At 28.4% G+C, this 143162-nt stretch overlaps 12 protein-coding genes and 1 long non-coding RNA gene across 33 annotated transcripts; 7 read left to right on the top strand and 6 right to left on the bottom strand.

The window, feature by feature from the left end:
• The first annotated feature begins 3423 nt into the window (after positions 1–3423).
• On the top strand, positions 3424–6089 carry LOC123272012 (heat shock protein 75 kDa, mitochondrial). Its single transcript, XM_044738607.1, has 7 exons — positions 3424–3562; positions 3656–3754; positions 3817–3899; positions 3978–4205; positions 4281–4456; positions 4538–5828; positions 5890–6089. Exons 1-7 carry the CDS (start codon positions 3457–3459, stop codon positions 5989–5991), a joined length of 2085 nt encoding a protein of 694 aa, XP_044594542.1. The 5' UTR covers positions 3424–3456; the 3' UTR covers positions 5992–6089.
• Positions 6090–24124: 18035 nt separating this feature from the next.
• Positions 24125–105162, top strand: LOC123272006 (fat-like cadherin-related tumor suppressor homolog). 6 transcript variants are annotated; one of them, XM_044738580.1, is made up of 19 exons: positions 24127–24425; positions 49550–50651; positions 50816–53658; positions 87523–87834; positions 88024–88085; positions 91217–91372; positions 91818–91934; positions 92851–93003; positions 93167–95509; positions 95607–95778; positions 95859–96083; positions 96328–96351; positions 96910–97146; positions 97237–101037; positions 101068–103283; positions 103361–103691; positions 103976–104116; positions 104321–104467; positions 104529–105162. In XM_044738580.1, exons 2-19 carry the CDS (start codon positions 49696–49698, stop codon positions 105074–105076), a joined length of 14784 nt encoding a protein of 4927 aa, XP_044594515.1. In that variant the 5' UTR covers positions 24127–24425; positions 49550–49695; the 3' UTR covers positions 105077–105162. The 6 variants fall into 6 exon arrangements, with proteins under 6 accessions (XP_044594517.1, XP_044594515.1, XP_044594513.1 ...); XM_044738578.1 differs by having other exon boundaries at positions 97237–103283; XM_044738582.1 differs by lacking the exon at positions 103976–104116 and having other exon boundaries at positions 24125–24425; positions 97237–103283.
• On the bottom strand, positions 38289–49995 carry LOC123272034. Its single transcript, XR_006511006.1, has 3 exons — positions 49983–49995; positions 44520–44522; positions 38289–38421 (listed from the first exon to the last, which is right to left on the bottom strand). It is a non-coding gene; the product is annotated as an uncharacterized LOC123272034 (long non-coding RNA).
• Positions 105163–107160: 1998 nt separating the features above from the next.
• LOC123272030 (mediator of RNA polymerase II transcription subunit 31) lies at positions 107161–108237 on the bottom strand. Its single transcript, XM_044738635.1, has 3 exons — positions 107987–108237; positions 107819–107908; positions 107161–107527 (listed from the first exon to the last, which is right to left on the bottom strand). The coding sequence occupies exons 1-3, from the start codon at positions 108051–108053 to the stop codon at positions 107214–107216; spliced, it is 471 nt and encodes a 156-aa protein (XP_044594570.1). The 5' UTR covers positions 108054–108237; the 3' UTR covers positions 107161–107213.
• Positions 108238–110728: 2491 nt separating this feature from the next.
• Positions 110729–113382, top strand: LOC123272014 (organic cation transporter protein-like). 2 transcript variants are annotated; one of them, XM_044738611.1, is made up of 8 exons: positions 110729–110853; positions 111037–111342; positions 111417–111664; positions 111743–112020; positions 112102–112387; positions 112454–112695; positions 112787–112962; positions 113028–113382. In XM_044738611.1, the coding sequence occupies exons 1-8, from the start codon at positions 110833–110835 to the stop codon at positions 113289–113291; spliced, it is 1821 nt and encodes a 606-aa protein (XP_044594546.1). In that variant the 5' UTR covers positions 110729–110832; the 3' UTR covers positions 113292–113382. The 2 variants fall into 2 exon arrangements, with proteins under 2 accessions (XP_044594546.1, XP_044594545.1); XM_044738610.1 differs by having other exon boundaries at positions 110729–110967; positions 113028–113381.
• A 664-nt stretch (positions 113383–114046) lies between these two features.
• LOC123272016 lies at positions 114047–116262 on the top strand. The gene is made up of 3 exons (XM_044738613.1): positions 114047–114422; positions 114690–116013; positions 116086–116262. Exons 1-3 carry the CDS (start codon positions 114219–114221, stop codon positions 116166–116168), a joined length of 1611 nt encoding a protein of 536 aa, XP_044594548.1. The 5' UTR covers positions 114047–114218; the 3' UTR covers positions 116169–116262.
• Positions 116263–116510: 248 nt separating this feature from the next.
• On the bottom strand, positions 116511–125248 carry LOC123272009 (oxysterol-binding protein-related protein 8). 11 transcript variants are annotated; one of them, XM_044738595.1, is made up of 20 exons: positions 124929–125247; positions 124664–124870; positions 124404–124542; positions 123181–123306; positions 122509–122561; positions 122192–122416; positions 121968–122112; positions 121673–121894; positions 121019–121228; positions 120636–120787; positions 120347–120525; positions 120104–120281; positions 119739–120032; positions 119553–119678; positions 119240–119488; positions 118465–118632; positions 118176–118199; positions 117933–118093; positions 117615–117851; positions 116511–117503 (listed from the first exon to the last, which is right to left on the bottom strand). In XM_044738595.1, coding segments are annotated over exons 3-20 (2880 nt in total). In that variant the 5' UTR covers positions 124534–124542; positions 124664–124870; positions 124929–125247; the 3' UTR covers positions 116511–117502. The 11 variants fall into 11 exon arrangements, 10 of the variants coding, with proteins under 10 accessions (XP_044594530.1, XP_044594533.1, XP_044594531.1 ...); XM_044738598.1 differs by having other exon boundaries at positions 121118–121228; XM_044738596.1 differs by lacking the exon at positions 118176–118199.
• Positions 125249–125282: 34 nt separating this feature from the next.
• Positions 125283–127092, top strand: LOC123272025 (nucleoporin Nup37). 2 transcript variants are annotated; one of them, XM_044738628.1, is made up of 6 exons: positions 125283–125426; positions 125585–125741; positions 125816–126010; positions 126198–126565; positions 126628–126836; positions 127002–127092. In XM_044738628.1, exons 2-6 carry the CDS (start codon positions 125592–125594, stop codon positions 127055–127057), a joined length of 978 nt encoding a protein of 325 aa, XP_044594563.1. In that variant the 5' UTR covers positions 125283–125426; positions 125585–125591; the 3' UTR covers positions 127058–127092. The 2 variants fall into 2 exon arrangements, with proteins under 2 accessions (XP_044594563.1, XP_044594564.1); XM_044738629.1 differs by lacking the exon at positions 127002–127092 and having other exon boundaries at positions 126628–126930.
• On the top strand, positions 127048–128570 carry LOC123272028 (ER membrane protein complex subunit 3). Its single transcript, XM_044738632.1, has 3 exons — positions 127048–127271; positions 127539–127795; positions 127927–128570. Exons 1-3 carry the CDS (start codon positions 127123–127125, stop codon positions 128298–128300), a joined length of 780 nt encoding a protein of 259 aa, XP_044594567.1. The 5' UTR covers positions 127048–127122; the 3' UTR covers positions 128301–128570.
• Positions 128292–129900, bottom strand: LOC123272027 (deaminated glutathione amidase). 2 transcript variants are annotated; one of them, XM_044738630.1, is made up of 5 exons: positions 129760–129900; positions 129555–129696; positions 129121–129483; positions 128841–129053; positions 128292–128521 (listed from the first exon to the last, which is right to left on the bottom strand). In XM_044738630.1, exons 1-5 carry the CDS (start codon positions 129804–129806, stop codon positions 128363–128365), a joined length of 924 nt encoding a protein of 307 aa, XP_044594565.1. In that variant the 5' UTR covers positions 129807–129900; the 3' UTR covers positions 128292–128362. The 2 variants fall into 2 exon arrangements, with proteins under 2 accessions (XP_044594565.1, XP_044594566.1); XM_044738631.1 differs by having other exon boundaries at positions 129555–129687; positions 129760–129854.
• Positions 129901–130424: 524 nt separating this feature from the next.
• LOC123272013 lies at positions 130425–132925 on the bottom strand. Its single transcript, XM_044738609.1, has 3 exons — positions 132649–132925; positions 132324–132519; positions 130425–132228 (listed from the first exon to the last, which is right to left on the bottom strand). Exons 1-3 carry the CDS (start codon positions 132703–132705, stop codon positions 130445–130447), a joined length of 2037 nt encoding a protein of 678 aa, XP_044594544.1. The 5' UTR covers positions 132706–132925; the 3' UTR covers positions 130425–130444.
• A 684-nt stretch (positions 132926–133609) lies between these two features.
• LOC123272018 (probable cytochrome P450 301a1, mitochondrial) lies at positions 133610–136562 on the top strand. 3 transcript variants are annotated; one of them, XM_044738616.1, is made up of 10 exons: positions 133610–133699; positions 134087–134526; positions 134590–134706; positions 134771–134847; positions 134902–135103; positions 135175–135337; positions 135402–135571; positions 136043–136121; positions 136185–136388; positions 136451–136562. In XM_044738616.1, exons 2-10 carry the CDS (start codon positions 134090–134092, stop codon positions 136556–136558), a joined length of 1557 nt encoding a protein of 518 aa, XP_044594551.1. In that variant the 5' UTR covers positions 133610–133699; positions 134087–134089; the 3' UTR covers positions 136559–136562. The 3 variants fall into 3 exon arrangements, with proteins under 3 accessions (XP_044594551.1, XP_044594550.1, XP_044594552.1); XM_044738615.1 differs by lacking the exon at positions 133610–133699 and adding an exon at positions 133783–134007; XM_044738617.1 differs by lacking the exon at positions 133610–133699 and adding an exon at positions 133784–133961.
• A 29-nt stretch (positions 136563–136591) lies between these two features.
• LOC123272017 (probable cytochrome P450 49a1) lies at positions 136592–140705 on the bottom strand. The gene is made up of 10 exons (XM_044738614.1): positions 140205–140705; positions 139836–140082; positions 139634–139750; positions 139474–139550; positions 139217–139412; positions 137941–138103; positions 137679–137848; positions 137540–137618; positions 137266–137478; positions 136592–136726 (listed from the first exon to the last, which is right to left on the bottom strand). Exons 1-10 carry the CDS (start codon positions 140404–140406, stop codon positions 136619–136621), a joined length of 1572 nt encoding a protein of 523 aa, XP_044594549.1. The 5' UTR covers positions 140407–140705; the 3' UTR covers positions 136592–136618.
• Between the last annotated feature and the right edge of the window lie 2457 nt (positions 140706–143162).

Below are 143162 nucleotides of genomic sequence, written 5' to 3'. Positions count from 1 at the left end.
CTGACTGCCTGCCTGCCTGCCTATCCTATTCTATCATTCTATCATTCTCTACAGCACCCACTACTCTCGATTCAGCCTCTATCTCTATCACTACCTCTGCCATTCCAACTCGACATTCTCGATTCACGTTTCACGTTTCTCTTTTCTCGTTCTTTCTCACGCCCTCTAAATCCCGTCGAATGTCGAATCTCTTCAACCGGTAGCCAGTGTTGATGCGTTAGTGCGTGACGGCTCGCGTCACTAGTTTTTTTTATATATATATATATATATATATATATATATATATATATATATTTTTTTTTGCCTTTGAATGATATAATGTTTTTATCCTCATCCAGATTTATTTTTCACTTATTAATGAATTTATATACTTTAATGACCTGAGTATCTAAAATAATAAGCTTAATAAAATAATGATGGACTTATTTGTATCAGAGCAGTTGTTTTTTATTTTTATTTTATTAATTAATCCATGATTGAAAACAATTGTTAAACTGAGAAAGGTCGTACCAGAAAATTAAAATGAGGATAATAATAAAAAGTGAGTAGAAGTGAGCAGAAGCGTCGAGTTATGTATCTCGAAGAGATGATACATCTCACGATAGAGAAGAATGTTTTCTTCTTTTATTTTCTCGACACACAGGACACAATCCGTACAGTTTTATACGGTAGACATATATATATATATATATAGACGGTCGTGGCGGGTTGGTCTGCTTCGATGGATTTTAAAAGATCCCGAGTAGAGCAAAGCAGAACAGAGTAGAGAGATTATTACTTTTTTTTTCATCAACATTTTTTCCCACTATCTTTATACACAAGTTATTTTTTTTTCTCTCGTTGCGTTGCTATTATATTTTTTTACATTCACTTTTACTCCTCACTCCTCATATTTTTAGTTATTATTATTATTATTATTATTATTAGTACTTTAAATTATTGTTAATATTTAATTTAATTAATAAGACATTTATTGGAATAATTGTGTACATGTATTTTGTAATTCTAGAATTTTATATTGGGAAACGACAACGACCAGCAATCCAGCGGCATGTGCTTGGGAATCCATCAAAAATACTTATAATGTCAGCTGATTGTTTATTTATTAGTGACTTTCGAGCAATTGTATGATCGCTCACATAATTATCTGTAAAAATAAATTATTTACCAATAATTAGAAAAAATCACTTAATTTAAATAACAAACGGATAAACATAATTGAAAAGATCAAGCTCTAATTGTAGATTATAATTATAATAATCAAACAAAAATAAAAGTTTTATTTACCAGTTATTTTGGCTGCAACAGTTAAAAATAGTAAGACCATGGTTAGCAAAAAAACAAGTGATTTTGTTATATTCATTGTACAATTTTTATTCAATAAATAATTTTTTTGGTCAATAATCTTAAAATATAAATAAACGATGTATGCGTATACGACGGTAGAAATGACACTGGTTGACCACTCAACTTGTAGGTGAATTTATCTACGCAACTCATAAAAAGTAGTAATTATAAGATAATTACAACGATTATCACCAGATTATTTTTATCTATTCGAATGATTCATTCATTAGAAAGTTTTTCTTAATGTAAAAGTTATTTAAAAATTATCATTAATACATTTGGTAAGTTAAAGTAAGTTAATATTTAAAATTTAATAATAACTATCATAAACATGTTCTGCAGAACAATATGGTGGTTGAAAAGTTACAAACAACCAAACGATAACCTGTTTTTAATTTCTTCGTTATATTTAAATAAATTAATAAACTTTGCTCCTGGATTGGTGGTAGCTATAAAATTATCATTTAAAATAAATTATATATTTATAATTGGGCATAGGGTCAGTGTGTCCTAGTTGCTCTTATTTATTCTGTGTATACACATATATATCGTAATATATTGCAGCAAACGATAGATCATTTTCGGGTGGGATGATCTTACGGTAGATTTACCATTTGTGGAGTTTATGACCGCTGGTCTAGGTCATAAACTTGGTTGGCAATGACGGGACTCACCGATCCTCGATCCTCAATTCTCAATCCTGGATCCTGGAGTTTGTCGGTTTTGTCAAGTTTTAGTATGGTCAGGATAACAACCCAGACGCTCTGCTAAATATAAAGGTCGAATCTGTTGTACGTACACCGAATCACCGAAATAGAACAAGGGACAGTATATATATATATATATATAAGTATCCAAGGATTCTCAATCTTACAAGACTATAAAGGGGATGATATAAATAGGAACAAGAGAACAAGAGAACAAGAAAACAAGAAAACAAGGGGCCATATTTGGGATTAGGGCTGTATCATTTAGTATTGTCTTAATTACTTACTGACAATAAACCAGACAAATATAATGTATTTTATTTTATAGAAAAATATTTAAAAATATGTGTCAGGTTAATTCAGATGAAGGATTATATTATATTTAATTAAGTAAGCTGAGCGAGCGTTAATGCCGATTGGGGATTTACCAGTTTACCACAGCACAATAATGGGACTGATAGTGTTCGATATACATATATAGTCTATATAGTGATGTATTGTTGATTGTAGGCGGGAGGAAAATGGAAATTAAATGGCCGATCAACCGTAACCTCTTCATTGATTTGTATTCACGGTATTCACGATATTCACGGATTCAACCAACATCACGAGCATCAACAGCAAGTGTACCAGTACTGAACCAGGGGATTTATGTCATCCCTTAATTGCTTCTCTCTACACTATACATATATATATATATATATAACACATTACACACTCTAAGCTTTCTATATTAGTCAGACTTTTACCCATAATTTGTTTAACATTATTAATAATCTATAAGATTATCAATAATTTATTTTATCATATCTTTAATTTGTATTAATGTATAATTATACGACTTGATATTACTTTAGGCATCTTTTACATATTATTATATTCTTTTAATATTCGACAGTGAGCGTGAGAGTTTTAAAATCAGGGAGCTTAAGACATCTAATGATTGACCCAATAGATACAATAAATAAAATTTTACTACAGATAGAATAGGAAATACTTATTTTTTGTTCTACAAAAGAAACTCAGGATATCTAGAGTTCCAGCTACAGAACGAATAGGAGATTATGCATATAAGCGCGCTGTTTCTTCTTAACCAACAGTTGATCATTGAATTAAAATATTAAAATTTATATATTATTGTTTCTCTTGTTTTAACAACTGAAGATCATCAATTGGTTTGCATTGCGGGTTCTCCACGTGCTTTGATTGGTGTAATGGTAATAAAATATTTTCCAACCCCGAAATAGACCGTTCTGCTTACAGTAAACACCAGTAAACACAGTCGGTAGTCTGGCGCTCCGTTTGATTGAACGGAACTTGGCGCCAGATTCTACCGAATCTGTGGATAATATATTTATATGGTATATTTGGTATAAGTATATAGAAGCATTACTATAAAAACATGGCGGTATTCAATCGACTTAGACACGCTGCTCAATTTACAAGAATATTACAAAACTACCAAAGTTTTAAGTACATTAAGCCACAATTATACTTTAACGTCCAAGGTTTGTATTTTAAAAATTATAAATTTTAAATATTTATTAAGTTTTTAAAATAAATAATTTATTAAAACTATAAACTGAGGTTATGTGTTTTAGCTCCCAGTTGTAATGTGCGATTGTTGTCATCGCAAACGGCTGAAAATCCAGCTCAAGAAAATTATCATAATATCGTACAAGACATTGAAAAATCTACAGGTTAATATATATTTTTTAAATAAAATATTTTTATTTTTATTTAACTAATTGTCGTTTTTTAGGTGATGGAGCAAAACACGAATTTCAATCTGAAACTCGTATGCTGCTTGAAATCGTTGCTAAATCTCTATACTCCGATAAAGAAGTAAGCTACTTTTTTTTTTATAAATTATAAATTTGTTTTATTTTATATAAAGATCTAAATTTATTTAAATAATTAAAGGTTTTCATACGCGAATTGATATCAAATGCCAGTGATGCTTTAGAAAAGCTGCGCTATTTAAGATTGAGTAAAAATTTATCTACTGAAGAAGGTGGAGATCGTGAATTAGAAATTCACATTGCAACAAATAAGCAAAATCGTACCCTGATAATTCAAGACACTGGTATTGGAATGACTAAAGAAGAATTAATTTCCAATTTAGGTACAATTGCGCGTTCGGGTTCAAAGGTAAATTATTTTTTTTTCATTTTTTTTTTTTCATTTTTGAATTTATTTATTCGACGAATAATTTATTATTTTTAGGCATTTCTCAGTGAATTAAAAGATAAACAATCTAATGAGCAGTCTAATGATTCTGCTAAAATAATTGGCCAGTTTGGTGTAGGATTTTACAGTGCATTTATGGTTGCTGATAAAGTTGAAGTATTTACAAAATCCTACAATAAAGATGCTGAAGGACTTTATTGGTCATCCGATGGGTAAATAATTAGTAATTACTATTGTTATTATTATAAATTATAATTAAAACTATTAATTTGTTTTTTTTCTTTTTACTTTAGAACGGGAACTTATGAAATCTCTGGAGCGGAAGGTGTCCAACCGGGAACAAAAATCATAATTCACTTGAAATCAGATTGTCGTGAATTTAGTGATGAGTCGAGTTTAAATACAATTATCAAAAAATACAGTAATTTTGTGGGTAGTCCAATTTTTGTAAATGGAAAACGAATAAATGTTATTGAACCACTTTGGATGATGGATCCAAAACAAGTAACTGCTCAGCAGCATAGTGATTTTTATCGATTTATATCAAATTCGTTTGACGCTCCGCGATTTATTCTTCACTATACTACAGATGTCCCTCTGAGTATTCGTGCGCTATTATATTTTCCTGATGATAAGCCCGGACTTTTTGAAATGAGCCGTGATACTTCAGTTGGTGTGGCTCTTTATAGCCGAAAAGTACTTATTAAGAGTAAAGCAGACAATTTATTGCCGAAATGGTTGAGATTTATTAAAGGAGTTGTCGATTCTGAAGATATTCCACTTAATTTAAGTCGTGAGTTATTACAAAACAGTGCACTGATAACCAAATTACGCAATGTCTTGACAAGCAAGGTTCTTAAATTTCTTTATGATAAAGCAAAAAAAGATCCCAAAGAGTACAACGAATTTTACAATGATTACGGGTTGTTTTTAAAAGAGGGAATTGTTTCTTCGAATCAACAGTCAGAGAAGGAATCTATTGCTAAACTTTTGCGATTTGAAAGTTCATCAAAACCTCCAGGCGAGGTTATCAGTTTGCCAGAATATTGTCAAGATTTAAAGGAAAATCAAAAGGACATATACTATCTTGCAGCGCCTAATCGCGAATTGGCTCAACAGTCACCTTACTATGAATCCTTTAAGAAACGTGACTTACAAGTTTTGTTTTGCTATGAGCCTTACGATGAATTAGTTTTGATGCAATTGGGTCAGTATAATATGAAATTTTTAACTTCAGTGGAAAAAGATATGCACCAGGACACTGAGACGGAAAAAACTCAAAGCGAAAGTATTAACAAAGAGGAGATTGACAAGCTACTTGGTTACATTAAAAGTGTCCTTTCAAATAAAGCCTTTGAAGTTAAAACGACAACTCGTTTAGAAAATCATCCTTGCGTTGTTACCGTTCAAGATATGGCTAGTGCAAGACATTTTATTCGTACTCAAAGCCAAAAATTAAGCGAAGACATGAGATATAGTTTACTAAGACCCAGATTTGAAATAAACGTTAATCATCCTATTATTAAAAAATTAAATCATCTAAGTACCAGTGATCCAAAATTAGCCCAACTTCTTACGCAACAGGTACGCTATTATTTTTTTTTGTCTGTCGAAAAAAAACTAACGATATAATTTTTCATTTCAGCTTTTTACTGGAGCAATGGTTGGTGCTGGATTAGTTGAAGATCCAAGAATATTACTAACATCAATCAATCAACTGTTAACTTTAGCATTAGAAAAACATTAAATAATTTTATTACCGTAAACATTACTTTTAAGAGATGTAATTTAATTGTTGAGTAAATCTTTTTTTTTTTAAATAAAAAAAATTTTTTTTTTCTCAAAGTTTAATTTTTTTATTTTTTATTCTCTTACTATAATAAAACACCTGAGTCAGAAAAGATTGATTGTAATGATATTTCATAAGATGCGATGACAACTTCGGCACAAGGTAAATTAACTGTGGAATCGGCGATAAAATTACCTACGGTGAAAACACAAATATATATTATATATTTATATATAACTATCGCGTATAACACATATAATACTATTTTGCGTGTTCATACATATGATTTATAAGTTAGGTATGTTTAATTAAAATTACTCTGGCAGTAGATGTTAATTTTAATGTTTTAATAATTAATTTTTATTTGCATTGTCTATACTTGATAATTATTACCATTACTTTAATTACCAAAACACATTACCCTCTTTTTTTATTCTAAATTTAGTAAAATTTTATTTTTTCATGTTTTTTTCTTTTTTTTTGCTATTAAATATAGATCAATTTATTCACTGTGTAATTTCTCAATTTGGTCACTAATTCAATTTTTTTTTTTTTTTTTTTTTTTTTTTTTTTTTTTTTTTGACGTTCAACGTTTAAAGGATAATCTTTGGTTATCTGTGTTACAGAGTTTTTTACGAACGGGATTGAGTAACCTGCGAAATAAAACTGTAGAATATTGAGAATAGTGGATAAAAGGAAATAAAAAGAAAAAAAAAAGAAAATGGGTGTAAAATTTCGTTAATAAATCGATAGGTAGAATTTATTTCAATTTATAGACGATGCTAACACTAGTAAGGGTTCAGCTGTCTCCAATAAGGGATCACTTTACCAGCGCAAGATCAAAAAAATAACGGCTTCTCTTATATATATATATATATATATATATATATATATATATATATATATATATATATATATATATATATATATCTATATTTTCTCTAGCATACGTAATAATTTTTTTTTTTTTTTTTATCTTCGACCGACAAATCATAACTTTGATTAAAAACCAATCTGGGTAGAGAACTCGCCCAGCAAATAAACAACTTACAAATTAAATTTAAAAATAAAAAGTAATGAAAATATTTTTTTTTTTTTTTTTTTTTTTTTTTTTGTAGCCGAGATTATCAATCATCGAAAGAGTTTTAACGTTTTAATCTTACTCCATATACTTATAAAAAGCCGTAAAAAAGTTTTTAAGCAAAAGAAAATTGAATAAAAGTGTGAAATTATTTTACTACAGTTATTTTGAATATTTATTTATTTTTAAACTCGGTAACTTTCTTTTTTTTTTTTTAATTTCTTGATAAATTTATCCTCATTAACAATAACAAGTCAAAGTAAGTAAAAATATAATGATAATGAGCAGAAATGTGTATAAGCTCTGTCTCTGTAAGCAACATACTACTAACTCTACTCTAATAAGCTAATTGTAAAACTAAATAAGAGACTGAGTTTGCTTATCGAGTAACTTATACGATAGTACGATTAATCTAATGACCAAGAAATCAATTATTTTAGTTCTAACGGTACAAACAGAAAAAAAAAAAAAAAAACCTGTGTAATATAAATGAGGATCTTGTGTATATACTTGCTTTTATTTTTGTGCTCCTTTATGATGATGAAGATTGTATACTTTCAATACAAATATATCTATATAAAAGTCTTTACATATATATGTATATAAAAAATTAAATACTATAAACTATAAAATATAGTATATTGCTCTTTAATATATTTTATTTTTAATTAATAACAACATCAACTTTAAACGTAAAACTTTATGATGAGAATTTCAAAGTAATTAATGTAATTGAAATTATCAATAATTCTCGATAAATTGAAAAATAATCCAAATAATCAAAAGATTTAAAATATTCTATATACTTATTATGTTGATGTTACGTTAAATTTGTATGTTTTCAATTTTTAAGTTTTAATCGACATTTCTTGATATTATTTTAATATCTTTTAAGAAAGTAAGGCAATACTTCTAATTACCTCAGTAAATTAAGATTTTAATTAAAATTTTTTTTATTGATAATTAAAAAGTATAGATTTTGAAATATGCGTCATTTAGTAATTTACGCTGTACTTAGTTAACTGTAGAATCTCAAGATTTAAATAGTTAATAAATATAGTAAAACTTTGACGGGACAGTTGATTAAAATTTTATTGGACCGAGTAGTCGGGTGAGTAAGCTCTAATACTGTTTGTAGAGCATACATATGCATGTCCTATACTAGGTTAATTGCTCGGTAAATACAGCTTATATTATACATATATATATATACAACAATTTTGTCCACTAAGACATGCTAATTTGGTGCAAACAATTTCAAATATCAAGCATTCAAATTTATTATTTAAATAAAATACATTTTTTTTTCATTTCTTAACTAATTAAATATATACTTTAAGAAAAAGTTAATAATGATGATAATAAGTCACTTTAGAAAAGTGAAATGTTAAATAATTCAAGGAAGAAATTCGTGTTAAATTAAAAGTTAATTTTTGCTGTAATTTTTTTTTTTTTTTCTTAGAATTTAATAAAGGTTGTGAAAGAAAAAAAAAGTTTAATGGAGAGTAATAAAGTTTTAAACTAATTATTAAATAAAATAAACTTTTATGTAAGAAAAAAAAAGCAATATTAGTTTTTGTTCTAAATTGTTTAATTTAATTTAATGTAACATGAAGCCTACGAGAATTGTAATGATTGAGGTTGTTATAGCTCATCTGTCGAATTTATAATATGATGAGTTCTGGTGAGCTTTTTTATGGCTCGTAAACTAAAAAAGTAAAATGGTCTTTAAGGTGAATTGTATACTTGTGCATTCGTAGGATCAAACACACTTAAATGTTACTCAGTATACTTTTATTACTAAAACTACTTTTACAACAACATTACATATGTATCGTGAGGACTTTACTTCTTAATATATAATGTATACTTAAAATATTAAATTTTTGCTTATGAATTGATTCAATTTTTATTTACCTAAAATTAATTCTTTTTAATAATATATTATTTGAGTTGTTGGCTCAAAGGTGATAATTTATGATTGATGATGAAACTGATTTAATGATGTATAATTAAATATTATCTGTGTACGGAGTATAGAGTGAAAATAATTTCAACATTAAGTACGCGTATAGAGGATGGAAGATGAAAGATGGACCTATTTTTTAAATGAGATAAATTAACACTGAACGCAAAGAGCATAAAAGAATTTAATTAAGAATCCGTCTGTACGATTCCTTAATTTGATTACGAGTACCCAAGTCCATTTACCTTTATATCCAATATATCTATACGTACATATGTACACTTTATTTACTTTATTATCTATACATTGCTGGCCTGAATGTCACACACACACACACACACACACACACACACTGTGAATAAGTAAGCAAGTTAAAAAAAAATAAATTTTTAGTATTTTTTTTATAAAATATTTTAATTCATTTAAAAAATTTATCCACTTTGGTAATAAAAAATTCAATGTCACAGTATTGGAAAATTATTTAAATTAAATAGTTTATAAGTTATTTTTTAATTAACATCTAAAAATTGAATGCTGTTAATTACTTAAAAACAAAAATTATCAGTGTATATCAAACAACGTTGGTTGAATATATATTCAGTATAATCATTATAATTATTTTGTATAAGGTCAGTGATAATGATAAATGATAAGTTAAGTAAACTATACAAGTTAATTAATTTTAATTAACTTTGAGTAAAAAAGTAGGAACGATAAATAAAAAAGAAAAGTAAATGTAGAAAAAATAAAATCATTGATAATCAGAAATTGTTAAAGTTTTGCGTTATGGTTAAAACATACGATGAGATAGAAATCTTGTGAGTTTGAAACCCGCAGTACAACCCATGTTCCGAAGATTACTTTAGATTAAATCATTTGTTGCACGTGTTGTTGAAATGAATCTTTATTATGACAGACAAGTTTTAAAAAATTTCAATAATATATAGAGTTATTTTATAGTATTTTATTAAAATAAGTGCTACGTTTGAGAAAATTTATTTTAAAGTAAATAGAGTCGAGTAAAAGTGTTAAAGCCGTTAGAGGAATGTTTTAAGCATAAAATGGTGCCAAGAATTTTGGCATGGTTGCATGGTCGTATAATGGTATAGTACCAGCAGCGAAAGCAAAAAACCCAAAGTTCCTGGTGAATAAGGAGGGTATGCGCTATTTTTCTTTCTTACCTTTACTTACTACGTGCAACTTACAACTACTTCTGAACTTAACCGTAGACCTGCATAATCTGAGGATCGTAAAGACATTTTACGACTAAGGTACAGCTCGAAAAAAAAAAAAAAAAAATTAAAAAAACTCTAAAGTAGAACGATAATTTTCATCAGGTAAAAATAGATTTATTTATTTAAATACAAGGAGACTTTTAGTATTAGACACACGTTTTTACAGAAAGCAACAACAATCAATGGGATAATTGCTGAGAGTAGCGAAAAATAAATAGATCCTACCGAGGGATAATTACACGTATAAAGTAAAAGTTAAAAGCAAACAAGAGATTAGTATTACAGTACATACTAATTTCTTTCAGTGTAATACCTTTTAATATAGTATTTAGTATATAGTCCATAGTATAGTTAGTAGCTATAATGTATAGCAGTGAAACTGGGAAATAGTTGAGTGTGGCGTACCTACGGAAATTTCGATTTCCCTCGAGTTTCAATGGCAATTAGCACGATTGCTCCTCAGCGTATCCTCTCTACATAACATTCACTGATACTCGTTAGGATCTACTTATATATAATACATACTGATGCTGATGCTGATGATATTAACTAAATACTAATAAATACACATACTGTATCCACTAAAAATCAGTTATATTGTCAATCCAAATAACAAAAAAAAAAAAAAAAAAAAAAAAAAAAAAAAAATAATAATAAAGCTAAGAATTTTCCCAGTCAGTCATCAATTGCTTCTTAAGCAAATAATCTTTAAATTTGTGTTGTTTTAATTGCACATGATCAGTTTATGGTTTCGTAGAATATCCTTACCGTTAAGTGCACAAGTGCAGAATAACACACATGATCGTACGTGTCGATCTGGTACCCAGTTAGCAGACTTGAGACTTTCGAATTGAATTTATCAAGTCATACGTACTTTATTACTGAGATTCTTAATTAAAGCAATAAAGTCCAGTTAAAGCTCTCTCTCTCTCTCTCTCTCTCTCTCTTTTAACCTCAAACTCTTAATCAAAGTAATCTAAATTTATATACTTTTTTTTATTTCTTTATTTAACTTTTATTTAAAATAGTAATACTCTTTGAGAAAAAATTTTGAGTTTTTTTTCTCTTTATATTATACTACTACTACTACTACTAGTACTACTGTATACGACTTCAAGATATATAATCTGAATAGTTATTAAAGTTACATAGTTCAACAACACTAGTAAGGAAAATAACATATATACTTTAGTCAGGTTGTTTAACTTTTTGTTAATACAACTGAATTTGTATGTCCTATTCACAAAAGTTATTATAACTTTTTTTTTTTTTGTCATTAAATTAGACTGTAACAAAATCCTATTTAAGAAAGATTGCGGCGAGAAAGAAAATATGTTCTAGAGCTTATCCAATCTACCAAGATGATGAATAATAAAGTTAATTCAGTCCAGCAGGTGGTACACATAATAATACCAAACAAAATTAAATCAGTGAATTTAACTAAATGCTGAAAGATATAACTTTATATCCGAACTTGCTTTGGTGGAAAATTTAACATCATTATTCAGTAGCTGATGATAACTTGATACATAAAAAAAATTGTTTGTATTATATTTATAATTTATAATTTATATTGCGTGAGTATGGGCTATGGGCCGATAATTTTCTTATAAAAATCCGTCTTAACTTAAATTTTATGTGGAATGATTTAAAGTAAAACTGTTCAGCCTCGTTCATGTCATGGGGTCATTTATTAAAGTTGCAATCGCCTCGAGACTATACTGTATGCTATATACGTTATTCGGTGGTTCCTACGCCTGGTGGTGCAATAATTTTAGACCAAGTAACCTTACATATATACATATATAAAGATATATAGATGTATAGAACCGGGTAAAGCGGAACGAGCGCTAAAATCGAGTTTAAACTATGTGACCATTATCGATTTAAGTATTAGACACTTTCATGATGCTAGCATCGATAAATTACATTGATCTATACTTTAAACGACGAGGTGCAATATATAATTTTATTTTTATAATTAAATCAATAGATGAGTATAGTATTTTTAATTAATAAAAAAAAAAAAAAAAAAAAAAAAAAAACGTATATTACTGCCGGATGATTGTATTAAATTAATAAGAAAAACTAAAAGCCTCTTCTCTCGTTCTATCGTTTCGCGATACGAGATGTACAAATGATATAAAGCAATTCAATTTGTGTTTATCAGAATAGTCCCGTTGATGTATATATATATATATTGACTAGTGAATAGTGACTATAGTTTACAGTGTACCAAGAAGTAAATCGAACGACTAATGTAATGTAAGCGTTGGATGTTGGACATTCGGATGTTTGGATGTTCAATCTATATCTGATAGATAGACTTTGGACTGTTGAGTCTCTGGAGAGTCCACCAAGATAACACTGTGTATTTCTCCTACTAAACAAACGTCAAACAATCAAGTGAATTACTGATGATTTCGGTCCAGTTGACCTTTCGTCGCTTTCATTGAAAACCACCTGAGCCTTTACTTTGCTTGCGCCAGTTTGATGCTACAACGTCACTTTAACTTAATTTAAACCTATTTCATTCTATATATATATATATATATATATATATATATATATATATATAATAGCGACTTTAATTGACATTATACATGTCGACAAATCTAACTAAAATATACTTAAAAGTAAATAAGTCATTTTTAATTATTTCTAATGGAACTATTTAATATATAATTTAATTATTTAGGTTAATGGACATATCATAAATCATAAATATATCAGTATTATATGTCCATGCAGATTTGAAATTTAATATTTAAACACTGCTGCATGTGAAAATGTACGCTAAATTTACTATATACTATAGTTATTCAACAATTAAATTACAAATAGTTAATAAATTTATTGCTAAAAAATTTTGAAGTAAATTATGTCCATGTAATTAAATATTAGCGTATCTATTTGCTTATTTACATTATCATATATCGCTTTGATTATACAAATTTAAATTATTTCGATTCATTATCGGAGCGGTATATTCATTTAAACATTTGGTAATTGACTAACTTTATGTATGTAAATTTTTGATATATTTTGAATGGTTTAATTGATCGAAATGCGGTTTGTGGTATTCCAAAGAGTTTTTATTGCTCTTATCATAAATTTAAGGTAAAAAATTTTAACTAATTCGAGGCGATAGACCTTGAAAATTTGTAAAAGTTATATTTATGAGCTTAAAGAGCTAAAAACTTTATAATAGGCAATTTTTCTAGATCGAATATAAATAGAAAGTTCCAGGGATCCAGCTTTCAGGATGAATTTTGCTTTTAAGATTTTTTAATGAATTGAATTGATAATGGTGGTTGTAGGATATATGTATCAATAATATAGAAAATATAGTAGAAGTAGTGATGAGAACAGAAAAGACTATACATTAATATATACAAGTGATATCAAGGGAGTAGACTATGGGGTGTGTATTTATGTTTATATTTATGTCATGTCTAACGAAAACAATTTAATGAAAGGAATAATTTAATAAAATGATTGTGTTCTACTTTGGATAGTGAATCAACGTATCAAACGTCTAGTGGTTCTATCATTGTTACTGTTATTATATTTGCAATGAATGTTTTGGTATAACCATAGATTGGTTGTATACATATAAATATCTTTCTCTAAAGTTTCTTATCTGACCAACACGATCCTATTCAATTCTCCATTTTCAATACAATGAGTATAGTAAATAATAGATATGCACTCGTGCACGAGTCATCCAACCGTATCGTGTCATTATATTGAGACTCTCTCTTTCTCTCTGTATAGTACCGGTACGGATGGTACCTCTAACCAGTCTCGAGCATACCTACACTTATACTCTATACATTTTAAACTACTTTTATGTATACCTATATAATTCATAACTATTACCAGCGCCTCACTGTCTTTTCACCTGCCAATCTCACAATCTTACAATCAACCTTTTCATTATTATTACTATACATACATTATTTTTGTTAATTCTACTTTTGCATTTATATATCTAATATAATACATGAATTCAGTTATATAGATATTTTATTGTTTATATTTATATTGATATTGTTATCAATTTTCAAGACAATTTATATGTACGGGTAGCAGCAGGTGATTCAGCAAATACTGTATTTTTATATTTTTCTTTATCTATATAACAGCTGTAAAATAATTTTTTTCATTTATGTCGCTATAAAAACACCCATATTCTTTTTTTATCACTTGTCTATAATATAATCAATAATTTACAAATATTATATGTTATACATAATTTATTTATTTATAATTTATTTTACTGAGCGATGATATCAGATTAAATTAATACACTTGTATCTTTTAACTTTATTTGTAATCTATAAATAAGTTTATATGTTATAAATTATTGTTAATATTTATATGTAAGATAAAAGTGAAACACATGTATGTAATGTCTAACATATCCGATGTATAACCAATGACTGGTTGACAATTTAACAAATAAAAAATAAATAAAAGTTTTGAGTAAGTATCTGGTCTGGTGTCTAGAGTCTAGGTTAAGTTATTGTTTATTGTTTATTGTTTATTGTTTATTGTATTGGCGCAACTTAAAAACTGGAAACCATCAACTATTTTATTGTCAATTGATGTTGATGAGACATTATCCGGAACTGAAAAATAACATATAATAAGTATATAGATACATATGGAAAATATTATTATTATTATTATTATTATTAGGTACACTTATGACAATTTGAATATACTGGATATTATGGCTATTGAATTTATACTTATATGCAGAAAGTTGATGAACCGGATGAATCAAAGTTAAATAAATGATTAAAGTGGTAAACTCGGGTAGTTGTTATAGTTGTTATATGTTACACATATGGATGAAGCAAAACTCTTGGCAGTCTGCTAACAAAACATGTCTATTGAGCCTGCTCATGCTATACTACTTGCTGAGAAGAACCAGAGCCAAAGTTAAACCATTTCCGGTTAAATTGTGGCTTATTTAGGTTGCTTATAACGCTTAACTCGAGATAAGGGTACAGCCAACAGGTATAGATTATTTTAAGGACCCTTTAAACAGCTATTTTTTATTTTTATTTTTATTTCGTCGCTAATAAATAAAATCGTTTTATTAGTTTTATATCTATATAAATCATACATCGTACATTGTTAAGTAGTTTAACAATTAAATAAAGTAATATTATATTTTTTTTAATTAATTATTTTCGTTATCGATATTATTATACTGGTTATAGATGCCTGATATTAGATTATGGTTATGCTGTTATGTTGCTATAGCATATATGCCTGATGCCTGGCGGCTTTACACAAATTATAGAGTTAGTTAGAAAACCCCTTGCCTTGGTGGTATCTTCGGTATCTTCAGTATTAATCGCGATTCTTTATCTATACGGCGATACCGACACTCGAAAAAATATCCTATAATATAAAATTGATGACTAAAGTAAAGTTAGTTTAGTATCGAAATTCTCAATATTAATCGGAAAAATAGACCCTGATGATTCTTTATATTGAAAATTCTAAATTTCTAAAAAAATAATAAACCAATCAACTGTACTTTATGAATCTAAGTTCTGAATTAGTCGATTAATTTTCCTTTTCGAAGTATAACTTAAAAGTGATAGCTCACCCGCATGAAAAAGCTACATATCCTTCATCATATACAAAAAATTATATTTTACATATATAAAAATATATGTGATTATATAAGGACCCATATGCAAAATTTTGCCGTTTCATATACACAATAATGATATATGTAGTATTATGTATTGATGTTATACTCATAACATATATTTCAATTATATTTTCAGCTATATATGATTAAATATATCGTACATATTATAATCAACACTATATTATAAATATATAGTATAAGAACAATGTATTTTTCAGTATAATTTAAAATATACTTTAAATTATATGTTCAATATAATTTTAATAATGGCATTGGTACCAAAATTACAATAGAATGCTGAGGCCAAATAATTATCTGAAAAAAAGTTATAAAAAAAAAAGAAAATATTTCGTGATGTGTTACTAATTTACTGAAATTCAGATTTTCTTCGACCGTAAACTCGATTGATCAAGTTGCTCTTGAAACTTAAGATATACGACAAACTATTAACTTTTTTTTTTTTTTTATTAATCTTTCCGTTTTGACCTATTTCGACATATCATAAATATCTGGTATTATGTATGGTATTTTATAATAAAATAATATAATTGAAATTTTATAAATGAAAGTATACAGTAATAATCTATCTCAACATATATTTTACGAAAAATATATTTATCTATTATATAGTTTTCTATATAAGTAATTTTTATATAATAATAGTATATTTTATAACATATACTAAGTAATATACGGCACTAATATATTTGAACTTATATTGAATCAAATATATCTTGATTATATTAACAAAACATTTATTATTTCATATATATAATTTTGCCGCTGTATGTGATCACATATTCCCCATATAACTTTCCATATATGTTCAGCCATATATAGTTTTTTCATGCGGGAATGCGGTGAAAAAATCAAAATAGAATATAGAATATAATTATGTGAGGTATTTCGCCTGAAGCGTGTGTAAATGAAAACAATGGTCTTATAATATATACATATATAAATGTGAGAGAGAGTTTTATATTTTGTAAATGTATATATGAATGTTGTATCGTCATTGTACTACAATATGATGAGGAGACTTATAAATCTGAGGTGGTATATAATTCACAATGGGTATATGTATATCTTTTAAATCGCGTGAAAGCGTAAAGCATTTATTCCTGTTGTTTGCAAGCACCCGCACAAACAACATAACATACAACACACAACACTTAACTTTTTCTCAATACAACGTTTATTACTTTATATAATTCTGTACTTAAATATTTTTGGTACAAGTAAGAAGCCAAGCCCATATTCACTATAAAATTTAACTAATATATAATTTATAATTTAAAAATGAAAAATAGAGTTTAATAAAAGTATATTATCTATTATCTTGAGGTTTATTTAGAGAGCAACTAAGCAGGTGATCCATTTAATTAATTTAAATTTCATCTAAAACTTTCAAGTACAATAAATTTTTTGGTTTTTATACATATTTTTAATATTTTCATTTTCATAGACCACCACGCCCAAGTCCTAGATAATATTGTCAACTAAAGATATGGCAACTCGCCAATTTCGTGTATACGTTTGCAATATATCGAGGCGTTATCCTATTATATAATGTACTGCGTGTTCAGATGTTTAGATTTAATTTATCGAGTTTTTCGATTCATACGTACTTATATCTTTCAGTGTATCTATATACAGAAATAATATAATATCTATATACTTAATTTTTTCAATTTTATATACCGTTACTTATTTTTAATGTATAAAACTATTAGTTCTGTATATTAACATCATTAATCAAATCACATTCTATATTATAATGATAAATATATATATATATAAAATAAAAAACTTTCTCTGTCAAATATAGATAATTCATAACTACATATTTAGTATAGTAGACGTCATTTTTCAAAAATCAAAACAAATTAATAAAAAATGTTTTTATGATGATATAATTATATTTTATTTAGTTATTTGTTCGTACATTCTGAAGTTTAAAAAAAAAACGAAAAAAGTTAGTGTAACAAAATAAGTAAAAGCTTCTATTATCGGTCTCATAAAAATAATAAGTTGCCGAGAATAAAAGCCAAAAAAAAAAAAAAGAAAAGAAAAAAGAGGTGAACCAAACTGGTAGGTAATATTGGCAAAGTAATATATATTGTATGTCGAACAAAAAAGTAATTATAGTAAATGAACCTAAATTACAGGGCCATGAGCCATCAGGTGCCGCGTATTACTATATGTATACACCATTCAAAGTCCCACAATTATTATTTATAATTAATAATAGACGATTTAATTCAACTGGTAATAATAATAAATGACATTTTTCGTGCAAATATTTAATCAGTAAATATTATTGGGTATAATTATTTGATTATCTGTTTTTATATGTATATATATATATATATATATATATATAAATCTAGGTTTTAACGTTTAAATATAAATTTAAAGGATCGCAGTAATTTATTATAATTTTTAAACTATTTACGTACTTTCTTGGGAATTTAAATAAAAATATATAATACGGAGCCACTTACTCAGGAGATCCGTCGCAAATGACGATAAATTAAGCGAGCTGTAAAACTGGCTCAGCTTTCTAACCATATATCTAGTAATTAATATAAGGGGTTTACTGAGTAAACTTAACCCTAGCATGGGATTTAAACTTAAAAACTTGTGTGACGCACTACTCTTCCTCCTTCTCCTTCCTCTCTTACTTTTATCATTTTCTTAACTTATTCAAAAGCCATTAAATAATTTGAATCAAAAAATTTTTAATTTTCATTAATTATGAACAAATCATTATCGGTTAATTATCTTAGTAAGATCATATAATATATATTAAGATAATTATAACGATTCTTAATGGGTTTATAATTACATCTTAATGCAGCGACGATTAGTTGAGAGTTTAAAATATTATAATATAGTTGGTATTACATTGGCATATCCAGACTTTAAATAGTCCGTACTGAGATTAGTACATACTATATATAATACATATGTTTATGATAGAGAGAGAGAGAAACCATAATTGCATCAATAGACGACAGCAACAACAACAGCAACAATAATAACAATAATAACCACCGACTGCATGAACATCCTCATCTCACCCTCGATTTGTGCATCGGGTTACTCTATAATTATCATCTTACCGTTACCACCTGTACTCATAATTCATAATCCATACTATACATATACTATGTATATTCATACTGCTCTCAATAATTTACCTTATTTTTTTATTAATTTATATTTGAGAATCAAATTAAAAATTTAAAACAAAGCCCATAATAATAATTAAAACTTTATCCTGAGACTTGATGATGATTATTTTAAAAAATCAAGCAATTGTGTTATTAATTTTTTCCACTAATGAAATCCTACCCGAGAAAAATTCAGTGAATGAATAAATGAATGAGTAAATAAGTGAATAACAGATTGCGTAGGTTTTATTTCTATTCGTCGGAAATAAAGACAGTGTTTAAGCTATGGCACTCTGGCAATGTGCCAACTGTATACATATATATATAATACACTAGCAGCTCATTTCCCTACTTATACTTTCATTCTTTTTTATTCCACGTCATTTAATTCTTTATTATAAATTTTATTCAACGAAATTTATTTTTATTGTTTAATATATATATACATATTTATTTTTTTTCTCTTCCATTTAAAAATAAAAAATAAGAAAAAGTGATGGCAGAAACTTATTTTTATAAAAAGTGGTATGTATTTCTGATGGTCAATAAATAGAGACACATGGACATAAGTTTGGGATGTGTATCGCGATAGTAATCACACATAATGATTAACTATAATCGATTTTCATGATCTATAAATGATATCTGACGGTGTGTGTGGTTTCTGTTGGCTATTAAATTCATATCGAGGATTCGCTGTCATGGTTATTGAATAAGCTGCATTTTACAAACCAGGTCGTAAATAGCTTCTTTTTTTGACTGATGACTGTTTATATATATATATATATATATATATATATATATATATATATATATATATATATATATATATATATACTTATATTTATAGAATAAATTACAGATGGAACGTGACCTTTGTAAATATGCAGCAAATAAAAAGCTTTTAAAAATATGGAAGATATTTTCATAGAATTAATTTTACCACAATGCGTATTAAATAAATTATTTGTTGACGGAAAATCAATTATAAAAATGATATATTTTTAATAATTTTTATTTTATTTTAGGAAATAAAAAAATAAAAATTTATCAAGTATTAAGTAGAGGTTGATCGGATAAACAATTTAGTTGTGGTTTTACTACTCTCGTTGATTTAAATCCACTCTCAATCAGAATTTATACATATGTACAATGTAGTAAGAGTATATATAGAGAGGACTATGTGCATAGGACAAAATATATCTATCTGTACGCTACAGTCGATGATAGTACACTGAAATATGGATAACCACATATATGCTGTGAAAAGCTTCCATATATTTTCCAATTTTAAATATATATATATATATGTATTCTGTGGTGAATAACTGAGAGGTCTTAAAAACAAAAATTGGTAACAACTCAACTCTATCGCCATTTTATTATAAAATCATTATTATTCTGATAGTTTTCTTAAAAATAATTCTCTTTGTTCAAGAAATTTTACTTAAATCAAGTTATTTTTTTTATTTGTTTACATTGAAATTATATTTATTAAAAAATATTGTTTCCAAAGCTATCGAACCGGTTTAATATATATTACTAAATTCAAATCAAAAGTTTTTTTATTAAACCTTTTAACTCTTTTATATAAGAAAGAAAATAACATTAAGTATATAAAAAAAAAAAAAAAATCTGCTTTCAATGATAAAACTCTTTGATTTATACAAATTGTTTTTTTCCGATAAAATTTTTTATGATTACCCACAGGCAATATAATAAAAATGCAATAGTATTAAATTAATAAATAAGAGAAAAAAGTTTGCCTCACTAATAAAACTTTTGAATGAAAATTTTTATTAAATAAGATAAATATAGTCGAGAGTAAGTAAATTATTTTTATTAGATGTAAAAAAAAATTTGAAGTCCTGTACGTTGATATTATCACCATAAATTATCTTAACATATATATCAGTTGGTTTACTGTCGGATAATAACAAACATTGACGTATCAATAATAGTTAGGCTTGGACATTGAAATGACTGGTCTAAAATTGATAAGCACGATGTATTTCCGGAGAATCCGATCCATGACCGAGGAAATTTACCGTTAGACGACCTAACCCGGTATACAAGCGCAACATCATCAGAGCAAGCGAGAAGATTCAGAGAGGAGAATATATAATAGTACCATCCTATCGTCCATACACATATTTACACATTTACACATATGGATGCTGGAACAATTGTACAGGGAATAACAGTGATATGTTATATACTGAAAGAACAAACTCTTATCGTCACTTATTTGGTCACATTTAATTTAATCGATTTAACGTAGCGTTAGAAAATCTGCAGTTACAGAGCAAACTCATCATATCATCAGATATGCACGCGTTATTTTGCAACGCAGATACATAACTCGATCTCGTTCCAGAGTTTCAGCAATAACCAGCAAACACCAACTAAACTACCCTTGCATCCATCCAGACCGATATATGTTTATATATATATATCGTTTAGGTATCTGCCCCTCACCTATCCCCCGTCTAATTAGCTGTTATAGACCGCATAATTTTGCACATTCAGTTTTAGTCCCACGCAAATCTCCAAATCATCAAATATCTCAGTTGTTATATATATATATATATAACACAAATTTAATGATGCTTCTACAATACTATCAATTTAATCTCTATTCCAATTTCAATTTCAATTTCAATCTATCATATTCCTAATCATCTATACGCACTCTGTTACATTAAGCATTAAATAAATTTTTAATTATTAGTAGTTGCGTTTAGTGTTTGACAACTTAGGCAATTTTCATAAATAATAGTATTTTTTACAATGGTTGGGATCGATTGTTGATAGAATAAGCCAACTTTTCAAATGAATGAACGAATGAATGAATGAATGAATAGTCATGTAGGTGAAACAAAAATATCAGGTTTATATCAGCTACATGTATAATATCAGTATATATGTAGTCTCGAACTAGAAGATTATAATGGTTGCAAGGTTTAGTTAATGTTTGCGAGGACTATACAGGCTTTATAGAGATCTGTATTATCAGTAACAATAGTTGGGAGCTTTTAATCATCGAGACCCGATGGAACGATTATAGTCCATGAAATCAAAGTCGATCTAAATTTCTCCATTTCGATAATTATTCGTTATTATTATTATTATTATTATTATTATTATTATTATTATTATTATTATTATCATTACAAATTTGGAATATGTATATAGAGGTTATAATATATATTGAAAGCCATCTGCACCAAGAATATCATTGTCTCCCAACATCATCAGATATATGTTTTGTGTAACCTATGTGACCCAAGGTGTATAAGATATAATATACATACATAAACTCAACACCTGGTATAATCGCATTTTTGCCTTTTATTTCTTACGTCTTATTTTTATTTATCTTGATTTCTCTGATGGCCTACTTCTTCTCATAATATAATAATAATAATAATAATAATACTCAACACCGGTAAATTATGTTTTATCATTATTTAAGATAATACAACAAATGTTGCATTATTTTAAATATTTTACACCAAAGTTACAAACTCTTATTAATTATACAATTTTATTTTAATCGCTTATGTAGCGGTAAATATATATGAAAAATTCTAACACAAAAACGTTTAACTTTATTCGATAGTTTACTTTGTTTAATAAACTTGAGTATAAATTTAATAAGTTAATAAAACGTTAGTGTATAGAAGATAAACCTTACATACTATTATAACTATAACTGGACAAAGTAATCGATTTAATAAATAAACTTTAAAATTATTATACAAATATACCTCTACTTAATAATTATTAATAATAGCAATAGGGATAATGTAATAAAAAAACAACAAATGAGTACAAATGATTGAAATTTAAAAGCTTATTGTGATTGTCATGCTCTAGGAAGTCTAAAGGTCTAAGTAGAGTTTATATACTACTAGTAGTAGACTAATACATTATATCTTATACTTTGATTATTGTATTTTATCAGTGTAGTGTGTGGTTGTTTAAGTGTTTAGCTTAATAGTATGGGTACGTCGATCCTCGAAAGTTTAAAGGGAGTAGTAAAGTAGTAAAGTAAAGCGCTCAAGCATAACCGAACATTTCGACTGGAGAACTAACTCTCTTCTCTTTTCGAGTACTACTTACTATACTTTTCGATTTACTTGATCTACTTGATCTACTTGATCTACTTGATCTACTTGATCTACTTGATTTACTCAACTGATCGACAGCTTCTCTTAAAGATCTACGGAAATTTTCTGTTACCGTTAACACAAACTATGTTGCACACTAGTTTTATTTTATTTTATTAACAAGTTTACTGAAAAAAAAAAAAAAAAAAAAAAAATTATTTTTACAGCTTATAATATAGAAGAATAATATATTTGTATTAAAAAGCTGTGTAAATATAAGAAAAATTAAAGAATATAATTATTATCTATGGATTATGATAAGAGAACTGAGTATAAATAATAGTAATGAATTTGAAGAAGCAAGTTGGTCATCACGTACCGATTATTATTTTTTAACTTTTAAACTTTTTTAGTGGTTTATCATTGAATTGGCGCTAAAAGTCTTGGTGATCAGAGTCTAGAATGTAAAATGTAGAATGTAGAGTGTAGAGTAGAGGTTTTGTTCTGGAATGGTGTAACGATGGAATACATGAAAACCCAGTTGGTTTTATAGGAAGAGACGGTAGAGGTAGAGGCTGACGAGGACGAAAACAAAGACAGATAATGAAGGATAGAGAATCAAGGTTCACTTTCTTGTCCTTGTGTACCGAGCACCGAGCACCGAGCACCGAGCACCGAGCACCGAGCATCCTATCCATACCAGTACCAAGTTTAAGCGATAGAGTAATATGACCGAGTGAGTGAGATGGAATGAAAGTGATAAAGGGGGCGCAACCGTAGGCTCGGGTTTCTCACCGATTCACCGATTCACCGACTCACCGACTCACCGGCACGGCCACACGACGGCTGCTGACGACTCCAAGCTCGACGCTAGACGCTCGACGCTCGACGCTCGACACTAGACGCGCCAGTTTCGGTTTGCCGCTCACTCGCTACGGATGTCGTTTTTCCTTTTGCGTGATGATATTTTTTTTTTTTTTTTTTTTTTATTATTTATTTATTAAGTTATTTATTAATATAGATTTAGATTAGTTTAAGATATTTAGTGATTCTAAATAGTTTTTGTGCAGTGTATGTGTGTTTTTGTTTAAATATATGCATTAAAAAGTGTGTTTTGCTTTATTGGATTACTTTTAACTGGCAAGGTAATTTCCTAATAACTAATAATTTATTTTAATAATAAAATTTACTTGGTTAAATACATAATGTCAATTTATATATTTCCTTTCTAATAGGAATTAGAATTGAAGAATGTACAATATCAAGGGGGTGGTTATTTAAAATAATACATATTTAAAATCCCCTTAAAATCCGAACTTGGAAAAAAAAAAAAACAAAATAATAGAGTAGATGAAGAATAATCGATAGTTTAAATAAGTTAAAGACAACTTATATACAAATTTAAAAGTTTAAACTTTTATCGAGTTTACTAATGATACTTTTTTTTTATATTTATCTTACAAAATAGACTATAAATTAACATAAAACTTTGAATGTAAACAGTTTGAGAGCCTATAAAGTACTCTATACGTTATAAATAATATAATAAATACAAATAAAATTAATTTGGGAATTTTAAATACTACAAATTGTATTATAATGTATGGATGTATGTAATGTGCGGAAAGAGGAGAGAATAAGGGTAGCACGGGGGTGTGTTATTTGTTGGTTAGTTTATTCACGCGTGCTATTTATAAAAGACACAGGGGATGAGGGGATACCTATATCTATCTCGAATCAAACGCAAAATGGTTAGGCTCGTCAATGAGGGTATTCACATATTCAGATATTCTGATATTCAGATAGTCAGATAGTCAGATATTCAGATATTCAAGTGTGGTTTGTTCCCAATGTCCGCGTTATCAATTGCAATTCATTCGCGCGGATTACTCCGAATTACCTTTTTGGTTTTAAGTAGATAATTATATTATGTTAATTTTTATTTCATTATTAACATACGTCACCCTATTTTCATAAATTAATTATTTTTACTTTAAACGCTTCATTGTGTGAATTTTATATCAATTAACACAATGAATTTCAAAATTTACTCTTAAAAATATTGTATGATTACTAAAACAACATAGACATCTTTAATAACTATCAATAACATTAATTTGAATAAACTTTATGAAAAAATAAAATATTTCAGTTATAATAGCAGTGAGTAAATGTAATAATAATAATATTATTAATTTAATTAATGAAAATGTTAAAAAATGATAGTAGTTTAGTTAGCATATATGTATTCTGATTTTTCACTAACTAAACTATATGTATATATATATTGATAGTGTGTATGGGGGAAGGAAAAAAAGGGAGGGGGATGATAATCGTACTCTCAGCTTCAGCATATAATGACGTCGGTCGGTCTTTTGTCTGAGAACAAACCGGTTTTTAAATTTTTTTATCTTATCCAGCTCAACTCTTATGTTCTCTCATTTTATTCAGCTCGCAACTAAACACATTGCAGATACCAGATACATTATTATATATACAGAGCACCAGACTGAGCTCGTTTCTCGTTTCTCATTTCTCATTTCTCGTTCCTCGTTCCTCGTTCCTTGTTGCTAGCTGTATGTTTTTAGTCTTTTAGTCTTTTATTAGTCTTTCAGTCTTTCAGTCTTTAGTCGTTTACTCGAGAAATAAAATTAGATTGAAAGTTCAAGGCACACCACCAGATATATAATAATAATAATAATAATACGGATGAACCACGCGATATTATATTCTCTATCTGTAGCAACTAAATCACTAATATAACTCGTCATTTTATTATTTTCATTTTTTTTTCTCCAATCATCATTATTGCAACTATGCCATCTACTTTTATTTTATTACATATATTTATAGTTATAAATATACATACAATTAATAATTTCTCACGTCGATTGACTGCATGATGTACTTGGGAATAATCGCCGTGATATTTCCCTCGAGATATGTATATGGATATATATCCATGAATGTCTCTATATAGTACAGAGCGTTGAGAATAGAAGATGAAAAAAAAAAAAAAAAAAAAAAAACAAAACAGATGACCGAGGGGAATATCCATACAAATAAATATGTAAAATAAATTACTTTTGATAGCAAAAAAAAAACTTGGTAATTATTTTATGCGTAAAAATTTATTGCTGAACTGTAAAATTATTTTTTTAGTAATTTAAATATTTTATTGTCATATCATGTGGATTTACAGATCTGAACAGGTTAACAAAGCCTCGTTAATTACAATTTGTTGAATTATATTATGGCGACAGGTGTCGGCCAATGAAAAAATGCTATTTTTATCTACTATTGGTGTTAATATTTTTTTTTTTTTTTATGAATATATTAAATCCAATTTAAAAATTTTTTTTTTATCATCGAACAATTTGAGAAAAGAAATAAAAGGTTGTGGTCCCTTATTTGCGTGAGATAGTCATGTTTGAAAAATAAAATAAAAAATTAAAGTTAACATGACTCAAGAAGCCACAACATGCTTTAAACGTCTTCACACAACTAAATTATCATTTAAAATTCGCGGATGGGTATATTTAGGATTAAATGTTGAGAATGTAAGTGGTCTATAGGTCTAATAGGTCTATAAGGTCTATAAGGTCGGTAAATCTCGATAGGTGTGTTGGGTGGTAGTGTTTTCGCATTTTTGAGAGTCTGTAAAGCATATTGCAGTGTAGCAGAAACAATTTGGAGGTTCAAGTTTCGAGTGGGCTCAAGAAATTCAACACCTTGGTTTAGTTGTTTAGTTGGTAAAGAGCCGGGTGTATATAAGTATATATATGTATATGTATATAGTAGTTGGTAACAAACCCGTAGAAGCAAATATAATGTAATGGCGATACTGGTTTGCCTGAAGGAACAACGACCGGCTAAAGCTGACCAGAGCTCTGAGTGAGTGAATGTTAGTGAATGTGAGTGAATGAGTCAGTAGAAAACGACTAAATGTATATAACAAGTAAATCTAAACTAGACATTGGACGAATAGCCAGGTAGACGTTTATAAACGACCGGCACTAGCAGCAACACCGCGTACACTTAAATACTAACACACACATACATAAATTTTAGAGTAAAAGTGTTGGAATCAGCTGGAATTACCTGGAACTACCTGGAACCACTAGAGGTAGCCAAAGGGAGGAGAAAAGGTAGATGTTAAGGTACGCTCGTTCGGTTGTTAAGGTTGTTAAGGTTGTTAAGGTTGTTAAGGTTTATAATAGTAATAGGAAAAAATCTTTTACTCCAATATAATAATACAATATACTCTGCGTGAATTCATTGTTCAGGTACTACGTTAATTTTGTCTATAATATTACATACTCTGTAATATAAAATTTCTGAAGGCTGGATCAAGGTCTGATAAACCTCGATAGGGCTGTCTAGCCTTGGCATACCTGCCACAAATTTTCTTGTCCCTACTCATACTATGTAAGATAAATTTGAGAAGAAGATTCATACAAAAACTTATATTACCCAGAGCTAGAATTTAAAACGTTTAAACGCTCCGAAAATCAAACTCTTCTGTATCATATACTATATTTATTTATTAATAATATTTTTTAAATAAAATATGTATGGTGTATGCTGGATAAAAATATAATAAACGTGATAAGAAACTGACACGAATAAAAGTTAAATAAAAAAAATCAAATTAAGCTTTTAAGAGGTAATAATAAATTTGTTTATGATTATTTTTCTCTCGACTCTTGTGCAATGACAGCTTTGCGGTTCACGGATAACACGAATTTAATACCCACTTCTTTTTGCTCGAGAACTTTTTTACGACTTTGACCTCATATTAAACTTGATACGTACATGAAAAATTTTTTTAGGTGAACATCCACTGTGCTCCGAGACCGAGAATTCATTATTACTTTTTTAAGTTTTTATGTACTTAGATTTGTCTTTTACCAATTTAAAATGTCTATCTTTCAAAAATTAATAAAATAAATATAAAGGTATACATATATTAATCTATGTAGATATATGTATATATATATATATATATATATATATATATATATATATGCTATATATATATATATATATATATAGATGTAAGTTAGGGGTTTAGGGGATGTTGCTTGGATTATGGGCACAGCTGCCGCGACGTTAATAAGCTCTATAATACGGTATGTGCGGTGGCCCGTAAGTGCACATGCACACAACATACAATCTTATTTTTATATTAATTCATTTAATGTTTTGTTTCAAAAGTAAAATTTTTTGTTTTATTTATATAAGCTCTTTGTCTACTTTGTCTACTTTGTCTACTCACTATATAAACACGCGTTAGCTAATTCATTTTTTTTTTACAGTTAAACAATTATTCATTTCCACGGTTATTCAATTTATCCTCTTCATAAAACATTTATTATTATTATTATTATTATTTAAAATTTTAATTAAATTTTGTTTTATTATATGTTAAATAGTATTTAACTAAAATACTTGATTATTCATACTATAATATTGTCTAGTTTATTCTCTATTCGCTATTCTCTATTCTCTGTATGCTGTCTGAAATTGTCGAGTTACTTCATATAATATAATCAAAGTAAAGACAAAAGTAAAGAGTACGTATGATACATTTATATATATATATATATATATATGCTGATGTAAGACATGCGAGAAATGAAAGTGTACAGATAATGTAATAATGTTGAATAAACATTAATATAATTTCAACTATTATAAATAAATAAATAAATTCTATATAATTATTATTTCTGATTATTAAAAATAAAATAATGACAAAAATATTTATTATATATGGATATATGAACGTATGAATATATATAGATATGGTTCACCATAGATGGGTATGGGTTAGAATGGCTCTGGTAGAATAAACCGCAGCAATCTAGCGTCATTACTACCATTACGGAGCTCGTTAGTCTCATTTATATTCACTCTCAAAAGTTATAATGCACCAGATATAGTTATAAATATATAACAATGTGGATCTGTAATGTATGCATATATGGATACATATGTGCAAGTTCAAGTGTGCTGGAAACAACTCTTTACATTCTTTTCCGCTTAAAAGTATATTTCTCTGCTGTATAATAATAATAATAATAATAATAATAATAATAATAATAATAATAATAATAATAATAATAGTACATAAAAAAGATAAATACTAAATAATTTTCCATTGGCTTTTTATAATTCTCAATTTTTCTTATAAAATGATTATTATAAGTTTGAATCTTTAATAATTATTAATATATATTAATATATAATATATAAAAATTATAATTTTTTAAAAATAAGAATAATATAATCCTGATTTTCATTCGTTGGTGATTCTCCGATGGATAAATACCGAAGTAGAGTATACAACCGTACCCTAGTTTACTGTTTTATTCGTTTACTGATGGTATTAGTTTGCTCGTGTGCAATGAATTTACCTATATGTATATATTAAAATACTATATACATCCAGGGAAGCAAAGTCGTCTCAATCGAGAATTCAACCAAGTCAATGGCCTCATTCGTAGTAAGAGAATATCGAGCCCGTAGTTTAAACTTCAAAGGTCTCTCATTTTCTTTTCTTTTTTTTTAATTTTTTTATTCGTTATTCTCTGTCTTTTAGTCTATCTGTCTCTGTATCTCCTCTCGCCTAGAGCGTCGATCAGACAGAAGCTACATCGCTGCCAGCTATGATTTTCATTCTCATTCTTATTATTATTATTATTATTATTATTATCATTTTCCTTATTTGTATTATATTCTTTTCGTTCACCCACATCTTTATCCTTATCTTTATCTTACACTTTTTTTTTATACTTGATAACTTTCAAGCTTCATTATTTTCACAATATTTTATCCATTTCACTATCCATCAGATTTTTATCAATAATCGGTGTCAAATATATATTTTTTCACGATCATAAAATTTATTTATTAATATTTAACCATTCAAAAAGAAGAAAAAAAAATTAAACTATAATATAGTGGAGCATTCTTGTAGAGAATTTAGCTCCATTGAGAATCACCCCAGTACAATAATATAATATTACTTGCCCTTATGTCGTGTTGTACATTGTACATATAATATATATAATAGCATTGTGCTTGATTGAAGGTCGTGAGCAAGTTTTTCCTCTATCAAAAATACATATATAATATATAACATAGGATAGTGAAACTAAACAAGACCACACGGTTTCGCCCATCGAATTACACATTCTCTCCTTTACTCTGTCGATTGATCACTTCGATTTATACAAAACTCGCTATACTAGATATATACATATATATATATATATATATATAAAAACCATCAGACGTACAGTAGTGGAGCCCAGTTTATTGTTTATTTGTTATATATAAATATACATCATGTGTGTGTGTATTAGTTGTACGTAGTTCAGTTTAGTTAGATGTATATATATTCGATTCGACCAGTTGTCGCCGTATGTTGTCGAGGGTGTCGAGTTTATTGCGTGCTACTGCGATCTACCCTAGATATCGGGCTTTGGCTTTGCCTTATTATGAGGGATCAGATGCCTATTGTTGATATATATATATATATATCTACACCAATGTGTTTTGCAGACGATGATTCATCCAAAGGTACCCTCTCATCGGTAGTAAACAACATTGTACATTGAGTATACCAAAGATCGTTTTTCGTTTTCACATTTTCTTTCCTCTATTCTTAATATTCAACCCTGCTGCTACTACTGCTACTGCTGCTGCTGATATTATTATATATATCATAATACCAAGATCAATATTGCTAGATTTATGAATGGAAATTTAGCTCTCTATACTCGGAAAATCCCCCAGTCTAATCTTATTTTTAACGATGTACTTTTGCTTCTGACAGTAATGTTTTTTCTTTTTTTCTCAATATTATTTATTACACTATTATATTCTACCAGCTGTCATTAAATATAATACATCTATCTATCTGTTATTATCATTTTTTTTTAATTAATTAAATAATTTTTATAAATATTATCTAATTTTTACGTATAAATATTGAATAATAATTAAAAAGTATATTTTATTAGACTTTAAACGATCAAAGCTCTACTTTTTATGTTATTTTTTATATAAATATTATAGTATTTTAGTCGTATCGTTATAACTTGCAATGGCGTCTTGATTTTCTTTAACATTTTATCTTATCACTGAACATATTTGCTCATTTTTTTTATCTAAACTTTTTTTTCTATATATAATTATACGAAATATGTCACACATATTGCGTTAACTTTTACTGTTATTATTGACTGGATCAAGCTTAAAAATTTTTAATCGACTTTATCGATTAGATTAGAATTTGAATTAAGAATAAATATTAACTTTAATGATAGAGATCGAATGTCACATCGTTTATTTATAAGTATGATATTACAGATAAGTATGATAAATTGTATAAAATATGTATATTAATACATGAGTTTTAAGTTACTGAATATAATTGCTTTTTTATAATATATAAAAATATAAGAATAAGATAAAAAAGAATATATATTAGGTATAGAAAGTAAAAGATCAGAAAAAAAAATCAGAAAAGTTGTAAAAAAGCGCAAATAACTTATGCTACTACTAGTAGTTAAGGAACTTTAGCAAAGGTAACATATGTGTACCAGTCAATTCGGTGAATTCTAATCTTTTAGAAGTTGGCAAGTTCTTACACGATGTCGGAGTTTAAACTCAGCTCCGTATTAGGATCTTAAACTTTTATCTATAATTTTCATTACTGTAAGCTGTGAGCTTAAAGTCATCGATTTTCATAAGATAACTATTTTATTTTTAATGATAATATTATTTTAACTCGAAAAATAAAGGCAATAATAATTTATAATTATAATTGATGCAATTTTAAGTATGGTGGAAAATAATTTAAGTTATAAAATTAATAAAAACAAATTGAGCGCGTGAGCATGTGGTTCATGTGGTATGGTAGCGCGGTAGCCGTAGTGGTAGTGGTATGTAATGCATAAAAGATTCAAACGTAAAACGCGTTTACTACGCATCAGGCATACAAAATTTCTTCTTTTACTCTTTTACTCTTATCTGTGGGGGTTTTATTAAAATAACATTCTGAGAAAAGCAATATATATTTTTTTAAAAATTGAGAATTTAGAGAGTCACGTATATAATAAACTTATATGTTGTTGTTGTTGTTTTTTTTATTTATGAAAAAGTGTTTTATATTATTGGAGATGAGTTGTTTACTACGAGTATTATGTTTTTAATATTTATTTATTATTAATTAAATGAAGATTTATCAAAAATAATAAGTTTAAATATATATTAATAACTTTAAACTAAAATGGATAAAAAATATGATAAAAATATAAAAGTTTGTTGCGTTAGCGTGCAAGCGAATTTATTTGCCAAGAGATCAAACTCGATAGTTTGATTCTTTGAAGTAGAAAAGAGCATAAAGCAGACTAAGACCCTTTAAAATTTTTTTCTTCTTTCTTAAATAAATATACATATTGAAAAATTGTCACGTATATTTTATTAAATTTTTTTTATTTATTTATATTGGTAGTTATATAGCAATCGAGGGAGCAAAAGGCGAAAAGACGAAAAGGCGTTGTTCTGTTGGGTAACGCGATTTTTTTATTCTATGTTAATAAAAGCGGTGAGCTGCACTATGAGTTGCATGCAAATCAACTACCAACAGAGCTATTGAACTATGGAATAAAATATATATATAGTATTTTGCTTTCTGTTGGCAAACAATTTAACGGAATAACTATAGTTTTTTATAAATCCCTTTGACTCAATCTAATATTAGGCAAAGATCAAAAGTAACTTGTGTAAAGTTTTTAGGTGTACATTAAAAAAATCTGGAAAAGACAATATGTATACAAGTTAGATTAGACTATATAATATGGGTTTAGAGGGTTATAAAATAAACCGCAGTTAAGCATGAGGTGTTGCTCCAAATAAAATATATGTAACATGTCCAAAAATAATGTTATTATCAGGCTACTGTTGACTTTTTAAAAATTTTAAAAATTACGTGTGAGCTAAACTTACTCTTTAATTGATATACTAGACAAGGGATTCTTGGGTTATTGTAAGATTGTTGGGTTGTTGGGTAGTTCTTCTGAATCCCTGGATACCTTTTCCGCCGACGAAAACCGCATTGCGCGACTTCCGGCAGTTCTTACGCCTTGTTGCCTTGTTGCCTTGTTGCCTTGTTGCCCGCCTCGTTTCTCTTTCCGCAGTCTCTTGGTTTATTTATTTTATTCAGTTTACTCAAACTTTGATTCACCTGGTATGGTCTGAAATTTTTAAAAATCAAACCCCTGAGAAATATTACTGAAATTTATTTATAATTCTAATAATTCAATATACTAATAGGGAGTAAAGTAAGACTTATAATCTGTACTTTGTACACTTGATATATCCGATATATTTGGTGTAATGTGCGAAAGGATGCTAACCTCACCAAGTAAAATACTACACACTACATACTTCAGATGTATAGTAAAGTATAGAATGTACACAGCAGCATCGATATATAATGGCTTTTCAACTTTTACTTGTATTGAGACTAACGGTGAAGGTATATTGTATATGTTATACATATTATGGTTGCTGAAAAGACGGTATATGTAATATATAATCCACCACTTAGCCACATGAATTTTTTTTTATCTTTCTCTGTTTCTTTTGGTACCATTGGTACTCTCGGCTTTTCTGACATTCTGACATTCTGACCTTCCCCTTTGCCGGTGATCACGTGGACGGTGTACTGTCTACCTTGAAATATCCAACATCCCGCTATATGCAATACATACAACCAAAGTGTATTCATCTTGTATGTAGAGTGAGTAGAGTGCAACAGTGGTGTAACCAGCACTTTTACTCCACTTGTATACCACCAACTCTATGACTCGCACACTCCACTCGACAGTTTCAAGAATTCCACGGTAAATATACACCATCAACTAACCAACCAACCAACCAACCAACCAACCAACCAACCAACCAACCAACCAACAATAACAACAATAATACTCTTTTTACTCATAAACCGAGTGCGATACGAGCTGAGTAGAGCCGGCGTAGCGGGAGGATTTCAAAAGATAAGAATGGAATACTCAAGTTGACGCTTGACTCTACAATGCTGCACTGTTGATGTGTTAGTGAGTTATTACGAATATTTTTGTTTTATAAATACAAACAATCTCATTTGTTTATCATATTAATTTATAATTTCATTCTTAATTACTGTCATTGATTTATTTTTTTTTTTTTTTTTTTTAATAAAACTTTTCTCAAATATTTATGGAACGATTATTGTAAAGTAAAATAAAGTAACTACAAGATCAAGTTAGTATATGTCTATGTATATCAGGTAGTCTAATGAGACTTCTTGAAGGTGAATTTACCCTGAAGCTAACCATTAAACCACCAGCACATATAGTATAGAGCGTAGCATAGCATAATATAACACACAACTGTTGAAATATTAATATTAATATTAAATTGAGAAAGCGCAGAAAGCTTTACCAAAGTTTATCCGAGAATTTCTTAATGATTCATCATAATCTATTATCTGTCGATGTACTATATTAAGTATTGATGGACTAATTAATTTTGTTACTTGACTATTTAATATAGTCTGGATAGAGCCTATTATAGGGTCTAAGCTTTACGGTGATTTTGATTTTTAATTAAACTTTATTTCTCTTTCCCCCTCATTTGTATTTAACTTCACTTGTAGTATATAATATCTATATCTATATTACAAGTGTCTGTAAAGCTACGTAGAAGGTGAAAACGGTGTGATAATCGAGAGAGCTTTAATCGTCTGTCAGATCGATTTACATGAATTTTATGCTATGTACTACAAGTTTGAGTCAGGAAATTGTGACCCTAGCTTTAAGATATCAAGATACTGAGATAAGATACTAAAATTAGATTTATATATAATATCTAGTAAAATACTACATTAGTAGTGATAGTTTTACTCAAGACTCATCGTACAGTTATTATACTTGCTTCTATCTACGTCGATACTATATGCCTAAAAACTCTATCAAGAGTATATATTTAATATAAATATAAATATATAATAATGTAATATGTAAGCTGAATAAGATTGCCGTAAAGCCACTTTGACTTTGCTTATTCTTCTTGTTCTGCTTTTCCTGTACCCGCTTAGTTCTCTTTACTTATTTCTTCTTAGCAGAGTATAACTATATACAACCAATGTTGGAATAATCTTTTTTTTAAACCGTCAAACAGACGCGAGTGTAAATCCTTGAGCTCTCAGGACGCCAGAGAGTTATTTACCGAGTGGATAACCCACACCGTAAAACTGCTCCTGTCGTGAATGCTCGATGTAAGTCGAGGTAACGAGACTGCTGTATATTTGCACTGCCGGACAAGCTTGAAGAAAGCATTAAGAAAAATAAAAATTTTAAATATCTAATGAAAAGATTGCCGTATTTTATTTACACAACCCCAACCAACGACCAGTGTAATTTTATAATTATAATTAAATTTATATTTGTACAATAAATAAAATTAAAATTTTATTGATTAATTCGAATTTTTAAATTTAAATTAAACGTTACAAAAAAATTATTTATTGCTTAGAAAGTAAAATAATCGTTATTAAAAGACATTAGTGTCAGAACAATAAATTTGAATATTGATCAAAAAATAACCAAGCTGTTATTGAAAATAAAAAAAAAAAAGTAAATAAATATTTATCTAAATAAATAGAAATTAAATTAAAAGCTGTATACATCTTTTAGCGCTTTAGCTTTTTAGCTTTTTAGCTCTTCAGCTAATACTCTATAAGGTTATTTTTAAAATGAAAACTGGTATGCCGTACCAGGCAGGATGATGCTGGATGGTATTTTAGTGACAGCCTGTTGTTTGTCTGTTCGTCTACTCGAGATTTTCACTTTCGGATGGATAAACTTACGGATTATCAGCAACTGTACCGTATAAATATAAATATAAATGTATATATGTACACTAGGAAAAGAAAATTATATTGATAATATATACATATAAATTTGTTTGCTGAAGCAGACGGTGAAATGTCAGATGCATCAGCTTAACCACCACTTTAACATGTGTGTGAATACTACTTTATTATATTAACATTAATATAAATACAAAGTAAATAAATAAAAATATATACCGGGTGATATTATTTTATGATAAATTGTTATTTTTATAAAAAATATATACTCCAAATAGTCATATATATTTATATTTATTATAAATTATAATATACTTTTAATTCTTTTATATAACTGTTACGGGTGAAAGCAGTATATAGTATATATAACTATCAAGTATAAACTTTATTTATTCTCATATATATATATAGTATAAAATCCCAGAATAAATAAATGACAAAACGATACACTTGAGAGTTTTATAAATTCAACATACCATACCATACATATTTTCCTAAGATGCTTTAGAATTTTTATTTTTTCAACTTTCTGTCTTTATTTTTGTTTATCTTATTTACTTAATAAAATAATACTATTCCTTTCTTTATTAATTTTTAAATGAAAATTTAATTCATTTCAACTCTATTATTTTATTGTAAAAATATAAGTATGCTATTATTAATAATAATAATAATAATAATGGGAGTAATATTAAAAATAAATTAAAGAAAAAATATCAGGAAAGATAACGAAAAAAAAAGATATATCTATATCAAGAGTCATATGCTTCTTACAAGAGTTGGCAGTGGTGGTGGTGGTGAGAGCAGTACACCATATACCAGTCGATTCAAAACGCCCTATTGCACTTGTCGGTCTGCTTCACCAACAACCTCCACTAAAGTGGAATTCAATTCGAGCCACGTTTCCTGTCTATCCGGTTGTTGGAGCAGAAGCACCCGAAAAGACTAAAATAAAAAAAAAAAGAAAAAAAAAACAATAACTACCAGATATAATACATATATCTAATAGATAAAAGTTTCTGGCATTTAAACTTAACTGTTTTCATCTTCATCATCATTATCGTTATATTAAACATTTAATGAAAAGACTAGATTTATTTTAAAAATTGTTAGATCAAAAATAAATTATTTTATTTTTGTTATTAGGCTAATCAATTTAAAATTATTAAGTTTGATTAAATGAAAAAATAGTAATGATAGTTATAAAAATAAAAAAAATCAATATTGAACGGTAATATGCAGATTTAATATCACATAAAATAATATAAAACAAATGAAAATTGACATGCGACGTTATTTTACCCAACAATAAAATCAATTCGCAATCAATATTTTAGTTAAATTAATTAAAACACTTAAACTCGAATGGACATATTGTGACATTATCAATAAAATTTTGAAATGACAATTATTCCGTGAAAAACAAAAACACAATAAAACTGTCAATAATGAATAATAATAATAATAATAATAATTATTATTATTATTATTATTACAAGCATATTAGAATTAGAATAAGTTAATGGAATCGAATAAAACACGGATTAATTTGAAGTTTAAACTTTCACTACTCCACCTTAGATCAACTAATAATAATCTTGGTAAAATGACGTGTGTCTCATACCATACTTAATACACACCTTCACGCATTTACACCACACACTTTGGTTTATTGTTAATACTTATTAGTATTATTTTATGTAAATAAGATCAAAGTCCTCCTACGTGAAACCTTATCGCAAGATAAATCGCACCGGAAATGAATGTGTAAATATATATACTCATTGGTAACTCGATGACAAACGACAAACCACTAAATTTAAGTATTTATTATTTATTAATTGAATTAAGATTTTATCTCTTAATTAATTTTATAACAATAAAAGGATTAAATGTATGTTACTAAATGTATCGGATATAATAGAATATTAATGAGACATATATTGATCGTTGTAAACGATAACAACAATGTCACCAGTTTAGCGTCTAATGAGTGTTACGAAGCGCAAGTAGCATTAAGCCATAATGCAAAATCAAATGCCAAAACCACTACCAATATTACTACTACTACTACTAGTTGTATTCATAGGTCTTGTCACCTCCAATAGCTATATCAAATACAACCATTATCTGTATACATATATCGAGAGAGAAATTTACATGACAACAGTCAAGGCGTTTGATCCCGATATTACTTGCTTCTCGAATACCTATTTCAATGCCTATTAAACCTATTAAGTCTACTTCTCTCGGATTGATTAATTTCTCATATATAATTGCTTAATATACAAATTAATAATTAATTATATGATAATAAGTATGTTAATTAACAAATAACAAAAAAAAAGTAAATTAATTATAGTTGTAGCATTTGTCCCAAGTATTACAAATCGTTAAAGTTATTGTATGTATACAATGTATCTAGTTACTGTTTAGTTATTCAGCTCAGGCGTTGTCTTGTCGTCTCCATACTTTTTTCTCTACTCATGTATTATATCGTTTGATCGTTTGAAATTCCTATCCTATACTGATACTAGCACCAAGTACCAGACCAAAAACAATACAACATGACAATTCCCCATTTTGTAAGCCACAATCTCTGACTAACTCCGTTCTACGAATTTTTAAAAATATCACACGCAATGCAATAACTATTTACTTAAAAATTTTTAATTTATAACTTATATTATTATTAATTTTTCTACTTAATCTTTTAATAACTCGCCCTTTAATAAAATATACATCATCATTCTATTTTTTTTTTTACTGTACTGGCTCTCGTGCAAAGCCGTACACTAAAATAACTAATTAAATAATATAATTATTTTACTATTATAAACGTCAACGTGAACATGGACAGACAGAAAAAAAAAAAAAAAAAAAAATAAAATCCTAAATAAATTAAAACTCTAATGTCCTTTTTTTTTCTTGAGAGACTTTAGTATATTTTATGAAAAATTCCATTTAATTAAAAATGTTAAGAGAAATAAATGTATATATGTATGAAATTTTAACGTTATTATTATTATTTTTTCTTTCCAAGACGTAATTTTTTTTTTTTTATTTTTTCTAACTTGTCGTCATCACGTAGGTTATTGTGACTCAGAAAAACGGCTAATGAGAAAAGGTTTATATATATATATATGTATATCTAGTAGATGGTAGACGACGACTACTGGAGAAAAAGTGTTGTTAATTGGTGTCTTTGTCGTTACCGGATACCACTGACAAAGTAGTTGTGGTCTCAGGTGAGATCAAAAATAAGGGTAAAAGCTTTTCTCTAATATTTTTTATCTCTTTTAGTGGGACAATTATTTTTTATAAAAAAATTAAAAATTAAAAACAATAATTAACTTGTATTTATATTGATGCTGGCTGCTGTTTAAAAAAGTAATAGACGTATAGATACATTAAGTATAATAATGGATTTAATATCTTATATAATGCACCTACAGACAACCAGTCGATTAAATAACAATAATAAATAAAAATAGTGTAGGATTATTGAAGCAATAATTAGAATTTATTATTTTACCAACAATTTTACATGTGACATATGTATATATTTGCCCATGCATATGAGTTATATTAATTATATATATTATCTATTTTTAAGTAAACAATAAAAGTTTACAAGGACACAAAATACAAGAGAGTTTATATGTTAAATGTTAAATATATGTATAAAGCGTAGAATAGTTGAGTGTTTAGACTATTATAGACTAGGTGTGGAGTATTTATCTTGGGCGTGGTCGATTTGCCGATCTCGTTTCATGTTTATTTGACTCACAAACTCTATTCTGCAAACTGCAGACTGCAGACTGCAGTACTGTTGTACTTGAAACCATAATAAACTTTTAACTTATTTTATCAACATTTAATACGTAACGGTCTTTTACCTCTACTTGTTTATGTATTTAAACGGAATAAAATCATTATATAATTGCATGAAAGTTTAAAAAAAAATCGTGTATTATAATATCATTTTCATTATTATACATACTACATTTTATGACTTATTATTAGTTATAAAAAATATGGTGTTACGTCTACCAATATCTATATTTAATACATACCTATTTAATATATACCTCTCAGATGAATGATAATAATAATCATCTGTGTAAATGTCCAACCATGTAAGTTTAAAGTTCCATTGGGACCAGATATACGTATATAGGTGTTTATAGGTATATGTATGTACATATAATATTACAGAGTAGATACAGGACAATCGGGTTTAGACTTGGATTTGAGTTGGTTAGTTTGGTCAGGAGTTAGAAGCTGAGAATAGATATAGATGTAGATATCATCCAACCTGATGCTAACTTAACAATATATGTATTTAATTGCATCACGTGCGTTAACTTGTTGTTTAGAAATATATATTAGTCCAAGTTATTTACCCAGTTTACTTGATGAATTATAAATAGTCAAGAGAGTTTTTTATAATTGTTGAAGCAAAATAAAAGAATAAGAAAAGAATTAAATTAGTTACAAGTTAATCTGCTGGTGAGGTAGTTAGGTTTTCGAGTATCTTCGTTAGTTCCTATTAGCTTCTATTAGCTCTTAGCTCATATAGCTTCTGACTTCTAGCTGGTTACAATGAATGAGGTTGGTTGGTTACCATTAAACCCGTAAAAGACACAAAAGACGTAAAAAACGTAAAAGACGTTCAATTGGCTCCTGCTGCTACGAATTCACAAACTTTTCCGGCAATATATATAGTTTCTCGCGCTTGTTAAACAAGGACACTTTTACTCAGTAAAGACCAAGAGTTTAAAGTATATATATATATATACTTAGGAAAGATGGAGAGAATATTCTTATTACTTATTACTTATTCGTATAATCTTTCTCCTCCTATCAAGGCACTGTACTACGTGGCTTGTTAAATTTTAATCTTGTCCTTGTCTTTTAACACCAACCCATCCTGTTCTTGATCTTGTCGTTTCAGTCTTGTTTCTGACGTTCCTGTCGTTCTTGTCGTCAAAAATCCATGATAGAGTTAAGTTTCCAGGCTAATGTCTTTCCTTATTCTTATACTTGAGAAAATTGGAGCGAAACGACGATTAAATAAGTTGCTTCTTCAACGAGCAATTGTCTCTATCTTAATTTATTATAACAATACCCAGCTGCTAGCTACCAAGTAATTGTAATAATTTTCATATTTTTGTTATTCAATTATTTTTTAGGTTAGATACTAAATATCATTGTCACAGTTAGCATTATTCACTGCAAATAATAATAATAAAAAATATGTGCTGTGGTTTAATTTGAGGAAAATAGTTTTATACAATACAAAGTTATTCATGTGAAGGAAACAGAAAGCTTAAAATCCACCTCGTTTAATAATAACATACGTCATAACGCGAAAATTCTGGAAACTCGAGAAACTCGAGAAACTCGAGAAACTGATCAAGTCATCACCAGCTGTTATGTTGTTACGTTATTTCTGTTATTCTGTGTGTTATATATATATATATATCTTTCATCAATTGTATACACCGTGTCCTTGTTGTTAAATCCGTTGAATATGTATATAAAGTCTAAAAAGCAGTCCATTTGAATTTCTCACTCCATTGCCAAACAACAACAACAGCTAAGTTGTAAAACCATATGATGAAAAGTTTACAATTAAAAAATGACTAAGAATAATAATAGAGGTAATAGAACGTTTTGATAATTAATCACGGAACAGGATTACAAAATCAGGATTGTCTCGTGGTCTCTCACGATCGCTCATGTACCGAGTGAAGCGTCAAATTATCGAGCCAGTTTCCTGCAACATGTTCGTGCTGTAGCGTAATTAATTTTTCACGCATCACTGGACATTACCGATCGTGTTACTTGCTGCATACCTACTGTATGGCAATTATACTCTACGAACTACTACTACTACTATGTATATATATATATATATATATACCCTAACTTGTTATATTGGATGTACACATATATACTGATATATAGACTGCGTGAGATTATTAACCAAAACTAGTCTGGCTCAACTGCTTCCGAATTATATTTTACTACCTACAGTGCACTGTGTGTACTGCGCTATTTTCGCTCCGTTCATTGCCTCTGTTATATATTCCGTTTTTTACCATTTATATATATTTGCGGACCATGCGACAACTCAAATATTTACATACTTATACTCAGCTATTTGAATTATATTTATATTTAAATTTTTCATATTTTACTCTACGTTTAATTTAAACTTTTTGACGTCTTTTTCAAACTGTTAACGGAATTTTTTATTTATTTATTTCATGTACATATCGCACAGATTGCGTCTGGTATTGACAGAAGCTTTTACTTATTTAGTTTTGCTTACCGGTGATTTCATTTTGAAGAAAAAAAAAAAAAAAACATCTTTGCCAAACTAAGTTATACGTTAATATTATAATATACATAACATTACAATATCAGACTTTTTTTAAGGGGATTTATTCCTATTTTCTATACATTATATACTTGAAAGAAAGGGAATTATAGATAACAAAAAGATAAGCTATTACTTCTGTTATGTATTATGTTATCAAAGCTTATAAAACCGGATGGTTAAATTATTACACACTATGGAGTATCGTGTTATCAACACGATAACATACTAAAAAAAAATGTATAATTTATTATTTAAAGAAAAACAAAAAAAAAACTTGAGTCAAATTTTATTAGTAAAAAAAAATTATGTATACATATATGTGGATAAGTTAAATTTTAAACTTTTAAAAATTCAGTAATAAAATTTCCGTACACAATAACAACCGTACATAAATCAACCAATTTTATTTTTTTATTTTTCTATTGTTATTTCAATAGATTTATGGATCTAAAAACAAATATTAATAAATTAAAGCCATTAGTGTCATGACAGAACGGATATAACGATGTGATCCAGGGTGTCGATGCCATTTCCCCTTCCCCTATTGAAATAATATATTTTCTATAACTATCAAAAAATTTAGTATTGGAAATAATGGGATTTGGAATTCAGGAAACTAAGGAACAAATAATCTAAGAGAGAGAGTTGATGTCATTCTCTAATAAGACACCCTGGATGAAGCTACATTGTTCTAAATGCCACGGTCATGATTAATAGGAGAATATTATTATCATTATTATTATTATTATTATTATTATTATTATTATTATTATTATATATCTATAGATTAAATCAGATCCACTAGTCACTTGACCAAAAATGGCATGAAAATCCTAATCTATATATATACAATCGGTCATTAAAATATCTTTGCTAATTATTATATATCATTTAATAGTGAAATAAAAAACACTAATTAAAGTTTTACAATGAGAAACATTAACATTATTATGATTTATCAATATTAAATTTACTAAATTAAAAAAATTTCTAATTATAGCGAGAAAAATGGGTTTTATATAGTTATACAAACTAAGTTTAAAGTTAATTAAATATACGTTTTAATTATCGGGTTCTGTTTACATTTTATTTAATTAAACTGAACAATAGAGGGTAAAAATAACTAGCCCAATAAAATATTTATTTTTAAACATCAAGAAAAATTAAAAACCAGTTGAATTATTATTGTCTTTTTTTTTTTTTAGTTATTACTCAATTGTTGAAATTTTAAACTATTATAAAGTTTATTGTTTACTTTTTATGGTATTTCCGATGCAACAATTTAAAAAAAAAAAAAAAAAAAAAAAAAAAAACTATTGTTTTATTAAAGTTTAGTTTATTTTTAAAACTGTAGACAAGTTGATTACTCGTGGACCATCAAAATACTAACGAGCTACACGAAAAATCAATGCTCATGTGCGCATAACGTTTCTCGTAACAATAATATGGCTGCAGAGCATTTCAAAATTTTATACCTATTGAACTTGAAACGTCTACATATTAAATATTTTAACATGGATTGATAAAATTGCTTTAATATCTTAATTTAATAATAAATTATCTATTAGAGTAAGTGTACTGCATCAAATTAAATTGGACTTTGACGATATGAAATATGATGAATTATAAATATATACGGTTGATATTCAATTAGCGAAATCGATTTGATTAGTTGAATTAAATATCTATAACAATGAAATCACGATGAAAATTTATCTTCTCTTATCATTTAACTAAATTAATTATTGTCTCTATACAGTAACTTTATAGAGAATATAACTCAGTAAGAATAATAATAATAATATTAAAATAATTCATTTTTTATCGTTAAACAAAATAAGTGATGGAACAAAGTTTAAAATCTTATTATCTAGAATAACATAAAAAATGTTATGTTGTGAAAACTTGATCAGGTACCTGCTGGCTGAACTTGAGCTGGCTGTTTACCCCGACGTAGACGAAAGACAAGACCAAAAACATGAACAAGACAAGAATAAAACAAAAATAACCGAAAAAAAGGTTTAATATAAATAAAAATAAAAGTAAAACGAAAATCCGGACTCCCGTCAAACCAGTTTTATTTTATCATCATCATCATCATCATCATCAACTACTTTCTTTAAGATGAACAACACACCAACAGCAGCAGTAAGAGGGACAGGTAGGGACAGCAACTTGCCGTTAGCAACTTGCCAACTTAGAATTCACCAACCTGCCATCCTCATTCTCATATGTATTATTGTATTGAGTGTCATTTTAAATATATTTTATGTAATTGTTTATAATCTTATAAATGATTGATATAATTAATATTAAAGCAGATGTTACTGATGTTAATCAGTATGATAATGTTACTAAATTTTGTTATTTAAAGTAAATGGTATGGTTATTCTTTCCGATTTCCTTCTTTGGTATTTCACTTTTTACTTCTTTTCTCTTTTTAAACTATGTTAAACTTTTGCTTTTAATTTTACGAGTGAGATGCCTGGTACCTCCAGTTACATCTTTTTATAGTTGAACGACTGTACACACAGTACGTCGATTAACCCTATCTTACCTATATTTTGTTTTATTTTTATTTATTTATTTATTTATTTATTTATTTATTTATTCTGTTGTTCCTCCAACGATCTCAACGCTCTCAACCACTCTCAACGCTCACGACGCTCTTGACTTTACTCTTACAACTGTCTCTGTTTTACCTCTACTTGAGAATACGATACAATAAAGTACACAATACTGTTGTAATGTTAGTAATGTTGCACTGTTGTACCTAACCGGTATGGTTGGCATAGACTGTACATACTACACTTTGATTTTAATGGTGTATACTATAGCACATACTGATGAGTGTACCATCTACATTCACATTGATATCCCTAAGGCAATGCACTTGAAGAAGAGAACGTTGACCCGATACGATACCATACGATACGATATTAAACGGTTAGATATAATACCATATAATACATCCAATCCGCAGTTCTCTTTATTTTATTTCTAAGTTCTTGTTCTTGTATTTAGTTAGGACTCGTGGTGTCGTGCCTCGGCGTATACTGTCAACTGAATATAACAACCAAGGGAAATGAGCTTGATTCTGGAATTTCTTTTTCTTCAGGAGCCCATTTGTATTCGTATTCTCATATTCACACACTTTATTCCTCAACTATTTTACATTTTTTATTATAATAAAGAAAAACAATAATAATAATTTAATTAAATTTAAAAGCATATGATTAGGTTATGAAAAGTATTTATCTTATGCCAGTAGATTTAATAGTTAGTTATTATAAAAATCATAATGATATCTATATGTTATATGAAGATAAAAAGGATTAATTAGGAGTTTTCATTATAATATCACGCCTGAGAAGCATTGTTCTATGTGGTACATTAAGGCATGTGAATAAAATTAGGTCAAGTAGCGATTAACCTCGTAGAGAGAAGAGTACCAACTATATAACTGTATGTATTAGTGTAGATGGCCCCGAGTTTGCCGATCCACACAAGTGGATATGTCGAGACAGTCTCTGTCTCAGTCTCTATTCTGTATGTTCTGTATGTACTTATACATGTGTATACATACTACATACACTATATATATATACGATTATAAGGGGCAAAACCTGAATAAGAGTGAGAGTGAGAGTTAACTTAACTTGAGATGTGATATGATGACGCGACTTTAATTTTTTTTTTTTTTTTCTTTTTCCATGATATTGCTGAATAGAATAGTTGACAGTTGAGACATTATCGACAAATTTAACCTTTTCATAAATATTTTTTTCTTTTTATTATTTTAATAACTCACCCGTTGTTTAAACATAATATGATATCAAGCAAAACCATTGTTGTGTAGGCAATATTGATAATTGTAATTGATAATTAAATGTTTTCCATTTCAAAAATTAGTTTCACGTTTTCCATTACAACAATTCCAGTTGGATTAACCGTTGGATCCACTCGAGCACGCAATTTCAAATTGTAAATACATACATATTTATATGTTATTATCAATCATGCCGGGTAAATAATATTCATTTTAAATATTATTAAAAGAAAAATAAATCTTTTATTGTTAAAATTTATTACATTTAGTAGTTAACATTAGTTAACAACTATTTGAACCAACTAGTTTATAATTTTATAGACTTGATACAACGACTGATAAGTAAGCTAGACTAGATGCTTGAGATAGTTATATTTAGTTGTAGAGTTGCTGGTCAACCGTCAAACTTTGCTCTTACTAGTTAACTTGTATAGAAGCAAATTATATTTACATGCATATATATGAGAATATTTTTTTTTTCTTTTACTTTAAACTAATGAAAAATTAATGAATACGTATACCCTTATTTATCCGTAAATTAGTCTGTTAAATTAAAGCCCCTACAGTTACAACAGTTATATTTTAATTATCAGTTATTCAGTTATATACAAAAGTTAATTACTGATTGGAATAATTATTCACATTTATTATTGTTAACAATAATAACAGTGAATAAAAAAGAGTTTGAAAATAATTTAAAGTATATATTTTAAAAGTATAAAATTAGTATGAATGAATCAACAGATATATGATTGTATGTGTAGTTTAAATTGATAAAATATGTACCCCAGATGAGCAGAGGCCTTCGGGCCCTGGAGGGCAAGGTTCTTAAAAAACGTGTAGTAGGTCCTTCAATACCGAGTATTGTGTAAGTCTCGCGAGCTGGTTCTTAAATATTCAGAACACACAAAGGCAGCTGCGTCTCATCGTCTGTACATGTTATGCTGCTCATTGCGTTTAAAAAGCTGAGTTGAGTAGAAAAAGTAAAAAAATTTATACATGAATGTATCCGTAATTTATTTTTGCACGTCTCATAGCGCGAAGCACGTCAGGTTGTGCTTTATACTCGACTCGTCAAGATCAAGCAATTTTGTGATCTTTAAATGCCTCTATCACAACCATATTACTTTTTAAAATCATTTCATGTTGCTATTTTGAAAAAAAAAACGTTTTGAAAAAAATTTTACGTGGACGTCCAGATGTCACCCCATTTTGGATGTACCAACGATTACTCCCGAACAAATTGATATTTCAAAACCGGACCTTTTTTATTAGTTTAAGAATTCGATGAACTGGGTCCGTATTTCATATCAGTGGCCTAGCTTATGTATTTTTTTATTAAAATTCACGGATACAACCGTACAAAGCCAAACGAACTTTTTTTATTTGTCACGTGAAAACTTTGGCGCCACTTGATCAAGCTAGATTTTTTTAGACTGCGTGCGCATATGACAAGAAAAAAGGGCGCCGATATTTAAAAAAAAAAATAAAAAATACTCTGTAAGAAATTACTTAATTATAATTTTTTTTTTTTTTTTTTTTAATTAATTATACAATTAATTTTTTTCTTAAAAAATGATTGAGCGTTATGAGGCGTGCACTTTTGGATTTTCTAAACTTTTTTAAATGTACTTTTACTATAATTATTTTATAGGATGATAATAATAATAATATAATTTGTCATCCCTGTAAAAAAAGTTTAAATAAGGTCATTGAAAAATAGCAAATCGTTAAAATTAAACGAGTTGTATTCACGGAACACACCTATACTTGTAAATATGTATATGTATATTATAAAATAACATATGAAGAGGATAGAATCAGCAGAGAAATAAATTTGTTGACTCACCTTATATACCTTAATAAGCATATTATATCTTTTAGGGCAAGGCTTGTTCGGTTACATACTGCATGCTACATGCTACATGCTTCTGCTCCTCTTGCTATCTTATATCATAATCATATTTATAAACATATATTTCATTCTTATACTCAGCAAGTCTGTCTTCAACAGGTGTGCTTGAGTTGCGCAGTCTCAAAAAATTTAATGGTGGTTAGAGGTTCAAAAGCTACCAAGGTGATCATAATATGGCCATCACTCTGTATAATTATTTTTCCGCTCGAATATCCCGTACCGTTACACGAGTTTCAACATCCATTTTCTTTTTTTAACTTTTCCATCTTTGTGTCGCATTATAATTTTTTGTTCAAGCGTAAATTTTATTAATTGAAACAATATCATAGAATAAATGAGTGTAATTTGGAGTGTCTTTTATTAAAATGATATTAAATGTGAGTTGATTTTTTTTTTTAAACATAGTAATATAATAACAATTAGATAATGAGAGATCATTATGGTATAAAATGAAATTTATTTAAGTGAAAACGATTGAAATTGACATTCTTGTTGGACAATAGAACAAGAAAATTCATCTAACTTTTTAAAAGCTCGACAATTGAATTCAGACAAGCAATTATTTTAATAAATTTCATTTCATCGGTTGAGATCAATTCAATTCCACTTATATGATATAGTATCTAAAAGAAAAAAATGAAAATAAATAATTATTAATCAAAGAAAAGACAGTCAGTATTATTTTAATAAATCAATTATTTTTAAATCGTGCATTTGATAAATTATTTTTAGTATTGACTACCCAATATGTGTGTAATTATTTTTAACGATTACACTATAACTTGTTTTAGTTAAACGGTATATTACGTTTGAGTGTTTACCGACAACCCCCCTAACAATCTAACAAAGGAATTTGTTTGAAAGTCCTATTGAAATTCCAACTATCAAAGAGTTTCGTAAGACTAAAATGTATACTATTGGTTGATTGGTAAAAACAAAGGATTTCGAGGTGGTGAAGAGATGAGAAAGCGGCAGAGAAGCAATTTAGGATTGCAATAAAACACACAGCAATTATTCTAATACCGTCTGTAATTATCGACAGTAATAATAAACCTAAATCTAAAGTAAATTTATCGTTTAGATAAATTTCAATACCATTTACACTATAAATCTCTTCAATTCATTTGAGGTCTTATTAATTTTTACTTTAGTAAAAAAAGTAATAAAATTTATTAACAAAAATGTGTATTTTTTATGTTCCAGGTGAAACAAATAATAATAATAATAATTATTATTATTATTATTATAATCATCAGTATAACAGGAATAACAACAATAGTAACAATAGCAAAAGAATAAGTTTGATGAGGAGTGGATGTGCAGTGGGAGAGGAAGGATGAGCTAGCAACATGTGGAAGAAGCATAATCGGGGTGGCCAGTCCATCTGGTCATGGATGTGGATGTGGATGTGGTTTATAGCGGCTACCGTTGGCTCAGCATCTTCCGGTGGTCATATCAATTCGCTAGACTTAAACAGTCAAGAGGCAGAGGGAGATAACCCGATAACCAGAATAGAAACAGTTAATCATGGTTCGATATTTCACAAAAATCATAAAAATAAAAGTAATAAAAATCATCAAAATATAAATAATGAAACAAATTATTTAAAATTTAGTAAAATTCAATATAATGTAACAATACCTGAAAATTCAATTGGTAAAACATATGTTTCTTCATCAGATAATGAAAAAATGGGGATAAAATTACCTTACTCTTTGTCATCAGTATCATCGATAAAACGGCATCAGATAGATATTAAATATCGTATTGTCGGTGGCGATCGTGATAAATTATTTAAAGCTGAAGAGCTTACAGTTGGTGACTTTTGTTTTCTGTTGATAAGAACTCGTACCGGTAATGTTGTGGTATTAAATCGAGAGCGTAAAGATCGCTATGTATTACAAATTCGGGCAACTTGGACGTGGCGAAATTCACCGGGCAAAAGTAGTAGTAGTAGTATTAGTAATAACAATAACAAAACAGGAGAAGCTCTAAAAGCTTTAGGGGGTTTAAGTGGTTTAGGAATTTTAGGAGCTTCAGGAACAACAATTGTTCACCAAGAAACCGAAACAACAGTGATTGTTAGTGTATTGGACACCAATGACCTAAATCCCCTGTTTGTACCTAATGAATATATAGAGACAGTTACCGAGGATACACCGTTGCATAAAAGTATCCTAAAAGTTGTAGCTGAAGACGCTGACTTGGGTATAAATGGAGAGATATACTACAGCTTTGCTGAAGAGACTGAACAATTTGCTGTTCATCCTGTCACTGGGGTCATTACACTCACCAGGCCACTTAGGTTAGTAATATATAAAAAAAAAAAAAACAACAACACTGTTGATATTTTTATTGAATTGATAATAATTGTTATTACATGTAGTATTATAAATAAATAATTTGAACTTAACATATAGCCTCAATAGAACAAGTAATGTAAATATTTATTTTGTTTTTATTTTACAGATACGTAGAACGTGCCATTCACGATTTAGTTGTTGTTGCTAAAGATCGAGGTGCCCTGGACCGTGGGGTCGGCACGATGAGTCGGTCAAGTACTGCTAGGGTTACCATAAGGGTACAGCAAGTAAACTTGTATGCGCCAGAAATTTACGTAAATAATTTACCAGATATTGTTGAGAATTCAAATGCCGATGTTTACGCCATAATACGTGTCGTTGACCGAGATGAAGGTATACACGGTGAAATAGCCAGCTTGGATATTGTTGGCGGTGATCCAGATGGTCACTTTAGGGTGAGATCTGGCCGCAAGCCTGGTGAATATACTATTGAAATTTTACATGTTATGGATCGGGAAGGAGCAAGACAAGGTTATAATCTTTCATTAAAGGCTATTGATAAAGGTACACCACAGAGATTTAGCCATAAAATAGTACCTGTTCATTTATCTGACACTAATGACAATGCACCTGTTTTTAGTAATGAATTATATCAAGTTGATATATCTGAAATATCACCTATTAATACGCCAGTTATTAAATTAAAAGTAACAGATGCTGATGAGGGTAAAAATTCACTAGTATCATTAGAAATAGTTGGTGGTAATGAAGGTGGTGAATTTAATATAAATGGTGACACTGGTATGCTTTATACAGCAGTACCACTTGACGCTGAAAAAAAAACACTTTATACATTAACTGTTTCAGCTGTTGATCAGGGTAATACTGGTACACGTAAACAATCATCAGCTAAAGTTAAAATAAATATATTAGATGCCAATGATAATGATCCAATATTTGAAAATTCAGATATGATTATTGAAATAGATGAAAATAAACCAATTGGTAGTAATGTTATTAAATTAACAGCACGTGATAAAGATTCTGGTGAAAATGCTTATATATCATATTCAATAGATAATATTGAAAAAATACCATTTGAAATAGATCCATTTACCGGTTTAATAAAAACAAAACAGGTATTAGATTATGAAACAATGAAACGTGAATATATATTATCAGTACGTGCTAGTGATTGGGGATTACCCTATCGACGTCAAACAGAAATGCAATTACGTGTTAAACTACGTGATATAAATGACAATAGACCGCAATTTGAAAAAATAAATTGTATTGTACGTCTATCACGTTTTATACCTATTGGCTCTGAAATTTTAACAGTATCAGCTATTGACCTTGATGCTGGTAATATTATTAATTATCGTATTGAATCATCAAATCAAGAATCATGCTTTTCATTAGATTCTGTTTCTGGTGTATTGTCTTCTATTTGTGATTTTACTGAAATAATTGATAATGAAATAAATGTTAATATAACAGCTACTGATGGTACACATTTTGCTGATATAAATTTTGTACGTATACAATTAATAAATGTTAAAACAAATTATGGTTCTCAAGATAAAATAATTGACAGTGAAATAATAACAAAAACACCAACAGCAGCAACAGCAACAGCAACTAAAACAAAAGTTGGTCTCTTTAATTGTCATGATACAGGTGTTGCAAAACGGCTTACAGACGCTATTGAATTAGCTGAAAAAAATAATGAACCATTATTGAATATTAATAATGGCGATAATACTTACAGTGGTGGTGTTAATAACAACAACAACAACAATAATACACCACTTAAATCACGTCGTTATGGTGGTAATGTTCATACACCAGAATTTATTGATTTTCCAACAGAAATAAAGGTTAATGAATCTGTTAAATTGGGTACTACATTAATTCGTATTATCGCTAAAGATCGTGATCTTGATTACAATGGTAAATTAATATTCGGTATAACAAGTGGTGATCGTGATTCTGTATTTTCAATAAATCAACAAACTGGTGATTTAAATATTATTGGTTATCTCGATCGTGAAAGAGAAAATGAATATTTTCTTAATATAACTGTTTATGATTTAGGTAAACCACAAAAATCATCATCGAAAATTTTACCAATTATTATTTTAGATGTTAATGACAATCCTCCTAAATTTGAAAAACCTTTGGCAAGCTTTAAAATATCGGAAAATGCATTAAATGGAACAATTGTATTTCGTGCTAATGCAACAGATAAAGATTTAGGCGAAAATTCTAAAATAAATTATTCATTAATTACTGAAACAAATGATTTTCGTGTTGATTCAATAACTGGAGTATTGAGTGTTTATGGTAAATTAGATCGTGAAAGACAAGAAATATACGAATTAAAAATACGTGCCAGTGATAATGGTGGTGGTGGTGGTGGTGGTAATAATATAGATAATTTACAAACATCATCACTTTATTCAGATGCTCTTGTTCGTATTACAGTTGATGATATAAATGACAATCCACCTAAATTTCCATTATCAAGTTACTCTGTTAAAGTACGTGAGGATATTCCAGTGTCAACCGTTGTCGCTATTATTGAAGCAACTGATCCAGATGAAGGCCCCGGTGGTGAAATTGAATATTTATTGTCAGATACCATGGACACCAGTGAAGGTTACTTTAAAGTTGATTTACTTTCCGGTACTGTCAGAACTATTAAAAATTTAGATTTTGAACAGCGTCAAGTTCACACAATAACGATAATAGCTAAAGATCGTGGTGAGCCATCACTGTCGTCAGAAACTATGCTTATTATTGAAGTTGTTGATGTTAATGAAAATATTCATCCTCCTGTGTTTGATGATTATATTGTTTCAACTAGTGTAGCAGAAAATCAACCAATTGGTACAATAGTTACAACTGTTAGTGCTAAAGATCTCGATCCACCGGGTCAAGATTCACGAATTAGTTACAGTATTCGTGGTGGCGATGGAATTGGATATTTTACAATTGACGATCAAGGTTAGTTATCCTCTTTTTTTTTTTTTTTTTTTTTAAATAATATATTGTTTCAATTAAACGATACTCTATAATAATGGCCTTTTAGAGAGACAAAGTAAAGCAATGATAATAAATTTTGAGGCTGGATGACGCAGCTCGATATCCAGTTATCCAGTTCCACATTTTAGGCGATAAAACATAGCTTATAGAGAAAGAGTAAAAGGGGAATAAACTAAAGTGAGATGGATATACCAAGTGAATAAACTAACAAATAGGCCGAGTTAGGTAACAAGTGTATAGACATGTATAGTTTAGACCACGACTACGAATCCGTGTTGTGATTTGGTCATGTCCGTTAACTTTCCCAGGCACCAAGCTATCCAGATACTTAACCACCTCACTATTAAACTTCACAACCACTCGTTTATTACTAAATATCTACTGTATATCTTTGCAATCCACATAAGTATCTACAGATTATTATAATGTTTATTTAATCTGATATAATTTTAAATATTTATAACTAAAAAAACACTATCATTATTATTATTATTATTATTAAAATACTTTCAATTGAATTAATATACGTAATAATTTTTAGTATTCAGAAAATTTACCGGTTAAACCGGCAAGTCAACTAATTTTTAAACAGACAACTAAGTAAATATAAATATACCGTACACTGTTAAACTCACGACAATACCAAAAGACTAATACACAAGCATTAATAAACTTTATATTTGTGTAGTTAATTCTACATGTGCTCTGTACTACATATATCTATATCTATCTATAAATATAACATGACGTCATTTCCACCGCCTTTGCAACTTGAGAAATTTTTAGCCTCTTATCTTTTTAATATTCTTTTATAATATAATAATATATAAACCGGTATTCATATTATTTCACGAGATGTCGACGCTTGGGGCGCCAAGTACTAGTTATATTACCATCCATATCTATATATGTACAGAATTACACATACTACTAATAGGCACTACAAACACACTGCAAAAAGAAATATTTCGAAGGGATCTGCGTGGGTGGTAAAACAATAATTAATTCAATCAGTAGATCATCAAATTGTTTTATTTTTTTTACTATACAACAAATATTTGTTGTATATTTTCAATATAAAAATTTGTTAATTAAAATAACAATAATAGTTTTTTTTTATTGTTGTATGAAATGCGGGAAAATTGTTTTCTGTGGTGTAAAAACAGTCACGTGACATATTAATATTTTGACAGCACAAAAAGCGTTGCTGTAATATAAGGTGTATGTAGTATATAGTATGTAGAAGCTAAGACGAATAGATAAAGTTAGAAACTGGAGATAGAAGCATCCTTTATTGCTCGAGGGAGGCTCGGCGTTGTACAAGTGCCGTGAATACTGCACGAGGCTTGGAAAAGCTTCTTCCGAGACGAATGTGCTTTTACTGAGACTGCAGCACTGGCAAACTTTAAATAAAAACCTAACATGTAAATGACTACCAAATTCACATAAAAATTCTATGATAATTCATTTATAATTTAAATATTCACCGATACGACAATCGATTTATTTTTTACTAATTCACCGTTATATATGGAGGTATCCTTCCGTTATTATTAGTTGTTAGTTAAATGGAAATCTATTAATATATTGAATGATATATAAAAAAAAAAAATAGAAAAAATCAAAAGACACTAGTGTATAGTGTTTGAAAGCTGATGGATAAGAAGTTGGTTTAAAGTCCTGCGGGCACATAACGTCTACGTCTAGCTACCCGGATCCGATCCACGATCCACTATTATAAATTTATGTATATACATAATATAATATACGCGAGCAGTGACCGGATAAGTAAGAAACTCTCAGTTGATATAATATATAAGGTAGACGGACGGTGTGTATACTATAGTGGTACTTTTTACACACTCGGTTAGATAGAAAACATATACTTAACCGGTTTCAGATGCTATTTCAAGCTCATACGCACATCTTATATTATACATAGTATATATTATTATTTATTATTAACAATTGACGAAAAAAAAAAAAAAAAAAAAAAAAAAGGTGAAACTAGTTCAATATGTCTATTGCGTTATTTTTATTGAAGCTAAAATTATGAGATATTATTTATCTTTTAAACAAAAATTTTTAACTGCAGAAAATGTCAATGGTATAACTTATACCGTCTTTCTGATGTATAAACTTTTATATACGGGTGTGCACAAAATAAAAAATAAAAAGGAAACGAAAGTAAAAGAAAAAGGAAAATAAGAGAAAAAAAAGTTAGATATTCAAAAAGTCCAGGCCCATGGTGGTGGTGGTGGTGGTGGTTATATATCATCTGCAGATGATAGCATCGTATTGTGAAAAGCATTCGTTTGTATGCATTTATCATATTTCATTCATATACAATATACATATAGATAGATATGTATATTTATGTTGAAATACTTTGGCATTTTGTGTCTCTTTGACTATTGAACATATATTTTCAATTCTGCCTTTACTATATATTTTACATCTGTACCTTTCCTTTATATATCTATATTGTATATGTATCAATCAAAGTCATACATTATTTTTTTCTCTTTTTAATATCTAACTGGACATTTTAACCAATAAGAAATTGACGATCACATTTTCGATAATTTCGATACTGAGTTAATTTAACATCAAATCACGAATTTCACGAATAATAGATCAAATAAAATAAATAAAAGTAGTTGACTTTTCAATATTTATCGAACCGAAAAATTTTTATTCTATTAATCAATATAACAATTATACGATAAATGATACCCAGTATTATTACCTAATATATTATAATATATATATATATAGAGTTATTTTTCATATAACAGGAAAATTGTATACCGGAAAATTATTGAGAACTGTCGACTGACCGGATGGCTGGAAATACCGGTATACAATGATAATTGTTATTTTCCAATTAACGACGCGTTGCCGGAGGTGAATACACCTAAAATCAGCTATAGAATATAAAACACACCACGCGCGCTTGAAAACCTCCCCCTGCCCTCTCCCACACTATTCACCCTAATGCCGTTTCACTGGCCTTCCTCTACACCCGCTCCACGCTTCTCATTTTCATTCATAAAATTAATTTGTTACCATTGTAACCATTGTTACCAGTTATTATTAGCCTACTTGGTTTTTTTTTTTTTCTTTTCTATTTTTTTCTCTTTTAATGAAAACGCAACTTTTTCAGTGCATTTAATTAACACCAATCCTAAAAAATTTTTTTAATTAAATACGAAAAATTAACTATATCAAATTGTAATACTTGATATTTAAACTAAAATAAATAGCTAGTTTTAAATATTTAAATAGCTGTGGTGTATGTTTTATGGTAAAACTTGGTAAAATTAAATATAAATATTAGGTTTAGTTATCTAAAAGTATTAGAGTACACAGATATATGGAGAGAGGTAGTAACAAACTCTGTAACAACAACAGCAACAACAACAACAACAACTACAACAAGTTATATGTGAAGGAGGAAGTTTAAGAGTTGTAGAGGCGTTTTTCCTCTATACTACTATCCTGTATCTACAGATTTATACAAGTTGTACACATATCTAAGTCCCTCAAATAGAGCCCAAATAGTACCGGGTTCGAAACTAAAACTTTGAGAATAGCGAATAGAGAATAGAGAATAGAGTAAAACCTATTTTATCGTATGTATATATACTATACTAACTACACTAATACAGACAGTAGATAGAGAAGGAGTAACCACTCTATGCTTGAATCTATGGCTATTACTGTTCTCTACTCAACTCTACCGGTGATGTGGTTGAAATTTTGGCGAGTTCGACCCGAGCCACCGAAGCTATTGCACACACCACACTCTAACATTATACGGAAACATTTCGAATTATAAACAAGTAGAATAGAACCTTATATGACCACCGAGTGAACCACCGTACCACCGAATCTCCGCAATCCTTAATTTATATAGCAGTAACGCTATTTTTATAATTATAATTTAATAAAATAATAAATCTATCATTTTTCATCTAATATTCAAATAAACTTTAAATGCTAAAAGACCAAGAGAACTTGAAAATAATATAAATAATAACTTTTATTGTATGTTATGAGTAAATTATAAAGCTAAATAGTAGTTGTAGAAAAGTAAATTGAGAATTAATTTTGTGAATTCAAATGAATTTTATGACAAAATTAGGCAGTCGAGTGAAATAAAAAGAAAAAAAGAGAAAAGGCGTAGACATAAAAAAATTAAATCGAGGTGTTGAAAACATCGAGGCAGAAACATTGAGTTGAACTCTCGGCTGAAAACGCGCAGTAGTACCTGGCTCGGCGTTGCAATACCAGCCGGCAATCGCGATTTATCACTGCGAAAATACGACTAGACGTAAAACGAATTATTCCCTCGAGTTTTTCAGCTGGCAATGGAATCGTACTGAGCTTCTTTTTTTTTTTTTTTTTTTTTCAATTTTTTTTTTCTCATTTCTTTTCACAGAGACTATACTTGGAGTGGCCGCGACACCGAGCAACTTTAAAACTAGGTGACAGTCTACTTGGGATACCAATATACTGTACCAACGGTATCCGAGTAAAGAAATCTATATAGGTGAAATAATGAAAAAAAGGTCTCTGAGGCTCTAAGACACGCTAAGGCTCCTCGATAGTAGTACTACTCTCACTTTAAAAGCTACTGCTCTGGTGTATGTCATTTGGTGATAAAAAGTAAAAAATAAAAATGTTACCCTCGTACTCACCGTAGGATGTAATGTGGTGTCTTTATCAATGACGTCGATTGGAAAAAGTCGATAAAATAAATCCTGTGGTGGTAGTTTTTAAGTGTATAGAGATACGAGTAATTCGTAACACACTATATCCAATTCAATATATATAAATTTATATAAAAAAAACTATATACGTGTTTGTGTATATATGTGGATTTGCGGACTATTTAGTTGGTAGTGGTCCCACAGCCAGAGTTATGGTGCCGTAGATCAAGTCTATTCGGTCGCATTTTGAAATGTGTAATCAGCGGTTATGATTTATCACATGTTCCGATTGTTATCCTTGTATCTCGTTTACTCACTCTATAGACTGTGTTACGATTTGTTTTACCCATTTATTATTTTTTTTATTATTTATTACAATCACTTTGTTAACAATTTATTATTTTACAATAATTTTTAATTAAAAACTCCCAGTAGACGTAATAGTTGTTATACACTTGCAAATATTTTAATTAAAGATATTTATTGAAATGAATCTAGAATTGTTTTTCTACTTGAAAGTTCATAATAATAATAATAATAATAATAACAAGTGAAAAAAAAATTTATTCATTAAATAAATGTAATTTTTAAAAATTCTTTTAATTAATAGAGTTTAAGAGAAAATATTAACATACCTTGTGTATTTCGTTCTCCGGTATTATTTTGACAACCATTAATTAGAATTTTATAATATAATGCTCATATTATATACATACATAAGTATCCGTACGTACGTGATTTTTCATATTCGAGAGTAGCCAAGTAAAGTATAATAATATCGCATCGTATCGTATCGGAAGTTTTTTTTTTTTTTTATTTTTTTTTTTTTCCCAGTCAGCCAAAGCAAAAACGGTAAAATGAAAATATTTACTTTCAATAGCGAGGTGGATCGATGAATAATAATAATAGCAATAATATTTATAACTAACATATCAAAGCCACACACCGAGTAACTCACATCTATAAATATTTTTGTAATTTTTTTCCGTGTGTCATTATGTATAGTTAGTTTCAGAGCGTAAACAGGATTTTAAATAATTTTTTGACATACCGTCACACAATAAACCTTGTTGTGAATAATATATAAATAAAATAAAGTATTTTTTCTTTACTGATTGTTTTATACTATTTGTTCTTTAAAGACTATTCTATCAGATGACTAAGATGAAATATAGCAAAAGATGAGAGGTGGGACAAGCACATAAGCTTGGTAAAGCTCTCTCGGAGTTTATGTTTTTTTCATCTTTTATTCTGTTTTTCTTGAGAAACAATCACGAGATGGTGAAAAAACTTATCAACTTGTGTGAAATATGAATGAACAAAAAAATAAATTAAATAAAATCAAATGAATAATAATTAACCCGAGGGACACGACTAGAAGTGTAAAAGGCGCTATAAAAATAGTCAATCACTCTATTACTACATGTTGTGTTATCCTTAAAAAATTATTTTAAAAAATAATTTATTTTAATCATAATGGAAATTAACATTAAGATTAATAAAAAATTATTAATAATTTTTCGTGTTAGTCGGATTTATGTTGAAAAAAAAAAATAATTATGTTTGCTCTGCAATTTAACTCTATCTCGGGAGAGCACTGTTTAAATTGCTACTATGATTACAAGTGTATTTACTTTATTTCAACTTTTCGTACCGGAATATATTTTTTTCTATTTATTAATTTAAATTACGCAATAATTATTTTAAAAAAAATTTATTTAAACATTGATGATACGATAAAAAATATAAAATTTTAGACGTTTTTATATTTTCATAAATACAAAAATTAGTAAAGAATTTTTTAAATTTTAATTGAGATTTATTTAATTATCAGTAAATATTGATAAATGAATTATTGTTATTAATGATAATTAATAATAACAATAATTTAAAAATTGCAGAATATTATAACAGTTGATACGAAAAAGCTTTTATGTAAAGTAATGTGTATACTATAGTGTTGTACACTATATATTTTTATTTTTTTTTTTTTTATGTTCGTTTCAATCACAAGTGATCGAAAGCGATTCATCCTCGATTCATTGTTACAAGTTATAATATATAGATCGATGTTAAAATGCACTCACCCGACGTCGGGAAATCCGGTCTCTGCACAGAATTTTATTCTGGGGAATCCAAAAGAAAACTGTAACATGAAAAATAAAAAAAGAAAATTTACATACCCTTCTTTCTTTTTACGAATGATTTAGAGGTGAAATTATTGAAAGGAAAAATCAATGTTGAAAGGTATAGAAATATTTGGATAAAAAATATAATGGAATAAAAAAAATGTAGAATTGTTAAAGTAGTAACAATGAGTTGGCAAGCTGACGAGTTAACTATTTAGCAGAAACGGGAGTTATAAAGTGTCTGATGAATGAATCGATCAAGCATCAGCATAAAGTGCACCAGTAGTAGCAGCAGCAGCAGTAACTAAGAAGGTGGTGGTTGTATTTTTAACGAGACCAAGTAAAGGCGATATCGATCATCGGCAACGCCCCAATTACTTTGAACGTCTTTGATCTCTTCTTCCTTATGCTAGAGCTGATAAGCTGATAACATTCTACCCCACCATCAGCCAAGAAACCGTTCACTTTGCTTTTGCTATTTTTTTATTTTTATTTTTACTGTCGTTAATATTTCATCCGTTATAAATTATTAATACATATATGCTAAAATTAATAATTAATTAAATCTCTGTTGTCATTATTGTTGTTATTTTTATTATTATTGATCGGTAGAAAAGCACTTAAAACAATAGTTAGATTTTATAATTTGCCGCTAAGTGAAACAGAATGAAAGACAAAAAAAAGTCCACTTTGATATTATTATAATTAAAATTTTAACCAAAAATTGATAGGACTGAATGTTATTTAATTAAAAATATTTTAAGTAAATTTATTTAAATTACTAAATAAATAAAATAATTTAAGTACAGATCTGCTATTTATCGGATGAGAGAATAAATATTCATAAGTCAATGGATAAATTTAAAATTCTTTAACCATAGTTGACTGGTCTACTTTAGTTTCCACTATAACCATTGAACTGAGTTGAGAATTATAATTATCTGTTCAGGTGGAATAGGAAAATCTGTTTATCATAGCAGTGCAGCATTGCAGCACTGCACCAGGCGGATCTTTAAAATCCTTAAGTAACAACGAAGATTAAAATCGTAATAAAATCTTATATAATTAATTTTCTGTAGAGTATAGATAGATAAATATATTATTGTCAAAGTAAATAATTTTGAAAAGTCAAAAGGGTATAGTATATTTTGTTGGTAAATAAGTAAACTTTTAGCCATACCAGTACAAGAGTACATACTCTATGTGTAATATAATATAACCATAGAACACAAGCTTGTATGATTAAGTGATCTCAAGCAAACATTATTAATTCTGAGGTAGTTTCCTCTACCGATGGGCAACCATTACATTCTCTTATGTCAGTTTGCGTTATATACCCTATATAACGTACCAGATCCAGTATGGCTAGTGTAGGTATCCTAGGCATCACAAGTTGGCCCCTTCCTAGTCTTGTAACCAAAACAACAAATTCTACTACTAGTTTACACTATCATTTATTTAAATCAAAATTTTATCTTAATATGACTTTAATAAATTAATTTATTTATTTACTTAACTTTATATACTCTATAAAATAATATCTGGTGGCTGTTTAATTAATTATTTAACGATAAAATTATTTTACTTAATATTATATATTATATTATTATTTGTTCATTTTTTTCCCCAACGTAAATGTTGAGACAGGTAAATAAAAATGTTTGCCATTAAATATTATTCCAATATCGTAAAATAATGATAAAAAAATAAAAACGAAATTCTATACACCTCTATCGATTTCATTTTTCCTGGGATGTAAATAAAAAAAAAAACACTGTTTGATTTTCATTTTACTTGCCGTTTAAAATTTATATAGATGAAATTTTTGATCATGAGAATATTTTATAAAAAAAGTTAATGACACAATTTTCGTTAAACTGTTGGATATTATTAACAATAGTTTAAATATTGGAGAGAGTGTGGATGAGGAGGGGAAAAAACAATTAACGAGCAGGATGAGTATAAAGCATTGCTTAGCCATGTGAATAAATTTGAGCTCGGTAATGCGCGTATAAATATTGCGGAATTTTTGTCGATACTATTCTTTAAAAACATTTAAATTATTTACTCGAATATTTTAAACAATTAATCTTATGGTATAATTATCAATGATTCGAATAAATGTTACGCTATGATATAATATATATATATATATGAATATATTTATATAACTATTCTGAAACTAAATTCGAGAATATTATTTGAAATATTTTATTATTTTTTTCTTGAACTATCGCGTTCATTTGATGTATAGGTATATTTATTATATATGTGAGTAAATTTAAGTTTTATTTAATTGACTTTGATTCAGTAATAAATTATCTAATGACACCTGTCCATTGATAAACAATAAAACGCTACCCATATTAATGAGTGTGGACGGTTAATTATCATTTCCATAAAACTAATTAACATTTGATTTCTTTTTTTTTTAACTACATAGAATAATCTTTTATTTAATCTCCTTGTTAACAATTGAATTTACATTTTATTTTAAACTCATATAGCTATACTCAATTAATGCATACTCTCGGTTATTCAATCAACTTTTATTTTTTTCGATGTAGTGGATGTAGTGAATGGCAGTACTTTGCTGGAATTTAAATTGATTTTTAATTTTAAAATAATAATATATTAAAAAAATGAAAAATATGAAGAAAAAAAAAATAGATGTATTATATCGCGTATACACTTTAAAAATTCAAATTTTAATACAAATTCACGTTAATAATAAATATACTTGGACAATATTATATCATTTCTAATAATGCATAATTTAAATTGATCTATTATTTAAACTTATAATTATTATTATAAATTTTTAATTGAAAATGATCGTAAAGCCTAAATAAAATATTAACAAATTAATACTGCATCACGAGTTGAGATAATTTCTATCACCAGAGAGAACATAAAGTATAATTAAATATAGGACGTGAAAAAATAAACGCATCCAAGGACTTTAACTTTCAACTAATTGATGAAGTAAACACTAGTGTATTTTTATAATTTAAAATTGAAATAAAAATAAAAAATAGTATTCCAAGAGTACAAGCGATAGAGGGATAAATAATTTAAGATAAAATAAAAAATAAAAAAAGAAAATCAAAAAAACTTGTCAATTGAGTGGTGAACAAGTTGATTGTAGCAAAAAAAGTTAAGCGGACATCGTGTTTTGGATTTTCGGCTATTCGACTATTTGACTACTCGAATATTCGGATATGCGGTTTCCGATTTTTAGGATAGTACATTTAAACATTTTAACTGGAAGTAAATGCGTCAAATAAAGTTCTACTACATGGAATGGTCTAGTAGATGGTGAATATAGTAAATATAGTGGATATGGTGGATACTGGGATACTATGGGTATTAGAGTGATGAGTGATGAAGAGAGAAAAGAGAACTAAGCTATAGAATTAGAAGAGTACAAGAATACAAGAGTACAGATGAAATAGAAGGTAACGAAGGTAACGAAGGGATCAGCGAAGCGTGCTTCTATGGAAGCTTTTCATTTCATTTCCACGAATCACAAAGCTTTACTCAATTTGTATCGAGCAACTGACACGTACTCCTCCGGATTTCTACATACACATATACACAAGCATATAGTGTTAGCCTGAACTTTTTACCGATTGCCTTTCGTTCTTTAACCTTTTAAATAAAAAATAAAAAAATTCTAATGCATACCACCGCAATATGTGACTGCAGTGACGTTTCATTTAGTTTTTTATTGTTTCAAATTTTAACCTATAATATTAAAATAAATGATTTAATGACTAAAGTTAGTTTAGTGTCGAAATTATGGAATTTAGGGAATGCCATGATATATAATTATGTATATTATGCATAGAAATGAGTTGAGAGGAAATGTTGAGATTTTAAACGTATTAAATATAATGTTATGAGTAATGAATGTAATAAAAATAAAAAAAATAGCAAAAGTACTCGAGGTACTACTATTTGCACTTGGGAGTGAATGGATATGGTGGGTAGATAAAAATAAAAATGGAGGCTGAAAATTACATCGAGTCTAGGCTATATAAGTTAACTCGTTGAATTCATTCGCTCGCTTTTTCGCTTTTTCGCTTTTTCGCTTTTTCGCGTTTTCGCATCACGTGTCTAAGAGGAGATCGTTAACAACTGGTTTTAAGACAAGTCTTCGATAAATTTAACAGGGCAAATTCATTTGTAATCAATGTATGCGTTGATATAACAGTGTATGGCTGAGGTAACAGCATTACAGTGTTTACACTCATACCCACACATACCACTACTCAACACATACCGCTTAGCGCTCAACGCCCAACGTTAAATGTTTGCAACTAACGGCTCGTATAGGTGTATAGGTGTATACACTGACTACATATTCGTTACTAGTATACCATTAAAAGTCTGTATTTGTACTCGCTCATGTGATTTATAAGCACACGTTTACGCTTTGTGTAATTTAATTGTTCACGAGTGTACAGACGTGAATTATAAATGTTTAAGTAGCTTTAAGAAAATTATTTTTTTAAAAATATTTAACAACAAAAGGTAATTTTTAATTTTTTTGTTTGTTTATATATCTATATATCATATATATTCAAGATTTAAGAGAAGATAATATAATAACACATGGAGAATTTTAATTAAGTTAAGAGTTAAAATCCGATAATTACAATTCACTTTGAAAAGTAAAGGAGTAGCATAAAGCATAGCTGATGCAATGGGTAACGAAACGTAAACGTAGCTCACTAGCTGACTATAAGCTCAGTAAAAGCTCATGGTAGAAACTGTAAACTGAGAATACAGAGAATCTATATAGTAGGAAGATGAGTCTTTCAATATGACCGCAGGAACCGGAAATAGTGTGACATTGTCCCCTGAGGTTTCATTACATGGCTGGGTTGTCGGGACAAACAGCTAGCTAGCTAGGACCAACTACGATTTCTACCTCTACCTACATCTACCTCGGTATTACGGACGGATGGTCCCTTGCTGCCACTACCTTCACCCTTTCCATCCTCCTGATCCTACTATACTATTTCAATCCCAACTCCCAGTCACTAATACTAGTCTTTCTCGCTTTTGTGATTTTGCAGACCACTGCCTCTATATATTTATACATATGTATATACCAATATTACTAATACCTCTGATGATCTTTTATCTCATTCCCATATCACACTACACAGGAATTGCTGCATGTTGTGAAACTTAAATCCTGCAGGATTACTACAGTGTGTGTTCACCCTAAATTCCAGACTATGTGCGAGAATTAAATTTATAGACAAAATTTAATTCCAATTGTCCTTTATTTATAGATTCAAATATTTCTCACTATTTTCATTTCAAATTAAAAAATAAATAAACAAAGAGAATATCAAGAAATTTAGATATTCAGGTGAATAGAAGTACAAACAAGTTTTGGCTCCACATACGCCCACATACTTAAGAGCATCTATTCATACAGTATAATATAATATAATATATGTGAATAAGAAGCGGTTGCTCGTTGAGTAATTCCGACATTGAGTGTTCTGAGCATCTAAACCAGTAATGTAACCAGGATAAGGAAACTATCCTCCTCAAGTATAAAGAAGCTTCTTTACACTCTCAAGTACAGTATCTTTATGTATAAAATGATGATAATAATAACTCAACTATATTTTAATTAATAAAAAATTAGATGATTTATTTGTATTGTATAGTGTAGTGTAAAAAAGAATGCTTACAAGTTTTTATAATGTTACATAAAAAGGTCTTTCTTTTGTACCGTGAGAGATTTGATATACTTGTGCCAGGTTTACTGACACCCATATCAATGCAATCCATATATAAATATATAAATATATAAATATATACATATATAATAAAATGAGGATGAGAGTAAAGGACATAGAGAACGTCGAGTACGTGGAGGAAATTGAGGAGTAAAAGCTTTGAGTACACGTATTAGGTCTCAAGGAGGAAACGAGTTTAGCATTGCTGTAAACCAAGAGGAGACTATTTTTTTTTTTCTCCTTTACTCTTACAGCTTATCTATAGTATTTGGTGCTATCCTGTATAAAGCCAGAGCACCTAGTATAGAATAGTATAGAATCCTAGCTCATATCCGATGTCATAGTAGAGCTTAGCGTCTGAAACCCACTTTATATTTCGCAGCATAGATGCTGTCAGATCAAAAGCATGTGATATTGTCGGATCGATTATCGGGATTTTACTTTATATTCTTGGCTTACTGTCGCGGAAAAACAATATTTGTTTAATGTTTTACAAATGGTATTACTTTTTTTGTTTGTTTGTTCCAATAAATATAAATATTGATACCTACTAGATATAACCATATGTAAAAGATATTTAATGAGTAAATTTTATCCGATTTTTCTTTTATTTCATCAATTGATTGGAATAATTTTAGTATTCAAAAGTTATACGAAAGAATTAAATTTCAATTAAAACAATCTTATATAATATTCTGATGAAAAAAAAAAAAAAAATAATTAAAATCTCATTATAAAGTTAAATATTTGATCAAAATGAAACTATAACTGAAAGTACAACAAAAATAAATTTTTTCTTTTATTAATTAACGAAAATTTAATTACAATTTCTGGATAATACTTTATTGATGTAGTTTTGAGTTATTTATTTATTTTGCATTATCAAAAACTTAAAATAAAATGCAGACAGTGAAAAGTTTGATCGGATGGTCGAATTAAAAACCAGCTCGTCAGGAATGAATAGAAAACAAAATAAAGAGGTATGATGATAATAATAATAATAATAATAATACAGTAGTTGTAAAGTATAGAACAGTACATGCCGCAAGAAGGAGGAAAAAAACATCAGTACGAGAGAATGAGCTGGAATAAAGTTAACAGTGAAGCTAACTTGAATGAGAGAGTTTTTTTGGATTTTTTATTTAGTGAGAACAAGGATCCATTGTCGGTGCTGGTGAAGAGTTGGCTAGGCGCGAAAAACTGCCCAACACCCAACACAAACTATCCAATGCCTTTTATTTAATCTATACTTTATCTGTGTACCAGTATTATTTAATTGCATTAAAATTTATTACAATTCTTGAAAAAATATTGGAATACTCCAATTGATAGTTTTGTTTCAATTTGTTAAATATTAAAACACTAACTATATCGAATATTATAAAATAATTAGATTATTATGGTTATAGATGTATGATAGGATGGGACGGGATGATATCATCAGAGCTTTTTACAATCCTAGAGTGGTAAGTTAGTGGTTATTCCTGTACCAAAGTATCAAAGTATCAAAGTACCAAAGTACCCAAGTAGCAAAGTGGTGGTATGCAGATCTCGTGTTCACAGATGGATTTAAGTACCGCGTAATTCAGAGTAGAGCGTGGGTTTAGGTTTCCCTTGGCCTTTTAACGTGACCGTGTTCTTTCTTCCCTTTTCACCTCTTTTACCCCCTTCATTCCTCTCGCCCTTTAACCGTTTATCTTGAAGCTTTTCTTCATCATCCCTTTTTGCTTTTTTTGATTTTTTTTTTTCCATTGCCTATTCTCTTTCTCTCTTTAATTTCCTTAAAATCTTTTTTTTTTTTTTTTTCTTTCTCTTTCCCTCTCTTATTCTTTTTTTGTTTTCCCATGCCTCTATCTGATTCTCTTCTTCCTCAAACACTAAAGTCTATTCCCAACACTTGAGCACACGTGTCGCGTATAAACCGTTATGGAACGTCATTCCCAAAGAGCTTTCTAGTCACGATCACTCAGATGCTCTGAACGCGTTTAGTTCAGATCGGTGGCTCGACGAACCGGCAAATAACATTGCTTATGACATTGCTGTTCTCCATCTTCCATCTTCCATCTCTCTCGTATCTTCCGTCTTTATCATTCTTTATTTCATCTATAACATAATCTCCCGCTCTTCTACGCCTCACGTAAAGCTTTATCCACCATTATACAATAAGACAATAAGACAAATACTTTTACGCTCTCAAAGTTATATATTGTCATATATAGCGGTCATTTAAATAAATAATCTATCAAATATCGATTAAATTATAATAACTAACTCTCGGAAAATTTCTTCAATAAAATAATAATAATCTGATTGATTCCTTTGACTTATTATTAGTGATTGCTGTTGGTCTTTAGACCTAAAGGTCTAAAGCCCGGCTTAGAGCAGTCGTCTTTGATGCTGAGTATTCAATATCTTCTATCTTCCTTGAGAAATATTATCTTCAACATATATATATATATATATTTAACACTGGATAAAATATGATCGATCACTTTTCTCAACTTGAATTATTTGAAACTTTTAATTTGTTCCGTCAACCATCAATTATTATATTTTATTCTCATACTTTATTACCTCCTTTGATAAATAATTTTATTCTATAAAATATTCATAAGAATTGATTTAATAAGATTAGAAGAAAAAAAATTATTATAATTCTATTCAAAGCTCAACATATTTTTTCTATATTTTTACTGGATGCATTAAGTATTTGGTAGCATAAATTTTTTATTGAAAATATGTAGAAATGGAATTTTATGATAAATAAAATCATTACATCACTCTTCACTCCCTCACAGGGGGTTTCTTTTCAAGTAAAGTTGCTACTGCATAATTCAGCTGTACGATTGAAAATGTTAAAGTTTTATTGGGTTATCCTGGTTGTTAACAATTTGCTGGTTCACGGCTGATGCTAAAATAAAGTTGTTGTTGGGTAAAAAATTTTTTTAGATTGATCGCAAGGGTTACTTTTTTTCTTCTTTATTTTTTGAAATAAATTAAAAAAATCTCAAGACAGACATAAAAGGACAAGTGTCCTTGTACGGTAGTGCTTTCCGTCGAGGAATATTATCTTTGTAGAATATTTTCCTTGTTCCTTTGTACAATATATTTTTTTCTTTATTCTTTATCTAAAGTTTTAATACTGAGGCACAAAGAAAAAAATGACAGGAATAGTCACTGAAAGTGTATGAGCTGAATAAAATATGATTTTAGTTTTTCCAAGAGTGACTATATATTTGAGTGTAATGAAGAACAGCGTACGTCTTGGTACCAAGGTTTAATATATATATATAAAGTTAACTTTGTAAAATTATTCCACGGACTGTGACACGATGGATTAACGATCTGTTTCGTCGCAGAAGCACTGAGAATGAAATAAAAGAAAATAAAATGAAGAAAAAGAATCCAGCCTACTGACAAACTTTTAATTTATGATTTAAACTATCCACCTGTTTACCCATCTACCAGATATCGCCGAGTATTACTAAAATAGTTATCAAAAAAAAAATAATTATAATAAAACATTGTCAGTTTCGATGACAAGCTTCAGGATATAATAATTAATTATATGAATGTCGAGAAATTTTGAAGAATAAAAGAGATAATCTAATCAACCTGAAAGGTTGAGAGATTTTGAAGGTTGTATTTAAGCCATACAGTAGTATGTAGCTCTGTAGACCTTTTGTGAATCTCAAACAACCACTAATATTATTTCAGTATATTTTCCATGACAGACTAACACATAATATAACAGACGCCAACGGGCGTAATAATAACCGTACAGTCGCACAGTTCCTCAGATATTATATATTCCTATATAGGTATGTACTCCAACGCAACATTATACGTATGTATACATATATACATAGATGTAGCTAACTCACCGTCATAGTGTCATGGTAACACAACATAGTAAACGTATTTGTATGTATGTAGGTTGTACTAAAGAGTGACGTACGCATACAGTATAGTATACAAACATGTAGATATATTTATGTATACCTTGCAGTACAGTGCAACGCAGTGCAGTGCCACCGGATATAACGTTATCATTCGTGCAAGATGAACGCGCGCGTTTTGTCATCGTTGATAAAGCCTCGTCTGTCAAAATATACGAATGCATTCATATGCCGAGTAACCATAGCGAGAACCGAGTTACTGAGTTTAATATATCCCGATGCCTATACATACCCTAGACTGTATCTACACTATACAGTTTACACAGTATTATTATATCTATGTTCAACTGTGAAATCACAGTATTTTGTTACTGTTGTTGTTGTTATATAAACCAATAGTATTAGTGTTAGTCAGTATACGAATTGGAATATCAACTCTATGTCTGTCATATCACCTGTCAAATTACTTATATAACGGATACATCCGTTGTCACAAAATATATTTTATCGGATTTACTGGTCTCAAAAATATAACATTTATAACAGTAACGATGGTTTTTATTAAAGTTTTATTTATTACAGAGAAACAAATTTAAATAATAAAATTGAAAAAAAAAAAAAAAAAAAAAAGAAATATAAATATATGCTATAAAGCATCAAAGCAAAAATACATTTCTATATAGTTGAGAGTTAAACTTGATATTTGAGAAAATACAAGTAAACACAGTAAACAAGCAAACATGTCAACCGTAAATCAAATGAATACCATATATGTACACAGAAAAAAAAATGTTCTTGAATCAAGTATATAATTTTGAAAAACTTTATAGTCTTGATTTGAGTGGAAAAATTCTTGATTTAAGGAAATTTTACTTGATTCAAAAATTTTCCGTTTTAATTCAAGACAATTATCCTCTTCAAAAGTATATTCTTGGTTCAAGAATTTTTCTCTTGAATCAAGTTAATTTTTTTTTCAATGTTTACATTATATAATTTCAAGATATTAAAAAATAGTTATTAATTATCAAAAGTTGATTTAAAAACTCTAAAGTAAATCAAGGACTTGTAATAATATAATTAATTAAAAAATTCTGGTCTTGATCCAAAAAGCACCCTGTGATGTGATAAAGTGTAGTACGAGAGGTGGTTGCCAACAATATACATACAATACGTTTAATTGTATATATGTTTTTAATTCCTATACACTATTATTTATGTAGTAAGCAACTATTAATGAACACTACAGAATAAATATTATAAATAGGTGTAATTTATATAAATTCACCCCATTAACGCTTTTTCCATCCAAAATTTAAAATAATAATTTTCTTACTTTATCTTTTTCATTTAATCAATTTGAATTTAAATAAATTTACATGAACATAATACTCTATTAAAACTTGCTAACTATTTTTGTGAAATAATTAAATTCATGAATTTAAAAAAATTTATTCTGTTTATTAACTTAATTATTATTACAATTATTATATTTTTTTTTTTTTACGTAACACGTATTTGTATGAGCAACGTAAAAAATGAAATTTAACTATTTGAAAAAGAAAAAAAAAAGAATAATGAATTTTTAATATCGCCTATAAAAGGAAAATTCAAAAGTCTGTGTAATGAAAAGGTAAAATTGATCGTAAAATCAATTTCCATACTCATCACAGCAAGGAAATTGGACCATACCAATCGTCGGACAATAATTAACCATTTTGCGTGTCTATGCATATTATTCTCCCTCTGTATACATCTATAATACTATACATACTATAATAATACATACTCTTTACAGTTATATATTATATATGTACACTTATACTTTTATTAATTTAAACGATTTTGAATATCCTGATAAGTCCTACAAGTATATAAAGAGTCATTTAATCAACCAGAAAAGAATATTTTTTAGAAAAGTTTACGGTAATTATTTAAAAGGGGTTGAATTAGTTTTAAGAGCAAGAAAGTAAGGAGAAAAGAAAAACGAAAAATGAAAATAAAAAGATATCCTCGGGAAAAAAAAGTACCAACACCACTGTAGTTGTACAGGTAAGGCAAAGCAAAGCAAACCAAAGCAATATACATATATAAACTGGAATACGCTATCTAGTATATATATCTAGTATTACGATGAGCTAAAGAACCAAGCAGACGGTGCTTTTAAGTTGCCCGTAATTTTACGAATAAAGTTATACAGTTATATATTATATCTTTAGGTCGCCGCTGCAAACTTTCTTAACTTATGACCCGGACGTGCCTCTTTACTATACTTGTATACATTGTATACATATATTTTTCAATGCTATTAGTCATTAATCATAAATATATTTGAATAAATTTAATTGATCTACAAAAAAAAAGTTTAATTATATATGTGTATAAATAAATTTTGACTAACTCGTAATGCCAGTTTGGTGACGAGACTGATGAGGTTTTGGTTTTACGTTTGCATGGTAATAGTCAAAGTACCGATTGTTAAGCCGAAACGGTTGAAACTTTACTAGATTGGATTTATTGCTTGGATGAATGAATGGATGAATGGATGAATGGATGACTGGATGACTGGGGGTGTGAGCAGAGACCCCATAATTTTAAGGAAATATCAAGCCAGCATAAACCAAGAAGCAAGAACCAAGCAAGACTAGAGTTATAATATAAGGGGAGAGGATAAGAATAAAAAGTCAAGAGATTAAAGACGAGAGCCCAGAGCGTCTCTTATCACCGAATCGATCGTTCTATCTAAACTCATTGGTAATCATTCATGATGGCGAACAAGTAAACCGTTTATGTTCCAGATTTATCGTATAGTTTTATGGTAAATTGTGATTAGAGGTAATTTCCAATTTTTTTTTTTTTTTTTTTTTTTTTAAGTTCTCTATTATTATAAATTACTCCTGTAGGCCATTATAACTTAATTTTCATGTTCCTTAATATAATACCATTTTTTTTTTTTTTTAGCACTTAACAGTAATGTCTTCTATTTTTACCATTCAATTTTTTTTATTCTTAAATTTGAATTTATACAACTCATATTTACATGGAAAAAAATTTTCATTTGTGGAAGATGTACTCGAAATCAATATTTAGCATAAATAATTTTTTCATTATCGAAAATCAATGTTTTCATTTATCATAGTGAATTTGAAATAAATAAAAATAACTCGTAAGAGTAATCGATATAAAATGCCACATAAATTTCAACAACAAAAAAAAAAGAGTAAAAAGAGACATTTTATTTGAACGTGCAATATTTATATATATGTTGTCTAATTTTTTTGGTATGCTCGACTGTGAGAAGGATAGAAAATTATAGTTTTCCGGTAAATGGAGAGACTGTGGGGTAAAAAAAATCCGTGTGTGTTTTTGACGATAATGGAAGAAGTAAAAAGAAGGTAGAGAATCAGACAGAGATGAAGAGATGCAGAGAAGCGAAAATCTAATTTGAATTATTACTTGGCGCGATACGTATACGGATACCGAGTGGCTAGACTTGATTTCTACATGCATATATATATATATATATATATATATATATATATATATATATATATATATATATACGTAAAATCACATTTGGGTGTGTGAATGAGTTTAAGGGAGCAGTTAAGGAATAAGAGCAAGAAACCGATTACCATGGAGATGTGGTCGCGTGAATTATTATTTCTACCTATAAGAAAATATACGTATATCTATATATACATATTCGTAATATGAAGTATGCTCCTCTGTTATCTGCACAGTATCATTTTATAAACATATGGTATGTAAAAATAATCCAGACAGTGGTTGATCTAGAGGTTGGTAGTCATAAGAGAAAAGAAAAAATAAATACATATTTTATCATTACATTTTTGTAATATTATAAATTGTTCCGTAACATTGACGCAAAACAATAATAAAGTGATAATGTGGATACAGGGTGAGAATAGAGGAACAAATTTTCCATTAATAGTTGATGATACGATGGATTAATGATTGACGTGGCCGTAATTATAAATCAAAATTATGTACGATAGAGATTAGTAGAGGCTGTCATTGGGAATTAGATTATTCAGGTACTCTCTTGATACATCATGTTGATTTATTATTATCACCATCATCATCATCATCATCATCATCAGCAGCAGCAGCAAGAATATAACATATTGTCTACTACTAGTGTCCTAAAATAATTTTTATAGCCTTTGCTATTAATATTATTATTAATTATTAAACATCGTAAATAGGGGTGTATAAATATTTCAGTTGATATAGTTTTTAACGTAATGGACTGTTTAAAATAAGAATTAAAAGAAATAGTTGATAGTAAAAAGGGTTTTTAGTGAATAAAATAAGTAAAAAGTAAAACACGACAAGTGCATTGAGAAAACGGTCGATGATATACGATTGAATAAACTGGTCGCATTGCAAACATTCTCAACTTGTTGATCATCTAACATTCCATTCAATGAATCTTTACATAATAATAATAATAATAATATCAATATATGTATACATTACATGGTGTTTCAAATTCATCGATTTGTTTTATCTGACTCCTGCTATAACTCACTATGTACTAAAGTTAACGTTATACTGAGGACACATACAAATATATAATAATACATACATAAGATCTTATAGAGAGACTATTAAATTGTCATTGGAGAATAGGAAAGTGTAGAGAATATATATAGGTAGATGGATGGCATTAATTAATCTTGAGGTTTGTGAATAGGAAGATTACTTTACAATTAAGTTAAGTCAATAATACATGAATATACACCGTAATTACAAAGTGACCTGCACTTAATCATCAGTATACATGTATGTACCGTGTATGAATCTTTAATTTGTTACTACATATATTCATTTGCAACGGGTTTCATATTCATAATAAACTTGGTTACTTTATGAGAATTGTTTGTGTTCATTTCAGTAACTATTATAATTATAATTATAATTATATACATTCTCAATAAATATTGTTGATATTTTCTTTTTTATTATTATTTTAAATTTGTCTGCACAGTTAACAAGATTCAGTTGAATATTTTTTGAGTGTTAATCATAAAATAAATTTACTAATTATAAAATGAATACCCATGTGATATTAAATAAAATGTAATCCGTATTTATTTAAATTATTTAAATCAATAAACGATTGAATATATTTAGTAGCAAACTAAGAATTTGTATTCATACCATAAATAAAACGAGAATGGTGCAATGGAAGTAATACTTACAGAGTATACATACGTACATACATACATACATACTTTATCGTACAGGATAAATCAGACTTATACGATTTTTCGTGCAAGCTGCAACGGAATCGATTTCTCGTCTTACGGGTACTGCCCTTTCGATCCTTTTCCTTTACTCTTTCTCTGCCTATATCCATTTACTTTATTTCTTTTCACCTCTCTCTCTCTCTCTCTCTCTCTCTTTCTTTAAGCTTATATTTCTCGATATATAATATTCCAACCACGCGAATACTATTTCATACATATATAGTACTAAAGTACACGTGTAATAAGCCTCAATACAACCCAATACTAATTCGATACGAGGAACAACTATTATCGTGTAGAATATAACACATTTTCCGTTGCGATAACATTTTTCGATGGAATAAAAGTTTTTTTTTTTTTTAATAATTTTAAGTATTCCACGTTATAATAATTGATATTTGATTCTGTCCTTACAATCAGAGGAAACATTATTCCAAAAATAATAACAATAGCCAATGAATCATTTATTTTTATAAATATTTAATTAATTCGAGAATTTTATTAGTTGTTTTACAATAATACGGATAAACATTCTTCACCTTTACTTATAACAATAAAAAATAAATAATACACTCATCTATATAGTAATAAGTTCAATACAATTAAGCTCTGGACAATTGTGAAAATGTAAACTGTTGAGAAAATAAATAGTCTTTTATATTTATTTATTTCTATCTACTGTGTACAACTTGTCCTTCGATCGATCATGATAATTTTTTTATTCTTATTTACTTTCCTCTTGACAACTTCTATTCTATACTGTCCAATGTACACTCGATTACTGAGCACAAAAATCCAGCCGTTGAATTCTCAATTTAAAATTTCATTGACTAGACATTCTTTATTAACAAATACAACTCAATAAAATTGATTGAAATTTAATACTTAATTTATTGTCTGCTAAAAAAATTTAAAATATTTATCTGATGGTTTTATTAAAACATTCCGAAATATAATTTATAAATTATTCTAGCTTGATGTTGTTTCAATATATAAGTTATCTCAATTAATAAGCCAGAATCGATTGTATATGCGTATTACTTGAAAGTCACTTAAAAGTTAAGACACGTACCATTGAGTAGAGCTGTAGCGGAACCAGAGAAAATCTTATAAAGTGTACGATTAATGATGACTTGGCAGAGTTTTCTGAATAATCTAATCGATAATTTATAATAGCCTAGCTCCGATAAATTTAATAAAAATATTGTTGAGGTATACAAAGATACGAAAATGGGTTAAAGTTATTATAAAAAAGCTCTTACCCTTATAACATCATAAATTCATATTAAAATAAGAGAAGGTTACGCTGGTGAGTTACGTGCATAACGTTAAGTTAAATCGCCTGTCAATTATTAAAAAACCTCGTCAGCCGACACCTACAAAAAAATATGTATACAATTCATGTACAATTTGATAAAATGATAAAATTAGTTATAAATAGCGTAAAGCTGTCTAGTTTTTTTATTGATTGTTTAAGAATAAATGACTGATTCTTACAACATTGAAGAAAAAAAAAAATAAGCTCAAGAAAGAAAAGAGGAAAAGATAAAGAAAAATAGTAAATCCGTAAGAAAAAAATACTTGATTAGTTGATAGTTGTATATTTTTCTTTTAGAAGTAGTACCATTCCATGGTACCACAGCAAATCTAGAATCTTGACATTCACTTGCTCGACGTTAGTGTCAATCTTACGGCTAATTTATCCGACACGCGAGTTTATTCTCTAAGGAATAAAACTATAACAAGGACCCAACGTAAAAGCCTGCAGGGTACATTTATATATAGAACGTATTGCAGCAAAAGACAATAAACGACAGATCAACGATAAAGATAAAATTATTATTTCGTTTTTCAAGCTTTTATCCATTTTTCTTCAATTTAGCTTTTTCATTTAATGTCGTGTCTTTTCTTGAGTGGAAAATGGAGGCCGTTAGAGAAAAGAGAACCACGGTACGTGAGTTGTTTTTTAGTATATCACAGTGCGAAAAAGATAAATCAATATATATATATATATAAAAAGTAATGTTTATTTTACAATTTTATTAGACTTATTGTTCCTAGGGTTTAGAGTTTTAATACCACGGTCGGATAAACGGTTAGTCTGTCCTGTTTTACGGACTGTGACGCGGCAATTTAGGCATTTGACCTGTAGGTCCCCGGGGTTCAGCTATTTAACCTCAATGCAATGTCTCTCTCCGACAATGTCTGAGCAGGGCCCACAGGCAACAACAGCATATACATACATATAAATACAGTACACTTATAGAACACTTGTACTCTACTACATGCTCCAGGGCGGCTTCACTACGCCCACACGTTACTCCTTTAACATTCCTACGTCTTTTTGTAAATATACCACAATACAACGTATATTAAATTTATTTTATATATACATATACCAATATAAATACCAGGCTAGCATCCTTATATACCATGGAACCTTATAAACCATACCGGATGCTCTGTCTCCGATTTCACTTTAACAAGAGCAGCTTACATTTTCATCTTATGTTCAAGTCATCAGATATCATATATTATAAATATATTGTTAACGAATACAGATTAAATTTTCATGAATTTAATGATATATATCTAATAATAGCTATTTAAATTATAACCAATTAAATCATTACTCAGCCATTTTTTATGCGCATCACATTGAATAATGCATAGAAATCAAGACTGGTGAACCAATAATTCAGACGATATCCAAAGAAACGATCGTTTCGAAATTAAAAATTAATAATAAAAGTTGAATAAGCAATTTTAGTAAAGTATTTCTACCTCAGTCTTTCATTCGTTCACTTGCATACTTTTTTCTTATTCGCTCTTTCTACTTTCTTATCCTTCTTTCGACTTATTCCAATAGAAGCATCACTTTCTACCACATTACGTCTCTCTATCCGGGGCATACGGTCTGAGACAAATACATCATTTACAACTTTAAATCCCCATCCTATCCGGCCAATTTCAAAATCGATCGATTGATACTTGGGGAAAAAAAAACACAACTTTATTTTTTTATGAAAGTTATTTATTAAAGAAATTTTTTTTATGCAGAATAAGTTTTTAGCAATGAAAATATTAGATAATCTGTTGATAACTTATCGTTTATATAATAATTTTTTAATAAAAAATAAGAATCACAATAAAACACCGACATTTCTTGACAACTTAACAATTTAACAGGCTCTAGCAGCTACAACGACTAACCAACACACACCTTCTCACATTTCACGTTTAAACTGTTATTTGTTAATTGTGCAATATAACACTAACAGCAAAATATACAGAATAAATATGTATAGTGAATTCGTATACTATTATATAAATATATGTGTAGTACTGGTGTATTATATATACCGCATGAACAAGGATAGAATGCGGCTTTATTGTAAGCACCCAGATCATCGCGATTATCCTGTCAACCGTACAGGTTGCTGTACGATACAAATTCATTTACTTATTTATTTATATATAAATAGTTATTTCTCTGTAATACTTTTAATTTTCAGTTTACCTTTTTATTATTTATTAATCAATTTATATTATTTATTAATCGTTTATGTGAGAAAACATATATGTATATAGAAACATCGACCTAACATTATTATTATTATTTTTTACCTCCTGCATTCTCAATTACTCTCTAATTACACGTGTAAATAATAATTACAGTAAACCGACAATTGCTACTTGTGTTTAGCAAGAGTATAGATAATTGAAGATAGTATTTTAGCTTTCTCATCGTTTATCAAGCTTCTCGATGAAAAAATAAATATGTCCGAATTGGTATTCCACATCGTCCACATTTATATATAGTACCAATTATGCGGGTAGTGCAATTATTTTTCTATTACTTTGAATTATTACTCAGACATATTGACTTTAATTTTTATTTTTTGCTTGTAATAAATTTTTTAATTATGAAATATTTTATTTATTTATTTTTCGTTAAAAGTTTTTTTAAACAAAATAATTTTTTATTATTAATAAATATATTGTAGGAATTTCTTGATGTACCAAGTAAAGTAAAAGAGGATACTATTATTTTTATATAGTACCTATGAGTGTTTCTGTAAATATGAAATTCTTGACACAAAGGGTGAAAAATACTACGTACGTCATATATACAGCATAAATGGAAAATGAAACGTCGCGGATATGACAATGATAAAAACTCATGAGCCGAAAAATGAATGAAAATTTTAATTTCTACATATAAAAATAATATTTTTTTTAATCCTGAGCTGTTACTATTTATTATTATCATTATCAATATTATTGATATTAAGAATTGTATTATCGGGTGTAAATGATAAGATTTATATCTCAGTGACCAGGTGTACTTTTGAAAATAGCAATTACAAGCGTAGCTGGTGTTATGTGTCTTGAATCTTGAATTCAAGTTGGTTGGAGAATAGCAGCAACAGCAGCAGTTGAGTAGTGGTATAATATGGTATAATACGGTACGGGTCTCTTGTGATTGTACGTAGGTGTTTGTACCGGGGTTAATTACCCGCAGCGTTACTCGTTACTGTCTCGACGCAGCATGAGTAATGGATCCCGTGCGTTTCATCGTCCAACCGGAAGATCGCTTGGGACTTAAAATCCTTTTCCCAATAAACTAACGACTCATATATATATATATATACTAAAACTTTTTCATCTTTCTCTTTTTTTGTAATTTTCTATTTATTACATATATACCCCGATTCTAATTTGTATATACCTATACTTTCACAAAGTACGTCAGTAGATAACTTTAGACGATGAACCGCCGATAAGTGACGAACGTTAATCTATTAGCCCAACGGTCCAATCTATCATCTTCTGATACTTATATAACATAGATCAACACCTAAACTTTTAGCTAGTGTTATATAGACTAGTGGAAAAAATTAAGGGATAAAAAAAATACTAAAAATTTTATATGTATATAAATCTAAAGTAGTATATAAATACTAGAGAAATAAAATAGCAGAAGAAATAAGTACACTACTGTGGCACAGCATCACTGAGTGCATTGAATAGAAGATAGATGATAAAAAAGTATAAAAAAGACGCAGATTTATCCGGACTATCTCTACACTGGTCGGATGGTCCAATGAACATGACGCAATGTCCAATGTGTACGAAGCGCGTTATGAATCTCAAACCGTGTGGAAAATCGCTTGCATGCTTTTTTCTATTTTATTTTTTAACCGTGTCAAATGTAGTCACGCATTCAGTGAGTCAGAACATGTTGAGTCTGGATTTGGTATTCACCAAATAGAAAATGATGATAAAACAAAATAAAAAAAAAAAAAAAAATAAAAAAAAAAAAAAACAGCAATAGTAATTACAATTGCCGCCAGTAGCTGGATATACACATATAAACATGTGTTTATATAGCATGTATTAAAGACATGAAAAAACAAAATAAAGTACTACAGAGGTTTTAAACTACTAGACAGTGAAAATAAAAAAAATTATCAAAATCTAAATAATTAAAATTTGAAAGAGATTAAAATTCTCATAGTAATAAAACATGATAGTGTGTGTAATAAAACTTAATAAACATGTGAAAAATACTGGAAAATTATTTAGGATGTGATTCAGGAAATAATACCAATGTCATAAATATTGTGATGTGTGTATATAGATAAATGTATAGGTGTGTAAGTAGTATATAGTGTTAAAGCATAGCCATTTCTCGTTTCTCGTATGGTAAGAGTCGTAAAGCTAACGAGCAAATTCCGGGGATTACGATCTTCTCCAACGGACAATCCGGTGGATAATCTTACCTTACATACATATATACACATACACACGTCATACGATGGCATACAATAGTATGAATACTGAAATTTATTTTTTCCGTAATCTTTAAAAGTATAAACGAAATACGGATAAAATTGCACCTGGATACTGATATGCCGTTATTTTGGTTATTTTTTGTTTTTGCTTTTTACCTGCAAAAAATGCATTGGATCTTCGAATGTGAATCGCAGATTAAGTCAAGAGGCTTCTTATTCTATATACATCCACGTAGGATAGGAAGTTATACATTTACACACATACACTAGAGAATAGAGAGGAGTAGAGAAGTTACTCTTGAAGCAATAGAGCTGGGAGTGAACGAGTGTGAACGGTCGAAAATACTATTTCCATGGAAATAAGTTAAAATTCTCTCCTTGTCACCTCCATTGCCCTTATCTCTTGTCTCTTATCTCTTATATCTTATACCTGCTTATCTCTACCACCTTTTTCTGTAATTTTTTTTTTACATATAAACATTACTATTATCATGTTTATACAATGTAACAGATACAAACGAATAAATATATATTTGGATTGAACTTTAGAAACGAGTTTACAATTTGCAAAGTCAAAGTTTAAAAATTTAGGATTTAAAATTATTAAAATCAATATTATATTGATCCGATACAACAAGTAAACGTTTACAATAGATTGTGAGATTGTAATGATTTGAATACATAGTTTATACAAACTATAAAGTTTGTAAACGTCTTTACTAAATCTGTAAATGAGCAAAGTTTATCTCTCTTGCTCTAGAAATTGGGGACTCTATAGTCGAAGACACAGTAGGATAGAATTGAACGGTAGTTCCAAGGTGTATAACTTAACTTTGTAAAATAGTGTGTCTATTAGTAAACTTGCTGCGTCCCTTTTCATTTGTCGCTAAATACATCTAGCCTGGTTGGTGTTAGTACTGGTACTCCTGATACTGTTTATGTTACCCTACCGAGTACCGAAAGTACCGAGTACCGAGTACTGCATTATTTCTGTTTGTCCTAGTTTCTTAGCCAAAGATACACATTTTAAAGCAAACTTTTCTACTTTGGATCTTGTATCTTTATGTATATAAGTATATTTTCATATTTATCGTACTAAGATCATTAAAAATAATAATAAGGTAAAAAATACAAAAAATAAGATAAAGTTTATTTCTATGAAAGTTTTGGCTTTACGTCTTTCCGGGTATTCGACGAATAAGAATATTTTTGACTTAGAACTTTCATCTGAGGTTCCAAAAAATAATAATTATAATAATCCCAGTAAAATAAAAATATATACAAGTAAATTTATCTTATCAGATTTTAAATTAATTAATTAGGTGGCTTAACAGTTGTCATTGTGTTGATGAACAAATATTATATAGTTTAATTACTACTGTTGACCTGATAATTAATTACTTGAGGAAAAATTTTAATAAAAGTTCAAAAATCATAACAATTTATAATATTTTAAATTAAGTGACAATTTAATTAATACTATTATTTATAAAAGAAATTACAACTGTGTGCATTGCACTGGATGAGTTGTTTTCAATTCCGTTTATATTTGAAAAAGCACACTTTTTTGTGAGCGTAAAGGTCATTAAGCGAGCAAAGTAATTATTTTAATAATATTTTTATTCCAACAGCAATAAAACGACGGATTAAAAAAATCAACTTTGTATACATGAAGTATTAAACTTTTTATCTTTTTTTAACACTGGACTTATTTAAAACAAAAAACAGTAATCTGGTAAAGTGAATTAAATTTTTCTCAAGCACTTTTATGCTTATAGGGTATTTGAGATAATAAAAAACATTAAACACGGTACGATGTGAAAATTTAGGAAAAATTTGTGGTATGGCTGCTAACTCTATACAAAAAAAAGATAAAAATAATAATAATAATAATAACGATGATGATGATGATGATGATGATGAAAAAGAAGATGTAGAGTTAACGATAAGAGAGAAATAGCCTAAGGTTGATCGGCATTTCCCTGGTGACCACTAGAGGCACGCGGTTTGAGACCACTATTACGCACCGTCCATGTGCCATCAAAACCACCAAAGAGACCATCTAATTTTATTAAAAAGCTTTGATGCCGTTTTACCTCGAGCTTACTTGCGGTTACTTGTACTTACAGTAAACTCATGCCAAACAAATTTTATTTATTTTCTTTTGTTAGCTTTTTTTTAATCCCCTTTTTTAAAAATCACTTTTATCCTTTTTTAGGAGTGGCTTTATAGCAAACAGCTTTCATTTTTCAGCTGTATTACCTTTTCCGTTTACCGGATAAAGAAAAAAAAAACAAAAAAGTTGTTTGAAAAATAATTAATTAATTTTTTTTTTCGGAAGCAAAGGAATCTTAAAATTATTATTATTATTGTTGTTTGGAGTACATATCTAACATACAACATTTCGTTGATACATATAGTTTGACGTATCTTTGGAATGTATAGTAAATTATATACATAATAGTAAAAAAAGAAGCACTATTGAAAGATGTCCATGCAGTAAATAGTCTTGCTCTGTAAGCTATCGTTTTTGGATAAAAATTAAAAAATAATGTTATATAGATGATATATTGGAGGATATATATTCGTGCGGATAAACGGTATGGGGTAGAAGCTTAAAAATAGCGTGCAGAAAAGTAGCACGCAAACGAGACACTTACATGATATGATGTAAATGGCTATAGAGAAGTAGAGCCTTATATTTAATGAACAACAGACGTTAATTTTAGGGCTGTTGTAAGAAGAGTGTGTGTGCTGAGATTAAAACTAATTCATTCACCCAGGGTGTGGTCTTGATGTTTTTATGCGAATTCGTCACGCTACAAACTCTCCTGGCTTAGCTGTGTTTTTACTATTTTAAATTCAGCTTATAATATCCATTTACACCATCGCGATGCTCACCGTCGACTCTATTCATTTTATATATGGAAATTAATCTCACCACTAAAAAAAAAAAAAAAAAAAAAAAATAAATTAGATAGAAAAAACAAAATGAATGATGAATAACCATAGAATAAAAATTATTAAAATTTTTAAAAAAATTTTAATTTAAACCTACACCAAGAAATTAATCCCTAAAATCGTTTTCATTATTTTTAGCGATATATTTATAAAGGCTACACATAGTGAACCAGAGCAAATAACTTTTTACACTCATAAAATCTCTATCCCGATGAGCAGCCTCGGAAGTTACCCCCAAACAATTGGCTATTTCGTAAATTATTGATATGAGAACCTTTATCGGCTTTTTCAATCTTTATCTTTGTTTTATTTTCAACATTTATTTATTAACTTTCCATCAGATATAAGCAAAACCTGTGATAAAATATCTAGCGTTCGATGCATTGTGAATTAATTGATTGCCAAAAAAAATCCGGTGTAAGCGACCTGCTATCTATAATAATAATAATCATAATAATAATGTTATTTAATCTATATTATTTTCAAGCAGTAAGAGCCCAACGAGTGCCAGATGCTCCACCAACATATCGGAATAATTTGAATCGTATATAGTAAATTGATTGCTTTCCCAAAATCCCTCGATGCTAATATTTTAATATTTTTCATAGACGCTACATACGATTAATACCAAATAATGTACGGTTGATTATATTTTTTTTTTTTTTTTTATTTTCAGTTGATTAATTTCTTCACCATATTTATCGGATTTCTATTTAACAGCAAACAATAACTCATGACTATGCATTATTATTACAATAATTATAATAGACCAGGAGGCTTAATTAGAGTAGACGAGCTGAGAATAATACCCATTTTACTATAACTACCCACGCACATATGGTGACTCTCTTATTATTATTACAAGCTTATTTGCTAAAACCGCGCCCTGTGAGCCCTGTGTACTTTTAGCTCTGCATTAATGCTTTTGGCACGCTCTCTCTATATTCATCTATTCATTTATTCATCTATTCATCTACTTTTTTTATTTTCTTTCAACTAATATTTCATCTGTTTGAAATAAAACTTCATTTAGTCACGTATTGTCGATTCGTCAGTTAATCGGTTGATTTATAGCTTTTATTTCGATTGGACACTCTTATGATGAGCAACATTAGATTATTTTAATATGGGCACGTATTTTTTTTCTATTCTGTAATTTCCCATATAATATAGTACGCCAATCCAACAGTGTCCAATAATATTCACTCAACGCACAAAGAATAAACTTTATACACATAACACGTATAACAGCAGTACAGGTGACGATAGAAAATTGAACCCACAACTTATGTCTGACACCGTTTCTGACCATACCTCCAGTTAAAATGCTTCACTGAATGCCATATTAAACAAACTTTTTTATTATACAAGATATTTATTTTAACAAACAAAATAAATCATAAATGATTGTCAAACTAAATATTATTAACGTACACGTCGTTTTAATGCTATTAATCTAAATTTAACCATTATATAACTTTAAGTTTAATAATCAGATAAGAGACTATTATTAAAAAAAAAAATTAATCTTAAAATTAAAAATACAATAGAATTTTTATTTGGTGAAAAATCATTAGTGTGTTATATGTTCATTTTTTTCCACTGGTGACACTCTTTGTGTGACATTAAAACGCGGCGTGGTGTGAATGGACATCGCAGTGTATATATTCAGACATGTTAGAGAATAGTTATTCATAAAACATTTCACGTTTACTCTCGCACACGTTTGATATGTAAATATATATATATATATATATATATATATATATATATATAGTTGATGTACATGTTAGTTTATGAAAATAGCTGACAGTATATCATTACTCTAATTATTTTATGTCTTTTAGTTTTAACTTGGCTCAATATCAAATAGTATTATTAAGACTATTGTTTTTTTTTTTTTAATTAAATTTATTTATTTTTTAACAAGTAATAAAAAGAAAAAGTTAAAAAGCTTGAAAAGCCTAAAAAATCTGAAAAGCCAACTCAGGGGGCCTGATATACGAAGCCTGAGAGGCTGCACTGAGTAGCTCGATAGTTAGAGGTACTAGTCAGGGGTGGAAATCTCGTCACAGACCAGATACGAAACCAGAGAACGAGAAGACAAGAGTACACGACCAAGGCGGATCCAAAAGACCCTTATAGCATTCCCATAACTTAAAACCTTTCTCTATCATTTACCCTCTCATCTCAAACTCTCAAACTTTCAAACTCTCAAACTCCAAAATCCTCTACATATTATGTCTATTATATCTATTCTACGTACATTTATTATATTTATTTGTTTAAAATTTCTTTGATCCTCTGTAAATCTCATTTAATACTATTCGTCATTAATCATAACCACCACAACCACCCACTCATGCATACATTATTTATGAACCATTTTTAAATGATATAATAAACATAAAATAATATTAATTCGTACTGTTTGTCCATTTCTGTGCATCTCATAAAATGATCAACTATAATTAAATATTTAATTAATAAAATCTCTTTTACTGTTGCAAAAAAACATCACGTGTATGCTGGTCAAATAGTTTTGTAAATAAATTATAATTATATATAGGAAATAAAAGAGAAAGAGAGCGAGAGAGAGAGAACTTTTGACCGACCACTATTTATCTATTTATTGGGTAGTTTGATTTACTGTAAAATAATTTATTGAGTATTGGATTTAAAGTTAGTCATTATTCATTATTAATCGGGTGCGTGTCCATATACCAATAATAAATCCTGAAAATTATTATTAAAATTATATGCATTTTATTAATAGGCTAAATTATAATATTTCGAATTAATATGTAAGCTTGGTAATTACGAAATCAAATTATAAAATAAATACTTGAGTTGTTTTTAGAATTATATTCATCACAATCAATACCGATAAAGAGATAAAAAGATTTAAAAAAAAAAAGATAAAAATAAACTAGTCAGTGTCAAAGTCATGAATAATAATAAAAGTTTACTCAACCCCCCTTCCCCTTCGCCGATAACTTTTAAACTCATTTCATTCATCTTATCACTCTATTTGCGTCAAACCAGACTACTCACTCGATAGAAATTTTATGCTTTTTATGCTATAAAAAACCATGAAATTTCCTGCACAATGTTATTTATGATCCCGCAATTGTTTATTTTTTTTCTTTCCCCTTACCCTTTGCCTTCCTGTTCTTTCAATTCTTTCAAACCATCTTATACTTTATATATAGATAAATAAATATATGTTATTGATATAACTTATAACTTAAAAATAAAGGAAAATGTATTTATTTTTGTTTTTAGGAAATATACGAACCAAAGCTGTGTTGGATGTTGAATCAAAAGAAGGTTATTGGCTAACTGTGTACGCTCAGGATCATGGTGTCGTTCCATTAAGCTCACAATTGCAAATGTATGTCCAAGTTTTAGATGAAAATGACAATACACCGCTAACAGAATTTCCCGTTTATTATCCGTCCATTCCTGAAAATTCTCCAGCTGGCGTTAGTGTACTTGAAATAAAAGCATTCGATGGAGATATTTCACCTCAAGATTTTACTTTTTCAATCACTAGTGGCAATCCTGAAGGCTATTTTCTTATTAACTCTACGACAGGTATTGAATAATATATATTAAATAACATCAAATTCTCAGAGTAAATATTTTAAAATTGCAATATAGCGTGTATTATTATACATAATGCTTATATTTACTTAAAAGTCTAATGACAGTCAAAAAAAGTTGACAGAAAATCCATTTATTAATATAAATATAATTTATGTTTGTGTAAATCGCGTGTTTCAGGTCTGATTACAACCAGCAATAGAAAACTTGATCGTGAAAACCAAGTTGAGCATATTCTCGAGGTAAGTTTTAACTCTATTGATTAAAATACATACTACATACATTATTTATATACATAATATCGTATGACGTTTATTATTATTATTAACGCGTGTCACCGTAATTAATATTTAATATAAACTTACTCACCGTTAAAACTTTTTTCTAATACTAATGTAGTATTTTGATATAATTTTTAATTGAAATCATTGAGGAGATCTCATCAATATTATAGAACTTAAAATGAAAAAGAAAATCACATCACATCGTTTATATATCTAGATAAGGGCGCAGATTGAAAAGTATAATGACGATGAAATAGAAGTGAGTAGATGTTAAGAAAAAAAAATCTTGAAAGAAAAAAAGTCTGGTCGGTTGCTCTCTGTGTTTGATAATGGCGAAAGGGAGAAAGAAAGGGATAATACTCTGTAAATAGTGTGATGGAGAAAGAAGAAGATAGAAAGAAAAGAGGGAGCTAAGTCTTTTGGATGGAAAAGTGAAGAAAGAAAGAAATAAAGTAAAAAAGAAAAATGGAAAAAAAAATAATCATTTCAGAATCAAGATGGAATTCAAGCGAGACTTTAAAGATTTCCCACAAGTCGTTTTATTCGAAATTCAGCCGATTCAGCGATTCGCCATTCAAAGAATCATGTTTAACGTTAAGTTTAATTCACTTAGCGAATTAATTTGTTCAAAATGTTAGATTTTTTAAATTTCAAACATTTTTTTCTCTATATCAACCTATCACCTTTCATTGTTTATTTATTAAATATACTTTATACTCTTATACTAAATAAATTTATGGATTTTAAAATTAATTATTTTATAAAAAACTTAATGTATTTCAGTAAATATCATATTGAGAAATTTATTATCTGTGAGACAAGATTTTATCACAAAAACTTAATATATTTGATAGAATACGATCGCACAGTAACTCACTATAAATCACTATCAATCATTATAAATTACTAGATAGATATGAAAAGGAAAAAAAAGATAAATACAAGAGAAAAGGAAATGATATAAAATCGAGTAAAGTTTAGTTTTAAAGTGAAATTTGTATCAAAACGATTCTTTTTCAGTTCAGTAGATGTTATACTGTAATATGCTCACACCTAGAAATGTGACTTTGCTCATATCGGCCATAAACAGGAAACGACGCGTCTCTATTACACGGTAGTTTCAGAAAAATGCCTCGAGCTTTAGTTTTTCCTGATACTATACTGTTTTATTAAACTTTTCTACTTTGCTAAAATAAATTTTATTTATAAAATTTATGTGATCTTCACTCAAACAAAATCCTTCAATAAGAAATTTAAAATTAGTTTTCCTTATTATAAACAAACAAAATAACTAAAAATTCAAAGATGATAATAATAATAATAATAATAACAAGTTTATCATGCAATGGAAAGTGAGTAGATAATTATGTTTCTTGTTCATGCATGAACATGCCCCAGTAATGAGCATTAGATTCTTGTTTTTGTTCATAAGTATTACTGCTATACTTACAAACACAGACCACACACACACACACTGTGAACAGTGTTTAAATGATTTTAATTAAAAAAATTTTTTTCATTACAAAAAAAAACTTGACTATATTTAAATTTTGAAAGTTATTAATATATATTTATCTAAAAATAAATCGACTTGAAGCTTTAGGATTTATATTATACCTTAATAACGGTATACCAACTATAAAAGTATTATTAATCGGAGCATTTTTCACATTCTAAGTGAAGGGATCCACTGCTGCTGGGCGTTTCTCTTTGCATATTAATATTATTCCACGGTCTTACTTTTTCATATTTCGTTCTTTCTTATCAAATGGGAATCACCTTTCGAATATTTTCATATAAATTTCCCTATCAAAGTAAAGATTCTGAATAAACCAAATGAAACAATTATTTTTTTTTTTTTTTATTAAATTCAACGCCGTACTTATATACATTAGCAATCGCGTGTTGTTGAATAAAACGCGAGCCCTCTGTATCTTAGAGATCACGATCGCGTTACGCCTCTAATTTACAATCTTCTTTTTGTCTTTTTTTCCAAGGATTTTATTGTACCAAATGAGCGTCCGTATATATAAAAAACGTACATAGACATGTACATACATATGTATATGTATATGTAAAGGGTTGAGTAGTCGTCGATCGAAAGTAGTTCCTTCGTGCACGGATAACGTTTATCTGTAAGCTCTTAACTAACGTGCTTACTTCTCGTAAGCGTTTTCTGATCCCTTTTTGGCTTTCTGGTATAATAAAAAATCGAAAATAAAAAATAATGAATGAACAATCAAAATAAATATGTATATAGCTTTAAATATAATTTCGAGTATTGGTTATTGATACATGTATAAGTATATATAATATTGTAAAACTGGTATATGCTCTCAAGGTGAAGCTCTTGAAAGTGGTGTACAGGGTGTAAGCCATAATGACAGCTATACCGCAAAGTGGTTATTCTCATGGTTGGGATAGGTAAAACGGAGTTTGGTAGCCCTAATTTAGTGCAGATGTTACCGGTAGAATGTCACGTTAAAATCCGAGAAGAAGATTCAACTCCTGGGAGACATGGGATTTACGTCGCGGTCTTTACTCCTCGAGAGCCCATCAATTTATATAACACGGAAATTGCCTCTTCACCAACCAGATCGACTTTTATATTTATTGAGTTTTATTATTAAATCAATTACATCTCCCCCGATAGTTAATGATAATTGCATTGCAAAACTCATAAATTCTTTTTTTTTTTTTTTTTTTTTTCCATCATTTAATTAAATTATGATTTATATAAATTTTAATTTCATAAAATTATTTAAATTTAAAGAAAAAACACAAGAATCTTTTTTTCTTTTTTTTTTTTTTTTTTCAAGAATGACAGGAATGTAAAAGGATTAAATTTAATACTTTTAAATTGTAATTTATGTTATAATTTTATACCTAAGGTAAAAAATGTTATTCTTTACTATAAAAATTATACTTTTTAATATATGTATTCATTACTTATAATTAATTTTTTCATTCGATAATCTAAATTAAAAATGATTACCTCAGGGTTGTAACATTAGGGAGATTATTTATATGATTTTAAAGATCGAGGTTTTTTCCTGTCACGAAATGTTTAAATGTTATTGCTTTTCTAGGTCTCTGTTAGAGATAATGGTACGCCACCTTTGTCCTCAACAACTCGTGTAATCGTCCAAGTTGAGGATATCAACGATCATGGCCCGGAGTTTGAACAGAAATTTTACACTGTTCGCATTCCGGCTTCTCCAAACATCGACAAGCCACTTTTCCAGGTAAAATATTTATAACTTTTAACTGTTTTGAGTTTTATTAACTGAAATTGTTTTTATTTTGTTTTGTTTATTTTTGTTGTGATTAGTTTTTTTATTTCCTCGTAGTTTTTTTTTTCAAATACAATAGAAACAAACTTTATTCGGATAAAAACTATTTCACAGTATATATATATATATATATATTTATATATTCCTACTAATAATATATAATAATATACCGTTAATTATATCAGTAGTTATTAAAAATGCTTTTCCTTATGTAAATTATCCTTCGGTAAATTTGATAAATTAAACAAATTATTTTTATTTAAAAGTTTTAATCATTTAATTGTATAATAATCTGCTAGTAAGCATTTAATTACTGCAAAAAGGGTTTAAAGATAGAAGTAAATTTTGAAAAATTAAAAAAACAAAAAGGTTAAAAAGCCATGCTCCTTCTCGACAGAAATCGAGGAACCGCTCGCGGGTGTACGACCTTTCAAGTGATAGTGATTCACTACTTGAAAATGGAACTTGGGAGACATATACCCCCGAAAACATGTCAGGAGATGGTGTCTTCAGGGTAAGGACTTAATATTTCGGCACGTAATAAAATACAGTATATACTTGCCACGTCAATTAATAAACAAATTCATATTTAACAACATTGATAATAATAATAATAATAATAATGAAACAAAAAATATAAAATGATTAATCAAAATACTAATTTTTTTTTTTTTTTTTTTTTTTTTTATTATGGATGGTACAGATTATTAGCACAATAACTTTTTTTAGTTAGATGATTTTTTTGAGACCTGTCTATGGAATGAATATTTGTAGTATATTATGATGATATTTATTATTTATAAATGATAATATATATATATGTATATTTGGAATGATGAGAATTGCTCGTGAGATGCATTAATCATGCCCACCTTACCGTACAATGTCTTATCGTCGTAAATCGAAGATCCAGTTGACGCGACAGGCAAGTTATCCCTCCATATCCACCCACTGCTTGAATATATGCATTATACATGCATTGTATTCAAACGTCTTATATATATATATATACATAAGATATAACTAGATGTTGTTGTGTATATATGTTGATTCAGAATAATACCCTCGTTCAAAGTCTAATTGATAAGATCGAATATATGTCGCATGGCAAAATATTTAACTACATTATTTATTATATTTACCACAAAACTATACCCAATGCACCTTGACGTTGCACTACCATGTCAATACCACAGCCTGTATACATTTTTTCAAGCATGATTTTTTAGAGCAAGCATTTTTATATGTAACACAACAGAAGATTAATATATAAATGAATAAATTTAATCGTAAATATTTATTATACTAAGCACAATCATAAAACTATTGAATTTATTTATCATTCACTCATAACATCTTATAATATTTATTCGTTTTTTTTTTTTTTTTATTTTATTTTATTTTATATTTCTTTTTTTTCTATGATATAGGTACTGGCTAATGACAAAGACGTGGGAGAAAATGGAAAAATAACGTACAGTATCAAAGGCGGCCGAGGTAAAGGAAAATTTCGAATTCATCCGACCACTGGGATGGTTTATTCACAAAAAAGCTTTGAAGTTGGACAAGAATATGAAATGATGGTGGGTATATTTATTATAAATTATGAATTATACTTTATATTAATTTTCGTCTCCTAAATTTTTGATAATTAATCATAATCGCAAGTGACAGGGGAAGCTGAAATAAAAAAAAAAAAAAAAAAAAAAAAAAAAAAAAAAAAGTACATATGTTTATTATTTTTAGATTCGCGCCGCGGATAACGGCGATCCGCAACGTAGTCATCAAACACGTGTATCAGTTCAAGTTGTTGAATTACCAAAAGAATCAAAATATCCTCCAATATTTAAAAGTATTAATCAAATAGCAACAGTAACTGAAAGTGATCAAGTAGGTTTTCTTGTTGCTTTAGTACAAGCAACTGATCAAGACGGTGATACACTTTGGTATGACATTATTGATGGTGATGAACGCGATGAATTTTTTATTGGGCGTGATAATGGAAATGTATTATTGGGAAGAAAACTTGATTGGGAAACAAAAAATAATTATAATATAACAATAAGCGCGACTGACGGTATATTTACAGCGACAACTCAATTAGTTATAAATGTAATAGATATAAATGATCACCGTCCAGAATTTTCTGAAGCTATTTACCGTGTTGACATATCTGAAAATGTTGATAAGGGAGAAAAAATTTTACAGCTTTACGCAACAGACAAAGATGAAGATAAAAAAGTTTTCTATAGCTTACATGCTGCACAAAATCAAAAATCACTTGAAATATTTCACGTTGATTCAATAACTGGAACTATTATTCTTAATGATTATTTGGATCGTGAAACTATTGAGGAGCATATTTTAACAGTTATGGTTCGCGATCAGGGTACTCCTGCTAAACGTAATTATGCTCGTGTTATTGTAACAGTTCATGATCATAATGATCATATACCAGAATTTACAAATGAAATAATAAATGGTAAAATTTATGAAACCTCACCAATTGGAGCTAAAGTTGTACAAGTAAATGCAATAGATCGTGATCGTGGTGATAATGGGCGTATTGGTTATTCAATAACATCTGGTAATGTTGGAAATGTATTTACAATAGATCAAAATTTGGGAATAATAAATACCGCACGTGAATTAGATATGAATGTTATATCTGAATATATTTTATTAGTAAAAGCGCAAGATTATGGTTCTCCATCATTAACAAATACTGTACCAGTAGATGTTATTGTAACAATGGCTGATAATGCACCCCCAAGATTTTTAAATGGTGAATTAGCTGCTGAAATTTATGAAAATCAACCAACTGGAAGTTATGTTAAACATGTTGAAGCAAGAAGTACATCATCATTACAATTTGAAATATTGCAGGGTAATAAAGGTGATATGTTTTTTATAAATCCAAGTACTGGTGTTATAACAACTAAAAATCGTCTTGATTATGAAAAAATGAAATTCTACAATTTAACAATATCAGCAACAAATATGGCCAGTGCAACAGCATACTGCAATGTTATTGTTCACGTTTTAGATCGTAATGATAATCCACCTAAATTTTTGCAGGCTATTTATAAAGGTAAAATAAGTGAAGGAGCTAGTATTGGATCACTTGTTTTAACAAATTCAAGTACACCACTAGTTATTAAAGCTGAAGATCCTGATTCTGAATTAAATGCACTTTTAAGTTATGATATTGTACAAGATTTACCCCGAAAATATTTTCACATTGACTCAAGTACCGGGGCTATTAGAACAGTTATGATTTTAGATCATGAAACAATTAATTATTTTGAATTTAACGTAAAAGTATCTGATTTAGGTAAACCAAAATTATCATCCGAAACAACTGCTAAAGTAATGATAACTGTCACCGATGTCAATGATTGTGAACCTAAATTTATAAATAATTATTACAATGCTACTTTATTATTACCAACTTATAAAAATGTTGCTATTGTACGAGTTGAAGCAATAGATCCAGACAGTAAAATTATACCACTTAGATATGATATTATTGATGGAAATAAAGATAATAAATTTGAAATAGATTCACAAACTGGAATAATAACTGTTAAAAATACAGAATTAATTAAAAAAGTTTATTTACTGCATGTACGTGTTTCTGATGGTAAATATTCAACAGTAACTCAAGTAAATATTAATGTTGAAGAATCTGAAAATTCAGGATTGGTATTTCAAAAAAGCATTTACGAAGGCACAATTGTCGAAAATTCAACTAAAATAATGACTGTTGCTGTAGTTAATGTATTGGGAACTGTATTAAATGAGTATATTATATTTAGTATACTAAATCCAACAGATATGTTTGAAATAGGACATACATCGGGAGCAATAAGAACAACGGGTAAACGCTTTGACCGAGAAACTATTGATCACTATGAGCTTATTGTTGAAGCTAAAAGCCATACAAGTGATCGAGAAAAACCAAGAGTCGCTCATGTTATTGTTAATGTAACTATTCTTGATATTAACGATAATTGTCCAATGTTTGTAAATTTACCGTATTATGCGGTTGTATCTGTTGACGCACAAAAATCCAGTATTATAACTAAGGTATTATTATTATTATTATAAAAAAAGTTTTATAGTATTTATTTATGTCTAGATTGTTAAATTTGAAAACTTAACTAATAAAACTTTGTTGAGCCAGGTTCACGCAATCGATATGGATAGCGATGACAACGGAGAAGTGAGATATGAGTTAAAAAAAGGTCACGGAGAACTCTTTCGAGTTTCCCGAAAAACAGGAGAAATCTCACTTAAACAAAACCTCGAGGGTCATAATCGGGAGTATCAACTGACGATAGCAGCTTATGACGGCGGTGAATATTATTTTCTATTGTATTATATCTACAACAACAATGAAAGATTATTAATCAAATTATATAAAATGATTATTCAGGTCTTACACCCTGCTCTATTGAAGTTCCAGTCCATGTTAAAGTTATCGACCGTTCTATGCCTACCTTTGATAAACAGTTTTACACTGTAGACGTCTTTGAAAATATTCAAATTGACTCACCGCTTTCACTTTCTATTCAAGCTAAATCAGATCTTGATCGAAAACTTATCTACAGCATCACCAAAGGCAATGACTTTGAAGAATTTACTCTCAACTTTAATACCGGTAAGATAAACTTTTATTAAAACCAAACAATTGTGATATTATATACTCTACCTTTCAAATAATATAATAAAATTCTTTCTTTAAATATTGTTGTACTTGAGAACAAAAAAAAAAAAAAAAAAAAAAAAAAAAACGTTTAATATATTTTAATTTCTACCTTAAAAAAAAAAAAAAAAAAATTTACTACTGCTTAAATTGGAAATTAGAAAATTAAAATATTATTGTCTCTCCCTGTTTTTCACAGCCCCCGACAATAACAATGGCCCTTGTGAGTATTAAATACAGTTCTCATTTTATCAAATCACTGTTAGTTTTAGCTGTACAAATATTCTAGCTACCATCTTTAGCACTTGTAATAATAACAACAATATTAACAATCAACTTAGCAACCAAATTGTGCACTTGCTTTAGTTTTTCTTTTCTGTTAATTCAGAGTAAATAAACTAGTTTTTTTTTTTTTTCATAAAATTATTGACGAAAATTCATCAATTTTTCATTTTTTTTTTTTTTTTATGTCTAATTAACAAACAATAAAATTATTTTCATGTGTATTTGTCGCATGATTTTTATCTACATTTTTTTCATCATTAACAAAAAAAAAAAAAAGAAAACACACATCTATGTATACACATAAAATTAATCTCATGCATACACAGAGCGCTAGGCTGTTTAATTTAGTGTGCCAAATTTATTTTTCATAAGACATTGCATTTACGTTTTTGTTTTTATTTATTTTTTTTTTTTCCATTTAAAGTTAAAAAAAAAATAATGCTAATTTATTTGGACTGACAATGAGCTTTTCTTTTTTTTTTCTCCATAAACTTAGGTACAATTTACGTAGTGGATGAGTTGGATTACGAACAGAAAAAACAGTACGAGCTGACAGTAAGAGCAACTGACAGTGTATCAGGTGTATACGCTGAAGTATTAGTCAGTATTCTTGTTCTGGATGTAAATGATTGCCCTCCAGAATTTTCTCAAGACTCTTACAACATTTCGGTATCAGAGGCTGCGCCATTCGGTACTTGGATATTAAAAGTCAACACTCGTGATAATGATACTGGTATGTAATTCTGTTTTTAATCTGTTTTTAATAATAATATTTTTTTTCTTTTATATAAATAGTAATAATATAATTGAAATGATATTGTAGATATGAATCAACAAGTGGTTTATGCAATTGAAAACGATACAGAAAATAGCAACGATCTTTTTCATATTGATCCTGAAGAGGGTGTTATATTTTTAAAACGTTCATTAGATCATGAAAGTCATGATTCACATCACTTTACGGTAATGGCTACGGACAGAGGAAACCCACCACTGTCAAGTACTGCTCATGTATGGGTAACCGTTATCGACATGAATGATAATCCACCGAAATTTGAACAGCCATCGTACACATGTTCACTCTCAGAGGATGCTGAACGTGGTCAATTTGTAACAGTTGTGACAGCAAGTGACCCCGACTACATAGATAATAATCTGACCTATACAATTGTCGGTGGTAATGATCAACAGACTTACTCTATTGATCAATTAACTGGTATTATAACATTGATAAATATGCAAAATTTTGGAGAGCAAAAACTTACAATGTTAAATGTATCCGTAACAGATGGTGTTTATACTAGCTTTACTCGTGTTAAAATAGAAATATTACCGGGTAATAACAATGATCCTAAATTTATAAATCCATTAATAGAAGTAAATGTTATGGAAAATCAATTACCCGGACGATTGGTAACAACTGTTTTAGCTAAAGATAAAGATTTTGGTGATTATGGTTCAATATATTATTCAATACCGTCAACAATGATGCGAGATGTATTTGATGTAAATCGTTTAACCGGTGAAATAACAACTAAGAAAAAATTAGACCGTGAAACAACTAAATTGTATGAATTATTGGTAATGGCAACAGATATGGGCGGTAGATCTGGTTTTGTAACTGTTAGAATTCGCGTTACCGATCAAAATGACAATTCACCAGTATTTTATTTAAATCAATACAAAGTATCTATACACAGTAATATATCTATAAATGTACCTTTTATCAATGTAAGAGCTTACGATATCGATGATGATGAAGCTGCTAAAATAGAGTATTCAATATTTGAGCCAGAAAAAAATTCTCAAATGAAAAATATATTTGGAATAAATCCAGATAATGGTGGTGTATTTTTAATAAAAAATCCTGTACCACTTGAAAATCAACTATTTGAATTTTTTATACGTGCTACTGATAAAGGACCAACAATTCATCATGCAGATGTTCCTATAAGTATTTATATAATAAGCCCAAATGATATACCACCAATATTTGAAAGTAAAGAGGATAAATTTTTTATTTCGGAAAATTCACCTATTGGAACACCTATAACAACATTAAAATTAACAACAAATACTACCGTTAAATATTTTATTGTATCTTCGTTATCTGATAATGAAAATGATCAATTATTTTCAATAAATCAACAGGGACAAATAAAATTGGCTAAAACATTGGATCGTGAATTAAAAGACAATCATATTATTGGTATTTTAGCAGAAACAGATTCAAGTCCTCCATTAACAGCTTTAGCTGAAATATCACTTCAAGTACTTGATGAAAATGATAATCCTCCTAAATTTGAAAGTAATCGTTATTCAATAAATTTAAGTGAAAATATAGAAGAGGGTACGTCAATACTTAAAGTTATTGCTCATGATTTAGATTTGGGTAATAATGGTGAAGTTCGTTATTCATTTGGTTCAGATATTGGAGAATTGGCAAATGTATTTACCGTTGACGCTTATACCGGATGGATATCAACATTAGTATCTCTTGATAAAGAAAAACAACCAGAGTTTAAGTTTCAAGTTATTGCAACAGACAATGGAAATCCAAAACATTTTGCACGTACTTCTGTTTATATTAAATTAAATGACTATAATGATAATCCACCGTCATTTGTTAATGATCATTATGAAGCAACAGTTAAAGAAGATGCATTACCAGGTACTGTTGTTGTTAAATTAACAACTATTGATAAAGATATTGATTTAAATACACCTGTTGATTTCTATATTACTTCTGGTGATAAAAGATCACAATTTCAAGTAAGATCTACTGGTGAAGTTTACGTTGCTAAAACATTAGATCGTGAATTAATTGAACGTTATGAATTGAATGTTATTGGTACTGATGGTAAATTTGTATTTAGTACCATTGTTATTGTACAAGTTATTGATGTTAATGATAATCCACCGTACTGCTTACGTTATAGATATCGTGAAATAATATCAGAAGGTTCTCACCCTGGTAGTTATGTATTAACAGTATTAGCAACAGACTATGATGACAATATAAATGCTAAATTAAGATTTTATTTAACTGATGATATGAATGAAAATAATAATGATAAATTTTCATTAGATCAAGATACTGGTGTCGTTAAAACAATCGGACAATTAGATCGTGAAACTAAATCACGTTATTTATTAACAGCTCACGTACAAGATCGTGATAAATCATATTGGGAGTGTTCATCTCAAATAGAAATAATAATATCTGATTTAAATGATAATCCACCAAGATTTACAATGATGACATACAATACAGCATTACCAGAAGATGTTAAAGTAGGTACACTTGTTACTAAAGTACACGCTACGGATGAGGATATTGGTATTAATCGTAAAATAATATATGAATTTATTGATTCATCTGATGGACATTTTATAATAACACCTGATACTGGTATAGTAACATTAGCTAAGCCACTTGATCGTGAGACTAAAGAAATTTATAATTTAACTGTTAAAGCAATAGATCAAGGAACACCGCAATTATTTTCAACTGCTAATTTAATAGTTACTGTACAAGATATTAATGATAATCCACCAGAATTTACATCTAAATCATATTTTGCATCAGTACCAGAAATAGATCAAGTAAATACTGAAATAGTAAGAGTGTTGGCCGAATCTAAAGATACTGGTATAAATGCCATTGTTTATTATTCAATAATTGGTGGCAATGAACATAAAAAATTTAATATTAACAATAAAACAGGTGTTATAACAATTGCTGAACAGCTTGATTATGAACGAGCTCGTGATTATTTTTTAACAATCCAAGCAATTGATGCTGGAATACCACCATTAAGTAATTATGCTACTGTCAATATAACTATTACTGATTGTAATGATAATGCACCAATATTTAATCAACTTTCTTATCGTGGATCAATACGCGAAGATGCACCTTTAAATGAACAAGTAACTCAGTTATTTGCCAGTGATTTGGATAGCAATGAAAATGGAAAAATTTTTTATTATATCGAACGTGGTGATAGATATAAACATTTTAATATTGATCACAATACCGGAATAGTAACTGTTAATGGAGGATTAGATCGTGAAACAATTCCACATTATGCATTAGAAATTCATGCACGTGATAACGGGAAACCAGTACTTGAAAGTTTTGTTATTTTAAATATTGAAGTAATTGATGCAAATGATAATCCACCATTATTTTCACAATCTAATTATTCAGCGGTCGTTCAAGAGGACAAAAAAATTGGACATGTAGTTATTAAATTTATCGTTACAGACGCTGATATTTCACCAAATGCTGACCCGTATACATTTGATTTTCGTTCTGGTAATGAGGGCGATGCTTTTCGTCTTGAACAAGATGGCTCATTACGTACTGCTATTAAATTTAACAGCAGAGTTAAGGATAACTATTTATTACATATCAGAGTATTTGATAATGGTTCTCAACCTTTATACTCAGATGCTTGGATAAAAATTAAAATAATAGAAGAATCACAATATCCACCAATAATAACGCCATTAGAAATAACAATTAATTCATATTTAGATGAATATCCGGGCGGTAAAATAGGTAAAGTTCATGCAAGTGATCGTGATCAATATGATACACTTAGTTACAGTATTGTCCCGTCATCATCATTATCATCATCATCATCATCATCATCATCTTCAATTATTGGTGATTTATTTAAAATTGATAAAAATCAAGGTACTTTAGAAGCTTTACCACGATTAGATGTCGGTGAATATCGATTAAATATAAGTGTAAATGATGGCAAATATTATTCATATTCATTAATTAAAATAACTGTTGAATTAATAACTGAAAAAATGTTGGAAAATACTGTTATTGTAAGATTTCGTGAAGTAAGCCCTGAAGATTTTATATTGAGTCATCGTAAAGGATTTATGAGAACAATACGTAATGCTATGAATTGCCGATTAAAAGATATTGTAATAATAAGTATACAGCCATCATTTGATGAAATAAATATTGTTAATAATAATAATAAATTATCACGAGTAAATCGGCAAGCTATTCACAATGATTTAGATTTACTATTTTCAGTACGTAAATCAAATCCTATTCTTGGTTTACCTGGTTTTTATTCATCTGAAAGCATTCGTGAAGCATTAAATCAGCATATTGAAGAATTAGAAGAATCAACAAAACTTGTTGTTGAAGAAATAGTTAGATTTAAATGTAATAAAGGTCATTGTATTTATGGTGACTGTATTGATAAAATAATTCTTGATCAAATAGATTTAATACCTATTGCTACAGATGTTATGTCATTTGTATCGCCAAAATATAAATATAAAATAGAATGCTCTTGTAAAGAGGGTTACGCTGGTAATAAATGTGAAATAGTTATCAATGAATGTGCAACAGATCCATGCCAATCATTTAAAATATGTATACCTGATTCATCAGTACAGGGTTATACTTGTCAGTGTCCAGAAGGATTTGCTGGACCAACATGTGATATTGATATATCTAAATGTCACGATGAATCTTGCTATTTACCACGTAATCCTATATCATTTACCGGTAAAAGTTATACCCATTATAAAATAGATTATGAGAAGAAAAGTCAAACTATTGAAAATAATTTTATTTTATCATTACGTATTAGAACAGTACAACCAACAGGAAATCTGATGTATGCTGCTGGTAAAATAGACTACAATATATTGGAAATAGTTAATGGTGCAGCGCAGTATAAATTTGATTTAGGAAGTGGTGAGGGTCTTGTACGTGTTAGCAGTGTATACGTAAGCGATGGACAGTGGCATGAAATTCATTTAGAACGTGAAAGCAATAGTGCACGTCTTACTGTTGATGGTAAACATATTGCTCATGGATCAGCACCTGGTATCAATGATATACTCAATTTACAATCAGATGATCTTTATTTTGGAGCTCAAGTAAGACAGCATCCATCAATATTAGGATTTGAAGATATTCAACGTGGTTTTATTGGTTGTATGGATGATATTAGAATATCAAAATTATCAGTACCATTGCATATGACAGGAAGTACCAATAGCAACAACAACAACAACAACAACAACAATAATAACATTGTTATATTAAAACGATTTGCCAATGTTGAATTTAATTGTGATGCATCATCTATATTAATTCCACCGGGTATATGCGGATCTCAGCCTTGTCAAAACGGCGGTACATGCAGAGAAATAGACGGTGGTGATAGATATGAGTGTCACTGTCATGATAGATTCAAAGGAATAGCTTGTGAAATAGATACTGATCCATGCGCATCATCACCCTGCCTCTACAACGGTAGATGTAAATTAATAGACGGTGGAGGTGATTATATTTGTGAGTGTACTGGACCAAATTTAACTGGTAAACGTTGTCAATTCGGTAAATACTGTAATCCAAATCCTTGCATCAATGGTGGGATTTGCGAAGAGGGTAATAATGCTCCTATATGTAAGTGTAATGGTTTTACCGGTGATCATTGTGATATAGATGTAAATGAATGTCACTCTAATCCTTGTATCAATGGAGGTACTTGTGTCAATGAAATAGGTACATATCGGTGCATTTGTCCACCCAATATGACTGGTATCAATTGTGTTAATCCTATTTATTCACCGTCTATTATTTCTCAACATTTAAATATTACTTGGGAACAATTTATTTGGATTGGAATTTCTATTCTTGTTATCATATTTATTATTATTATTTTTCTGACGTACAAAAAAATTCGTAATAAAAGAACGGACGCTTGTACAAATAATATAAATAATGAAACACGAAAACAAATTGTATTAAATTCAGCAAGGCCTAATGATCATGAATTCAAACGCAGCTCTAAACTCAGTAATTTGGAAGTGATACAGGTAATTTTATTTATTTATTTTTTTGTTTTTGTCTTTTGAGTTGGTGTGATTTTTTTTTTTTGTTTTTGTTTTTGCAGAGAGAACCTCCCCAATGTCCTCCTAGACCTGCATCCTATACCCCGAGTTCTAACAATGAACCGTCGTACGGTACGACAGCAGCTGTTGCACTAAATAATTTAGATACTTTGAGGAGTTATGGGAGCGCCGGTGATGAACTTGAAAACTTTCCTCCTGATTACTTGAGAAATTTAAATAGAAGCACCCCAGTACCTAATCCTACACTAGCTTTAGCAAATCCCGTTGGCGGAAACACTACTGGAAGTGATGCTGACAGCTTACATAAACCGACTTGGCAAGAGCAAATGTATCTCGCATCGTTCATCAGTGACACTGCCAAAATAAAGAACGGTGAGTAGCATATATATATAGATACTCACTTTGGTTTCAATCTCAACATTATGTAGGCAACTTCTACAAAAGTTATTTATCATTTTTGTATTTATTTTGCTTAATGCATGCAGTGACTTTGACTTGTAGTATTCGTTTCTGTATTTGATATTAATAATCTTAAAGAAAATTTTACAATTGAATTAATACTTTTTCTTTAAAATAATAATAATAATAATAATAAATGGCTGGGTAAATAGCAAGTTATAATATTAACAAGTGGTGTGTCGTATATGTACTAACAGACCTGAAACGAGCGAGTCCAGTGGTACCAGAGCTGACCACTGGAGGACTTCTTCTAAATTCAACACGAAGGACACCTCACAGAGGTACAAGTTCAATCGCCTCTTTGTCATCTTGCGAAGATGATCCTCGAATAGTTGGTGGTAAGTTATGATTAGAAGCTATAAATCCCAATAAAAAAACATTTAGATAGCTGGGATTTCTTAATGCTTTTATTAAATTTGTAGTATATCAATCGCTTATCTATCATTTTGCTTTATATTTATTAAAACATATATTGATTACTTAAAAGTATAAAAATTGATTGAATGAATTATCATTAAACGATTTATTGTATATGTTTAAAGGATATCATTGGGACTGTTCGGATTGGGTCAGGCCAAGTCAAAATCCTTTACCTAATATCACCGAAGTACCTGGTAGCGAAGTACCAGACTCGTCAAGTTTTCACAGTAACGAGAGCAATGAATCAAATACACATCAATTACCATTAGGTATATTTTATTTATACATCAAAAAATTAAATTAAATAATAATAAAAATATTTTTTTGCAGTTCACAGTTCAATAGACCCATCACGAGACATATCAACTCTAAATGAAGATCAGGAATCTGAATACATTGGAGACTCTGAGTGTGGTACAGAGTTTTCAGAACATTACAATTGTCCTGAGAGCCAACGACTAAACCCGTTGGATAGTGGAGGAGAAGGAGAATACAAATACAAAGATTCAGATAGTTATTTGAGGCATCCAAATTCATATTTGCCTCATTATAATATTCAAACAGACACTGAAAATGAAATGAATCCATTGAATGGTCGTCTGAGTACTTTGGAATCTGACGAGGAAGAAGATGATGTAGTGCCTTACGGATTTCCAAGTGTACGTCGTAACAGATGTAAAGGCGAGGATAATGATGATATTGGTTCGGTTATTACAACTCTTGAAGAACGAAATTCATTGTTAGGTGGTGGAACGAGTAATAGCGATTTATCAACTAATTTATGCGAAATCGATGATTCAGAATGTGAAATAAATGATAAAAAAAATAATGCCCGAATGTGGTTATCCGGTAACGGTGTTACACAAACTTCTGTGTGACATTTATATAAAATTACGAAATATTTATTATTATTACTAATTAAGTAAATGATAATAAATAATAATAAATATCTAAGTGTGAATGATTTGAGTTTTTTAAATTGATAAAATTTTTTTTAATTCAAATTAATTATGCTTGATGAATTGAGTGAGTAATAATTAAATAAATAATACTTATTTTGTATATAAATGAAGAGAGATAGAAAAAAAAAAAAAAAAAAAAAAAAAACAATATCTATAGAAATAAGCTGGGCAGCTATTTATAATACGAGACTGATGTCACTAATAAAATTACTACTTGTTTTTTTATAACGAATGATAATTTGTCAAGAAATCTCAGTAATAATTACTTTGCGTACTTAATTATTTTATTTATTATCATTATTATTTTTATTTCATTAAATAAAATTGAAAATTTATTTGATTAAAATGAAACACGCGGTTGTTAGAGATTTCTTGGAAAAATTTAATTATAATAGACCAATGATTTATTTATGAATTATATTTTGTATTATTTTTTATAATTTTTTTACATATTGATCGACTATTAATTTGAATATTTAAGTGTTTAAATAAAAAATACAATCATAAAATTTATAAAATATCATTGAAAAAGAAACCAGCAGTAATAATGAGCACAGTTTAAAAATATCTTTAAAAAAAAAGTAATAATAACTAAAAGAGTGAAATTTTTCATTAAAATTAAACTCAAGTTAATAGTTGAGATATATAAAATATTTTTACTGTGATGATAATAATGTTTATACAATAATTGAAATAAAAATAAAATAAAATAATATACATATAATAAATTAGCAGTAATGAAATGTCGCAAGTGTTTGAAAGAGTAAAACTAATAGAAAAAAAAAAAAACAAGTAACTCTTACTGTAAATAATCGAATTAATTTCTTCCAACTCTTTTGATTTTTCGAATTGTCGATAATAAGTATTGAGTATTAAATAATAAGTATTTTATTTTAAACACGTAATTAATTAATATTTAATCGAAATTAAAATATTAACGACGTAATTTTTTATAAGACTGCTTTATAACGCGACTTTTAGATATTTAATAATAATATAATGCGTCGTTTTTTTTTTTTTTATCAATTAATCTCTTAATCCGATTTTATAATAATAGTTAATTATGATTATAATTTTTTAGCTAATTACTGCCAATTTTAAAAGGCCATGACATAGGATGCTTTTATTTATTTTATAAATTATCATTGCTAATTCATTTTAAATAATATATACACAAATACAATAGAAACAGTCAATTATTATTGTTATTATGTCATTTTTAAATTAATTACTCGCAAGGAGTCTTATGGCAGCTTCAATTCCATTTTTTATATCCATTAGATTGACTTTAAAAGTATAAGAACTAAATCAATAACTTTATTGAGTTATTGTGGCAATTTTTTTTATTAAACTTTTTATTATTATCCTTTGATATAAATATAAAAAATTACCGATAGAATCCTCATCAGTTAATTTATTCTACATTAGAATAAATATTTAATAAATAATTTTATTTATTTATATGCAAAAAAAAAAATAAAAATTTGTAATTATATTGCAATGTTAACTGCCAATTACTTTGAATATGTATTAGTTATAATATTTGTACTATTAATTTGCAATAATAATTGTATTGATGATCTATAATAATAATAATAATTATTATTATTATTAAAATATATTGTATATAAATGAAAATTTTTTTAAGTCAAGTTACGTATTATAGAGTCATTAGATTGTAAAATAAAATGGCAAAAAATAAATGGGTACAATTACGATAATTTTCAACCTATTATTCCTGTAACTCCTGACAATAGGACACATATCGAGAATAAATCCAGGAAAAAAAAATAATAATAATTTATAAGTATGTATAACTTGTCTAAAACACTGTACAAAATCAAATTATTATAATAAACCACTTAAATCTTGCCTAAAATTTTTTATTTTTATTATTACCCGTATAAGTAATGATTATTCAATTTTTATGAACACATGCAATAAAATAATGCAAACTAATTAGTGAGATAATAAATATAAAAATTTTTTTAAGTTAAAAATAATTTTTGATAATATTTTATTAAACATTTAGCATAGTTTTATAAATAATTTATCAAGGAACTTTAGGTTGAACTATTCCATTATTTTGGGTGACATGTTGTTGAGTTTGTTCACTGGAAGTTTGCAGTAATCTTGTACGACGACGGGTATAATGTTGCCAGAGTAATATTTGCTGATCATCAATGAATTTAGTGCACTGTGAGTTAACTACTTCGCGTCTAAAATGTTCGTATTGGAGTAGGTCAAGAAAGTACAAGCACATGGGATACTTTAAGTATTTTGCGTACTCTGGTTCCTTCCAGTACAATAAATATTTCAGGTAGTTGACGAACGACGAGTCTTTAAAGTAACCACGTTGTGCTAAGACTATAAAAAATTTTATATCTATTTATTTATTTATTTATAAGTAATAAAAAATGAAAATTAAGTTAGCCGACATTTAAAAATTTTTAGAATTTTTTTTTATTGAAAAATAATTTTTAAAAAATTAAAACAAAAATTTTCACATGTAGAAAATTTTAAAAATTATACGTGGAATTTTTTAAAAATAGTTTTTTAGTTCTAATTTTTAATTAATAAAAAAAATCAAAAATTTTTCAGTGTTGGCTAACTTAATTTTCATTTATTATTATAATAAAAAAAAAACAGGTGACTTACAGTTCAAGTAATTGGGGTTAGCCAAACATTGTACAAACTCTAATTCCACTTGGAAGCGCACACGTTGCTGTTCATCTGTTTCTGGTCCACCTGATGTTCAAATAAAAATTATCAATTATATAATAACAATAATAAACCAAATTAATTTGATGAATAAATAAAACTTACCGTTCATTCCAATAAAAGTTGGTTTGCGACCTTTTATGAAATTAGATGGATCATCCAAACGATTCATATTATTTAAAAACACTAAGAGCTAATAACTATTTTATACTTTTAAAATTTCTATTTATCCAGTTTTGTATTAATTACTTTAATCATTTGCTATTAAAAATTCCTAAATTAACCTCAAAATTAACTACTTTCTTTGTACTACGTTTTTTTGTCTTAATTTCTTTATAAAACAGAAATTAAAATTAATAAAAAAAAAAAACTATGATACGTATAATAATCCGGATATTAAATATATATTTTTACATTATATATTTTATTTTTATAAAGTCGTAAATAAATAAATAACGAGTATGTTGACACTTATTTTCACGGGTTACAAAATAAATGTGTTACTGTATTGTAGAGACTGCGTAGAAAAAAATACAAATGGCGTCCGCTGGAAAAATAATCATCAGCCAGTAAACAGAATTAGAAATATATAGATGGCGCTACTATTGGGCGGGTTTTTTAGAAAATAATTGTAAAGAGTATTTTAACGATGGTACTCATCAGAATTAATTTTATTAATATTTTTTTATTTGAAATCAAATGAAATTATTATATACATATTTATAAATTAACATGTTATTTATTAAAACAAAAGTATTACAATCTACTTCCATGTAAATGAAATTCCATCAAGATACAGAAAGAATTATATATATATATATATATTTTTTTTTTAATTCTGTACTCAAGAGAATTTTATCGTAATGGTAAATTAGTTTAAAATTATAAAATAATAATGTCTGAAAATTATTTCAAGTATTTATATTAAATCAGATGTGTAGTCACCAAAACCCCCATAATCACCATAATCATCGGCACCAGGAGGAACGAAAATTCCACCAAAAACATCCTCCAGCCGGTCTTCGAGACCCATCGACGTTGCCAGCCCGTAAATTAGTCTCATTACCACTAGTCTAATAAAATTAGGAGGATTAGTTTCTTTGGAGAGTGGAAACTGTTTGGTATTTCCTTTTTTGCACTCTACTAAATTTAACTGAAAAAAAAAAAAAAAAAAAAAAAAAAAAAAAACAAATTCATTATCGTCACTACAAATAACAATATTTTAAAAAGAACTGAAAAAAAAAAAAAATACTCACTGTTATTAGTACAATGAAGACAATTATTTTTCGAATCATCTTTACATAACAAGCTTACTCAAATTAAAGTTTTTATTTAAAATAATTTAACGTTAAATAAATATAATTAAATTACAAAGCAGTAAAACGGATACCGATTATTTTAACAGAATAAGAATAAGAAGACGATTTAAAAAATCATGAATGACGTTATTAAGTTTCCTGTTTATTAATTCCGGTCTTTAAAAGGCACTTCCCTGTACATAGTCTGAAAGAAACAATGGATTATTATCCAATGACCGAAGTAATATATAATATAAAATGACTCACATTATTTATATTAGTTTTTTAAAATAAAAATCTTCCTTGATCACTGACTTGAGACTAACTGACTGTCTTAAGTTTATTGAGGTTCATTTTGCCTGACTTAACTTGAGCTGACTACAACCCAATACCCAATATAACTGGTATTATTTTTATTGGCCACAGTAAAATTAAACGTTATGTTATTTATCTAACACTCGAAGAATGCCAAGTACTGCGATCAAGGTGGTGATAGACTGTTTGTCGGGCTTGGAAGTAAAAAAGAGATAGAGTTTTACGAAGCATAGCTCCATTGATGATCAAGAGGTGTATTAATGATACAACTTGTAACCGGTAACGGTACAACCGAATAAAAAAAAAAAAAAACAAAAGCATTCAGGACAAGTTGTCAGTCGTGAGGCCTATTTCCCTCTCTTTTCTCTTATAATTGAGAATAAGACAGTTATGTTTAACTTTGTAAGTTATAATCGATCATTTCGATGTTTTTGTTTCAGAGAAATTACATTTTTTAATCATTCAATTTATTGGATATACGATAAAACGATACAGTATTTTGTCATTTTACGTGACAGATTAAAATAGAAAAAAAATCCAATCGAAAGTTAGATGTAGAAAAAAACTAAAAATTGAGTATTATAAAGTATTATAACTGAAAATATATGCAAACGAGTGGATAAAAAGAATGCGTTAATGGTTAAATGTATGAGACACACTGAATATGATTATATAGTAAGGTGTTTTAGACCGGACGTTACTCTTTAAGAATAATCAAACAGTTTGAAAAATTATTCAGGAAATGGATCCTTGTAAAAATACATTTTCATAGTACGCAATATATTTTTGTTTAATAATTAAATTTTATTTGTTTTTTCTTAAATAATTAATAATTAACAATAATAATAATAATAATTATTATTATAAGTATAAAAGGCATTAATTCAATATAAAATTTCAATAAATTGACATAGAATTCAAGAATATTTTTTTATTGATTTATATTAAATGTAACAATAAAAAATTAATAAATATGAAAAAGTATTTAATCAAACTATCCTAATTTTTTTAATTAAGTATCTAAAATTCTTATCGGGTAAATTTTCCAATATTGTTATAAAAGCCAAGAAATTTAAATTATTAGAATATTTAGGTAATGATTGAAATGTAAAAGGTATGAATTAATTAAAATAGGTAGATAAATTTTATTTATTGTCCTTGTTTGTGCGAGGGTTGTGTGTTTTTACACGACTGTGCGATTCTCGGACGTAATATTCATTCAGTCGCTGTTCACTCCCGCCGCGTGACACTGGCGCTTAAAATGAGTTGTTAACTTAAATTCAATTTCTATAATTTTAAATATTTTTTTTTTTATTGTTTTAAATGTGACTTGAAAAAATGTCGATCGAGGATATAAAAGTAGGATATTTTCAATTTATTTTATTATTTTTACTCGGTATTAATTATATTATCGTGGCAATGAGTCATACTTTGACTATTTATCACAATTATACACCAAAATTTTATTGTGAGGTAATGTAGTTTTCAATATTAATACAAAACAAAACAATTAACAGTTAAATATATAAATATATTTTTTAGGCATCGCATGGTTTAAATAAAACGTATGGATGCATTAATAATACTTATAATGGAACATTTCGAGTATGCGGAATAAACGACTATAATTTTGAAACGAATAATAGTGAGAAAAGTATAATTACTGATTGGGGATTAATTTGCGAGCGAAGTTACTTGAAGGAATACAGTATTATTGCGTATTGTGTAGGTGTATCGATTGGTGCATGGATTACAGGTATTCTTGTTGATCGCATCGGCCGGCTTCCGGTTTTAGCTATTTGTTTGTACAGCCAGGGTACAATGACTGTTGCAACATATATTGTCCAGGTGATTAAATTAATTGAATTTATTAATTGCAATAATAATAATAATAATAATTTAATGTCAGTAAAATTATTTAGAGTTATCCAGTATTTTTGATATTAAGAAGCCTTCAAGGAGTATTCGCTCAAGGACTACAAAATTCTACGTACATTTTAGCCTTAGAATTATTTCCGACAAAGTATAGAACTTTGGTATCCACGGTAATGAGTATTGCATGGGCATTTGGATTACTATTACTTACAGCGTTTGGTTACTTTATTCGAGACTGGAGAATTTTACAATTAGCTATTTCTGTACCTACAGCAATTACCGTGCTTTACATTTGGTAATTTATTTTTTTTTTTAAGACATTCATTTTCATTTCATATAAATTGTATTGAAAAAAATTTTTTTTACTTACCAGGATGATACCGGAATCTCCAAGATGGTTATTGACTCGAAATAAAACAACAGAAGCCGATATAGCTTTGGAAAGAATAATAAAATATAACAATTGTTGTTTTGGTAGTAAATCCAAACAAAAAGTACTTTATTGTAAAAATGCCAAAAATGCGCCTCCTATAAAGTCGGAAAAATTTAAGTCTCAAATTTTAATCGAAAATAATGAAAAATCCAACAATGATCCTGATGAAGTGATTAAGTTACTTAAGCCGACGACTTCAAAAAATCGAAACTCTCGATGTAAATTCAATTATTTAATTAATTAAAATTTTTACGTATTTATTATTTTTAAGTTGTGAATAATAAATTTAATGATTTTAGCGAGTTTACGAGTTGCATCAAAAAACTTGGAGGAAAAATTGTCGGATCCTTCAGAGACATTTGTTCAAATAACACAAAATAATTCGAATAATAATGAAATTTTTGAGCCATCAGAAAAAAACACTCAAGTTACAATAAGTCAAGATAAATTCGACTTAAAAAATGAAACTGCCGTAGTAAAAGACAATGAAAATATAGAACCCATTGCAGAGACAATTAAAAAAAAATATTGTTTATTTAAAAATAGTTATTTTATCAAATATCTCACCATAATAACCTGCCAATGGTAAGAATAAATTTTTTTATGATATTTATATGAAATAAAAAAATTAATTAATTAAAAATTTTTCAGGCTTTCGATCTCGACTATGAGATCGTTTATGATTCATTTATTTCCAAATTTTACAAAAAATCGACATGTTGATTCAACAATAAATAATTTAGCTGAAATAATTATTTATATTGTAATGTATTTTATACTGTCAAGATATGGTCGACGCTTACCAATAATAATTTTTCAAGTATTTAATTTTATTTTTTCCATCTCAATCGTTGTACACGGATTTTTACCTGATTTAACAGTACTGGTTAATGGTACGTAAAAATTATTAAAATTTTAATTGAAATTTATTATAAAATTTTTTATTTTTTCTTAACAAATGACTTTTAAAACGACTTTATTTAGATGTATTGAAAATAATATTGTTATCATTGGGAAGAGTAAGTAGCATAAGTGCGCTAGCAATTATTTATTTATACACTAATGAATTATTTCCTACAACGATACGAGGTACTTGTTTTGGATTATTTATAATAATATCAACAGTTGGTAATACAAGTGGACCCTACATTTTATTACTGGTAAGTATTTTTTATAATTAATCGAGTTTGACGATGGTTTAAAATTATAATTAATTTTTTTAAAGATTAATAATATCAGCAGTCCATTGATATTTAATGGAATATTCAATCTGATATCAGCAATTTTGTGTTATTGGTTACCCGAAACAATAAATGATTGTTTACCAGATAATCTTTCGGATATGAAGAACAGCAGCAACAAAAATTATCAACGAAAAAAAACCAATGGAACAATTGAACAAGAAATATTAAGAAAAAAACTTTTTTCAGAAGACTGCTGGGTCGACGCAGGCAATGGAATAATTGTTAATTTTACAGATAGTAATTAAAAAAAAAATATATATATATAAAGAATAAATAATGTATTGATTCAGTAAGCTATTGTACCAAAGTATTATCATTTTTGTATCATAAAAATATAAATAATAATAACGATGAAATTCCAAAATGATTATATTATTTTTATTTATTATAAAGAAATGTAAGAAATGCTATAGTATACATTGCCATACTTTTAACCAATCACGTTATACAGATATTTTGGCTTCTATGTATATTTTTATATATTTCATTTATATTATAAAAGTGGATTTAATTAATATTTTCTTATTATCATTTTTCTCACATCCTATGAATTCCCGTCGATAAAGTTGAGTATTTCAATATTCCCGAGCAAATTAAAGACTTGCTCAGGTTCCGAAAAATTTTACTGCTTAATTATGATATTATTAAGTACCAATATGCCAAATTTTATTAAATTCTGTACGTCAATTCTAAAACCAGTAGTACTACCTTAATTACCTTAATAAATTAAGCAAAATAAAAAAATGAAAAATGTCGACTAACTTTATTATTATCATCTTATGAGGCGTGCAAAATAAAATGAATTTTAAATTTAAAGTTTTTGTTTCGCGCGTTGAGATGTCACTGAACTGTAGAGCCACCTGCAGTTTTTCTTAACAAATAACACAATCATGGCATCATGGCGGTGCACGCCCGTGTGACACATTCCTCGTCGATCCTCGCGTATTCCTCGTGGTGAATTGCGCGTTAAGAATAATGAACTCTACTAGTTCGCGCGGTAAGACGACAATCCTGCCAAGTATTGGCGCTAGCGTCAATCATATGTTTATTTTAACTGTACATAAATATAATAAATAATAAAAAAAAAAAAAAAAACAACCAGGAGAAATACAGAGTGTGAAAAAAAGTAAAAACTAACCAAAAATCCTTGAGTTAACAATAAACAAAACAAAATGACAGCAACAAAACCACTTGAAATTCCTTTGCCTTTAAAAATAAAAAAAGAAAAAGAAGAATCAATATCATCTGAAGACTGTGATGATGATCTCGACACAGATAGTGATAGTACATCATCAATGTTATTGCAACCTTCTATTTTCCAAAATGATTCTCTCAGCAGGATTGATCCAAACGATTTTCTCCGGCTTACGTCAATGGTACATACTTAATATATTTATTTTTATTATAAAAATTTTAATGACACTTAAATTGAAAGACATCTAATAATTTTTTAACAAATTAATTTATCACAAAAATAATTATTTAAAAAATATATTTCAGAGCTTTTAAAAATTATAAATGAAATTTTTTTTAATTATTTTTTACACCTTGTTTATTTTTCAAGAAAAATAAAAAAACTATCAAGTGTTATAAATTTTATAAGTATATAATTATATTCTAATAAGTAAATATTTAATTTACAGGTAAGACGGATTTATTTTTCTTATTTATACAAATCTATTGTGAAAAATTACAACACGTGCTGTCGTTCAATAAAAAGTGAAAAATTTTTGCGTTGTGATCTGAAGAAATTTTCTAGTCTTTTGGAGCTGGATGCAGTCAAAGCCTCAATTGAAACGTCTCTTTATCGACAAGCCGTCTTGAAAATAATATCAGACGTGAAAAAGGATACTGTAAACAATAAAATTCATAATAAATTGGCGGTTTATCTGGACACACCATCAAAAACAGTTGATGTTGCTGTACAGACTTGCTCCGAAGAGCTAAAAGATAATTATAGCGTGTTAAATTGTGGTGGTGTTAATGTTATTAACAATACTCAGCAGGATATTAATTACCCGTATCTATTAAAGAGTGTACCAGTGTTTGATAAAGTGAATTCTTTAAGTGACAGACTTGATAAACAAAGTGGTGAAAGAGAAACTCTGGATGGTGGTAAAGAGTTAAATAATACTAGTGTAATTAATCAACAAGAAGAATTACAAGATAAAATAAGTAAAAATATTGCTGATCTTTTTGGTAATAATTCTTCGAGCAATATTGATCAAGATAACTTCAATGATGTTGATAATATAGATGAGGAAACTCACGATACTTTGGTACAAAATTTGGAGACTATGTTTGGTGAGAGTGACGACAGTAGTGATCTGATGGCATTAATAGAAAAACATTCGAGTATTAACAAGCCCAGTGTCGATATGGAGCCTACTAAAACTGCTAAAATTAATTATTCTAAAAATACTACCAGTAATTTTACTCTTCCCAGTGAAAATAATAGTAATAGTTGTGTTAGTGTTGATAAATTAGATGATAAAAAATTAAAAATTAAAGAGTTTAAGGTTAATTATGGCGGTAAGCGCAAAGTTTCATTTACTGATTATAAAAAATTAAAAAAAAGAGCTCTTGAAGAATGTAAAACTGAAGATAGTAAAGAAGATAAGCTGACTAAAAAGATGCGAAATGTTTGGCTGGTGGAAAGAATTCACCAGGAGTCAAAGCTCAGAACCAAAATGCTTGAACTGTCTTTGAATAATTACAGAAAATATGGGAAAATTAAGGATAAATTTAAAGAGTTATTTGGAGAAGAGGTGAATGAGGAGGAGATGATGCCCGAGTCACCGATTCACATCGAGGAACATCTCAATGCTTGTAAGGAAAGAATCGCGCCCTGGGTTGTCAAGTACTTGATGCCCTACTACGAGGAAAAAATTAGCGGAAACAAGCTGCTGTTCAAAGCCGTTGCTAAACATGTTTCTGATAAGCTTATTTTAGAAAATACTTTTCCTGGTAAGTTTATTTATTTAATATTAAATAAATTTTTTAATTATTTCATTAATTTATATTTTATTTTTGTTTCAGAGGAAGCGTGTGTGAATAACTATATTAAAGATTACTTTAAAAATAAAACATGTATAAAAACAGAAGCAGATATTTATATTTAAGTTATTTAAGCGATGATAGACAATTCATTGAGATTATTTTATTTTATTTTCAGTATTAAAAACAGCTTTTAGTACTAATTTTTTTTTTTTTTTTTTATGAGCTATGAATCAAGAAAGTTAATTGTAAATTTATTATTTTTTAACTAAACAATTGTTGCATTGTTGAAATAAAAAATTGCTATCAATAATTATAGAACAAAATTATAATTTAATAAATTTTTTTTTCTAAACAATTTTAAAAAACTACTTTGTAAAAATTAAGGGAATAAAAAATGAACAAAACGATGAATTAATTTATTTAATTTTTTATTTAAATAAATTAAAATTCAATATACAAAAAAATTCAATTGTTGACATAATAAATTTTAATCTTAAATTATACAAACAAATATTAATAATTCAATTTATATAATGATTGGACGTTATACGTTGGAATGCACGTATGTTTGGTCTAATAAGCAATCCCATAATTTAATAAACGCGCTACAGGATTTCCTATTAATTTTTAGTTCAATTTTCGTTGTAACATCTATTTTGATTGAAAAACAAAAAAAAAAAAAACTTTATAATTTTTTTAATAATCCGACATAAGCCAATAAAATCTATCAAATATTGTATTATCTAGTTATTGAAACAGTTTGAGATTTAAATAGACTTGATTTGAAACTTTCCTATTATTTTTGTCAAATAAAAAACAAATAATCAAGAAAAAATAATAATTAACAATATAAAACAATGATTAATTAAATTTATAGGCTTTAACAACGATATTTTACTTATAAATTCTTATAAACGACAAATATTTAATAATATTTTATTATTAACAAATATATTTTCATTCAGTGCTTACTATCGTTAGTATATAAACGATTCAAGTGTCTAAATATATAATAATATATTTATATTTAAATATATCTGTATATTAAACAATTAAAACTGCAATAACCCATAATATAAAAACTAATAATTACATAAGCATAAATTAATATTAATTGTATTATTCAGCAATTCCTGATTTTGATTGACAACTTAATCGTTAAATATATAATGAGATTTCTTTAAAATAAAATAATAAATCAAATAATATGTACAAATTAAATTTTTATCTAAAAAAAAATAGACAGTAAGAAATATATGATTGTAATAATAAATATGTCGTGCGTAAGTTCAAAGACTGATTAGAGTGTACATTGTCATTTTAATTATAATTAAATAAACTATATCACGTTATTAATTATTTTAATATATATTTTAATTATTTCATTTTTATATAAGAAGCCCAAAATTTATTTATTAGCTTAAGAACCTTGAAGTTGATCTTGATTCATCGGGGATCTAAATAACATTAATTACATTTAATAATAATAATAATAATAATGATAATTATTATTATTATTATTATTATTATTGTAATTGATAAATTTAATTAAAAATATATTGTCTTACCATGTATCTTTGGTGTCACTAGTGTGGTTAAAAAATTTCATAATATACTGCACGAAATAGACGATAGCAATAACAACAATAGTGTCTACGCAACTTTTAATCATACTTGGATTGTAATTTTGTTCCCGTTGTGTTCGCTGTCGAATAGCTAATTGTTCTATTGAGCGTTGAATACGATTTAATTTTTCTCCGTGCTCAGCCATTTGACTCTCGACTTCTTTTAATGAATGCATCATCCTTTAAAATATTTATTAATTAATTAATTAATAAAACAGTTTTTAATTAAAATCAATTGTTATAAAAAATAAAAATAACAACCTAGCTGCAGAACGTCGTCTTTTACCAACAGACTGACTCGAATCAGAATGAATAGCTTCGGAGGAACTTGCAGAATCATGAGGATTTTCTGCCAAAGGTAAATTATTAGACAGCTGCCTCTTAGATGACTTGAGTACAGATAACGAGGAACGCGACTCCGCCTGTAATAACGGCATCTGAAATCATTATTGCCGTCTACTCGATAAATATAAACAAAATGTTTTGTTTAAACAAAATTCTCACGTGTTGAGCCCAAAATTCGTGATACTATTCCATTACAAATATTAATTTATACATTTTTTTTTTTTTTTTTATTTTTTATTTTTTATTTTATCCGCGCAGTCATAAACAATTATGAAACAAAATAAATTAATCATTGAATAAAACATCTAGACTGAAAATAATACAGTAGAGATGACATGCGATTTTAATAAACAATATTTATCTTTATTTGGTATTTGAGATACTACTCTCGTCAATTATTTAAACATTTATAATTAATTAAATAAATATTTATAATTTTTAAGTATACCTGAGACTGTGGATCGGCTGAAACAATACTTCCGGTTCGCATTATCGGAGTCTTGTGGCGCGTTTTTGTGCGTACAATATAATCTTGTTCGTATTGAACTACATCATTTCGTGGATCCCATGGTCTAATGTCAGCATGTCGATAGATCCAATTACCTGTTATTATATCCTGTAACATTCAATTCAAATAAATATAACTAGGAACCTTGCAGTCACTATGTGACTGCCGTGACTTGTCAACTATAAATAAATAAAATTTTGCTTTATTAAATAATTACTTTTGTTAAATTGCACTGTACTTTTTTAAATATTGACGTTTTTAAAGATATAAGCTCATCCCGATGTTGTACTCATCAAGAGCTTCCATTTGAGTACCCACATCAATTTTTCATATATTTTTTCTATATTTATATATATTATATATATTTATATATGAAAAATATATCAAAAATGCATGTGGGTACTCAAATGAAAAGTCTCGATGAGTGTAACATCGGGATGAGCTTATATCTTTAAAAATGTCAATAGTTGACAAGATACAAGGTCATTTCTTAATTATGTATCTAGAGATATAACATTTTTGAATGCAGTCTAAATACTTATCACCATAAATTGACTATTGGTGAGAATGATATAAAACCTTGAAAAAGCACAACTCCAGGTCAAGGACCTTTCTAATAATAACAAATTTAATTTATCATATTAATACACTGGCCACAAAATTTTTCTTATTCTCTTAATAATATAGATGATTATGATAAATGACGAAAACAAACCTGTACAAAATATTTAGGAATCCATTCGAGATTATTTAGTTTACGTTCTTTGGCACGTTCACGCTGAGCCTCTTCCAAGGCCGTCTTAGCTTCGGTAGCTACTATCTGGTCGTCATTATTGATGGCTTGTGTAACTGCGAGCCATAATTTTTGGCTTTCCCACTCATTTTGGGATTCTATCGGGACTGTGTATTTCTTCAGACGTGATCTTCTTACTTCCGGAGTCGAAGAAAACAAAACACTTTCTTGCTACAATTTTCAACCAATTAATTACAATTAATTTATCAAAAAGTAAATAATTAAATATGCTTACTCCAGTTCTCTTGTCAACGATATTAATTTGTCCGTCCCAGTAACCGGATATAGTGCCCAAAGTTTCTTTTCCGAGCTTTATTCGACCCACCACTTGGTTCATTTGTTCAGCACCACCCAAAAATGGCTAAAAATTTTATTTATGATTATAAACAAATAAATCATAAAAATTAATAATATAATTTACCTTTAATTTAAATTCAAGCTCCGTATGGTAACCCGTTTTTTCGCAAATAATATTTATTTTGCCGCCGAGTTCCATGGACAAGGTACCCATAACTATTCCCTTGCAGTGAGCATAGGGAATAGTCATAGAGTAATCCTCGCCACGTGGAAGCATCGTAAGCACAGCTGCACCATCCAAAACAGCTGACGTTGAGTTACCATAAAATTTAGACTTTGCTATTATCGTTGAACTTATTGTAAAACCGTCTTGCCGGTTTGTTACATAAAATCCCGAAATTGGTGGATGGTGGGATATCTAAATAATTAAATAAATTTATTTTAAATTATTTGATTTAATTGGTAATTAAATTGTTTAAATAAACATACTTGTTCAGCGAGATAAAATGTTCTTGAGCCATTGGGATGTTGCCAATAACAACGAAATGTTTCACCAAGCAGTGGATTGTATGGTTTCTTAAGACCTTGGGGCTTCTTGTAAAATCCAGATAGATACCATTTCACTACCCCTTTCATACGAGTAAATGCATCATCTTCCAGTACAGCCCTTTAAAATAATAATATTTTTTAAATAAAAATATAATAAATATTAAAAAAAAAAAAAAGACTTACTGTGAAAGTAAATCGGCATGATAATAAGAATCAGCAAGTTTTTCCAAAAAAGAACGTGGCTCGAGGATAAAAGTCGGTAATACTACTTTTGAAAGATCCATACCCGGTCTCACTTGCTTAAGAAGAAACCAGATAAGTGACTTTTGTTCATCCGGCAGCTCAGCGACAACTTCTCCAGCCTGTATAAAAAATAGACGTATATTATTAATCGATAATTTTATTTTTACTCAGCGGCGTTTATGTTATAATAATTATAAATTGACCTAATAATTAAAATGAAAATAATTACCGATCCCAAAAATTCATTTTCATTAGCAAGATACGGAGTCTCGCAAATAGTGATTTCTTCCTCCTTGACAGATCCCTCGGAATCAGAATCGGTACCGCTGATTTCAGCATCAGCAACGACGCCGTTCTCCGGTTGACTGATATCGTCCAGGTCTGTATGTAAGGTACGAACAGGATCTAGCGTTACTACTCGTCGGGCTTGACACTCTAGGACATGGATCGAGGGTATGGTCATGCGTCGGGTGGGTGAACAACAGCCATACAAATGGGACGACGAGGGTGATAAGTATCTACTGTACAAGCTACCGTTATCAGACAATAAACCCTCGCCGTCAGAGCTACCGGATAAATTTTTATTATCTATTGACGGCGGCGTTGACTTGCCGATCAAGTGCTTTTCCCAATAAGCCACTGCGTGACAAAGTTGCTGAAAGACCGGGGTCGGCGAAGGGCACAAGCTTTTGGATGCGGGGCTTTTGTTACCCGGGGAATAATGTGATGGCGGACATGACAACAATCGTCTCTGTGGTGTCGTTGGTGTCGGGGGGATGTAGCGGCTTAAATTTATCTGTAGAGACTCGTCCAGTTTGTAATCTGTCAGTCGGTCATACCAAGCGCCAGCAATTATTGAACATTATTAAAACCGATTAACCATTAGTTTTATTCTATTATATTATATAAGCTACTAATTAATTTTTATTGTTAATTACTAAAAAGCCATTCATTTTATTAGTATAATTTTATATTATGTTGCTAATACTGTACCAATTTATTGATTGTTTTTATTTAGATTTTTGTAAATAAATTCTGAGGTTAATTTATTAATTAATAGTAAATTGGTTAACTTCACAGACTGAATATCTATGACGCGTTAATATTTATTTTTAGATAGGCATTTTTTTTTTTTTTTTTTTTTTTTTTTTTTTTTTTTCTCTTACAGTATCAATTATTTTATTTAACTTTTTTCGAATGTAAAAATAATCAATACTGCATGTATGTAATAAGTTCATAAAATTAAAAATAAAAAAAAAAAATTACCGTGGTCATCAAAGTGTTTCTCATAATCAGCTTCACTCCACTGAGTCTCGTGTGTTGTAGTTGCATCGTGTTGCGGCGAACGCGGCAAAATACTAGTAGATCTGACGATAAGCGAAGAGCAACGTAGAGATAATTCTAAAGCGTCGAGCCAACATTTACCAGCAGCCTGCGATGGTGCGCGAAAAATTAAATGAGATGTTGGCAATGGTTGTACTACGGCTCCTGCAATAAAATAATAAATTAATAAAATAAATAAAATGACCATGTGTCAATAAATAAAAAAAAAATTACTGACTCATAGCTTCTTTTTCAGGCCCCCGTGGTGCCCAAATAGATTGCTCAAGTGGATGAAATAACTTGAAACAAAATCCATCTTTTTTACTTGGTCGTTCAATTACTTGACACGTATTCAATAAGACCGTTCCGACCCAGTGACTGCTCTAAAAATAATAATTATCGATATTTATTAATTTTATTGTTTAAATTGAAATAAATTAAAATAGTTTATTTAGTTTTTACCTTTATCTTTGGACTTTTATAAAGTAATAATAAACCTGGCTTGAGTATACACCAGAGTTTAGTCCAACTTTTTAGAGTACCGCGTACTTTGAGCCAGTCACTCATAACAACCACTGTCGGATCTTTTAATGAGCTCAATAATTCATTTGCAACACGTTTTTTTTCAATTCGGTAATTTTTACGCTGTGCTTTGTACGATTCTTTTCTCGTTAATTTTCCATCTCCCTGACAAATATATTATTTAACAAATCAATTAATCTTATATAATGATAAAAGGTTTCGTCCAATTACGTAAATGACGTTAATTCATTAATTACCTTGTCGGTGGTGGTATCGATTTTGAGAGTACTCTCCCCCATCGCTGATAAACCTTAAATATATTTTTAGAACATTTGACATTTATCCAACATTTATTAAACTCCAAATTATCATTAATATTATTCTTATTATTGTTATTATAATTGTATATAAAATTAATACATTACCAATGGCATCTTAAGCAAATAAATGGCCTCAAAAAAAACTGCAAGGCATGTTAGGTATTTTTTGTTTGTAGTGTAAATAAAGTAAATAAACTTAATATTTTATTTAAAGAGTGTAATGCGTTTAAATGCAAGTTTGTAAATGCCCCGAAGCATTAGTTTAATAATCACACTAGAGTTTAATTGTTTTTTTTTCCAATAAAACTTTATGGATTAAATTATTAACTCGCGTTAATACTAATTGAAGGTGAAAAAATAAAAAAGTGTATTTAAATAAAATTAACATTTTATAGAATGGTAAATATATAGGTATGCCGAGAGAACTCTAGAGTGATCGAATAAATGAATAAAAATAGAAGCCATAATTTAAATGCCAATGGATGAACATTTTAGTAGTAATAATTGTTAATTGAATTATTAAATAAGTATGATGTATGTGTCATAGTAGTGATGAGCTGATGAGTATTGAGTAATAAATAAAGTTTTATTTGAAAAAGTATAAAATACCTGGTGAAAGCGGAGGACCAGGAATATTAACATTAGCTGTAAGTGATTCTGATGATGGTAGCTTTGACAACTGAGCTGACTGGGCATTTACGCTGCCCTGCCGGGGTCTCCGCTCGTCTCCTGAAGCTACATTATTTGTTAAAGTCTCATAAATCCGATTTCCTCTACATATTATAGTCTAGAGTTTGTGCTACCGAGTTTTTAATTTATTTTTCAGAAAATTTAATTAATTAAACTCGAAATTTTTCCCCGAAATTTAATTTATTTAATTGAATCGGCCGTTTAAAAAAATAAATAAATTACAAAAGCTAAGTATATTATTCCATCTTACCTTTTTTACGAAAAATTCCCCGACTACACATTAGTTAAAAAAAAAAAAAAAATTGTGCTTGTTTTTAATTAAAAATAACTATGGAGTAACAATTAACTAATTAATAACGAATGTGTATTTAATTATAAAATATAAATAGCTTGACAGTAATGCGAATTGTATAAGCCGAGACAGTTAACTGAAAGCATGACAAAGTTTAAAAGCCAGGCGACATAATAAAACAACAACAGTGACAATAATAAGGCCTTACCGGCAAATATAATATATAATAATGAAGAAAAAATGAGTTAACAACGATAACCACCTGTCCTAAGGCCTGTTGATGTATCGATTAATATCTTCATATACGCAAAGTTGGTCAACTCAATTCATATTAATGAACTTACAGCTAAACTTTTTTACTATTTTTTTACTTTAATATCATTTATTACTTTATTTAAACTTCTAGGTCAATAAAAAAATTCTTTACCAAGGACCAAATTATTTTAAAATTTAAATACCAATTAACAGTTTATACTGTCATGTAATACTAAGAAAATTACTGGTTACTTGTTTATTAGATAGACGACTAGACTCTACCACCGATCCCATTAATTAGTCCCGTGACATGCGATGCAACCGTATTATTATTATCAATAAAAGATCAAAAATCAACAGGGGAAAAAAAAAAAAAACAGCCTTAAGCAATAATATAAAAAGCGTTTGTAAAAAAATACTCATTTTATTTTAATTGTAATTTATTTAAATTTAAATTATTATCACCGTCTAGCAATTTAAATTTCAAATTAAGTATTGTATTAAACAAAAGATAAGCCGGATTAGATTGTTTCCTTATCAGTAAGGTAATTAAATTATTAAACCGTGAGTGAGTGATAATAAAAAGGTAACTTACGATTGTTAAAAGAACGGCTTGTTGGTGGTGTCATTGTTCTTAAATCATTAGAATGTCCAACTGATGATGATTGCGATTCATGATGATGACTTTTTTCCCCTCCGGGTACCATTATTGGTTGAGAGCTCATTTTTATAATCTATTTTCCCAAAAATGATTTAAAATAAATACGGCAACAAAATAATAAAATAAAATAAAATGCAGGTCAACTGATCAATAAATATTAGGCCGCAATGCGGTTAGATCTATAAATTACTTACCAATTTATCTGAGTTTTAACTGAACCGAGTCACTTGTCAAAAATATTATTAAAAAATTTTATTTATTATTTATTTATTTATTGGATTAGAGTTCAAAGATTAATAGACAAATTTTTTCGAGATGTTGCAGCCCATTATCACGTAGTTAGCTGCACAGATGTCCACTCTGCTGATGTCCAATAACTACTGATGACGAATCACTGTAAACTATTAAACAAATGTTGTACTACGTGTCCAAATCCCGGGAAAATAGTTAGATACTAACCGTAACTGAAAATCTACTATTTTAATAATCATATATGCCCAATTTCCCAATAGATTATTTTTTACACTCCACAGCTTTATAATATACGTACACAGCAAGTCTCACACTGGCTAATTGTCTACTGGTTTGAGTTAATTGTAAACAAATGTATGGCTTGTTGCTATTGTGTTGCTTGAATTGATACACTGATACTCTTTAATAATAATAATAATCATGATAATGTAGATAATTATGATGATGATGATGATGATAATAATAATAATAATAACAGTGATGTTCGTTTGAGAGCTGCATGACGTTTACGTTTAGTTTGATCAGAAAACATCTGTAGTAAAGCTGTAATAAAAATGATCATTTCTTTTTGTTGGCAGCACTGAGCTTACTTTTCGGCCTTTTCGGTGCGCAAGCGTCGATTTTAAATATTATTACAAACAAGTGTTGATGTTGAAAAATTGATAAATAAAATTTATAATTATCAAACAGAAATTTTTTAACAAGGTAAATATTAAAATTCTTACTTTTTTTTAATTAAATTAATCAACAAGGTTATAATTTCTTACTTTCGTGCTGGGTTTAATTAAAAATGTGTATAATTTAGATTTATAACCTAAAAAAATAGTTTGTTTACTTACGAATAATTATTAATAATGTTTTAGATAAAAAATGGATGAAGTAATAGCCTGTCCTCCAACTTACAAATTAAATTTTGCTGAGCAAATTTACGCCGTTGAATTTTCACCTTTTGAATGGTCGCAAAATTTAGTTTGCATTGCTTTTGAAGAGGAAGTCTCAGTTGGAAGTATTAAATTTCCGGTAATTATTTATTTTATTGCTTAACATTTATGTTATTAGCATTGTATTATAATATTTGTAATATATTTTTCAAGGACAATGAAGACGTAGAAGAAATAATTTATACTCCATTAAGGACATTCCATCATGAAACACGCATCCATTCAGTAGCTTGGAGTCCAGAAACCTCTCTAAGCGTAGTTCCTAAAATAATATCATTTGGAGTAGCTGGTTCTGATTTTAAAATCAGATTGTTCACAAGTGACTTAAATGACAAAGATGTTTTTGAGGTAAATATATATTTTATTAAATTTTTACTGTCAAATAAATAACTAACAATTTTTTAATAAAAAAATTTCTCCCAAAAAATCATTTTTAAAAAATTGCTTTTATTTTTAAAAATTTTCAAATGTCAATGTTTTTTTTTTTTTTTCTCATAGAATTTAAAAAATTATTAATTTTCATATTTTTCAATAGACTCTAGAAGGACACAAGGATTACATAAACGCGATAGCATTTGAGTCAGAGGGAGAATTACTAGCATCAGTCTCTGACGATCACACTTGTAAACTTTGGGCTGTAAAGGAAACTCCGAAGTTATTAGCGACTTTATATTTAAAATCACCAGGCATGAGTGTCTGCTGGCACAACGAGGAGTCTGGCAAACTGTTGGTCGCTGAAAAAAACGGACTGATACGTTTGTACAACGTCAGGAGCCAGAAAGCCATTATGTCAATGGATGCAAGTGTTGTTCCGCTGATGTCTGCTGACTGGAGTCTCAATCCTCTTAAAGTTGCTTGCGTTTCTGCTGGTGAATTAGTTGTATGGGATGTTTCACGACCGAGGTAATTTTAAAATCAATCTTTATTTTATTTTATTTAATAAATAATTTATTTATTTATTACAGCCGACCAGTCATAAGCCGAACACTTCACACTGAAGGAAGTTTAATAATTAAATTTTCTCGCAGCAATGAAAATTTAGTAGCAGGAATTGGCCGTCCGAATAATATTCTTAAAATAATTAATTTAAAAACAAAGCAAGTTATTCTAAGTGGCAAATTAAAATTAATTGGTGGTTTGAGTTGGCACTACAAATTACCCTACGTTTGTGCTGGTAGTGATAGAGAATTATTACTCTGGCGTATTAGTATATAATTATTTTATTTTCACCATGGAATCAACTTTTTTTTTTTAATAAAGAAAATAAAAAAAAAAAAGTAAATTGTTTTTAAATATCATTTGGGGTAAACACTTATTGCTCTTTTTTAATTTTTTTAAGTTGAGAAACCACCATCAACGCCCTCTATTGGATTGATTTTAATAAAAGCAGTATAAAAAATACACGTAACCTAAATTGAGTGTATTTTAGTATGAAATTAAACTAGAAAAAATTAATAACAATGGCAGAATTATTACTGGATCCAAATATTCGAGGCTGGGTGTTTCTGCCAATAGTCGTGATAACATTTTTAGTAGGAATAGTTCGCCACTATGTGTCTATTTTACTTGCATCTCAGAAAAAAGTCGAAATTCACCAGGTTCAAGACAGGTACGTGTCATTTTAATAAAAATTAAGTTAACCGATATTTAAAAAATTTTATAAATTTTTTGATTAAAAAAATTATTAAAAAAGTAAAATATTTGAAAAGCTACACGTGCAATTCTTAAAAAATATTTTTTAGTACTAATTAAATGATAAAAAAAAAAAAAAAAAAAAATAAAAAATGTCAGCTAACTTCTGTATCATGTGATTTTACTCCTTCATCGAGTGATGAATAATAAATAATATAAATATAAATATTGTTTATTTAAATAGTCAGGTGATGATCAGATCAAGATTATTGCGTGAAAACGGGCAGTACATTCCAAAGTCTGCATTTTTAGTACGAAGGCATTTTTTTAACAATGAAGAAACTGGGTATTTTAAAACCCAAAAGCGAGCCCCAGTGTCACAGAATCCGATGACTGATCCCAGTATGATGACTGACATGTTGAAGGGTAATGTCACAAATGTACTGCCCATGGTACTCATTGGTGGCTGGATTAACTGGATGTTTTCTGGATTTGTTACCAGTAAGTTAATGATAATTGTTTATGAAAAATAAATTAAGCAGATATTTAATAATTTTTTTAACAAATAAATTATGACATTTTGTTAATTATAAATTATTGGAGCATGTAAATAAATTATTAATATTTTACAGCAAAAGTTCCATTCCCACTGACGCTGAGATTTAAACCAATGCTCCAAAGAGGAATAGAATTATTAACCCTAGATGCTGCGTGGGTTTCATCGGCTTCTTGGTACTTCCTCAACGTCTTTGGACTCCGTTCGATCTACACTCTAGTGCTCGGAGAAAACAACGCAGCTGATACTTCTCGAGTTTTGCAAGATCAAGTGTCTGGAGCAGCTATGTCGATGCCTCCAGATCCTAAAGCAGCGTTTAAATCCGAATGGGAAGCGCTGGAGATTTGCGAACACAACTGGGCTCTGAGTGGAGTTGACTTGGAGCTGACCGGTAGTCAAACAAAAGGAGACACTAGTGACAATATTTATCATCAAAGTAGAAATCATTGATAGTCAATTTATTTCATTAATTTTATTTAATAATAATAATATAAATTTATTTGTGTGATTAATTAGTTAATGTTTATTGAAGGATACAAATCTGTTCGTCGATGTTTATTGCATGGCATATTGTCACGTATTTTATTAAGTAACTTTAAATCTATTTCACCTATTGCAATTCCTGTTTTTTCTGAACATTGTGCTATTATTGTTCCCCAAGGATCTAAAATCTGTTGATTAAATTTATTAATAAACATATAATTAATTTATACTGTCAAATATTTGTTGGGTATTATTTAATTAAATTAAATTCCTAAAAAATAATAAATAAAATGAAAATGAAGTTGGCCGACATTTCAAAATTTTTAGAAATTTTTTATTGAAAAAATTTCAATTAAACAATTTAAAAAAAAAAAATTACCCATGTAAAAAACTTGAAAAACTATAAGTTCAATTTTTAATAAATATCTTTTTAGTTGTAATTTTATTAATAAAAAAAATAAAAAATTTTTAGACGTCTGCTAACTTCAGTGTCATTAAATAAATTACCATAGCATGACCCCAACTGACTCGCTTTTTATTGTGAGCACCAGTTTGAGCAGCAGCAATAACGTAGCATTGATTTTCGATGGCCCTCGAGCGCAGCATGACTTCCCAGTGTCCAGCACCAGTTTGATAAGTAAACGCTGATGGGTATGTTAATATTTCAGCTCCAGAATTACGTAATGCTAATGACAATTCTGGAAACCGCATGTCGTAGCACTGAATACTCAAATTAAGGACAGTAATTTATTTATCTGTCAAAATTAAATTAAATTACAAAGGATACGATACTGAGTCCCAGTTTGCCAGCTGGACTGTCTACAGGATTTACGATTTTATCTCCAGCGACTACGTAATCAGACTCCATCAACCTAACACCAGTTTCTTTATTCTCCATATCAAATAAATGAATTTTCCTGTAAGAAGCGACGATTGCTCCTTTATTATTTATCACAACATGAGTGTTTGATATCTTCTCAGAACTGTCACTCCGTTTTTCATGCAATCCTCCGAGAGACAACCAGATGTCTTGCTGTTGAGCTAGTTGCTTATATTTCGACATGATAGGACCGTCTTGGGACTCGCTCATTGCTACAATGTATTTTCTATTGTCTGCTAAATAATCACAAGCTTCAGGAAAAAATGCCATCTGAAATAAAAATATTTTTTGAACTTGATTTTATAAATTAAAATAATTATTTTATTTATAAGAGTAATTACACATGCTTTACGTTGCTTAGCTTCAATGACAAGGTCCTCAACGATTGAATAATTTTTTTCTTTATTTTCCGTGGATGTCATCTGACAGACAGCCACCAAAGGATTCATAATTGTTGACATTAGTCTATGTTTTCTAATTTTACTAGAATTTTTTATTATATTTAAATTTTTAAATTAAGTAACAAATTATAATTTATTTACTTACTTGAATAAATTATTTGACAATAATAAAGTTGATGAGACTCTGCTCATTTTTTCTAAGTATCAAATTAAGATAATAATTAAATTAATAGATAAGAATTTTTATAAATAAAATTGTTTGTATGAAAAAATAAATATCAATGACTTGAGCAGCGCTCATGTGTTAAAACTTGAAATTATTATTTTAAATGACTTAGTATAGTTAGCTATACTTGACCAATTTTTAATTTTATTTAACAATTAAATTAATTCTAAAAAATTTTATTTATAATTTTTTTTTCTTATTTTTTTTTTGCCGTAATTTATTTGTTAATAGTTTTAAAAATTGTCAAATATCTGCTAAATTAATTTTCATTATTTTAAACATTATATTAAATAAAAAAGCATAATTTAGATTAATGATATTGGTTTATTTATTTTTGATTATAATAAAAAATATCACTACAAAATAATATTTCAGAAACTTAAATTTTATATAACAAAATTACTTGTAGCATTTGTTTAAACTAATAATTATTTTTCTAAAAATAATAAAATATTACAAAATGACATTTAATTAACAAAAAAAATTAAAATAAAATATTGTTACAATAATGTAAGTATTTAAATAATTATAAAATACATTAATAATTAAAAGTGTACTACATATTTTAAATAAAATGACTTATTTACAAAGTTTACAAAAGTTATTAATAATTTGATTTTTTTCCATTTTGATTATTTAAAGTAGAAGTCCAAATTTGCCTTTGAGCGTCATAATTATAAGAGCCCTGGATGCCGTGACGCCTTGGGGGGCTTAAGCGATAAGAATATTTAGGAGAAGACTTGGAATTGTACAGAGGCTTGATGTATCTGTTACCGGCATTGTAAGGACTGATGATTGAATCTTGAGGTCTGGGTAAGGGCTTTTTGGGCAGCGGAATCCAGAAGACATCTTCATCTTCATCCTCGATGGGATGAGCGCCAGTGTTGGCCACCGTGCTCCAGTTCATGTCAGGGGAGTTCGAGGAAGCGTACACGTCACTGTCAGAATTTTTAAGTGAAATACTGGTTGAGTTTGAGTTGTAAATACTCTCGTGGTCGCTGAGGTAGATTTCATGTCCGTCGTCAACCGGATGAACGGAAGAAATTAAAGAAACGTCGCAGCTCTGGTCAACACTTCGCTCTAAAACGTCAACCAGCTTTCTGACAAAGTTGCTGGACCCCGGAGTTGATTTTTGCTTACGGGAAACCCGACACTTTTTACGAAACTCCTCGATGATGTCCAGAAGAAGTCCAGAGTTGTTAATCTCGTCTTGTTCTTCTTCCTCCTCCTCTCTTCTGGGAGGTTGACGTACAGGAGAGCTGGTATATCTGATTCTTTGTCTAGCTCTGTAACGTTTCAGAGCCTCAGTAGTTTCTCGGCAAGGAGTACGCTTGCTGTAAGATAGATTTGGATCATTAACCTCGCTGAGTTTAGCCTCGACTTTTTGTTTTGCAATTTTTTGACTGTTTTCCACAGAATTTCTGGTTTTCTCACTGGAGTTTTCAACCTTTTCTCCAGTAGGAATACCACGTATCTTTTTAAGTTGCTCCAAATAAGCCAATTTAGTATAATACTCCCGTTTCTTTTCTTCAATAATTTTCTTCCTCAAAATTTCAGCTTCAGTCGGCTCCGAATCAGCTTGGATACACTTAACAGGATAAGATTTTGCAGAAACTTTTGATTTTGCAATATTGACAACAGTTTTTATCGGCTCAATCTTCTCCCGAGACTGGTCAGAATTATTTTCAGAGTCGCTTTTATTAAAAGTCCTCTTCTTCAAAGTCTCAATAATTTCCAGGACCAATTTATTGGGCCGTCTGGGTCGCTCAGCTTTGACAATCTTCTCCAAAGTTGACGATTTTTTGTTAGTTATCAAGAAAGTCTCGTTGAGCGTTGGCGAAGGTGTTGTTCGACTGGAGCTTCCTTCGCTGGTTTCTTCAATTGGCATCAGAGAAGTCCCAGATTTAGAGTCGACTGGATAGAGATGGAGGTACGTAGAAAATTTATTTTTCAACTTTTTGTCGACAAAGTTGTACGACGGGTCGCTGTCGTAGGCTGTAGTGCTCAATGTCACTTCATCGATCATCGCGGTGTTGTAGAGCTGAGGGGTTTTGCTTTTCTCGTTCGTCACTTGTGTGTTTGAATTGTTGAGCCCCTCTGAGGAAGTCTGAGACGATGCATCGGTTCGGCTATTCTCCAAGTCTTTCTTTGGAGGGAAGACGATGTTGATGTTTTCTATCTTCCGAGATGGTGATAGTTTTGGAAAAGTTTTGCTAATGTTGGTTTTTACCTTCCGAACGGGTGGTTTTGGTGGTTGCGCTTTTACACGCTGGTCGAATGATGTTTCAAGCAAGACTCCTACGGTTTGATTGTGGTTATTATTAACAACTTGCGTTGGTTTTGGAGTCGGGTATGACGTATTCATACTAAATCGTTTATCGTGAGAATCTGTAATTAAAATAATTTTATAAATTAATTTATTAAAAAAATTTATTAAAAAAAAAAAAATTATTTAGAATAATAAATTAATTATTAAAACTTACCACTTAATTTATGGTACTGCATTGGTGATTTGCCGGATGAATTCCGCCAACCTGAACGTAAATCTGGAGAATTTCTCAGCAATATTTTCGGCGCCTTAGATGAATTATTCAAATACCAATCTGGTATCGATAATTTTTCCAATGATCTCTGGACTCTTACTTCGGCTTCAGTTAACATTCGCCGGTTTACTTTACTCTATAAAATAAATAAAAAAAATTATATTAATAAAATTGTTCACTTATAAAAATTATCTAGCAATCTTTATCAATAAATTTAATTAAAAAAAAAAAAAAAATAAAATTTAATTGTTTATTAAAAATTTACCTTGACATCCGGAGAATCAAACATATTTATTTTAATCCAACTTGTTGACTCAGCCATTATAATTATTTTAATAAATATTCAGCACTTGAATAATCACAAAAAAAAAAAAATAATTCACAATTTAGCTTAATAGGTATTATTAACTTTAGAAAATTTTTTCCAGTAGTTTTTAGTTACTGCAGAAACTTAATAATTCACTGAAAACTGAAGCTACGATCAATACTGTTCGAAGACTTGGAAAATACTGATCATTTTCTTGCGGAAGTGAAGCCTGCAAGCAATCTTAGACTGTACTTAACAAATAGTAGGGGTGACATAAAGGTAAGCAAATTTTTCTGACCAATAACAAGCCAGCGGCTAATCCTGGTGTACTCTCCCGGAGACTCAGGTAATATTTCAAGTACGAGGGTCTGCAATGAGCAGCAGGCCTTGAAAAATTTTCGGGTATTTTCGTTACAAGTAATGAATTTCTTGCTATACTACTGTTCCTTACACTTATACTTACTGGATTAAAGAGGAAGTATTTATGGTTTAAGTATAGGCACAAATAAACTCAATGGTCTATGGAATTATCATAAATTATTTGTAGACCATGACGCTTCAGGTAATAAAATTTCAATTGTTCTCCCTTGGGTTTTAACTTTCTTATTCGTCGGGGAATTCTGTCGCCGGACTTTAACTCAAATGTATATTTAATGAAAATATCAATTAAAAATACAGTGTACTATTAAATTTAGTTGTATTGTAATTTGAGTGAGTATTGCTTGGAAATAAAAAAAAACAAAATAAAATAAAATATTAAAAGTCCATTGGCTTTGCTCATCAATATCTTCTTTAATAAAAATAAAAAATAATTCGCTGACGCTTAAATAAATTTGTAACATATATATGGAGGTGGAAGAGAATGTGAAAGGTGGGATCTCCTTGACAATTTTTTATACTTCAACTCGTATGTCTAGTAGATATCAAGAGCTCATATGAGTAGCAAACACTCGTATGATTTAAAAAAAAAAACTTTGTTATTAAATAATATGTCAATTTGTCTTCAATAGTGAGTTTTATTTTTATTTTTTTAATTTACTGATAAAAATAAATAAACAATGCGTTAAACCAAATATTTAATACCTAAAAAAATTGTTTATGCAAATAATAACGGGGGTTTTTTTTTATTTCAATTGACGACAATCGTATAACAATACTTTAAAGTAACAGTCTTTGTTTTAAATATTTTCATTTTATTTAAAAATAACCACGGTATTTTTTTTTTTAAATATTTATAAGTGTGTTAACTCGAGTTAGAGAAAGACAGACAGGTGAAAGTCATATGAATAGTTATACTTTTTAAAGACGGTCAAGAACGTGAGCGTTATTTCACGTACACTCCATATGAAAAACTTAAATGTTTTATAACAAAATTATTTTTTTTTTTTTTTTTCAGGAAATGGCGTTAGTAAGATCATATTTAGCCAGAAAATTGGAAAAAATAAGATTTATAAGCAATCAAACATTGAATACATCTAAAGAATATTTGCAAGATGATGTACAGACAAATTTAAAGCCTTATGAAGAAGTACCTGGTCCGAAACCATTACCAATACTAGGCAATACATGGCGAATGTTTCCTATTATTGGTCAGTTTGAAATCGGAGATGTAGCGACTATTTCCCAGATTTTTTACGACCAGTACGGTGAAATTACCCGTTTAACAGGGCTGATAGGTAGGCCAGACCTGCTCTTTGTATACGATGTCAACGAAATTGAGAGATTGTATCGTCAGGAAGGACCAACACCTTTCAGACCTTCAATGCCTTGTCTTGTTAAATACAAAAGCGAGGTCCGCAGAGATTTTTTTGGAGATCTTGGTGGCGTTGTCGGAGTGTAAGTTTCTTTATTTTTACTTTTTGTAAATACAGGGAAGATTTTAATTAATTGTTTTTCCAGACATGGGGAGCCGTGGAAAAATTTTCGGACTAGAGTACAAAAGCCGATTTTACAACCGCAGACTGTCAGAAAATATATTTCTCCTATTGAAGTTGTTACTAATGATTTTATTAATCGGTAAATTTGTTTTTTTTTTTCATAAGTAATGTTTTTTTGTATACATTTAAATACTTATTTTTAGAATTAATAAAATAAAAAATTCAGAAGATGAAGTTCCAGCAGACTTTGATAATGAAATTCATAAATGGGCATTAGAATGTAAGTTTTAATTGTTTTTTAATTAATAATTTATTTATGAGAATTTTTTTGAAGGTATAGGAAGAGTTGCGCTCGATGTAAGACTCGGGTGCTTAGAAGACAATTTAACAGATAATTCGGAGCCACAAAAAATAATAAACGCTGCTAAATTTGCTTTGAGAAATGTTGCGGAGTTGGAATTAAAAGCACCGTACTGGAGATATATTCCTACGCGTCTCTGGTCGCGTTACGTCAAAAATATGAATTATTTTATCGAGTATGGCTTTATATAATTTTTTTTTTTTATTATTTTATCTGTAGTAAGAATTAATTTTAAATTTTAATTAGAGTGTGTATGAAATACATTGATGCAGCGGTCGAGAGGCTGAAAAATAAAAAATCCGTCAGCGATTCCGAGTTGTCAGTCGTTGAAAGAATATTAGCCAATGAAAAAGATCCTAAAATAGCATACATACTGGCTCTTGATCTTATTTTAGTCGGAATCGATACTGTAAGTTAATAAAAAAAAAAAAATTCAATGAGATGCAATTAATGAATCAATTTTACGGTGACAGATTTCGATGGCAGTTTGCTCGATACTTTACCAAATAGCGACGAGGCCAGAGGAGCAGGAAAAAATTTACAGAGAACTAAAGACGATCTTACCGGATCCGTCTGTTCCTTTGACGATGAAACATCTCGATCAAGCTGCTTATACTAAAGCTTTTGTCCGAGAAGTATTTAGGTAATTTTAATGAAAATTAAGTTAGCCGACATCTAAAAATTTTTAGAACGTTTTTTTATTGAAAAAATGATTACAAAATAATAATAAAAAAAAAAAATTTCATTTGTAAAAAACTTGACAAACTGTAAGTGCAATTTTTAAAAAATATTTTTTAGTTCTAATTTAATAATTAAAAAAAATCAAAAAATTAAAAACGTCGGGTAACTTATGATGCTAAAATTAGCCGATACTCAACAACTTTTGATTTTTTTCATTATTTAAATTAGAATTAAAAAAATTGCACGTATAATTTTTAAAATTTTCTACATGTGAAAATTTTTGTTTTAATTTTTTAAAAATTATTTTCCAATAAAATAAATTATAAAAATTTTTAAATGTCGGCTAATTTAATTTTCTTGACTAACTTTAGTGTTATGTAATTTTAATTATTTCAAATTATTAGAAAAATATTTTTTATTGATTAATTTTCAGAGTTTATTCAACTGTAATTGGAAATGGACGTACATTACAGAATGATACGGTTATTTGTGGATACCACATACCTAAAGGGGTGAGATATAATTAATAAAATTATATGGAGGGCTTATAAATTATTTAAATAAATTTTTATCAGGTCCAGGTTGTATTTCCGACAATAGTCACGGGAAAAATGGAAAAATGGGTGGAAAATGCCCATGAATTCAAACCCGAGCGGTGGTTAAAAGAAAATGAACATAAAAAACTTCATCCGTTTGCTTCTTTGCCGTACGGACACGGCGCGAGAATGTGTTTAGGACGTCGATTCGCTGATCTGGAGATTCAAGTACTTCTTGCGAAGGTAATTAACTCTTAGTTGATTGAAATTAGATTGCTTAATTAAAATTAAAAATATTTTTTCAGCTTATACGAAATTACAAACTGGAGTATCATTACGAACCACTTAACTACAAAGTGACATTTATGTACGCTCCTCATGGAGATTTAAAGTTTAAAATAAGTAAAAGATAATATATTTGGCTTATTAATTATTGTTGAAATATATTTTAAATAAAGTGTTTTATTTTTAAATTATCGTTTTATAAATTTTAGTCTTAAGGGTCCTTTTGGGGTGTACAGAGGGTTTATATGGTAGTCCATTTTTTCATAGTTGTATTCCAAACGATACTTTTGAATAATCTGAAAAATAATTGTATATTATAAGGTCTGCTTCACACTTTCTATTTAATTAAATGAAAATTAGTAGGCCGGAAATTGCGTGGATAGTAAAATCATAGAGCAGAACTGACGAAATAATTTTTACAATTATTATTTTGTAAAACCGAATAAACTCAGAGTTTAAAATAAAAATAGTAGCTGTTGAATTTAAAGAGTTAAACACAAAAGTCGAGACTTTTATTTTGACTGGAAAATTTCACGGTAAGATTTTTAAATAAGTGTCTAGATATTATTTCTTCAGGTTAAGACCATTGTCCAAGAGTTTTGCCATTCATCTTCTGTTTTGTCGCCAGTCTATTCAAATATACCTAATTTTTAAGCCTCAACTCTTGTCACCTACATGAAAAATGTAATTGCTTGTCGGATAAGTATTTAAAATATTTATCTTCCATCAAAAGATAGTAAAAAGTAAAATTTACTTAATTTCTTTATAATAGTTTTTTGAAAACTAAAAGTGAGTCAATGTCAAATCATAATTACAGACCTTTCTAATTACATACCTTACTAATTACAACAATTATCTCGAGATCTGCGAACCGCCGTCCAAGACACATCCGTCGTCCGAAACCAAATGGTAATGATGCAAAGGAATGATGACATTGCCGTGAATCATTAGTGTCGTAATTCATCCATCTTTCTGGAATGAACTTGTCACTTTGTTTAAAGTATCTTTCTTCATTACTAATTACATAGTGTTGAAATACCACTTGAACCTGAAAGTCAAAGGATAGATCCTTTAAATTCAAGTTAATTTAGATTTTTAAAGTGACTTACGCCTTTGGGAATGTGATAACTCTTTATCACGGTATCTTTGGTCATACATCGTCCGTTTCCAATCACTACCGGGTACATTCTAAGAAAAATAACAAATTAATAAAGATAATATTTATATCGCATTAACTTAAATGACTACCTTAAAGTTTCTTTGACGCATGCTTTCAAGTACTTTAAGTTATCAAGATGTTTTCGTTTAATTTCCATATCTTTATCAGGAAGCTCTCGTTTTATCTCTTCAAACAATAGCGCCTGTTTATCTGGACTCAAGGCCAGTTGATACAAAATCGAGCCTACTGCAGTCGCTGTCTATTGATTGCAATTAACAATAATAATAACAACAACAATTATATTTATACATACGGGTGTATGCTAATTAAATGACCTATTAAAACACTTACAGTGTCAATTCCTACGAGGAATAAATCAAGCGCGAGAACTGATGCCAAATTACCATCTCTACTGTCATCGATCTCGAGTACACGCTCCAGTAACGAGAGCTCACGACTTTTGTCTTTGTATTTTGATTTCTCCATCGCTATTTTTGTGTATTTCATTGTAAAGCTTAAATTAGATAGATAAGAGTTTTATTTGTATTACATTTATTTTTTTTACAAAGCAATAACACTTGAGTTATTTTTTAAATATTATAATGACACTGAAGTTAGCAGACGTCTAAATAGTATATTACACATCTAGGGCAGTAAAATAAGAAATGTCTCAGATCACATGTAATTGTTGTCCGAGGCGAAGCCGAGGTCAACAAACATGTGATCTGAGGCTTTCTTATTTACTTCCCGAGGAGTGTATACTATTTTTTTGTCCGACGAAGGCGGAAAGCGGCAACTTAGTTTAGCGCAGCGGGACGAAAGTTGCCACTTTCCGCCCGGAGGGCAAAAAAAATTTTTTTCATATAACCTGAATTGAAAATGTGAGTTTCAATGCCTGTTGAGCCAACCGAAACTAGACAATTTCAGATCAATGCGACTGTGCCGGGCAGGTATCAATTATTTCTTCCCGGCGCCGGACAGAAAATGACGATTTTCTGTCCGCGAGGTCAAGTTGCAGCTTTATTTTCAATCCTATCAATTGTTTGTTTATTTTATACCTTTATAATTGTCATTCTAACTGTTAAACTGTACTGACATATTATAATTCTGTTATTAAGCATAAATAAGAATGATAAAAGAAAACTTGTCAATTTACGAATAATGTTTGGTAAAAAATAAACTATTACTTTTTATTTTATTATAAGTTTCATAATAAAATGGTATTTTCGCTGTTCATCTGAAACTATTTAGTTCTGGTTGGCTCCAAACATTGAAACTAGCATTTTTAATGCAACTTATATGAAAAATATAATGTGTGACGCGGGATGAAACACGATTTCAGGCAACTTCACTCTGGTCTGAAATCGTTTTGTTTCATCCCTAGTCACACAATATACTATTATTAATTAAATTACAACTAAAAAAGTATTTATAAAAAATTACACTTATAGTTTTTCAAATTTTTTATATGTGAAAAAATTTTTTTTAAATTGTTTAATTGAAATTTTTTCACTTAAAAATTTATAAAAATTTTTTAAATGTCGGCTAACTTCATTTTCATATATATTATAAACATTTGTAAAGCTAAAATTATTAAATTAATTAAATAAAGAAGAAAATAATTTACTTGAAGAGTTTATCCAATGCGCAAACGTATTCATGATACTTGGGGGTGTAAAATAATTTCCAAAAGGGTATTTTTAATTCAAGTATTCCGACATTGGTGAAAAAAGTATGTACGGCGTCTATTAATTGCTGTGTTTCCAAATTAGCGTCTTCATCCATGCAACCAAGACGTAAATCGAGTGCTACTTTTGCTATAGCTGATAATAAAAATTAATTAATAAATTAATCACAATTATTAAATTAATAAAAATATATTACATTCAAGCGACCACTTGTTTATTTCATTTAAAAAATCATCCGGAACTTGATTTTCTTTATTTTTAATCCTTTCAATTCTGTAAATAAAATTTATTTATATTGATATTAGATAACTTTTCTATTAATTTATCAATATATAATAAATAATAGTTATTGCGACCTTTTAATAAAATCAAGGCTCGATTCTTCAATTGCACTGACATATAAACCGACAATTCGTGGTTGAAGCATTATTTGTTGCACTTTGCTGCGAAATTGATACCAACTTTCACCGTGTCTAAAAAAAGCATCTTAAATTACCTCTAATTTTCTTATTATATCATTTTATAAAGTAAATTAAGGTAAATAAAAAGCGGACTTACGAAGCAATGACACCAGCATTGCTTTTAAAAAAATCTTTGCGCAACACATGCTTGTAGTAATTTAGAGAAGGCATAGATGGACGATGAGGCATTATTTCTTCTTGCCGGAATATTTTCTGTATTTCATCTGCATCGTAGAGAAAAACCATGTCTGGTCTGCCCATAAGACCTTCTATTTTTACAATATCACCATATTGTTTGAACAATCGCTTGGATACTTTGTCGATTTCTTGGATTTTAAAGTCACCTTTTACAAACAACATTTAAAAGTTACATAAATATGTCTCTTAAATTTATACTTTTGAGTAAATAAGTACTCAGTGTATTTAACACATTGAATAAATATATTCATATTATTATTGTAATTACCTATGTAAGGAATGAACCGCCATGTGTTTCCCAGAAAGGGAATTGGTTTAGGACCAGGAATTTCCCTGTATGACCGTACTAAATTATATTCTTCTGCTGTTGTTGTTAAATTATCTATTGTGGTACTTGAATAATTAACTTTTTTCACAAATAAATAGTTTTTAAAGTACTGGAATTTATTTAAAAAATTAATTTTCAACATTTCTTCACTTTACTTAACACTTAAGAACATTACAACTCACAACAGTTTGATGGCTGGGAAATTAATCTATTGTTACAGTGAGCTGTTATATGTTATTGTTAAAAAACCCATTGAGTACTGAGTTTCTTTTTAGGTCTTAGCGAGAATACTCCGGAGAAAAGTTATAAAACAAAGTGGGAGGGAAGCTATTGTATTTCTGATGGGAAGGAGAAATATTAAATCTCCTTCCGAGTTGACGAGCTCAAGGAAAAGTGATTGTATTTTTAATTTAAATGTATCAATATTTTATTTTAATTATTTTTAATTTGAAACTAGGAATTAATTTAATAATTAAGACATAAATTTTAATCAAGTTTTTTTAAACTTTATTTTGTTTATTTATAATATACTATTAACTAAGCCATTAGTTTGCAGATAAAATTCTCGTTGATTTTACATTAAAGACAAAAATACGATCTAATATTTACAAATCAAGTGTGTACAACATAAGCTTCTTTTTAATAATATTATCATTGTTATTTGTTATTATTATTATTATTACTACTATCATTATTATCCTTTTAAAAATAAAACCTGACATTCGTCGCAATAGGACACAACTTTGTAAATAATATCAGTCCGATATTTCTATTAAAAAACACTGAATAAATATGACAAATGTGTCCGCAAAAAATAATGTTTACTCCTTATTATTTGTTTCACATTGTGTCCAGATACAACGAACGGTACTAATAATAATAATAATAATAATAATAATAATAATAATAATATTATTAATAATGATAATACAAATAATTATTCCCCGTGAAAATAATAACAAACATATACGATATATAATAATATCTTCATTTATTTAATAATAATATTAATATTAATAATAATAATTATATTTATGGAAAGAATCTAGAACACTTATGATATATATTAATCAGTATATACCATCAGTTTGAAATATTAGTACATAGTTTATCTATTTACAGATGAATATTGCCTACAAGCTAAATTTAGCGATGTAACGCAATATTGTAATTATTAATAATAATATATATATATTTATATTTATATTTTTTATTGTTATTCTTTAACATATTAATGATTTAATGAAATGTGTATGATGTATCCTATTTAAGATCGCGATTTACGTGTAATTAAATAATTATTATTTTTGTAAATAATTAATCTAAAAATTATTAATTATAATTACGTGTTAAAACAAAACTCAATTGTTTAACGGGATTACTTTTTAAATTTAATGGATATATTTTGTAATAATAATAATAATAACCACTGCACTCTCGATAATAATGCTCATCATGGACAATTTTATCTTTCTTCTTGTTATTATTTTACTTTTTAATATATATATATATATATTGTATTATTATTATCATTATTTAAAATTTATTTTACCATGCCTCGAATAGTTATAACTTCTCATAATACATTTTTATTTTTTAATATTTTTCTACACATATTCATTATTTTTTTCATCGATAACTAGATTACGACCAACTTAGTAGATTTTAAGGACATTTCTTCCCAGTTCCCTCCACTTTTTAACATTAAAATATCAATAACGCTTTACAATATTAGTTCCACGACAACTAATATCTGTAATTTGATCCCATCGTCAATTGATCCCACCCGTGTTGTGTCCTTTTATCATGGATTTTGTGTGTTTTAATCTAAAAATATTTATGGGATCAGTTGTCGTTGGGATCAATTGTCGCTGGGATCAAATTACAGGTTTTAGTTTTTGTGGTATAAGATTCGATTACTGGGATCAGTTAACGGCACACCATAATAATATAAAAAAAAAAAAAAAAAAAAAAAAAAAACAATTTATTGAATAATTAAAGGGTTGATATTCTATAAAAAAAAATTATTTTGAAAAATTTTTTCTCGTTAGAAGTAGAGGGGGCCTGAAAATCTCCTCAAGCGAAGGTCTTACTACGTTACTTATCGTTAAATAATATTAGATCGTTTAGATTTTTATTAATTTATTAATTTTTGTTATATGCAACGATTACTGTTGACTTAAAAAATTCAAAATAGTCTTGGTTTTATTATAAAAAGCATTGCGTATTAATTTACGTATTTCAAACTGATAAATATATATTATTCATTTAACTGTCCATGTGAATAAATGTGTCTATTAATTCATTAAATAATAATTATTTTTATTTTAGAATTGTGGTAATGGAAAATACTCAAAATTCTTATAAAAATTAAAGTCAACATCTTTTACTATATTTAAAAAAAAAAATTTATTTTTTTCATAATTTTTTGTAAATTCCATTACCATTCACATTGGAAAAATTAATACATGCGGTACAATAAAATTGCAAAAGTTATATTTATAATTTTTTTATTTAAAAAAAAAAAGAAAAAAAAAAGAAATAGAGTAAGAGTGAAATAGAACCTTTGTTTATTTATATTCTATAGGACGGTCAGAACTTTTTGCAATCATTCACTCTGCACCATTTGTTATTATAAATGAAAGATCAGCAAAAAGATTTTAGTTAACTTAAATAAATAATATTCATATTTATATAATTTTAAATCAAGAATATTTGCTCAGCTACATATCATCGGCTTCTTATTCATCTCTTTTTAAAATTGTTTATAGCTTTATGTAGATGATGATTGTGATATATTATTTAATTTTAATAACAGTAAATCAAACTACATAATTTTTTTAATTAAAAATAGTCATCCGACTTTTTAATAATTAATTAATTGAAGATAAAATTTTT

This window comes from Cotesia glomerata, linkage group LG9 (genome assembly GCF_020080835.1).
Source record: "Cotesia glomerata isolate CgM1 linkage group LG9, MPM_Cglom_v2.3, whole genome shotgun sequence".
NCBI lineage: Eukaryota > Metazoa > Arthropoda > Insecta > Hymenoptera > Braconidae > Cotesia > Cotesia glomerata.
Note: the sequence above shows the minus strand (reverse complement) of the source record. Positions and strands in the feature narration are given on the sequence as shown.

What these genes read in the sequence shown, in the direction of transcription:
- LOC123272012 (XM_044738607.1), top strand. Translation starts at nt 3,457, where the DNA reads ATGGCGGTATTCAATCGACTTAGACACGCTGCTCAATTTACAAGAATA. An exon ending in ATTATACTTTAACGTCCAAG is followed by an intron (nt 3,563 to 3,655) that starts GTTTGTATTTTA and finishes TATGTGTTTTAG; the next exon opens with CTCCCAGTTGTAATGTGCGA. An exon ending in CTCTATACTCCGATAAAGAA is followed by an intron (nt 3,900 to 3,977) that starts GTAAGCTACTTT and finishes AAATAATTAAAG; the next exon opens with GTTTTCATACGCGAATTGAT.
- LOC123272006 (XM_044738578.1), top strand. Translation starts at nt 49,696, where the DNA reads ATGTGGAAGAAGCATAATCGGGGTGGCCAGTCCATCTGGTCATGGATG. An exon ending in TACTCTCAACTTTAATACCG is followed by an intron (nt 96,084 to 96,327) that starts GTAAGATAAACT and finishes TGTTTTTCACAG; the next exon opens with CCCCCGACAATAACAATGGC. An exon ending in GTAATTTGGAAGTGATACAG is followed by an intron (nt 103,284 to 103,360) that starts GTAATTTTATTT and finishes TTGTTTTTGCAG; the next exon opens with AGAGAACCTCCCCAATGTCC.
- LOC123272030 (XM_044738635.1), bottom strand. Translation starts at nt 108,053, where the DNA reads ATGAATCGTTTGGATGATCCATCTAATTTCATAAAAGGTCGCAAACCA. An exon ending in AACTTTTATTGGAATGAACG is followed by an intron (nt 107,909 to 107,986) that starts GTAAGTTTTATT and finishes TTTGAACATCAG; the next exon opens with GTGGACCAGAAACAGATGAA. An exon ending in TAACCCCAATTACTTGAACT is followed by an intron (nt 107,528 to 107,818) that starts GTAAGTCACCTG and finishes AATTTTTTATAG; the next exon opens with TCTTAGCACAACGTGGTTAC.
- LOC123272014 (XM_044738610.1), top strand. Translation starts at nt 110,833, where the DNA reads ATGTCGATCGAGGATATAAAAGTAGGATATTTTCAATTTATTTTATTA. An exon ending in ATTACCGTGCTTTACATTTG is followed by an intron (nt 111,665 to 111,742) that starts GTAATTTATTTT and finishes TTTACTTACCAG; the next exon opens with GATGATACCGGAATCTCCAA. An exon ending in ACCATAATAACCTGCCAATG is followed by an intron (nt 112,388 to 112,453) that starts GTAAGAATAAAT and finishes AAAATTTTTCAG; the next exon opens with GCTTTCGATCTCGACTATGA.
- LOC123272016 (XM_044738613.1), top strand. Translation starts at nt 114,219, where the DNA reads ATGACAGCAACAAAACCACTTGAAATTCCTTTGCCTTTAAAAATAAAA. An exon ending in TTCTCCGGCTTACGTCAATG is followed by an intron (nt 114,423 to 114,689) that starts GTACATACTTAA and finishes TTTAATTTACAG; the next exon opens with GTAAGACGGATTTATTTTTC. An exon ending in TTTAGAAAATACTTTTCCTG is followed by an intron (nt 116,014 to 116,085) that starts GTAAGTTTATTT and finishes TTTTTGTTTCAG; the next exon opens with AGGAAGCGTGTGTGAATAAC.
- LOC123272009 (XM_044738592.1), bottom strand. Translation starts at nt 124,533, where the DNA reads ATGAGCTCTCAACCAATAATGGTACCCGGAGGGGAAAAAAGTCATCAT. An exon ending in ATAAAAGTCCAAAGATAAAG is followed by an intron (nt 122,113 to 122,191) that starts GTAAAAACTAAA and finishes TATTATTTTTAG; the next exon opens with AGCAGTCACTGGGTCGGAAC. An exon ending in AAAATGAATTTTTGGGATCG is followed by an intron (nt 120,526 to 120,635) that starts GTAATTATTTTC and finishes TTTTTTATACAG; the next exon opens with GCTGGAGAAGTTGTCGCTGA.
- LOC123272025 (XM_044738628.1), top strand. Translation starts at nt 125,592, where the DNA reads ATGGATGAAGTAATAGCCTGTCCTCCAACTTACAAATTAAATTTTGCT. An exon ending in TTGGAAGTATTAAATTTCCG is followed by an intron (nt 125,742 to 125,815) that starts GTAATTATTTAT and finishes ATATTTTTCAAG; the next exon opens with GACAATGAAGACGTAGAAGA. An exon ending in ATTACCCTACGTTTGTGCTG is followed by an intron (nt 126,837 to 127,001) that starts GTAGTGATAGAG and finishes AATTTTTTTAAG; the next exon opens with TTGAGAAACCACCATCAACG.
- LOC123272028 (XM_044738632.1), top strand. Translation starts at nt 127,123, where the DNA reads ATGGCAGAATTATTACTGGATCCAAATATTCGAGGCTGGGTGTTTCTG. An exon ending in ATTCACCAGGTTCAAGACAG is followed by an intron (nt 127,272 to 127,538) that starts GTACGTGTCATT and finishes TTATTTAAATAG; the next exon opens with TCAGGTGATGATCAGATCAA. An exon ending in GTTTTCTGGATTTGTTACCA is followed by an intron (nt 127,796 to 127,926) that starts GTAAGTTAATGA and finishes AATATTTTACAG; the next exon opens with CAAAAGTTCCATTCCCACTG.
- LOC123272027 (XM_044738630.1), bottom strand. Translation starts at nt 129,806, where the DNA reads ATGAGCAGAGTCTCATCAACTTTATTATTGTCAAATAATTTATTCAA. An exon ending in GCAAACTGGGACTCAGTATC is followed by an intron (nt 129,054 to 129,120) that starts GTATCCTTTGTA and finishes TTGAGTATTCAG; the next exon opens with TGCTACGACATGCGGTTTCC. An exon ending in TCAGTTGGGGTCATGCTATG is followed by an intron (nt 128,522 to 128,840) that starts GTAATTTATTTA and finishes TTTAATCAACAG; the next exon opens with ATTTTAGATCCTTGGGGAAC.
- LOC123272013 (XM_044738609.1), bottom strand. Translation starts at nt 132,705, where the DNA reads ATGGCTGAGTCAACAAGTTGGATTAAAATAAATATGTTTGATTCTCCG. An exon ending in TTGATTCTCCGGATGTCAAG is followed by an intron (nt 132,520 to 132,648) that starts GTAAATTTTTAA and finishes TTTATTTTATAG; the next exon opens with AGTAAAGTAAACCGGCGAAT. An exon ending in GCAGTACCATAAATTAAGTG is followed by an intron (nt 132,229 to 132,323) that starts GTAAGTTTTAAT and finishes TTTTAATTACAG; the next exon opens with ATTCTCACGATAAACGATTT.
- LOC123272018 (XM_044738616.1), top strand. Translation starts at nt 134,090, where the DNA reads ATGGCGTTAGTAAGATCATATTTAGCCAGAAAATTGGAAAAAATAAGA. An exon ending in AATATGAATTATTTTATCGA is followed by an intron (nt 135,104 to 135,174) that starts GTATGGCTTTAT and finishes AATTTTAATTAG; the next exon opens with AGTGTGTATGAAATACATTG. An exon ending in GATACCACATACCTAAAGGG is followed by an intron (nt 136,122 to 136,184) that starts GTGAGATATAAT and finishes AATTTTTATCAG; the next exon opens with GTCCAGGTTGTATTTCCGAC.
- LOC123272017 (XM_044738614.1), bottom strand. Translation starts at nt 140,406, where the DNA reads ATGTTGAAAATTAATTTTTTAAATAAATTCCAGTACTTTAAAAACTAT. An exon ending in AATGCTGGTGTCATTGCTTC is followed by an intron (nt 139,751 to 139,835) that starts GTAAGTCCGCTT and finishes TGCTTTTTTTAG; the next exon opens with ACACGGTGAAAGTTGGTATC. An exon ending in AAACAAGTGGTCGCTTGAAT is followed by an intron (nt 139,413 to 139,473) that starts GTAATATATTTT and finishes TTTTATTATCAG; the next exon opens with CTATAGCAAAAGTAGCACTC.